This window comes from Notothenia rossii, assembly GCF_949606895.1.
Source record: "Notothenia rossii genome assembly, chromosome: 1".
In the NCBI taxonomy this organism is placed as follows: domain Eukaryota; kingdom Metazoa; phylum Chordata; class Actinopteri; order Perciformes; family Nototheniidae; genus Notothenia; species Notothenia rossii.
Window position 1 is genome coordinate 69,575,988 of NC_136912.1, and position 132,275 is coordinate 69,708,262.

Sequence of the window (132,275 nt, forward strand, 5' to 3'; positions counted from 1 at the left end):
GTGTAAGTGGGTCTTTCAGTTTTCTCTCTTTATATCTGTTCTTTTCACACATTTACCTAGTCTCCCTAGACTTTTCTTAACTTCTCTTCCTTTTTTAAGGTCTCTCTTCTTTCCACTTCAATCCTCTCTCACTCTCCTATTCTCCATTCCCCTTTTCTTACAGTTCTCTTTTGTCCCTTTCTTTTGTTGCCTTTTTCTCTGCCTTACTTCTGCTCTTCTCTCATTCATTTCCTCTTTTCTAAACATTGTTTTCAATTTTTCTTATCGTCTCTTAACGTTTCCTCTGTCTTCTTCCCATTTTGCATTAGTCCTTTTCCTTTATTTGTTTAACTGTTTATTACACTTCTCCATTCTTTACAGTCTATCGTTAGTTTAGTGTGATTGTTGGCTTAACAAAGGAACCAACACATTTATTGCACAGAACAATGCAATCTTTACGATATAAAGAAACAATCTTGGCCATCGCCTCCCTCCATCTGTCTCTACTTTATTTCTGCCTCTGTTTAACCGTATGTGTGTCTGGTCGTGTCTCTGGTCACAGCCACTGCCTCCTTTCTCCATCGTGCTGCTGGGCAGAGCAGCTGAATAAGCTCATTGTCAGCTTGTGGAGAGTGCAGGTGCACCTCTTCTTTTTCACCTCCGACCCTCGGCCCTCGACCCCACAAAGCCCTTTGTGAACTCTATTTACTGGCGACTCCAATGAAACTGCAGTCCATTACCAACATCTCCTCTCTCCCTTTCTCTCCCTATTTTCTACTCCTCTTAAGAAACCAATTAGCGACAATACAAGTAGGTTAGACTCTCTATTCAGAGTGGGCATTGTTGAACACAATACCAGGAAGCATTGTGAACTAACAATTAGTGGCAATGGGGCAGTGTAGAGTGTCACTGACATTGTTGGGAGTTGCACAAGGCTGGGTTTGTTCCCAAAGAGGGAATTGGGTGGAGGAAAAGAGCGGAGGGGTTCCCAGGTGCTGAATTAGCCCAAACTCGGCCCATGTGTCCCGGTCACACAAGACGCTTATCAGCGGCAGGGCTCAGGATACAGGAATGTGTCCCCATGAGGGTGTGTTGCTTTCTATGGGTCTATATATTTATGTTAGAGGTAACACTACCTCGATGGGATTTTGCGTGCATGCATGCATTCTTGTATTTATGTTTGAATGAGCTAAAGTGTGTGATCGGCATCGGGTTACTTGGTTATGTGTTTTTCCGTTCTTCTATTTTGTTGTTGTGTGCAGAAATGCAGTTGATCGGGCTTTGTGTGCAGGTATTTGAGCTCTCAGAAAGAAGAATTTGATGGGTCTCTGGGTCTTCCCTTGACCCGCTGGCCTCGTGTTAGAGACCCCGACCCCTTAAGTAAAGCTAATGCTAACAGTGGGATAACCGCCACGTGAAGGGTTGGCCCCCGCTGCCGCAAAGAGGTTTCACCCGGCTGGTGACTCCATGCTAGAAGGTCACGACCAGGAGGTCAAGGGTTCAGCCATCATTGTTATCCTGCCCCCACGCCTTCAACCACCAACACCCCCAACACACCCCTAAACACACCCCCGAACACACCCCCGCTGCTGCATGACATCATAGAACACACAGCCAAGGAGTCTGGAGGAGGAGGGCGGGCCGACAGCGTGGAGACAGAGCTGCTGACAGCTGACACCGGCTAGGCTCGGCCTGAATACGCGCCTCTGTTCAGTAATGAGAAAAATAAGACGACTGCGAGATTTCACCAGTGCTGTCTGACACAATTAGCTGTTCCACATAAAAACTACAAGGTGGATGCTCTGCAGAGGTCAGAGCGAGATGAGCTTTAATCCAGTAGTCTTGTATAACACTTTGTGAGACAAATTAGCCGTTCCAGTAACACATCTGGTAATTATCATGGTGAAACTCAGCAAGCTCAAAGCTCCAGAGCAGCTGACAGCAGAATAAGGGCACACTCACGCCTGTAGTTTGTTTTCTTTGATCTGAATCACGCTGGAGGCCCGTCTCACAAGGCAGGATTATTAAGTTAGCTGGGAAAATAGACTGAGTGAAGCCCAGAGGAGCTATTTTTACTTCAGAAGACTTGATTTAGAGTCTGAGGGGGTTTCTAAATGATCCTCATAATCTAGTAATAGTAAATCTAGTCAACCTAAATGTAGTTATGCTAAATGTGGGATATAGGCCATGGTTTACACTGCCTCTTTACATTCCGAGTCATGCGGACTCACAATCCCTTTATTATTTTGGTAACCCATCGACTTTTAGGATCTAAAGGGGAAATCTAAGCAATTAACTGTTCTAAGCTTTCATTGGATTTTCTTTCATGGTTAAACAAGGAGAAACCTAATGAGCGTGAGTATCAGTTCCGACTGTACCTTGAATTTTCCTGTTCATCCTAATTCAACACACACACCCATCAAAGTAGTTAATCCGAAAGATGATTGCAACAGATGTTTCCAGGTGATCTTTGTACATTTCTTTGGTGCAGACTGTGGTTCAGCTCAAAAGCACTGAACTTAAGAAAGCATCTAAACTGAGCTTCAATTTCTGCAACCGAAATTGACATAAAGTCATCTTAAAGATAAGAAAGAGAACATGTGCCTAGGGACATTTAATATAAAGTCCTTATATACTATAAAGCATATGGGCAAAATATTACAAACTTTCAAGTACGGAAAGCTAGCATCAAATGCTTAGGAAATATCCATCGTCTACATGTTCTTGATGATTTGGATATTAAATCCAAATTCAGGCACTTAAAGACTTTATTTATTTAGGCAATTTTCTTGTAGGCTGCTTGTGATTGGATAGAATTTTGGCTTCAACTTTGGCTTCTCTTTTTGAATCAAAAATAGATGCATACGCATTTGTTGATTTTTGTACATGTAAGGATAGTTTAAGAATCGGTAAGTATTGTATCTGACCTAGAACTGACATTTTTCAACCCCAGCCCTAATGCAAGCATCAGACTACCCATATGCTTTTTTCTCTTGCCTTCTGTGCTCTATTGGTCAACGGACATAATTCCTACACATGACACACACTCACGTTATAATGATTTGAGAGGGAGACGGTCAGACAATGGAGGCCTCTGGGGGCAATCAGATACATTTAGTCCCTTCATTTCCCTCTGCGTTACCCAGGGCAACCCCTGGTTGAATTTGAGGGGTGTGACAGGAGAGATGTGGGGCAGTGAGCACAGATACTGGAGGCTCTGGTGCCCATTGTGTAGCCATCTCAGACAGCCCAGTTCTATTTCTGTCTGCACTCTCATTTTCTTTCTCACTCCACTCAGAGTTAATTTGTTTACTCAGTTTCTTTAATTAATCAGTTCAATGATTTTTTGTTCCCGACTTTCCCGACCCCCTTTTTTTAGGCTCAGCATTCTTTCATTGACAGCAGACGGAACGGAATATGGGTCATTGCATGCAAACAATTTATGCTGTAGCAAAAACTGAATGAGAATAGTGATAGGGCAAAAAAGGAAAATAACAGCACAGGCAAACATCAACGTACTACTTTGTTCCCACATTCTGTTTCCGTGCACAAACAAATCCAAATAAAAGACAGGAAGTAAAAGAGAAAAGGGTAAAGAATGATGCAGAAACTGAAGATAATAAACAACATACCTGAAACATGAACCAGATGTACGTCGCAACTAGTAAAACAATGTGGAGAGAGGCAGGAAACGGCACAAAGAGAAGCACAAAACCAATTGACAAACTACACAAAACCTAAACGGCTCACTAACATGCTACTTGTCTAATCTTGAAGAAAAACTAAACTATCTTGCGACTCTGATCTCTTTTTCATAGCATTTTCCGTCATTTATGTTATCGGTTATAATATGTAATTGCATTTGTAGTAACTAGGAACACACTTTAATGGAAAGCAAAACTGAAAATGAGTGCACCTGAAAAAAAAAAAAGTGCAGGACTACAGTAGGTTTGGTGTTAATAGATTAATATACCCATTGACTTTACTACTTCAAATTAACATTACTTTTTCTAACAGCTGTAGACTGCTTTGAATTTTAATACCAAAACAACCAAAACACTGAGCTGAAAGACTGTAAAATGCTCTTTAGCTCTGACTTGATGATAACGATCTTCCTATCCGTCACCACAAGCAACACCTTTCACATAACACAAAGTAGGCTTTTGTTGATAAACATTTATGTTTTATTGAAGCAGCCGTGGGAAGACAACCTTATAAGATGCGTCCCCAAACTCGACTGCGCAGCTGAACGCACCCTGAATCAGCAAAAGTGAGTCATCGCATTTAATTAGTGATGCAATACCATGAGAGCTAACACACACACACACACACACACACACACACACACACACACACACACACACACACACACACACACACACACACACACACACACACACACACACACACACACACACACACACACACACACACACACACACACACACACACACACACACACACACACACATAATCCCTCCCTCATTAGGTGTATTGTGGGGATGCTGATGTAATGCAAGTTAATCTGTTGGCCTCTGGTTGGCTCGGTGGCCCAGCGGGAGCTCTTTGTGTGGGACATTACCCGGCCCCGCCCCCTGGAGACAGATTCATTAAGATTGACTGATACCCAAGTACCCAGGCCTTTTGTGCATGTGTGTGTGTGTGTGTGTGTTTGTGTGTGAACCAGTATGTCTCAGTTAGTTATACCAGAAACAATGCAATGAAGAGGCCGGCTGTAAAGGCACTGCTTTCTCAGTATGTGCCTGAGAGCACGTAGGCCAGAAATCTTGATTGGCGTGCAATAGTGTGTGTGTGCGTGCATGTGTGTGTGCGTGCGTGCGAGCGTGCGTGTGTGTGCGTGCGTGCGATCGTGCGTGTGTGTGAGAACTTTCTGAAAGTGTGCCACACTCTATCTATGTGAGATTCCGCAGCGTGTTAGAAACCATTGTTGTGGTTTATATCCTGCTGCTGTTGGAAGGGTCAAACAAAAATCAGTTTCACTATGATGTAGAGCATTGACCATCAACTGGTGGCCCGTGGGCCACATCCGGCCCGCCAGACATTATTATCCGGCCCGCACGGTGGGGGTGACTGCAGCATTGGTGGAGTGATTAGTCTGTTCGCCCCCCACTCGTGTCACCTCGAGTTACACGGGTTCGAGCCCCACGCTCATCAAAATCGTTGTCTTGTCGTTTTGCAACAGCGACCGTTTCATTGCAGATAAGGCAAACAGGTGTAGCCTTATTGAACGATGGCATGATGAATGCATATTTATCCGCCCATTCCTCATTAAAACTGCGGTTTTCCACGTCAACTTTACGCTTGAGACCCATTGACAGTGACATTTTTGCGTGCCTGGTAAACAATTTTCTTCCGTTTCCCACCAATCAGGACACGGTATTAATAAAAAGGCTGATTCCTTTCCCTGCCAATCAGGACTGCTTTCAGTTTATTACCCCAGATACAGGCTTATTAGAAAAAAATTAAAATAAAGTGAACATATTAATCAATTAAATATATAATTGATTATGATTTTCATATATATATATATATATATATATATATATATAAATCTCTGGCCCCCAAAAGTGTCTCTTGGATTCATTTAGTTGATGACCTCTGATGTAGAGGAACTCTGATTTCTGGTTACATGTACACTTGTAGTGATAACCAATATGGGTCAGTGATATCTGAGTTAAAAAAATCTTAAATAACCCTACCGACAGTCATATATTCAGATGAGGAAAGGGGCAAAATGCCCCTTAAAATGATCAGAAACTACAGAAAAAATTTCAATAATAATATAAATCTAGCTGTTTATTGTCCGTTGGGCAATGTTATGCTGTTGATTATGTTCTGGCCATTTGTCCATCACATTCGAACGTTTTTTGCAGACCCAAATGGTGATTAAGAATAGTGTGAAAATTGTGAAATCACTGCAGTCATAGGTCTTCCAGTTACCCTTTACTAAATGACAAATACACATTACCGCTGTCAGTTGTCATGAACCCTTATGTTATGTCTTTTCAGTATGTTCAAATGCAACTTTTTTGGCCCAGGCAAAGTGAGGCGTCACACCAGTCAGCTCTGTCAACACTTTCCTGATGTCTGTTATGTGTGTTTGGGCCTTTAACTCCCAAAGCAAGAAACATTTTTTCAGTTCACCAGCACTTATAATCTTATTTACCAATTTCTAAAACATCCGCCAGGCTAAATTTGTGGAGGAAATAAAGAATGCGGAAATTTCCAACTGCAGTTATTTCCAGAACTTCCCATAAACTATGCATAATACTTATAAGACGGCTATTAAGAGCGAAACAAAAGCTTAAATAGAGGAACTTTCTCCTGCTTTCTCTTGAATAAACAAATGAAATGCACAAACAAACGATTGAACACTTGTCTTTTGAACATCAAGAGTGTGCTTATTATTTACTCATGTTTTCACCATTGCATTCAAATCTGGGCTAAAAACACAGTCAAATCGGCAACCATTACTCATTTTCAAGAGTTCCCCTAACATTTAGTTTAAAACCTGATTTATGCATCATAACATTTACACACAAATCCTGCAGATCCAATATTGCCACATTTTTCAAGAAAGAGATACTCATAGGGACTATACAGGAAGTATTTTCATAATTTCATAATTTCACAGCATATCTTTTGAATCATCCAACCTGATTTACAGTAATACAAACAGAGACGTAACAAATATGTAACCATTTAAAAGGATTAACCCTTACAATTCAGCGATCTTTTCTCCCTCATGTACTGTAGCTTTAAGTTTGGTAAAACCTTTTCCTTTAACCTATTCTGTATCGGCTTCATCGGCTTCAATATTCATTATTCTCTCTGTAGTATTCACTAAACACTATATATACCCTAAGTATCTTAACTCTAATAGTGCAGAGAATGTTTAGGTAAAGTATCAACACCACAGTGTAAAAATCTACTCTACTCAAAATGTAACATTATTAAAGATGCCTTACCAGCTAAATCTTCTGAAATGTAGTGCAGAAGAAGCATAAAGTGCAGTTGCTTTAAATAGAAACATAAACAAAAAAATAATATTAGAAATAGATAAATAAGTAATGTATTTATTTAAGTACCTCAAGGCTATACTTAATCAAATAACTTTAACGTTCCCGTTCAGATAAACAGTGAAGCCGTCATTTCTAGCTCTATATATAATCAAATCATGAAAAAACAGTAAATACTAACCATATTTGGTGCAGTGACAAAGCACCACATGACATTTTTTTTTTAAATCACCAAGTCTCTCGGCCTAGTCATAGTCAGCCCGTGTCCCTTCAACCCTCCAGATCAAAAATAGGAGAGGGATTATTTGTGGGCCGGTGTGGTTTTAGTGTGTGAGATGGAGTGTGTGTTTGCTCCCCTGTGCAGCCAGAGCAGCAGTGGCGCACTTAGCGTGGGCTTTAAATAGCTAACTCAAATAAAGTGAGAGAAGGCCGGGGATCAGAGGCTGAGAGGGACTCTGTGTGGGAGGCATTCCCGAACAGGAAGCCGGCCTTTGGATTTCCAAACAGCTTTTCGTGGGGCGAGCAATGCCAGGAATGTGATGTCGTCCAGCGGCGGCTGTGAAAACCGCCAGGCCACCGGGTGCTGGTGGGTCGCCTGACAGGAAGTGCAGCAGGAAGTGCAAGCAGAGGACAAAATGGCGGCAGGTGACTCAGCAGAGAGAGGACAGGAGCCAAACTGAAGGTTATTACCCAGAGCAAACTCTCTCTGAGTAATCTGTGAAACGGAAGACAACTCCCCCTATACCAAAGAGCCTCTTTCTCACCGACTAACCGCTATTCCACACTTTGCCTCCTTTTTTACACACTGTGTTACATTTCTATTCTCTATTCTTTCGCATCCTTTTTACCTTTTGACGGCCTTCTTTGTGTGCAGGCTGTGGGAAACTTTCCCGCGATGGTGAGGTCATCCACCACCGACATCACCCCCAGCCCCCACTCAGACACTCACACACACACCATCAGTGCAACCCCCCCCTCTCAACCTACCATGCTGTCCCCCTTTCTCCCAGGCCAGGCAGGACTGGGATGTGTCCCCACGTCTCTGTCCCACTTCCAGTTCCTCAGCTCCCTCCACAGAGCCTGAATAGAGCCTCATTCAAACCTGGTATCTGATGATCTGGCCTCTAAAAAGTCTCAAGCAGCATACAGAAGCTGGAGACAGACAGATCAGCAGATGTCCGAGGCACCTGGAGGCCTACTCGGCATTTAAACCACCTTTTTTCGGTCATGTGCACACCCTCGGATGTTCTTTTTCTCAAACGCACACAATGGCTTGGACACACTTTGACGGTGCCAAGTTTATTCAAGAGGGTGGTTCTTACTGCATGTGTCAACCTGCTCCATTAGCAACTGTTTCTTGCTATACAAATGTGGTTATAGAGGAGAGAAAGAAAATAAGTGCCGTAAAATCAGAAACTGAGTATTTGTTGAATACTTCTAGTTCTGTGCATTTGAGAGCTCAACCCATCCATACTTATATTCAGAGTAAAGTGGGAAGTTTGGTGGCTGCTTACTGCCATCTATTGGCAAAACGGTTATCTACAACTTTTTACCTTAAAAGGTCAGTTTATTGCATGATCATGAAACGGCATATTGCAGATACAGGAAGTTTAAGTGTTACTTGTTAATTATTTGTTTTGAACTTGCATGATTTAACAAAAGACCAAAACCACCAATTCATCTGCTAACAAGTATTGTGTAAGTATCGAAGTCTGAGCTGCTTCTTCTGTGCCATAGAGCTCAGTTGTTGTCCAAATACTTTTAAACACAACAATGAGCAAGATGACAAGTGACATCCTAACCTCGAACACACAAAATGTACTTTATTTGCACCAAATGTGGATTTATCCACTGCTCAAAATAGTCCTTAACAAATGCACTTTTACTTCTGTCTTGCTAAGACAATTACCAACACCTCGATTCACCTGAAAAATTCCCATTTTTCATTGCTCTCTCTTGATGTCCTCCTGGGGTGACAACTCTCACACTTTTTCCATGATTCATGACAAATCGTTCACCTTTTTCTCCTCTTCATAATCCTTAAACGTTTTCTGGCACTGTACAGCACCAATAAAACTATGACTCTAAAGTCTACTTTCTCAAACTGGACATCAATACACCTGTTATTAGTTTCCGCTTTGGTTGGAAAATCCTCCGTATTTTTGGGGTCACAAGGTTGGCAAGTATGGCTACCCATGCCAGTAAGCCGTTGTGTTTTTCATTTTTTCAACCCTAACCCTAACTCACTGAACTCTTCCTGTATGCCTGGACTGCATGTTGATCCTTCACTTGTTGCCTTGTTGCACTCACCTGCATGACAGATTGCCACCGACAGGTTAGGGATATTGGCTTACACATTGTTTTGTTTTTTTGTCGAGTTTTTTATATAAAAAAATTAACACAAAACAACACAATCCCCGTCCTTTAAAAAAGTAACTCAAATAAAAATGTTCTCATTAGAAAACTTTACAAAGTTTAAAAGGGTGCCATTATCCTTCATTGTATCATAGGGCAAGAACATTTGTTGAACCACTATCTCAAAAATCCTGGACTAACCCTTTTTCAGTTTGAATGTAGCATACAGTGTTTTGGATCCTTCGTGAATTCAACAATTTTTTTTATGTTGCCCTGAACCTAAAACATCTATTTTGAGTCATTAAGTTATTAATTAACTACTAACATACTTAAAATATGTTTGTCATGAATCAAAATAAAAAATGATCACTGAAATAATACATAGGCAAAAACAAAGTGTTATCTGATTCGTTTCGGTTACTGTCAACTTTCATTCATAAAATCAGTTAAACAAGATGACTGATAAATAAAAGAAGCTGTGAATGGAAAGAAATACTGAGGTGAACTGTTGTGTTAGACATTTCTCACAGTGACTGTATTTATTCTCTTATTAGAGAAAATCTGAATATACTTTTAATGGCACAATAAATCTGTATTCGAGTTACTGTGAAGGGAACATTTTGACATCTATATTAATAATACAAGTATACATACACGGGCAGTTTACATAACTCACTGGTATGTAAAATACTACAACAATATGTGACATAGATTCTGAGGTTCACTGCCTTAAACCCTAATGTACAGTATGTTAATATACAAAAATATATGACAAGTATATTTAGGAAAATGAAAGACTTTCACAAATCTGTAAAAAGCGATAAATACTATAAACACAACTCAAAATTCCATCTTAAGTACAAGGCGACCAACTTCGTAATGTGAGAGAATAGTTGGTTTTCTTTTAACAAATTAAAATGGACCGGTGGTTTGTACAAAAATGACTTTAAAACCTGATATACACATTTTTAACAAAAATTAACGCTTTTAGAATTATACCCTTGATTAAAATATGTGTTAATGGGAAGAATATCTGATATTCACCAATGGGCAAAGTCAGTGTTATATGGTACATTTGAAGATACAGGTCAGATAAAGGGGTCAGGATCTGACTTGTATATTAGATCCTCTGGGAAAGAATGTATGGGTTTATACAAAAGTAGTAAAAAGGTCCAATGATGCATCTTGAAGTAGTTACAGCCTCCTTCTGAAAAGTTTAACTTTTTAAATGGCCGTCTCGGCTCCCTCTGGTGGCGGCATCCTGTGGTGCAGTCAGTACAAAATACACGTGTTTTCTGCAGGATGGACCAAATGGAGTCAGTGGGTTCATAGTTGTTGGCTATTCTTTTTCGATATCCAACCACATGATTTTGAGTTTGGATGTTGATCCCCAGTCCAGGCTCTCCTGTCTCCTCACTTCTTATGTGAGCCAATCATGACTTTTGAGACAAAGTTGACGATAGCGCTGGCCGGCTGCTCTGGGTCGTGTTCAGCAAACAGATGGCACACATTTTCAGTCTCGCTCTGAGCTTTCCTGGCTACAAAGCCAAAGATCCTGGAAGAAAGGGACAGAGAAGGACAAGACTATTTATACAAGAGCTTAACTCTTGTCTTAAATTACAATCGTGAGCAGGTAGAAGTGCAGAGTCTTGCTTAAATGTGTGAAATTGTTGTAGGTTTGGAGTTTCCTTTTTGAAAAAATAAAACCTCTCATAACCTTCATCCATCAAAAGACCATTCTCCATCCAGATTCTCAGTAAGTTGAGAGACATATTTTTGTTGAAATACAGCTATAGGTTTGAGTTTTGTGGAACCCTTATGATCTTTGCTTCACGTCATTCCCCATGTATCTCTATTCTGTCACCTCTGTACTGTTGACTCAATTAGAATTAGAATACTTTTAATATTTATAACTTTTAATAACTTACCTTAAAAAAAGACTGTGTAGCTATTGAGATTCTGTGTGGTAAACCTCTGATGTAACATTATCAAACAGTCTCAGCACTGGCCAATTTCCATGGAACCAAGATAAACCTCTTTATAGTCTATTTATATAATAGCGGTACTTAATGCATCTATTGGTTGCATGTTCTTTTTGTCTTCCTGCAACCCCTGAGACGACTCTATGCCATGATTTAGTAGTTGTATCAGTTGAGTGAAGATGTAACTTTCCTTGTATTTAATCAAGATACTGTCAAGACAATGTTTAATACAATCTTGTAGAGCGCAATAAAAGAGACAATAACCGAGTTAAGAACATGAACTTACTTTGCAGTAGAAGCGCTGCCTCTTGTCCATCTGTTTGGGACAGAATAACATTAGAATAACACACACGTTATGACACTGTCAGTAGGGCTGTAACGATACACTAATCTCACGATACGATACGATACACGATATTGAGCTCACGATACGATATATATCACGATATTCAGCCAACGATACGATCCGATACGATTCGATATAATTCGATACACTTACATCATTTTCTGAAAGATTTTAAAGGGACAGTGTGATTTTGGTGACATCTTGTGAGTGTTCCATTGACTTGGATTGAATTAATTCAACTGAAAACTGAAAGCATCAATTATACAATATATGGCTCTGACTAGACAGAGAGTCTACAGCTTGCAAATGCTGGACAAAATGACTCAAAAGATGTGGTGAGAAAATTTGTTTCATTTGAGTTATTAATTTAAACTTTTTGTCTAAGAGATGTTGATTTGAAACCGTTGTTACATACAGTTACGGCATTTCCTGTTTCTGCCAGAGAGAGGGGAGGCCGTCTCAAAGCTTGCTGCTGTATTTACTCCCTCCATCTGACAGGAGGGAGCCTCGTTGAGCTGCGAGTGTGGCTACAGACGGAGTTCACTCCGTCGAGGAAGTGGTTTGGGATTGGGACGATATCTCCGGCGGGAGAGAAGACCCTCTCCAGTGTGGTTAATGTTTGCCGCCATTCTCCTGAACCGCTTCGCATTCACTGCGAGAAGAAGACACCGGCGTCTGTGTATCTAGAAATGCTCTACAGCGACACTAGCGGCTCGGCTGGCTGACGTAACCGTTCTTCATGCAAAGCGAACGAGGGGGAATGGGCAGCGAGCAGAGTGCCGGGCGGAACACGGGGGATTTGAATGGGAGTTAATGTATCGATACCCGCGGCTGAAATATCGATACTTTCTCGGGAAACAAAATATCGATATATATCGCAGGATCGATTAAATTGCACAGCCCTAAGCAGGACTAGGAACTAATAATCACATTCCAATTTATTTCAAAATCGGCATTCATCTTATAAACTGATACAGTCAACATCATGATATGTATAGCCCTTCTCCCTCATAGATAAAACGGCATAAAAGTGCAGCGAATAAAGTAACATTTAGGCCAGTATTTATTTCAAAGTACCAATGCTTATAATGTGGTGATTTTGGTCTATATCCTTATTAGAAAAATCAGTTTGCGAAGTATAAATTGATTAGGCATGATACACAACAAGCAGGATCTGTTTGGTTATGAAGTTGATGCCACCTTGAAGAATACAGCAATCTGGTTCCAAAAATGTATAAAAGGATTTTCTCTCATTTAAGAATATTGAATCATTTTAAATATGTGAATTCCTTCCTCTTAAATGTTCTCCTTTAATCTCAACGTTTTTTCTCACATATTTACAGGATTCATCTTGGAAATGTGGCCCCCCTCTCTCAGCTCTGTGATTAAGCCTTTCATAGATAGAAGCTAATGTTAAATATATATTTTCTTTCATCAACTTAAAATGAATAACCACTTCTTTGCAACTGTTTTCCAAAGTGATGTAGAGGTAGCTTTCAGCAGGAATGTGTATCACTGTGTGTTTTCAATGTGGCTTTTAATAAAACCACTTATTGAGAGGATTGTGGAGCATAGTAGTAGCAATATGCTCATTCCAATGGTTTCTTTAAGAATATACAGTACACCAATATGGAAAATATTGTTGGACTTCTTGTCACTGAATACTCACTTCCTGCCCTGCGGGTCCAGAGAACAGAAGATGACCGTGTTGACAGCATAATGTCTCCTGAAGAACAACCTGCAGGAACAAACAGACAATCTGTGTTAACATGTGGCCTCACGTCTGTATCTGTCTGTGTTCTGTCCGCACTAACACTCACTTCCTCTGGTTGTCAGTGAGCGTGATTCCCTGTGCCGACACTTTGAAGTGGACGACGGTGGAAGGCGGAGGGGGGTCCATGGAGAGCGTCATCATGGCTGCCTTCTGAACCGCCTGATGTCCCGTCAGAGACTCCAGCTCCACGGAGCCCAGGTACCATACGTTACACGCTGCACACGATATGAAGAGACAGCTCAATAAATATACAGCTTGAGTTATCGTCTAGTTGTTTGCTCACTGACACAAAACAAAGGTGCATTTTGTTGCAAATATGAACTTCATTGAGGTTCCAAATGAGGAGGGTGTGTGTTCATAACAAGTCAAACAGATTTGTATACACATGTGGTGTCTGTTCCGTACCTGCTCCCTGTTTGAGGAGCTCGGCTGCTGAGTTTGTCGCTGTCTGTGCAGGTGAGTCCGTCAGGTCCTCCACAGGGTCTGAGAACAACATCACACAAAGATTACTCACCAAGAAACACACAAATTACATCTGTATGCAATCAATGCATTTGTACCAGGCAGTCTCTCTCTTAGACACATACACATACATACGGACACAAAAAGTATCTGGAATGGCCTATCACAAAGTAAAGTGAAACTAAAGTCACACATTTGACTACATACTGTAAGTAAGGTGTCCTACTTTCAATTATACATATAATTATCTGTAAATCACATGTTAATAAAAAAAAGCTTCTGCTTTTCTGTATTGAAACCCAATATCTATTTGCTTTGAGACGTGGCATTGTGTGTGTAGCAGTAAACTGTGTGTGAAAACTATGCTGCTCTCTTTTTATGCTTTAATTTTTGTGTTTGTGGCTGTAGCTGCTGTGGTTTCATATTGTTTGAACATCTCTAGTTGCCTTGTGGATCCTTTATTGATTTAGTGCCAGGTTGTTTAAGTTGTGTGGCTTCATAATGCTAGTTGCACCCACTGTGGTGTCCCTAGCTCTTTTTGTGTTTTGTTCTTTTTTTAAATGTATTCTCGTGAGGGGGGAATAGAGGTTGTATATTCATAATTGATAGATTGATCAAGGGTTTCCTTGCTTAAGTTGTTCCACGTTTTAATTTAATCCAGTTTAAATACAAAATGTAAAGCAGAAACACTACATTTTAACTGACAACTTTTTAAATGTGTTCTACTAGTCCAACACTGTCCATCGCTGGTCCTATAAAACAATTATTGGTCTTCAATATACCAACTATTAATTTTAACATGTAAAAATATGATACATGATAATATGAAGATTTTTGGCACTCAATGGGACTCTGAGCGCTCCTCTTAAAAGTGATGCTGGAGGTTGATACCTAGCTCTCCTTCCACACACACATACACACACACACACACACACATACACACACACACACACACACACACACACACACACACACACACACACACACACACACACACACACACACACACACACACACACACATACACATACACATACACATACACATACACATACACATACACATACACACACACACACACACACACACACACACAGCTTACCGCTGTCAGGCAGGATGAGTTTGCAAGGCAGAGCCAGCGGTGTGATGGAGTGCTGACACACCAGAGCTGTGAGACTTCCTGTGAAGAAAAATAATACATACATTCACAACAATTTTACAAACAGCACCAAATCCAGACTGATGAATGAAGGAGCCAGCTGCACCTATTCTTTTTGACCAATAGAGGGTGGCACAGGAAACACATAATAACTCTATAGTACTATTTTACTATAATAACCCCAGTAGGTCCAGCCTGGTAAATAATTAACAGAAGCAGGAAGCAAACTGATCAGGGGAATGACACACTGTGCTGACATCACAAAGTCAGCCATGATTTAATTGATTGTACTGATTGTATTGATTGTGCCATGAGTACAACAATCCTGGGCGTTGGTTGGTGGAAAGCTCTGATACCTTATTGTAACCATTGCTTTTTGATGCCATTTCTGCTTTTCCTACAAAAGATTGTAGAAAATATTGTTATGCTTACTCTTCTTTATATGACCGCGGTAGTTACAGCTAACTTTGAACATGAACATGATTAACTGTTATCCAATGCAGCAGAGAAAACTAACAGTAAGCATTTGTGACTCCTGGAGCAGCTTCAACATTACATAGACCCTTCTTTATTACTGAAATCTATATACATGAATTCCAAATATACAGTAGTACACATACATATGCAATACATACAGTATTAACACAACAACAATTGTACTTGTTAACTTTACTTTGCCACAATGAAACTGTTTGGATTAAATTACTTTCATATTTCATAATCATGAAACCAAGACTATGTCATAAAAGTAGCTATTACTAATTTGTCCTTCGATTCATTTGTTAAGCCAAAAAGAGACCATTACTTATTTTATCAACAGGCATCTTTTAAAATGTGTAACAAATACAAATGTATTGCTATGTTACTGTCAATATGAAAAAGAAAGCGGCACCAAAAGTGAGAAATCAGCTCACCGAAGTACGGCTCGTTGGGACAGCCCTTGAGACGAACTCCTTTCTGCGTGCACTCTATCAGGAAGTGTCTCACCAGCTCAGTAGACAGGTCCCCTGCTTTAGAGACGCAGAGCACATATCAGTATATTGTACTTTGATTTGGTTTATTTGCATTCATATGTCACAGACTGATAGATGGAGCGCTATGGAAATATAAACTTGACAAATCATGTCTGTGAAAAAAGAAAGAAGCATATAATTCCTTTTAAATCAACCTTATATATGTGGCTCAGAAAATCTATTTTAGAGAAAATAAAATCACATTGTTTAACATATAATAATATCACTGAAAATAGTCACTTTAACATGTCACCTAAATGAAATGGAAGGTGCTTTATGCTAATATGTACTAATAGGTGCTAAACTCCTTGCTAGAACTTTTGAGATTTTTTTTATTTCACAAAAAGTTTTTATATGGATAGAAATCTCGTTATTGTGCATAGAGATTTCCATTCAAGCAGTACATAATTGTTCCTAGTAGAAGGCAGTTTCGTGGCTGCAGGGATCCAGAGAAAAGTTAGGTTGTGACTTTTTTAGCCCACCTTTCTTACTCTGTTGTAAGATAGACGGAGGTGGCGTGGCCACCTTCATGGCCAATCCGTATGCCCCGCGAAACGAATGGCTGTCTCTGACAATGAACGAGCCCGGCTCTTTGTCCTTCAGCACGGCGATGGCTGTTTAGTAGGTCAACCGGGGGAGGAAACACAAATGAGCTAAAGTTAGAAACATCATGTTCATATTGGACAAGGAGCTTTGCACAAGGGCCGTTTTATCTGCTTTAAAGCGTCCGTCCAACACCAATATTTACCTTGGTCTCTGGAGATACCGGGCTTGTACCAGAACTTGGAAGTGTCCTGAACAAACTTCACAGTGTCCTGCTTACTGCCAAAGTCTGCGAGAATCAGATACAGACTTATGTTTCAGACTGGCATTGGCCCAAGTACAACAAAGCCACACAAGACTAAAACTAAAAAAGTGCCTGGTTAAGAAGTCAGTACATATCAACAAAAGACGTATTGTCCCTCTACCATCATTATTTTTAACCTGTTTTGTTAATTGTACTTAAAGCACTAAATCTGTTTTAAAATCCAACTTGTAGCTCCATTAGGAATACCCCTGTTACTTATAATAACCCATATACTTAGCTGGAAGCAGTAGAGAATTTCTTTCGGTTATTCACAAAATACCAAATGTTGTTTTCCAAAATATTAAAACTATATTTTTAATTTCAATTATTAATGTTTACGGTCAATTTCACCTATTTCCATTGTATTGGGATGGCAACATAAGTTTAGTGCCTACCCATTTTTTATATCGATGCACTAAAACAGTTAAAAACATTTATAGTATTAAAAAATAAATATAAAGAATATTGAAAATAATTAAAAACAAGCCATAAAGGTTGAATAATAAGGGAAACTGAAGAATTAACTGAAATTGGTCAATGCTTGATGTTTTCACTCATAAATAATCAAATGAACATCAAGGAAAGAGACATTAGGACAACCATCTGAGACAGTGTACCTGCTCCTGGGGACGGCGCCCCACTGAGTCCTCGGAGGGGGTCGGGGGTCATTAAAGATGAGAAAGGGATGCTGAGACTGCTGCCACTATGAGGGCTGGAAAACCCGCTCAGAGAGGGGGAGCAGGAGCCAAGCTCTCCCCCCTCACCCACTCTCCTCTTCTCAGGCAGCAGCGGAGGGAGGCCCCCGTCTTCCCCGAAGTTCAGACTCCCAAGGCCCTCCATGGCCTGTATCAGGCTGTGTTCCAGACTGCCGTTCCCCAACAACGAGGACAAGTCCATGCTGTCTGTCTCTGTGCGGACCCCCGGACCTCCACCCAGGCCTCTCAGAGCCCCCCGGGGAGAGCTGTGGGCGTTGGGAGTGCTGAGGGAGAGAGGGGGTGAGGGCTGGGGGGGATACGGGGAGTTCAGGGAGTTTGGAGTCCGGTCGTGCCACACAGGAGGAGTGGAGCTGCCGGACAGAAAGGGGAGGAAATAATCACGTATCAAAATGTCAACAAATCTATAATTATGGCAATACCTACATGACAACATTACAAATCTACTCTAAAGATATACAAAATGTACACAAATTTAACATTTATGAGCATGAAGTATAAAAGCCTCTCATTATCGGATGAGTTGTAATGATATTTTTACATTATTGCGGCCACTATTTCATATTCTAATGCAATACACAGTACCGTTACACTCCAATAACAGGGTGAGTACCTGTCTGATGTCATGGAGCACATGGAGCCAAAAATCCTCTGACAGGAAGCAGGAGTGACCGACACCTCTGATCTGAACAGCTCTCCCTCTGCGGAGCCGCCGGTGTGGCTTATACTGTCCAGGAAACTCCGGGAGTCTGATAAAACGACACAAGAAAAATAATGTCACACGTACTTTAAAACCCCAGGATGTGACTTTGTTATATGAACTATAATAACTTCCATATACACTAACAGGCACTTGGGCTTGCTTTGTTGGGACCGACTCTTGTTCCAAATATGAAAACATCAATGTATAATAGCGATGTAGAAACCAACTTGTTATTTTTGACAGAGATGAGGAAATGTTCTTGCCCTGGCAGCAAGTAGTTATCTCTGGCATCAAGTAAAACCGTTTTTTTAAAAAATATAAAATATTGCAAACAATGGACATTATTATAAAATAGGTTTTGGGGTCGCCTTTACCTATTCATGTTAAAGGACTTTTTTGTATCAGAATTGCGACGGTTTTCTTATAACACCTTTTCCTCAAAACCTCCACTTTTCTTTACCCTAAACTTTAAGAATGCCTTGTACAAACTGCATAATAGTCATGACAGTAAAGCAGAGATTGACAGTGTACAATAAGAGTAGGGGTGTGTGTGGTGTGTTGGTAGGGGGGGAGCACTCCAAACATCCCAATATGACATCCTGACATTCTGACAACACAGTGTGTCATTCAGCAAACACGAGGGCAGGCCTCCTCAGGCCACAGACGGCCCTGTGAAGTACGATGAGTCACCGTGTAAAGAGTCAGTCATTATAAAGAACTCCTTGTTCAGCAGGCTCTCTGCACCCCCCCACCCCTCTTCCGCTCCTTCCCTTCATTCAGCCACTCTGGGATGGAGGAATTTGGACTCCAGCTTTGTATGTGATCATGTTGGACGAGACACATCATCTCAAGTGGAATTCAAAATCACTCATTAACGAATTTGAAGAATGTTTGAACGTTGTATGAAGCTTCAGCAAAACAAACACATATCATACACACCCATATATAAAGTGGAATTTTACTAATACAATCTAAAAGTAAGAGCTCCTACAAAAGTTACATGTCCTAACCATGTTTGAAAGGAAGTGTACTTAATCGCAATACATTTTTGAGTAACTTAAGTATTTCTGTTGTTGGACTCTTGGCCTTTTTTTTTGTTTTTGATTTTCCAATTCCTGTAGTGTTAAAAAAGTAGTTTTTGCATGTAAATGATTTGCAAGGGCTAGAACCCCAAAGGTCCCTCCAGAGGGAGTTTCTCTCCCACACAAATTCCCGACCTGCCTGAAATGCCTGAATTGGACCCCTTTGTTTACTTCCGTAACATTACATTGCATTTAGCTGACGCTTTTATCCAAAGCGACTTACAATAAGTGCGTTCGACCAACAAGATACAAACTTGAAGAAAACAGAATCATATAAGTAGATCAGGTTTCATAGAGCTAAAACATTTCAAGTGCTACTCAACTTTAGATAAGCCAGTCCTTTATTAGTATATAAGTGCTTTGTTAGTAATTCTATCGCTCGAAGTGGAGTCTAAAGAGATGAGTTTTCAGTCTGCGCCAGAAGATGTGCAAGCTATCTGCTGTTCTGATTTCAATGGGGAGCTTATTCCACCATTTTGGAGCCAGGATAGCAAACCCACGTGTTTTTGCTGATGGGAACTTGGGTCCCCCTCGCAGTGCGGGTGCAGCGAGCTGTTTGGTTGATGCAGAGCGGAGTGCACGTGCTGGGGTGTACAGTTTAACCATGTCCTGGATGTAGGAAGGGCCAGATCCATTCGCAGCATGGTATGCAAGTACCATTGTCTTGAAGTGGATTCTAGCAGTTACCGGAAGCCAGTGAAGGGAGCGGAGGAGCGGCGTGGTGTGGGAAAATTTAGGAAGGTTGAAGACCAGACGAGCCGCTGCATTCTGGATGAGCTGCAGAGGTCGGATGGCACATGCAGGTAGACTAGCCAGGAGGGAGTTGCAGTAGTCTAGGCGTGAGATGACGAGAGCCTGGACCAGAACCTGCATCGCTTTCTGGGTCAAGTGGGGACGTATCCTCCTGATGTTGTAAAGCGTGTATATGCAGCAGCGGGTTGTAGCAGCAATGTTTGCAGTGAAGGACAGTTTGTTATCTAGGGTCACACCCAGATTCCTTGCAGTCTGAGTCGGGGAAACAATAGAGGTGCCGATGTTGATTGTTAGGTCAAGAGTTTGACAATCTTTTCCCGGAAGGAATAGCAGTTCAGTCTTGTCAAGGTTGAGCTTGAGGTGGTGAGCAGACATCACTGAGAGATGTTCGCTAGACAAGCAGAGATGTGTGCGACGACCTTGGTCTCTGAGCGGGGAAAGGACAGAATGAATTGGGTGTCGTCAGCGTAGCAGTGGTATGAAAAACCATGCGGGCTAATGACAGATCCGAGCGAGTTTGTGTACAAGGAGAAGAGGAGGGGACCAAGAACAGAGCCCTGAGGGACCCCTGTAGTTAATTGACATAGAGATATTATTATGTAACACTTGTGCTACTTTTGGCTAGTGTTCCAACACATTGTAAATAATTAAGCGGCGGAACATCTCTATGTGGTTGACCAATTATAACAGCGCTGGCCAGCTAACCAATCAGAGCAGACTGGGCTCTGGTTTCAGACAGAGGGTGAAAAGAGATGCTGCAGCACAGGCAGTATGAGAAAAACAAAGAGCTTTTTGAACATTAAAGCATGTAAACATGTAGAGGACTAAAATACAAATATGAACCGTGACATACTGTAATAGGGCACCTTTAAGTATTTCCATTCTTGAACCCTACTACTTTTCAGTACATTTTACTTCACTATATGTAGTGAAAACTGTGTGACGTGTATTGTGTAGTCACCTGTCACTTTGCAGATTTACATATAAAACCTAATTAAATTCATCATTCATCATTCAAATGAGCTGCTCGACCGTATACAACATTGAAATTAAGTTTTCATGCTTTTGCTTAAATTATAACATATGATATAAATAATTTAAATGGGACATTTTACTATTATTATTTAACTACACTTTTTTTGCATAATGTTTGTTCTTGACTGTATGAACACATATTCTGTGATGAAAATGTAAAACTCAAGCCCTTAACTTGTAATGGAGCATGTTAAACTTGTGATTTTGGTCCTTATATTTAAGTAAGGGATTTGAATACTTCCTCCATCACCCGCAGAGTGTTTAGGGTTTAACGTGAGGTTCCCACGGCTGGATGTTACCTCACACACATTTCTATAATTCCAGCATTATGTACGCTGTACCAGATATCCATAAGTGTGAACTGACAGGCAGCTGCTGTTAGCAGGACACATTCAACATACCGAACATGATGTCTTGTTTGTTCGGTGTCTGTCAACATTTACATGTATGTACCAGCACACAGAATATTACCCTTATTTTTAAAGGAAATATTTCAAATAAAAAGTTACTTTCTTTCGTCAATTTGGCCAAAGTTACTTTTGGTCAAACACGTATTTGGCTCTACTAGGACAAGCAACGACATTAAATGCTGCAGTCATGTTAATGCGGAAGGGTCCATTCTCCAAAATGTGTACTTTTTCCTTTGACATGTGATAATATCTAGATCTTCTAGACTCCTAAACCTGAATTATGATTGCAGTTTTTTTGCTAGTGTAGGACTTTAAAAAAAATATATATTGATGTATTATTTTGCTACTTTTACTTTCACTGATTACAGTAGCAATCCTTGGCAATACTTTCTCAAAACACGTTTACAGTATTAAGCCGAATATATATATACACATTTAACAACTTTGGTCCATTTATGCATAATTCTGCATTTTCATATATTTTAGCATCAGTGATGATTGATTTGTTGGTTTATTGCCCTCTGATACCCCACATGGTGCATCTGGTACACCTCACACTCCAGTCCACACTCAACTTGAACTCTTAATGGTTAAAGGTCAAGAGGGCAGACAAGTTTAGACCTAAAACTTTCGGATTCGCCTACTTATCTGCACATCTCAGTAAACAAAACAAAAAACAGTTTTAGTTGTTGTTGCTGCTAGAAAAAAACAAACACAAATGAGAGCAATGCACTGGGGATTCCTCAAACATTCCCACAGTCCGTCAGTTTTCCACTCTCAGGAGGATTCCCAGAAAGCAGCCGAGCTTCGTCTATCTCTTTTCCCACGGCCGATTCTCCGTGCTGAGGTTTGCCACATCTGCTGCTGCACAGCTCATCCCTGCTCATCCATTTAATGAAAGAGCAGCCCACACTGTGGCAACACCGGCTGACCCCACCCCGACCTCTGACCTCAGACCAGACTCTGCTCTGTGAGGCTCCACTGGTCATTATAACACCCTCAGACACCTTTCACACCGCGTTTCCACACTGCACAGTATCCATAGCTACTCACTTAGGGATGGACGTGTACTAATGAAGAAACCTGGAGAGGACATTCCCTGCTCAGTGTGAAACAGATGGAGCAACAGCAAATCAATCAATTTTGCAGAGAAACAAAAACAACCATAAGAAAAAAAATGTTAGACTCCATTCCAAAGTAAGAGCTATCTCTCTCAAACTATCTGTGTATTGATATTCAATATCAGGTACCAAATTAAATCTCCTTGTGGCAACTACTATCATAACCTAAAGCTGGCATGTGACATGTGACATGTGACTGGGAAAACATATCCACATATAAGTACCCAGATGACTAAGACTACATCATTTGTTGGTGCTTCCAAAGCAGTCAGACTTTTTCTGATCATACTAATCCATGATTAGAGTTTGGTTGGGGTTTGGCTTAAAAACATCCTGATATTGTTATCGGGAATCTTCTGAAACGAATGATGCTGACAGTTATGTGGCCAAGTCCTTTTTTGTGCCGAATATTTGTATTGAGTTAAATATAAAAACATACATGCAAACATGTAAGTAGACTGCAAAGAAAAAAAAGTTTTAAATAACTCCAGCAACTATTATCTTCTAACCATTTCAAGTGTATTTCCCCTTCAGTTTTCCCAACAGTGTTTTCCTGTCCATTGTTTGAGCACAGCTCCAAATGAGCACAAAGCCTCTTCAGTTTGAGTCGAACCGTGCAAAACCAATTCCAGATGCCAGATGGCACAGACCTACGTGGGCACGACTGCCAACCTCCTCCAGCCAATGACCCCCCCCCTCAAAACACAAACACACTTTCCTGATCAAAGAGTGACACTTATATGGCTTAAACTGTGTGCATACCTTCATGCTTTGTACGGAAATAATCCCATTAATCAATAAAACCAACGAGAGGTTATCTGGAGCTAACATTCCTCTTCATGTTTCCCAATTCAAACCATGCTGCTGTTTCATAAGTAGAATGGTATGAAAGGCAAGTGGAATAAACACAGAAAGATTACAAACATACAGCCGTCACATTTTCAGGGCAGCTAAAGAGCCTATGTTGTGTTGTGACAAAGAAACACTTCTCCTTTATTCCTTCCACTCACGCATCCAAACATTTACTCCCTGAGCAGCATCTCATTAGACAGAGGGGTGAGCCTACACACATGCATACACACAGAGATGCATGTGGAGTTATGCAGGACAACAGTGGGTTTACAAACTCCCTGCTGACCACAGGAATGTGAGTGCAACACACACACACACACACACACACACACACACACACACACACACACACACACACACACACACACACACACACACACACACACACACACACACACACACACACAGGTCTGTAGGTCTACGGCGTGTTACAGCTGCTCACAGCGATCACAGGCCGCAGTTCCTCAGGGGGATGAAGGGAAAAGGGAATGTAAGAGCAACTCTGAGAGGAAACAGGAACGCAGTGAGGAGGAGGACACCTGCTGTGATCCTGAGGCACACTGAAAGTCAATATTTTTAAGTAAGAATGAATCTTAAAAATGTTTCAGGCTAAAACGAAGTAACTGTAAGTCAAAAAGACGGATATGATCCAAACTCTAAGAGACATATATCATTGAAAGACTAAGCTTTATTTAAAGTTCAACTTCTCTATATTGTAATATTAGATATGTGAAAAAAAGCAAACAATTTCTGGGATCAGAAAGAGGAAACTCTAGGTTTCAAAATGAGGCCAGGTATTTGCGATGTTCTTAACAACAGCGTTTTTCTTTATTCTATAAATGTTGTGGCCAAGTCTGGTGTGGTAGACAACATCCTTTACTAGTACATTTCTTAAAAACAGCATACATTGTTGACACTTCCAGCAGCCACAATGCAACATACCTATCCCATAAGACTCATGTATGTGTCCACCAGATGAATATAAGTGCATTTATACTCCCTCGTTTTTGCTCTGTTTTGGTCTCAACCACCAACACATCTAGCTTTTTGCTAGGGCACAGTTTGTTGCCGGGCAGGTAGACACAAGTGCACAGAGAGATTGATGGGACTGAACTACGAAATAAATGTTTAGTAAGAACCAAAACTACGAGTTAAAAGAGGCTTTAAAGCTCAGTATAGCTGTAGATTTTGATATAATTCTCTGTGGTCGACCACTTTTATATATCAGTTCTCTGCTCCTTTGATACAAAAGATGTTAATAGGTAAAGCTTTAAATCGTTTTGAGTGAGCATGTGCAGCTCTTTCCCTGGTATCCCTTGGCGCTGCATCAGAATGCGATCAGTTGTCTCCCTCCTTCGTTAAAAATCAATCAGCCTCAGACCCTGCTGTGTCTCGCCTCCTCCCCCTATTCAGAAGAATTTTCTGTAGCAGAGTACCAACTAGTAGGCGGTCATCTGTAAATCAGATTCCTCTGCTCTTTCTGGGTGTGTGGACGGACAGCTTTGTCGACTCAGTGCAGTAGCAGAGGAGAGGCTAAAGTTACGAGCGGGTGTATGAGGGAGTGAAACCGGGTGAAGGGTAACGGCAGACAAGGACACTCTAAAAAAAAAAAGAGAGAGAATACGAGGTGTTTATTGCTGTCTGAAGTATTCCCATAATGAGTTGATGGCTTCATAAGTCAGAGACAGTTGGACTTATGAAGTTAGAGTTAAGGGTCAGATGTTGATATTTTAAGTTTTCCTCAAGCTCAAAACAAAATGCACTGTTTTCCATGCCTGAAGGAAGTCCCAACTGCAAAATAGATCATGTTTTGAAGCTTAAGTGAAATTCTTTAGACTTCACCCGCCTGGGGAAGTGATCATGGATCATAAGTAGTTCTCCTTCTGGGTCCATATATCACGATAGTTTAATATGAATCGTTGTTCTGGAAAGATCTTAACGCACAAGTCTTTGCTGCTTCACACTCTATACATCATTTTTCTGAGAACACATTTTGGTTGAAAGGCAAAATCTGTTGTCCCAGTGGCATTTAATAACCATATTTAAAGGTCTAGTTATAAGAACTGCTTCCTGCTGTTGAAATAACAACTATATCAAAGCTTGATGTCTTCAAAGCTTGGTTTTGATAAAGAGATCTAAGCCTAATCAGTGATGACTGTAAGCAGCGAATTTGTCAATTATGCTTTATAGATCCTAAATACGAGCGCTAAACCTAATACTCACATCTGTCTGAAGTAGACAGTTATTTCATTCAGTTGGAGAAACAGTTGAACAATCAGAGCTTTGTAGGCGGGATGAAGAACGTATAAAATTGCTCCACACAACTCATACTGAAGCTTTCAAGTAAACGAAAAATAGCTGACAGCGGTATAAAGTCACTGTTAAAGTAAAGCAAAACAACCTCCCTCCCTATAAGAAATCAACTTAGTTACACTCGCACAAAGTCAGGCTGAATGAAATAATCTGCTTCCTTCTACAAAGAGAACATGTCCCATGGTCTGAATGTAGAGCCAATACTGCCTGTATTGTATGCTGCTTTATAGAAACCATTACGTCATCACATTACACCACTGATGCTCTGGTACATCTCACACACACCATGATACCACAGACCATTTGTTGATTAACGCTCTGTGAAAAAAAAATCCTCGTTCCCTTCTTTCCACTCAGTCTATGTGCTCTGAACTGGTCTACTGTCCACTGTTTGGCAACATTTTCCATCCTTGTGGCTTAACATTTCTGCCTCTTTCCCCTTCATTTCCTGCAGTCCTGTAAAAGCCAAATCCTGAGCAGTGCTCCCCAATAACCTTTCTTTGAGGAAATGATCGATTTGATCCAAACCCAACTTTGGCTAAACAGTCCTGTTGCACAAATCCATCATTTGTGATTCTGCCAGATACTTCCTCCATTAACCCAGAATAGTTTGAACTAAAATATGTCATAAAATAGGGATGAATTCTAAACTAAGTTTGGCAATGCTTCCTTTTACCATGTCTGTAATTTCCTAATAATTTCCTGGTAAAAAGCTTCTTGGAAAGCTTTATGGCATGGCACTTATTAAAGAGAAATAGGAGTTTTTAAAATAGCTACTCCATTTAAAAGCAAGTAAATAATTCATTGATCATTGAATAATATATAGTTTGAATGTTATGCTTGCATGTCAACACAGATACAATTTAGCATAAAAATCTTGCGAGCATTGACGAGAAGTTTCTCTAGTTTGCACTGGTAATTAATTTGAATTAAATCCTCGTTAACAGAATTTAACAATTGAATAGGACGTTTTAACTCTCGGCAAACCAAATTCTGTAGCAAATATTTAACAATAGAACCGCCAACGGGTACATTTTACCCGCAGCTGTTTTTTGATTGTGTGTAACTTTTGTTCAATAACATATTAAAGTCTCCCAGTCCGTGACTTTTCATGAAAGTGTGTTATGTAACACCCTCTGTTGTTAAAAATGGTCAATATGAAGTCAGATTGAGAAAAATCGCCAAAAGAAATGCCATTTATACCCATATCCGCCAGCGGGTAATATTTACCTCATAGAAAATGCAGCGTAAACATGACGTGTTGCTATAGCAACGCCTTTTGTCTGCTGCGGTTCCTTATAGATAGAGAGATAGATTGAGAGAGAGAGAGAGATAGATAGATAGATATATTGATAGATGGATAGAGAGAGAGATAGACAGATAGATAGTTATAGATAGTGTAACATCTTGGAGAATACAAGATCTTGGATGACTGAGCTCACGTTGAGGACGTAATGCATGTGTGCAGGTTACGTGCCAGTTGAAGAAAGATGGACACTCGGAATGAGAGAAGTAGTCCGCGTCGTCTATTTATGTAGACAATTATATGTTCATAGAACAGAACATTACAGATATGTCGATAGAGAGAGATAGAGAGATTTGTACCTAAACAAAACACAAGTCTAACACCAAGCGTTTAAATCAGCACTCTTAGCGATATTTTAAACTTCATGCTATCTGCACAACCTATATCATATAAAAAGAAAAACTCACTGTTCTGTATGATAAATAAAAGAACATTGTACCTTGAAAATCTATAGCGGGTACATTTGACCCGTTGGCGGTTTTAGGTATACAACGAGCTCTGCTTCTTTCATGAGTGCATGAAACATGTGGCTCAGCAATATGTTGTTTTATATGTGTATAACATCTCTGGGAGATGTGGGAAGCGAAAAGCACATGACAAAAAGCTTGAAACTTCAAAGGCTTTTTGGATCAGCTGAGGTCAGTATCGCAGGGGGAAAACAGCCTCCATGGTTAACCACAGATACATAAGCCTTCCATGACTGCACGATGGAGGCCAACATAGCCTTTAACAGGATGAGATCATGAACAACGCAGTGGAACAAACCATCTCATCATCCCATTTCGTGTGATATGTCAGAGGGGCTGCAGATTCTGCTGTCCGAGACAAGAAGAAAACGTATTTCTGTGCACAAAAAAGATAGAAAGACAAGGTTTTGGAGGGGGGGGGGTTGAGTTTGCAAAAACAGAAAAGGCATCTGACGGGCAAATTCCAGAAACTGTTTGCGAATACCAGCTTCCTGGAGGAGAGATGGGAAGTGTGTCTGTGCATGTGTGCCCTCCTTAAAATTCCCAGGAGAGACAGAGGCAGAGATAACATTGTATAAGCAAGACAGATAATGGGTAGAAAACAGAGGAAACCGCCTGGGGAGAGCAGGATAAAGAATAAGGAATGCAAGGAGGAAAGTTAAACACCTTGAGAGTTCATGAACAGCAGAGACACTTTTAATCACATTCAAAAGCTATCTGACACACGTGTGCATGCGCTTACATACCGAGAGACGCAGTCATGATGTGACACCCTCTGAAGTATCCCGTTATTTGCCGGTTTCCTTTCAGTCCTTCAACTCCAAAGTCTTTATCCCTGTGTGGTATGTTCTGCCTGAATGAAACTCTCCCTATTACAACAATCTCCTCGCTCTACCTCTCTTCTCCTATCTGAGCGTGGCTTGCTGAAGTTTCAATTTTTTTTGTTCAGGGGCTGGATCGTTTCGCCGCCATGCCCAATTCCTTTCGTCCCCCAGATGGAAAAATAAGCTCCCCGTTTGTTCCTGGCTTGTTGTGACACCGCTCAACTTCTGGGTTTGTATAGAGGGAGGGGTAAGAGGGAGAGAATGTCTCCCCCCTCCCCTCAATGCATCTAATAACCCTCCCTCCCACCCTCCCCTTCCTCTCACTGACCACTGAGCATTGTCCCTGCTGGGCCACTGCGAGCACTTTCCCCCAATCAGAATGGATTCCAGCAGGGTCAGAGGTCATGTGTGGCCTTTTATGGACCAGTGAAGAGCTGGTGGTGGTTAGAGGGTTGAGGGGGGGGGGCTGATCTAGGGGTTTCTATGGCCTCTCTGTCAAGGCATGTGTGTCCACTCCTACCATCTGCTCGCCACAAACACGGAGACAAAGGCATGCAGACATACACTGACCGTGTCTCCTGTCATGTGTCTAATCCTAGCACATCGTAAATTACACCACAAAGCTTTTGATTGAATTGGGTTGAGTTTACTTTTGTGGCACCGGAAACATGTGCTGCTTACATTATTTTAACCTCCGTGTCACAGGAAATGAGCTCTGTCCATCTGGGATGCTCATTCATCAGTTTAAAGGCCCAAATATTTTGTTTATAAAACGACAGGCCAGTATAATATGTAAACAAAAAACCTTTAAAAGTATGATAAAAAAGTTAACATAAGATGTGGTTTCATGGTTTTTGGTATGTTTATTCACTTTAATGTCATGGTTCAATGATAAAAACCACACCGTTCATTTCGAAGTTGACGAGCTAGTTAGCATAGTTTAGCATAAAGGCTTCAGACAGAGGGAAACTTCTATTCTGGCTCTGTCAATGGTAATACAATCTGCTCACGAAAATATCTAAAGCTCACTAATTAGCACGTTATATTAGACTGAAGCATATGGTTGGCAAACGGTGTTACCTTGGCCAAGAGCCATGCTAGCTTTTCCCCACTGTATCATGTACGTATTTAAGCTAGGCTAAGCTAACCAGCCCCATAATAATCTAGGAAAACCTTTGGGATAAAAATTGATCTTTTTATCTAGTTTCCGTAAATGTTGTACTGTTCCTTGAAGTAAAATCACTAAAGGATTTTGTAGATAGCACTGTTCCTTTAAGCCAAGTGGATATTGTAATATTACCAATAGTTTATTAATAATTTATAGGGATGTAACGACATACCGAATATCGCGGTAAATAAACTTCCCAATACCGTCGTGAGACTGACAAAATCTACCGCGATTTTTTTTATTTTTTTTATTTTTTTAAACCTTTATTCAACCAGGTGGTCCCATTGAGATCATCAATCTCTTTTTCAATAGAGACCTGTCCAACATGGCAGCAAGTAGGTTACAACATGAAAATAAAACAACAGATAACACAAAAGGACATCGTATTTACAGGGCCACATTTACACACCTAGAGACATGTACCAACCATATATTTATATCTCGCCATGTCAATAAGCCTGCGTTAGACTTTTTCGCTGTCCGTCATTTTGACAGACAGGATCGTAAAATATCCGTCATAATCCCTTATTACCCGTCGGGTCTGAACAGTTCACGACAGAGCATGCTCGTGAACTGTCAACGGGGCGGGGGGGGCGGTGTTATGCCGTGTGTGCATGCACCTCGCGGGACGGGACGCGCACAGCGTAAAGCAAGACCTCCCAGACATGTATTGATCTGTACGGCAAAGTACGGTTTGGAAACTATATAATTTCCTTTTGGAGGGCATGCATAACACGGCATAACACCAGAGCCTCGCTGCGGGGAAACGTTGGTGCTGTTCCGAGTTTGTTCTAATCTGTCAAAATGACAGACTGCTTTCAGATTTTTCCGTCATTGTTAAATAAAATATTCGGTAAACGCGACCACTGCTGTCCCAGCAACATCAGTACCAAGCGAGAGAGTTGTTTCCAGAGCAGGGGATATTGTAAATGCCCAAACATCCCAGTTTATAAATACCTGGAAATGTGGACATTCTCATATTCCTAAAAACCTGTCTGATGATGCTGAGTGAGTGACTAGTGAGTTTGAGTTGAGTTACTTGAAAAACTAAAGTGAAACTTGATTTATTTTATTGCAGGGTCTGATTATTAAATGTCCTTGTTTATTTGTGAGATGCAGTGGCATAAAGAAAATGCTTACTTTATTTGATAGTACTAGTAGGTACAAAAACACTGGTTTTCTTCTTCCAGTCTGTTACTGTCACTTTGTTTTTGACACTTTAAAATACTGCTATCCTACAAAAATGCTGTAAAAATCTGATTTATTATGTAATAAAAAAACATTTTCCGAGTAAAAAAATGTTTTATTTAAATTTTTAAAAAAAAGATTTTTTTCCCCCCCTTTCCCATTATTATTCAATATCGCGATACATACCGTACCGTGGACTTATTATCGCGATATTATCGTACCGTGAGTTTTTGGTATCGTTACATCCCTAATAATTTAACTTAAAAATAATGAAATTGTTTATGATGATTTAAAAAAGAATGTTTTCTGGAATCACGGAAAAACCTTTTTAAAGGATGAGGAAACATTATTAACTTAGAAATGGTTGTTGTATAGTGTTGGTTAAAAACCTTTCAATCACTTTTAGCATCTTTTAGCAGCTCTCACTCATTTTTTTTACATTTCGATGAACAATTGTTCCCTGAACTGTTGTCGAACACATCATTAAATCGACTTCAAACCTTCCCTTTCTTCAGGATAAATAACGGCACTTAAAACTTAATGTCTATCAACTCTCTCTCGGTCGTCATTGACCGCAAAATAAAGCATCTGAAGGAGAAGCATAGGTTTCCCCTGCCCTCTCCCTCGTACTTTCTCCTGACCTTTGACCCCTGAGGTTCAGACAGTCAAGTGTTTGTCTGAAAGACCATCTCCCTCTGCTGAACCTCCGCTCATAACAGCATCTACATTCCTCTGGCTGGACCCCGCTTCCTCTGGTTAAGAGCTTCTGCATATATATCACTGTTTATTTTTGATTTGGCCACAAGTACACAAAGGAAATGTTATTGCGTAACAGTTTATTGCTGCGCTTTGCTGTCACCAGGAAATGAAAGGACACAGAGAGAGTTCATCTTTGGGTTGATTCATGGCAAAAAATACTGCAGTGACTCTGCGAAGGCTATGTATGAAAATATGTAATCAGTCTGTTGTAACTAAAAACCCAGATAATTGTATTTGATACAATTTTGTTAATTTCCATGATTCTCCCTTAGTCTTTAAGATGTATATGCTTTTTAAAAGCTTTCTTTGACTTTCAAGGTTCAAGAAATTGTAGTTCAACCTAAAAAGATTAGATAAAGTCAAGGTGTTTTCTCAATGATCATGTTTGTCACCCAACAGTCTCATAACATTTAGTATTTGACATTTCTGTGTTTATTTAAGCAATCGCTATAAGCACAGATTTGGCGATTTGGCAGGTGAAAAGTCGCCTAGCTGTCTTAACAGGGATACATTTGGTTTAAGAATGTAGTTTAGTCTAAAACTGTAAATACATTCAAATGTTCAACCAAATTTAACATATATTTAATATAGAGTTTTAAACTTAGGTATGTGGACTTTTTTGATCACAAAAATGTATTCATCATGGAATTTCTTTCTGTATGATAACCTAACACAAAAACCAGCACACACAACACACCCGGCTCCCAGATTGCCCAGTGTGATTACCGTGCTGATAGTAGCACAGTGGAAACACAGCTGAAGGGCTCGGCAAGGCTCACTGAGTGCTCTCTGTTGTTTTGGAGCGGTCAGCTGCTGCCCACAGTAATCACTCCCCACATTACAGTAGCCTCAGGTCAGATTGTGCTTACAGTAATGACCCTTAACATTGAATACAAATAATTTAAATTGGGGATCTGACTGTTCTGTCCCGACGTGGCACATTTTTTCCCAGGCAATTGTTTGACTTTAATGTGGGAAACAGGAAACTGTTGTCTGCAAACTGGGGGTGAGCTCCAGATATTTTGCACCCTTTGTTAATTCTTCTGTCCATCCAGCGCAGAAAGAATAATCAGGTGTTTTTTCTGTATTCACAGAATAATGACTCTTTCATCAACTCTTTCTCCATCCTGTAACTGCTCTGTTCCGACAAACATATTTACAATAAACAGTTGGAACTGCCCTTTTAAGTTAACAATCTGTCTGCAATGCAAAACAGAATGGAATCATAAATACTACTTTTTTGGTTTTGTTGTCGATAATATGTTATGGTCACAATATTGTCAACATTTTCTGCAGTAGAAGGGAAAACTATATACAGATAGGATCGACTTAAACTGTGTAAACTGATAAATAGGCTTGATATTAACATTTTGCCATTATATTTGAAGACTTAACCAAGCAGCTCAAGTTTTTTATTCAAGGGGGGGTCTTCTTTAATTTAAGGCAGAGGGACTGACAAAAACTGGTCGGAGTTCTGCACAGTGAAAAGATACTCTTCACTCGTTGCCTATTGGCTGCATATAAATTATACTGCAGAAGAATACCAGTTTGCGACAGAAGTATAAATCCAGTGTGTAAAAATTAATTACATCGTCTGAATGTAGTATTTGGTTATCCAAAAACAGATCAATTGTTTCACGAGGGACATCTATCAGTGTAGTAGTCAAGTCACCAAGTCTCGAGTCCGAGTCACTCTCGAGTACCCACTCCTCGTGTCCGAGTCCAAGTCTGAGTCACTGAAGAAGAGGTCGAGTCAGACTCAATTCCGAGTCCAGCACTCGAGTACTCCAAGTCTGACATCAATATATAATATTTCCCTCTCGCATACACTGAGTTCATAAAATAGTAGTTACCTTAACCCAGTGGTTCTCAAACTTTTTCTGTCAGGCCCCCCCTTTGGAGAAAAAAAAAAGTCGGGCCCCCCCAAAACGAATAATCAGGCTCAGTGGCGGCGCCAGAGATTTATTTTGGGGGTGCTGTGGGGTAGCTTGACGTTTCATAGAGGGTGCTCAAACATTTAGGGTTTCCCATTAATGTACCGGTCGCTACAGTGGAATTTTCTACTGCAACAATCCCCACGCAAATACACAACGTACCCGCGACTGTTACAATGAAGGCTCGATATTCAGCTCACGGCATATAGGTGTAAGCAGGGATAAAGTGCTATTTTTATAGGTGATGTGTGGACGTCACATAGGGGGGTGCGGGGGCAAGCTTCCCCGGGAAGATTTATTTTTAAATATTGAAGTTAAAAGCATCAATCTGGTGCACTTTGAGAGCGAAAGGAAGAGATCTATGGATACATCTCTCAACACCCATATGAAACAGAAATGTAAACAGATTTACTTTTTCTTGATGGATATTTTACAAATCACCCTTTTAAACTTTATTCTTGTTTTACTGTCATATAGTATTTCATACCTGTTTTTCATTTATTCTCTTATTTTTTTATAACTATAATGATCATATAAACGTGTGCCTCGGAAATAATTATTTACATTAATGGTGACCAAAACATTTGAGACCCACTGAGATAACACTGAGAGAGTCCTTTAGCTCTCAGTCTGACAGGAGAGGACTCTCCTCCACTTTGTTGTTGAAAAAACTCCTATCCGTTAGCGTAGCTCGCTAGCACCAGAAGCTAACAACAACGATCTCCAGTACCGGTGCGCTCTCTCTCTCTCACGCGCACACAAAATGGCTCATTCCACACACACACACAGAGCCGAGCTTTAATGAAACAGAGACCCAGACGTAATAGTACTGTACTGCATCATATTATTTTCGAATCAATAATTTTTCAAATTATGATTTTTTTTTTTTTTTTTTTTAAATCTTTTTTTTTTTTTTTTTATAACCATTTTTCCTCCTGGTCTCTCGCGCCCCCCCTGGCATGTCTCTGCGCCCACCAGGGGGGGCGCGCCCCCCACTTTGAGAACCACTGCCTTAACCCAATGTTGTGAGTACTAATCTAGATAAAACAATACATCTATAAGGGCCACATTATACCTTATGTCAGGCTAGATTTGGCATGAGAGGCCCCCTTTCTGGAATCCTGTTCCCCTGCCATTATTTTTGTTAGGGCCAGTTAACTTTTGGCTGAGGCAAAGGCAGGCAGCCATGCCAGGATACAGAAATACCATGTTTATCCTTCAGATTTGCCATGTTTTATACTTGATTCACAACATTATATTTAGTCCACAAACACTTAAACAGAAACTGTTGAAATACATTTTTCACCAAAGCTTATTTACCAGGGTGAAATGATTAAAGTAGCTTCCCAACAGCACCACCCTCTCGACATTACTGATCATCAATTGATTTTTTTTTAGCTTCAACAGGAACATCCCAGTCACTTATAGATATATCAGATTTAAGACACTACCACTCAAAGACGCTTGTGTTTTTTGACACTACAATACATTCCTTCTGTAGCTGTGTGGTACATATCTCCTCAGGCAGGATGTCCCAGCAACAAAAGACCCTCCCCATTCCTCCCGTCCCCTCCCAGAACAGGACGTGAGTGTGTATCCTGCCTGCAGTGGTCTCTTCCTCTGTTACCATCAACTATTATTAGTTCCAGTATCAGCTGTCCCTAAATGGGCCTGAAAGGATCCCAATCCATTTCATCAAGTCCTCCAAACACTTTCTACCTTAAACCTAAGAATAATAAGTAAGCCATCCGTCTTCCTCTAGACAGACATGACCTACCAGAAACAGAGCCATACCCACATATGCAGCCAATAGCAACAAAGTACAGGCCAGGTGTGTGTGCGTGTTTTGGGTATATAGTGCCAGGAGGACATTCCAGCCAGCCCTTGAACCCTGTCCAGCAGCAATCATTAGAACAAGTGTTTGGCTTTACACTCTTATGCCAGTCACACACACACACACACACACACACACACACACACACACACACACACACACACACACACACACACACACACACACACACACACACACACACACACACACACACACACACACACACACACACACACACACACACACACACACACACACACACACACACACACACACACACACACACACACACACACACACACACACACACACACACACACACACACACACACACACACACACACACACACATATGTTCACAGACACAAGTGTACCTTGTGTTGAGCTGTGTTGGTCCCACTGCCCGCTAGTCCGGAGCTGGGAAAACTCTGAGAAATGTTTCACTGGGAAAAGAAGAGAAGACCCTGATAAGATTCCAAAATGCAGACCCACCCACATCAAGAAGTGTCCATTGGGACCATATCTCTTACCGTAGGGCGTTGGAGGAGACACTGGGAAGCCTGGAGTAGGTGGGACAATGACAGAACCATCTGTCTCTCCCCGATAGTCCACGCTGTTGGTTTTGTAGGGATGCCCATGCTTCCAAAAAAGAATTTAAAAAGTCAGAAAGAAATTAGGGGAAAAACACAATAACATGTTGTTGTCTTATAGGGTAACAAGCCCACACACACACACACCAGCACACACCAGCACACACCAGCAGACATCAGTCTTGTGATTTGTGTGTGGCTACAGGCTGTGTTTTGGTGTAAACAGTTGGGCCATTCATGCCGCCCAGCCATAAGGGTGCAAGAGCAGAAACCAAAAAGAAAAGCAATACAGAGAGAGAAAGGGAGTAGGGTAGAAAAAGAACATCTATAATGATGCAGGTTCAGTAACATTATCTCAAAAGAGATATTTTATCTGATCTTAAAGTGATAACCATGTGTTATCATTTTTGTCATCTAATTATCTAACACATTAATTTAATTTATTGTCCAAATGTTTTGTCAGATGGTTTAAAAACAGTGTAATCTGATCAGGGCTGTTGACATGACACTTATAACGGGTCAGACATAAGACCAGTATTCAAAGCGATGTGTATAGACGTACTTGTCTATAAGTGTGGGTGAAGTTCGACTACTAGAAGTCAAAGTTCACAGAGGTGAACCAGGAAACTGTGTTTACCTGAGCTGGTGAGAAAGGGGGACTGTAGTAGGCTGGGGATCCTCTGAAGCTCTGACCCCCCTTCCATCCTGGGCTATGGAGACCAGCGTAGTCCGTCACATCACTGACCTTCATCTGCTGCTTCCAACCTGAGATAAGAGAAGGGTGAGGAGAGAAAGAGCGTGGGAGGAGAGCCAGACAGTCAGACAGATCGTGATCTGAAATGTAATCAACCAAAGAATCAAACCTTTTTATATCTACAGTATCTATCTAAATATCCACAAGCAGCTATGTCTTTACTTGTAAAAGAAACACATAACATCAACTAGTAATTATGGTATGATCAGATAGTAATAAAAGGTGATGACAGTAGTAAAGCGTGTTTGTCTCTTTCAAAACAGTCGATCAGTGTCTTCGTCAGCGCTGTGTAGCTCCTGTCATCAGGGCAGATGCTGTGTGACTAAACAAGACCTCACTGTGACCAGATGGTGGAACATCATGGCGACTTGTTGGGAAAAAAATCTTAATGAACAGTCAGTGATGGGAAGCGATCATTAAGAGCACAACCACACATTTTGGTTTTATCTAACTGGTTTTAAAAAGATTCATAGCATATTTTATTCCCCTAACACATCAGAATTGGACAACATGTCGGCTGATTAAATAACAGATAATAAAACCTTTTGTCCTCTAGAAGTAAATTTTTTAACTGTCTAATGTCCTACTCATTACATAGCTTGTGCCTAATACATTTATAACAACATTGAAGGAATCCTTTTTTGACATGTTTGTACCCTGTAAAAATGCATTAATAAGACATAAACCTTCAGTGTAAGCACTGAAATGATATAGTTATAATCGGCCTCTTTTGCTCCCCAAGTAGACTGTTTACCTGGATTCAAAGCCAGCTCCTTTGTGATTATTCCCACGACAAATGGACAAGAACTCAAAAACCAGATTGCGTAGAATAACAACATCTTGACCCATTGCCTAGAGATTCTGCATGTATGTGAAGATATCAGTTTAAAAAGATTACAAGGGAAGGGAAGATCCATTAACACATATTTTTAACTCTGCAGCAAAGGGAAAGGTGGCAAAAATAGTAAGTAAACCTACTCTGTTTCCATTATTATTTTTCACCTTGATTAGCAAACAGTAAGCATGCTAATGGCTGTAGCAGTTGTGTTGTTGTTGCTGGAGTGAGCCAGGTTTGTGGATATTTATTTGACCCAAAACTTCAATATTGGCAATACAGGGGCTGATTTTGTGTTAATATATATAGGCAACAATAGTCATGTAGATTTGATAATATATTTGTATTATTATAGTCTTTTTATCCATTCTTCTTTGCTAAAACAAACAAATTAATTGTGAATATTATTCTATTTTTACTTTTTTGCAACTGCATAACCACAGTCTGACATGTGTGTCAAGACAGAGATTGACCATGCTTGCATATGATACTCTATATACTGTAAACTGTAAACCCCAATATGGAACAATGTGAGCTCAGCTTTCATTGTGAGCGTCCATCATCTCATCTCTGCTAGTCCAACTAAAACTAATCCAGTTCCTCTTCTACACCGGACGGCCCGCCGAGAGCTCTTCTACAGAGTTTTTGTATCTTCACAGTGTCAAGTAGCACTTGATACACGCTGTATTCTTGAGGAGGCTCCTCTCTTTTGAAGACTGCACTTCCAAAGATGATGAGAGGGAGAAGGAAGGCATGATGCAAACACACTGGAGAGCAAAGTGTTGTGTCAAACTTCAAAAGCATTCCTGATCGCTTACGAACTCCTGCCACGAAACATCGCCTTGAAAAACACATATTGGTGAAATATTGGTGTTAATGCTACAAATATACCCCCGGGAAATATCCCCCTGACAAACTCGATGACCTACATACACACAAACCCACATGTTCCATTTCCTGTGCTGAAATTCTCTCATTGACCTGACAGTGTACAAAAACACAGGGTCCCTGCAAGGCACATGGCCTTGGGTCAAAGGTAACCGCAGTGGGGATCTTCAAATCATGAATCAGGAGCTGTCAAAGCCTTTCTTGAGTGTCAGGAGCTCCCACGTGAACCATCAGGCCACTCTGAGTTTAACTTTGATGGAGCAGCTGCTCTGTACACAAATAACTGGAAAGTATTGACACCACCTGTGCACCTATAACCCTTAGTCCTCAAAATGAAAATGAATCAAGTGCGGAGGTCGCAACAGAAATGTGTGTTTTCCTCGTGGTTGCGTCCCAGTGGATATGAGAGGGAGTAAATCTGTCATGAGTCCCAGCAGGGGGAGAAAATAATAGTGAAGAGGAGGCAACGCAGACACACATGTGTCAGAAAAAAAGGCCCCATCACTGTTCAGGTTCAAGTTTTTAAAAGGTGTGACAATGTTGTTATGCCAGAACCTAAAAATACCGGATCAAGTCCCTTACATTATTCACTTGCACTCCAAAACAACTTTTCCTCACGCTTTTAACACCACAGGATTGGTTGCACCTCTGATTTGGTCAAAGGATCAATGTTGAATTGCACTGGATATCAGATTATTTTTAAGACAAACAGCTGACGTCCAACTCCATCATTGGTTTGAGTGAAATGGTGAATACACTTCATCAGAATATCTTTCTATTGATCCCTTCCAGTCAGATAGTAAAATTAAATTAAGGAACACCTTTTGTCTCTTAACACATTGAGTTTAGAACTCAAGTTCCTAATCTCTTGAATAAACTGCGGTTTTGTCTTTTTTTTGTACGTTAGAAACATTTTAATAAAAAAAAAAAAATGTAAACACCGACTAGAAATCCTATGTAATGAGTGATTAAACACTCCCCAGTCGTGTTTATATTTTGATTGGACTCTCAGACTTATGACCTGTGTGCTCTATGTTTACTCTTCAACTGTTGCACTATTGCCATATAAGCAAAACAGGCCCTTCAAATAATATCAAATTAACTCTGCCGTTTTACATTAGTTTGTATGCTATAGATATCTGAAGGTCATAAACCAATGATATCATGCCTGAATTGCTTAAGTGGGCATAGTGGTGATAATTCTGTAGAGGTCTGAATGGTTACTTGGTTAAATTCCTAAACAAGTAAAGATAAAGTCTTCCTAGTGAGTCTATCTTATGTACACTGCAAGTATTTGGGTAAATGTAATTTAAAACACATTTGTGTTATCATACCAACTGGGGGCATTTTCCACATTATATCATCAGATATGGTACACCCCTAGACTGCCATGTAGTTAACCATTAAAAAATGAACCAATAAGTTCAACTTTACCTTTTAAAACGTCTTTATCAGGATTTTAAGTATTGTTGTTTTAGTCTAATCAGAAATGAAGCATTGGGTGTCAGATCTAAATCTTCTAAACCTCTGAGCTCTTTCCAATTATTGGCTCATGATCATATCCCACTATGTTGAAGTAATGAATGTAACCTTGTTCAGCTGCTTGCTAAACCATACATTCTGTAATTATGTCAGTGGATTATGTTTTGATGGCATACCTTATTCTGGGCTTTACTTTGATTGGTCCGTCTTTGGACATTTTCCCCTTATGTCACTTTTTATTCCAGTTCTGTATACTTCCAGTCAAGCTAAGACATATTGTATGGTGAACACAGGCCATATACTAGTTACATTGCAGGGATATCCACTTCCTGTTTAATGAAATGCTTCCACCCTTCCAGCAAATACCATGTACACTAACAAACACACCTTCTGTAACACACACACACATGCGTGCACACACACACACACACACACACACACACACACACACACACACACACACACACACACACACACACACACACACACACACACACACACACACACACACACACACACACACACACACACACACACACACACACACACACACACACACACACACACACACACACACACACACACACCTCTCTCAGGTGGAGATTTCCACAATCAGGCTGTCCTTCAGTCCCTGGTTATAAATGGTTCTCTGTTTATGCCAGCTGAACCAAGCTCCACAATATAACAAGTCCAACCTAAGAGCTGAATCTGCCCACCACCTTTTTGGCACACATGTATTTTCTTAAGTGTGGCATTTCATCCAGGCAAACCGTCACAGTGGACTTTTTGTGCCTCTGTAAGAGTAGAGCTATGTAAAGGTACTCTTATAATTTACCAAGGTAAATGGATAGTTTACCCAAAGCAGCTACATTTTTAGTGATAGCTGTATTTTGCAAATCCAAAAAAGGTTAAATGGCTTGTAATATCCGTCTCATACGGGTCCACACACTTTAGCAGCTTTCTAAGTCTTTTTTAGGCAGATATTTTAGATGTAACAATGTTACGATCTAGTAGGTATAATGTTACCTCCAAGTTTTCCACGTTAGAATGCTAACATTTGCAAATAAGCTCTTAGAACAGTGCTGCTGTGCTGACCCTGATGGGAATGAGATTAGTTGTGCAGATGTTTGGTCACAAACCAAAGTCTTGGACCATGTCTGTACCAAATGTCATGGCAATACATCTAATAGCTGTTTAAAAGCTGAAATGTCACACTTGTCTTGGCACTTTAGGAAAAGTCAGAGGATCTCCAAAGCGTATAGGATTAATTTTCAAAATACCTCCAACAAGCAAAACATTTTCGAGATTTTATGATATTGTTTTAAATTATTAGAAATATCTTACCTGATATATTGGTATTTCCCCTGTGGCTGAGGCCATTGGTGTGGAGGGAGGCTGATCGGGACAGGGGGGCACAGCTGGTAGGAACAGGAATAAAAGTGGGGTCCAAATCCAAAATGAGCTGGTTCAGCTGTTCAATGGACTCATCGATGTCTGTAGTTAATGAAGACAAATCCTCTTCTTGGCAAGACAAACCCTGTCTAGTATTGAAGGACTGTATGTTGTGGGTAACGTCTGTGCTAAGTGGGACGTTATGTGTGTCGTCCTCCAGTCCCCTCTGCACTGCCTCCCTGCTGCTAAATCCTCGAGGTGGTGTCCCAGGAACTACCAGAGGTGGAGGCCTCTCTTTCCTCAACCTGTTTAACCTCTCGCCCCCATCCACTTGAAGGTGAATATCGGAGACGACGTCAACCATTTGCTGCTGCTGAACCCAGGAGTGTGTGGAGTACTCAGTGTGGGACGATGTCTGAGTCTCGGGCAGGTTCTCAGAGGAGAGGGAGCAGATGCTGCTTGAGCTCGGCACGTCTGAAACAGGAGCCGCCTCACTGTCAACTTCGTCCTCATCATCTAATATATCCGTTTCCCTCTCGCTGGATGAAGCCTCTCCATTGATAGTGTGTTCCATTCCTCCAGTCATCTCCCCTCGACCTGAAGCAGCGAGCTCTGTCATGACCTCCAGAAGAGGTTGAACAATCTCAAAGTCCACCCCAGGGAACAGCCTCCCGGCCTGGGTGCCCTTCTCCCGTGCAGCCCCTCTCCTTGGTCCGGCTGCGGCCCACCCGTGTGAGGCAACAGACAGGCCTGAGTCGCTGCTGGCAGACGGAGCGCGGTCGCTCCAGCCGGGGCTGCTGGTGCTCAAGTGGAACGAAGCACCTTGCTCAATATTCTTTCTCACTCCAGGGTCCAGGACATGAGGTGGGGCTGTGATGACAAAAACAAAAAGGTCAGAAGAAGATGTATATGTTGGCAGAAGAGTGAAAACAGATGGGAGCGTGACCTGTTGAAGCATGGGTAGCTTTGCTGTCAGAAGTTAAGTGGACATGATGAGTGAACTACAAATAACAAACAAAAAGTTGCGATTTAAATATTAACAAACATGGCATCATTTTAGGAACTAATTACCTGTACATCAAAATAAGGGCTTTATCTAACTTTCTTTATACAGTAGATTTTATTATCAATCATGTTTTCTATTAATAAATCATGTGGTCTAAAAAATGTCATAGAGCTCAAGAAGTCCCAAAGATATTCAATTCCCAAGAGAAATGGCGAGCATTCACGTTTTGCAATATTCATTGCACCTTTTATTGATTCAATTGGATATTCTTCTAGCTGTAAATAAAGTTAAACATTCTCAAAAAAGCTGTGCAGCAGTTCGATCAATTTGAAGTTTACAGCAGCATATGTAAGTGTAATATTTTTACGTAAAGTAGAAAGTACACCTTTGGATTGAGGATATTCTTACTATATATGACTCCATACCTACCCCAATACTGTATGTGAGTCACAGTGACTAAAACACACACAGACACACACCTGTTGGACCCCAGCCATCACTCCAGACACACTCCATGTAGATAACATAGAGGCTCTTTGTGTGGGCTGTCGGATGCATACGTGTGTCATTTGTGTATGCGTGTGTCACGCAAAGGACATGTCTGTCATAGACGTGTACCTGAGATCAGGTAGAGCTGATTGCGCGCACATGCACACACACACACACACACACACACACACACACACACACACACACACACACACACACACACACACACACACACACACACACACACACACACACTAAACTGCACTGTGTTATAGATACTTAGACTGTCTGTACTTTTTTAAATAAATATTAGCCCTTAGAAGGCTTAGATACAATAAGGGGCCAGGAACCTACAGGTACAAATTATGAAAAGCTAAATACAACCTTTAATTTCTTGGAATTGAACATGGAAAGTCTTTGAATGTTTGATGTTTAAGTAGCTATGATAATCCTGATGAATTAATCCATAATCACAGATGTTTATTACAATTATTATGATAATGGTTTCATCATTAAAGTACATTTATTCAAACAAAAATGCCAAACAATTGTGAGGATTTTCTGCTTTTTTTGTCAAATACAAAAGTAAATTATATTTGGATACAAGATTTTGTTTCCATTTACTGACATTTTATAGATCAAATAATGCATCTCATATCAAAGAATATGGATTGTCCGTTGCACCCCTAAGGCTTACCAAACGGTAGCATACTACAACTAAACAGACAAGATATTTTCTGATAGGGGTTGTTACATTAAGATGAGATAAGACTCGTACAGTGACTGCAACAATACATATAGTGCATACCAGAGCTGTATGAGCACAGCTTCTTAAGTCCAGAGAGGCAATAAAACTCAAATACCAGACATGCATGATAAACCCTCACAGCTGGTCTGCTAGGTCTCAAACACACACACACACACACACACACACACACACACACACACACACACACACACACACACACACACACACACACACACACACACACACACACACACACACACACACACACACACACACACACACACACACACACACACACACACACACACACACACACACACATGCAGATAGTAGTACTGTACGTTCACTCACTGATCTTTACTGTATAACTTTCACAATACTATAAAATGCTTCTGTAAAAAGGACACTAAAATACCCAACTAACATCAGAAAGCAGCTTACTTACTCACCAGCAGTCAGGAGTTAACTTTCACTGTTGCCACTGCGGACTAGAAACAGGATGCAAATGCTTGCTGAAGCCTCCCTCCGGAGTCAGAGAAAGAGGAAAAGAGAAACAGATGACAAGCGGACAGGAAAGAGGGGTGCAAGGACCGGGACAGAATGAAAAGGATGAGGCACCAGACAGAAAGAGAAAGGGAGGCTGAAAAAGATTCAGACCGGCATGTAGGTAGTAGCTCCTCTGCTGTCGTCCTCTCAGGCTGCCGCAGGAAGACAAGCAAAGAACATTCTTTCTCTGAAGGTGCTAACAGCCCCCCTGCATCCCCCCACCTCCTACTCTCTCTTTCCCCTCTCATGTCACTCCTTCTGCACTACAAATCCCCGCCTTCCCCGGCCGTCACTACAGAACCAAGCTCCGCTTTGCCTCATCCCTCCTCCTCTTTCCTACCCCCCTGCATCCTGTCCCGGCTGATACAGGTACAGGCAACGCTGTGCAGAGTGTGTGCACTCATGCGTGTTTAAATGTGCGAGGGGGGAACGCAGAAGGAAACTGTTGGATGGATCATTCACTAGACTGCATGCATGCACACAGGTGGAAGCACATGATGCACTTTCAAGTAAAGAAACAAAGTACAAAGACATTGAGCTGGCCAAATACGGAGAGGAGAATGTAAACATCGGGGCAGGTTCTGGAGAGACTTGTGTGCAGAAGGGGGATGGGGATAAATTGGAAAAATTGCAACCTGCAACTTGAACCTGAGAGCAACACGCTTCAGCTAGAAAACAAGGAGACCAGATAAAGGGGAAGAGTAGAAAAGCAGATGGAGTGATAGAAGAAGTGGAGTGGGCTGAGAGGGTAAAGTAGAACCACCTGTGGTTGAAAACAACATTCTTGGGACTGGCTGCGTTGCTAACTGGCTGGCACCCTCATTATGCTCATGTGCATGCGTGTGTGCTGGCGGTTAAGCGTAATGGCCATGTGTGTTTGCCTTTTGTGTAAATGTGCGTTTACATGCCACTCACATTTCTGCCCCAGTGATCGGTCCAGCTAAATTACATGGCTGGCAGAGCAGATTTAGCAACAGCATAAAACAGCTGGAACTGAAACCTTAACCGCCCGGTTAAGTGATTGTTTCAGCTGTCTGGGTGTGTGTTTTTCTGTTTGTGTTTTTCTGTGTGTGAGTGGTTGTTCTGACTAAATGGAAACTCTTTGACAAACAGTCGCCTCCGAATCCACGGGTCCGGTCTGGCTGCTGTCTGGAGGATTGTCGTTACGCCCATTCCCAGGAATATCGTTGTGACCGCAGCAGTTGTAAGCTGTCAGTCTGATGACCAGAAAATTACTCACAGAACTGACCGCAGCGAGGGCCTGAGTCGAAACAGAACTGCTCATAGACTGGATCTACACCTACAGGGGGATGCAGATCTAGTCACTGTGAAGATCTGTTATGACTTCTGAAGAGCAGCGACAGATGCTTAAGCTGATTTATTTTGGCCACTAAGCTAAAAATCACTTACTTTGACATACCATCTTTTAAAGTTGTTATGGCAAACATGCTAGCAAACAGCTGCCTACTTCCATATTCATCTACTGGGGTTGGTGCTCACCTGATAAATGTAAGTCCAAATGTCACTCTTTTTATCTCTGTTTTGGCCTCCATCAAAGAGAAGGAATTAGATCAGAATGGACCTCCCCATTCAAATCTATATAGCAGGATGATCAGAGCAACCGCATATTTTGTCCCCCTTGATATTGCAAAGACTGGCCAGATAATAGTAGCGGGCTAACTTCCATCTAAGGGGGCTTGCGCAACGTCACGGACAAAAAAATGTTGGGAAGATGTACAGCAATGATCTAGGATCTAGGGAATCTAGGAAGCAGTGGATGTACGATGTCCAAGACTCTTTGGTTGATTTTTGATTATTGTCTGTGTAACTTGTTAAGTAAGACTGAGGCAAATGTAAATCTGCACCTAAACCAAGACTATGAGCTAAAAGAGGCTAAAAAGCTCAGTAGAGCTGCAGAGATGATAATAATGATATGGGTTCAGCATTGACATCAAGGGATTTGACATGAGCAATCTTTTGAAAAATTGTAAGAGGACCAGAACTATTTGCTTAAAAGGGCTATAATTGATATTCTTCTCATAACAACAGCAAGCAGCCATAGTGGAGCATTTAGAAGACAGATATTTCAGTCAGGAGTTGTTGGAGACCAAATCTTATACAGTATAAACATTGGTTTGTCCTTTTAAAAGTCAGAACTAAGCAATTGGCATTCCAGTTCTCCTAAGGATGCCTTGGAAACAGAATAAAGGTCAACATTATGTAAGAGAAGGGCTGACAAGTGCTGTGTCTTCAAATGTATTGTTTCACTCCAAAATGCGGTCTAACTATAAAGTCACAACAGGAATCCAGAAACATCAGGATGAGAAAGGGTAAAAAAGAGAAACAGTTGTAAGACAAATCATTCAGAACTGAAGTTGATGATCAAAAGACATGAAATGCATCTCACCTGTTTCAAGAGGAGATGCGTCTTGATATGAATCTCTCCTGACCAAAGGGTCCAAGGTGTCATAGTCCACCGTCACACAGTGACCGTTGTGCCACAGCTCTCTGCCTGCACATGGAAATAACAAACAGCAGACAAAGAGGCTGGTCAGGAGTCAGTTAAACGACACAGACACAATACAAACAGCTGATGCCAGATGTTATTTCAAATTGTGATTTTCGAAAAATTGTGATTTTAAATGAAGGCTTTGCTTCTACTGTGTGTGAGTGTGTCTGTGCGCCTGAATGTGTGTGGGTTTCCCCCCTGTGTTTTCCCCTGTACAGTATCCCCAATCTGAATTCCTGTCAGATGGGTGTGTGTGATAACTTCTCATATTGCTTCCTGTTTAGGGACGAGGAGTGTGAATGTGCGCATGAGGGCCAATTTGAGCTCCCGGTGCCCAACACTGCCCCCACCTGGGTGACTGTTTGTTGGATTTGATGAATATGTGCTTCATTCATGAGTAATAGGTGTGTGTTGCTGTGTGTCTGTGTTTCAGGTGTAATGTTTCAAATGGAGTCATGTCTGTCTCTTCTGCTTCAATTAGGAGACACAATGAGGCTTGACATAGTCTCGGCTTTCTGCATCTGTAGCCAAAATACTGTGTCTGTGTCAGAATGAGCGAGTGTGTGTAGGAGTCCAGGTGTTTGCATGCGTCAGTATGAGCAGGGCTTTCTAATTAGGGAGTCACAAGATGATTGACAGCAGAAAGAAAATTCCAAATATCTCCTGGAAATTAATGTATAACATTTTAAAAACAGACATTAAAAACACAATATAAAATATACATTAACAGTATTTCCTTTGTTAAATTAGTGACAGGAAATGTGGTAACCACTTTCACTGTCCCCAGAGGATCAATTCCCTTTCCTTTAGCGCCACCATGAGGTAAAAATCCAAATACCTGCAAAAGGAATGAAATTCCTAAGAGCCTCAGCTTCTCTTTTTGATGTATGGCATTGGTTATAAGCAAATGCTTACAGTATAAACTAACATGGTGAACATTTTACCTGCTAAACAACCACATGTTAACATTGTCATTGTAAACCATTTAGCATTTTGTTTAAAACAAGGCTGTGCCCGAGAACGTGTTTTTAGAGAAGTAGAGAAGAAAAATTTAACAATAATACACAGAGAATCCAGAATCAAAGCTTCGCAAATACTTACTTAGAAAGACATATCAGTGTTTCCCATACATTGATGCATTTGTGGCGGGCTCCCACAATTAAATACCGTCCGCCAGAGTGCCGTTCCCCCACAAATAGAATCAAATTCTGCGGGAAACACTGCATCTACATAATTGAAACACCTGCATACTTTGTTCAGTTACTGTGTACAGTTCGTTGCATTTATGTTTGCTGGTGCCTTATGTTTGTCTAAGCTTGAGAGAAAGTGTACCTGTTATCTTTTCCGGGCTGTCAGAAAACCACAGCTCTACTTTGCCCTCTTCTGGGAACCGGGGATCTGGAATATTAACACACAAATCGGACAGCTGGAGGTATTTCCATGTACTTCACACCTGCTGCACAGCTGATACAGAGTTCAGGGTCAGCGCCGGTAGTTCTTATTTACTTTGGAGGAAGACTAGAGGATTTATCGGTCACTGATTAAGATGGATATTGCATCAGAGTCTGATAGTGGCTGGAACAACAGTTAGCAGGATATACATACCTTCACTGGCACAGTCCAGGTCCGCCTTACTGAAAGTGAGGGTGTGTCCGTGCACGAGGCCCGTATGGAACTGGAGTCGGAAGACGACCTGCCTGCTGGCTGAGCAGCTGTTTTTATCATAACAAACCACCTAAAATCAGAAAGATGACACATGTCATGCTGCTCTATTATCTGATGTATCTGAGATAAAAGTCTTCTATTTGTTGCATAGTTATAGTTTCAGTAAATAAGGGTGAATAACGGCTTCAAGTCAATTTAGTTGTGAAGCAAAGCTAGTTTTTATATTTATTCTGTTTTAAGTTTTTTAATATTCTTATTTATTCTGTCCTATTATTATACATTTCCGTCTGGACTTTACAGAACAAGAGATAGTAAGGGTTCCTTTTGCAGGTCCAACATTCCGAAATAATTTCTTAAGTACTTTCCTCATAGTATATATTATTTTCTAATATATATATATATTCAAATGAATTTCTATGTTCATCTTAAGAGTCTTTTAACTAGTGAATAAAATGTGAAATGTGTCCACATGTATGGATAATGTTTCCAATAATATATACATAATCAATTAATATTACCTGAGCTTCAATTGGAGCTTTCATTTAAAAACAAATCTTTTTTTGCTCTTGTACCATTTCATATTGTTTTTTCTTTCAAGAAACCTCTTTGAAAATATTTAGTAGCTAAAAAAATTATAGGACACAACTGATAATGGTGTACTGTAGAGCATCACTCACCATGATGTCTCCTTTGAGCAGCTGGGCTGGCTGGAGCACGAAGTAGAGCCGGTCTGTCTGGGCTGCATTAACATGGCTGAGATAAATATAAACACACATTACACACTGTAATCTTATCTCAAATATCCCACCATGTTTACAGATCATGATGTCATTTATTAACTTACTAGACTGCTGATGTGCAAACAGCTTGTAGACTCTGGTAGACTCTCATGAAGAGACAGCATGCTAGGAAAATAAGATTTAGTACCAAATATTTTTTAACTTGAGAAGACGCTTTAGATTATAACCATCGAATTTCCATATTTCCTTGTCTGTAAGATGAAAAGAGAATACAGTAGACACCTTGCAGACGGTTTCAACAATGGCCAGCTACTGCTTTTTATCTAGTTAGCTTACTGTTATTCAAGTCTGCTTCTTCTTACCTCCATCTGGTTTTATTTTGGGGAGACCGTGAAGAACAACACACAGGAGGAAAGTCGGAGAGGGACACATCCTCAGTGCTCCCTTTAATGTGCTCCCAAGTATCCACACATACCTGGAGAGCAAATGTAAAAGTATAAATGTATGTATTTTTATGTCAAATAACTGTGTTACTGCTTTAATTTTCATCAAGCCGGTTCACTTTACGGTTTCAGACTGGTTTTAGTACTTCACAAGAAGATGAATCAGGTGATTAGTACGTGACCCTGCTGCCTAAGGTCAGACGTCACAGCAAACTCCTCGGTCTACATCGCAGATCAGAAGCTAAGACCTGAACCAGAGTTTACCTTTGACCTGCATTGATCCCGCTCAATCAATCCTGGTTCTTACCGTTTCTGCGAGGGGGTCATCAGAGCAGACAGTTTGTCATTGTAGAACCTCCTCATGGCAAAGTGGTCGAGAGAAAGGTCTGCACTGAGAGAGAGGCAGATATTCAGATAGAGATGCATGTAATACTCCTCCGTTCATCTTAACCTGATGTAGTACCTTGCAGATCATTTGATTGGGACAGTCAATAAAACGTCATTCTGTGCAGCCAAACCCACTGGGGGTACGATTTTAAGATGAAGTTCTGGCGAGATGATCAAAAGCAATGGACCTTGTGATTATTTAATTTCCTTAACCACAGAATTGTATTTTAAATATCTAGTCGAAGTGTCCACAATACCAAACACTGTATGTCACTGGCAATGTCCTTTGAATTCGCAACGTCTATTTGATGAATTTTGAGAATTCCTCAGGGCCCTTCCAGGAAAAAAATAAAAGAGCTAAATTGACACAATCTTAAAAGGTTTTATACAACTGTGTTTACATATGTTATGCAGTAGAACTCCTAGAACACTTTGAAAATACCTTGATGTCTAAAATTAATGGGTGCTTCCTTTAAAAAGTTAGAAATGAAACACGAAAATGGTAATGTGTTAGGAATAACAGGGACATTATTAAAAAGAGTAAGGGTTAAAATGTTACTTGTGAAATGTTTATTTGCATTTTAACAAAATGACATTTGATTCCCTTTCATTGTTTTGAGAAGGCAGAATACATTTCACAGACAGATTCCAAGAACAAAGAAAACTACAGTACATCTGTATGCTTTGATACCAATAGAGGAAAGTAAATGAATGTGGTGTTGTTAGGTTACTTTTACCTTTGCATACATGCACCAGGATCAGGGACAATGGTCACAATCTGATATTTTTAACAGTGAATCAGCTGTTGAGCCATGAACAGCACATGTACTGCAACTGTGCAGAAATCCATCTAATGTTCCTCATTTGTATCAACATTTGCCTCAAGCTGACCTTTCCCTTCGTCCTATGGTTAGACGTGTGAATGAGGATGTTATTAACTTTTAACAGCTTCAATCAAACCATAAAAAAGAAAATATCCAACCATATTAACCACAAAGGTTGGAATGTTTGTTTTAAAGTACACTCCAGTTACAATGTTTTGTGTCTACTAGGCCAAGACTCTGTCATGCAGGTAAATTAAGAGTTCATTCATTCACTTGTTTCCAACAGCAACAAGATCCCAGCCCGAAAATCAAATAACAGTCTAGTTCAAAGTCTCTTTAATCAGCCGTCCTGCCCTTTGGCTGCTGGAGACGTGCATTAGATCAGCCAATGGTCACTCCATTGTTCTGTCAGTGCTCTTTGATCTGCCAACACGTCAAACAGTAACCAGTATATCTTTAGGAATCACCCTTTGGGAACCAGAAAGATCTGTGCCAAATTGCATTGCAATAAATGCAAGGCAAGGCAAGGCAATTTTATTTATATAGCACCTTTCAGAACACGACAATTCAAAGTGCTTTACAAAATAAAAACGAAAGACATTTAAGAATTAATACAGCATAAACACATTGTTAAATGGCATTTAAAAACAGGCATAAAAAAGCAAATATAATGAAATAAATAAATAAACACAACCAGAATGCACAGAATGCATGAATAAAAGGCATACTGCAGCTCAAATAAAAGCAGCGGCAAATATATATGTTTTTAGTCTGGATTTGAAAATAGGAAGTCTTTCAGCGGACGTGCACGGGCAGTTTGTTCCAGATTGTCGGGCAGTTTGTTCCAGATTGTCGGGGCATAATAGCTAAACGCTGCTTTTCCATGTTTAGTTCTTATACTTGGAACAGAGAGCAGACCCGACCCAGTGGACCTGAGACTCCTGGATGATTCATAGTTATGCAGGAGATTGTTTATATACCTCGGTCCTAAGCCATTTAGTGATTTAAAAACTAACAATAGTATTAGTATTTGCTAAAATGCAGTTTAGTTTACCTGGAGTTTACTCCAATTATTTCTATATCTGATATAGGTATTGATGTTGCACATTTTAAACAGAAAGCTATAAGGGGCCTCTATCTTTCTCTTGTTCTGCTTTATTTTCTTACATTTTTAGCCGCTAGCATTTCTTTCCCACCACTTCTGTGCAGAGTGAAATATCTCAATAATTATTGGACCAATTAAATTGGATGGATTTCTCAAACCACCTCTACTTGTTGGGTTAATTTGGGCCTTGTAACTAATTCACCAGCACTTCTTATGGTATGATCTGGCTTGAAGTGACTATGTCTGCACTTTCCTTCTTGTTCAGAGTTTGATTCTTTATGATTTTGGACTTATTCTAAGTAGCTTTCGATAAAAGCGTCTGCTAAATGAAATGTAGCCTAATGTCATTTAATTGACTGTCATCTGACTTTAATCTAGCACCATTGTTTGGAATAAAACGGCCATTACTTAGCGACCCAATACCTGAAACGGATGGTATATTTTTGTGTTAGGTAATTATAAGCAAACCTTTGCATCGGTAAAAGGAAAATGGTTCACATTAGCATGCTAGCACTGCAATGTCATTGTGGCCAAGTGAGCCACATTAGCTAATACAGACTCTCTGACTTGCTAACATGGTTGTCTTGACAGTTGACAGAGTTGTTAATTGCCATCTTATTTATTTTAGTTTGCAAATAACTAAAGTTCAATTCTTGATGAGCATACTTTTTACAACTTATATAAAATTCACATGGCATCAGTGTTACCTGTCTGACATGTTGCTGAAGTGGATGTAAGAAGCCACCAGAACTCCGAGCCGGCCTTTACCTCCCTGTACAGGACAACCACAGAAACAAGAGAGTTTCACTTTCAATACTATCAGACAGTAAATGGATGAATGAGTACAGAGGAGTCAGTGACGGTTACCGTGCAGTGTAACACCAGGACGTGTTTGGGATGTGTTTGCAGCCAGGTCTTCATCGTTGAGCACACACTGACCATCTGATCCAGGTCAGGAGCGAGGTGATCCACCCAACCCGTGTCCAAAATCTGACAGACAAATCCCCAAAAACTGTGACACCATTTCACTGCAACATTTCACCTCTTAAATTAGTACTTTTTAGTGTTTTTATTACCTTGTGATTCCTTTGGGTGAGGGTTTCATGTTTCTTTGAGAGGTTGATGAGCTAAAGAAAGCAGATATTTTAGTCATGAAAAACAAAAGAACAGCTTTGAAAAAGTGACTTTTTTGAATGTCATTCAATCTTCTGTTGAAACATTCAAGTCTATCATTATCTAAATTGTTGAAATATATATGCTACATAAAATATTGTGTGTGTACTTGAACGTTACTTAAGTAGTGCTTGGTATTCTACTTTATTCTAAAACTCCTCTGCCATTTAGAGGAATATTGTACATTGTACTTCACTATTCACGATTAATTATAAAGCCTTTGGTTCTTAGTTGCTTTTCAAATTCACATTGTTAACACAACATATTAATCCAAGCTGATCTATTTTCATTCAACTACCTTTCAGTATGTAACAAAACAAAAACGCCAGCCTGTTACCAGCTGCGATAGTGATATGCTGATAATGCATCCAAAATACATTATTCTGAAATGCTCCATTATGCATAATAATTACTTAATTCTTTGCTCTTTCAATATAGTTCAATGATACAAATACTTTTGTTTCGCTGCTGAAGTAAAACATTAAATGCAGGAGATTTGCTGAAATATAATAATGTAATATTTCCTCCACTCTCCTCACCATGTAGTGGTGTCCATGCTTGGACTGCAGCATGAGGAGGATCTCCTGCAGGTTCTGCAGGTAGATCTCCTCTGGACATTCAGGTGGGCAGAAGATGGTGATGATGCGTTCAGTGATGTAGGTCAGATCGATTCGCTGGGGTTCCTCCATGATTGATCTCGGTCACATGGGAGACCTACAGTAAGTGAAATGCAGGTTGTGTGTGAGAACGAAAGTCATGGACATTTTAGGGAAGTGAGGACTTTCACTGAAGGTCAGCAGATGTTTGCAGGACATTTTTAACTGAGCATGTATCAGCTGCCCTCCAATTGATATCTTCGGCCTACACAGATACATGAGTTCAAACACGGTCAGACCTTGAATCCTACAGGATGTGAAACTTAACAAAGTGGGGTCATTTCCAGACAAAATGAGGAACTGAACCATAAGCTGAGTCACTGGAAATCTTCATTTGGCCTTAACCACAGGAAGGTGATGATAAATAACCAAAAGATCATAATGTTCAAATAGTAACTTCATTACTCATCAGCAAAACTCTACTAACTTGAAACACAGATTCTGACAAGGACGTAAAACTACAACCTTAAAAGTATTAGGTTCTATCTAAAGATTTCTCATATGACCATAATGTTGTGTGTATGTTTATTTATTCAGTTAAGCTTTGTTGGTCGTATAGGTTTCAAATCATTTTTCTAGTTTGCTTCTAAAAGCTTAAAGGTAGGTAAGAATGGAGAAACCAGCTCGAGTGCGTTGAAAGTAGACAACCGAAAAAAATCTGCCCCTTCCTTCAGACTTCCTTACAGTGCCACTCCTCCAACACACATGAACGTGCACATGACCAATGAGGGCACGAAATAAGTTTGTGCACGAGATCATTCAGTTATTTCAGCCGGGCCGAGGCAGATGATTGGTCGTGCTTTTTACAGCGCCACGGCTTCCACAGATGAAATATTTTTATATATTTATTGTTAAAGCATTTAATATATTTATTGCTTTCGGGATGTTAAGAGCATTCCATGGAATATAACAAAAAGTGTTTCTGAAGTGAATTACCCTACCTTTAAACAGCTAACAGAGTTCTGCGTCTTTACAGTACTGCCTCACGATTCAGTTATTATCTGTGTTTATATATTTTTAAAAAGCTTTCAATAAACATCAAATCTCAAATGGATACTTTAGCGCTTTTGGGAAATGATTCTTCTGTTTCTGGATCAATCATTTAGTTGATATCTATGTGTAGGTGATATCCATTTGTAGTACAAAATAACCCCTAACATACATTTTCCCCTGAAAAACCAAATGTTTTCAATGTTGTTTTCGTGTAAATTGTGTGAAGGGTTAGCTGTTTCCAGTATTTGTGACAAGTTAAGCTTAAAATGTATTTCAAACATACAAATATGAGTGGACATAAGAGTAACAGTAAGCTAAATAAGTAGACAAGGGGACTTCCTATCTTTTTTCTCTTTCTTTTTGTATTATCGTTTACACAATTTGTATCTGTGTATATACGTCCCTCTGTAAGGGCAACTAGAAAACAATAAAAAGATGGTCACGAAAAACTTTGAAACTTTAGCTTATTAGTGTCTTATTAAGCTAGGCTAAATGAAATGCTCGTTGATACTATGGGCACTTGATACTATGGGCACTTGTAAATGTCTAACTATGTAAATGTATCCTGTAAATATAATGTATGATGTCCTTTATTGTTTTATGTTTCATGTGGAACCTATATGCTGCAGGTCTCCTTGAAAAAGAGATCAATGATCTCAATGGGACCAATCTGGTTAAATAAAGGTTTGAAATGAAAATGAAAATTAATTAATTTCCATTAACTCTTCAAAAATCACAAAGGGGTTTTCATTTGACAATTGTATCTTGTTGAACAAAACATACAAGTACATTTATTTATTTTTTACAATAATCCAAAATCTGTTGAAAAGAACCCATTGGTTTGTTTTTGCGGGAACCCACTGTTATCCCTGTAGCAATCTATTTAAGGTACCTGGTCCCATGTCATGGCCATTTCTACTGATCATAATTCCATTGTTGAGGTTGTGGTGATTGACATTATTCACCCACGGATCTATGGGTTGGGGTATTGTTCTGCACGGACATTTTAGTGAACCGGACTTCCTGTTTCCGCCGGTCTTCGCTTCCCGGGCATGAAGTTGTTTACATGTGTTTTACATGCAAGATGCTAAATAAAAGTCTAGCTTGTACCTTCGATACCCCGCCTCCGACTCCCGTCTCTCGGCACTACATTTGTGACCTCGACATAAGTCTCGTTGAAGGATCCGAGACTGAACCGAGCATGGCAAGTAACGCCGTTTTTTTTCAAACTGCCGGAGTTTTGGGAGACATCTGCAGCCGCATGGTTCGCTCAGGCGGAGGCTCAGTTCACCCTCCGCGGAGTGACTGACGACGCATCACGCTAATCACGCTAACCTAATTTTTTGTTCATAGAACCGTTTCTTCGGCACATGCCGCCGCATGTACAGACAGCGCTCGCTAATACGGCTATTACTGAGCCCCGCGCTTTGGCCGAAGAAGCCGACCGGTTCTTCCTGGCAACACAGCGTTTTGCCCTGGAGGTGCTGGCCCCGACATGCAGCGGCACCTTCCCTGGTACAGGCATGCCACCTAGCAGAAGCTCCGGGGCCGACGTTAGCAAGAAGGACGTGAGGTCCTGGGTCGACTCGTGCGTGGCCTGTAAACGGGCCAAAGTCCACCGCCATACTAGGGCCCCTTTTGAACTTTTTGCGGTTCCTGAGAGGAGGTTTGACCATGTCAATGTCGACCTTGTGGGTCCGATTCCCCCCTCTCACGGTTTCACCTACCTGTTTACGATGGTGGACAGGACAACCCGCTGGCCCGAGGCCGTTCCCCTCGCCTCGAAGTCAGCTTCCGACGTCGCCCGCGCTTTCATCGGCACGTGGGTGGCGCGCTTTGGGACCCCGTCTGACCTCTCCTCTGACGGTTCTCAGTTCACCTCGGAGCTGTGGAACGCTGTTGCTGTGGGTTTGGGGGTGAAGCTGCACCGCACCACCCCCAGGCTAACGGATTGTGTGAGCGGTTTCACCGGTCCATGAAGGCGTCACTGCGTGCCGGCTTGACAGATGGCAACTGGGTGGATAAGCTCCCGTGGGTTATGCTCGGCCTCAGGTGTGCCCCCAAAGAAGACCTCCTCGTCGGCAGAGCTCGTCTATGGCCAGACGCTACGGGTCCCCGGGGAATTCATTCCCACCGCCACTGTGCCCTGGTCTGCGGCCGGGCAGCGCTCCTCCCTGCTGGAGACCGCCGGGACATTCGCGCCCATCCCCACGTCGCAGCACAGCAACCCAGCTTTCCGGGTGTCCCCCGGATTACAGTCGGCGGATTTCGTTTTTATTCGCCACGCCGCCCACCGCTGTCCCCTGTGGCCCCCTTACGATGGTCCATTCAGAGTCATACGTCACGGGGACAAGAGCCTGGTGGTGGACGTTGGTGGCAGGCCTGAGACTGTGTCCGTTGATCGGATTAAGCCTGCTCACGTGGACGTTTCCAGGCCGTTGGAGTTGGTTCTGCCCCCACGTCGGGGCCGCCCTCCCATGGCCCGCCCCCCGCCCCCTGTGGGGATGCCCTCGCCCTCGTTGGCGCCCCTGCCCTCGCCTGCGGCCCCGTCCTCCTCGGCCCCTGTGGTCCGTACGTGCCGGGGTCGGGTGGTACTTCCTCCCAGGCACGAGGATTTTGACTATGGGTGAATACTGGGGGGGCTTGTGTTGTGATTGACATTATTCACCCACGGATCTATGGGTTGGGGTATTGTTATGCACGGACATTTTAGTGATTAATAATAATAATAATAATAGCTTGGATTTATATAGCGCCTTTCAAGGAACCAAAGGTCGCTTTACAAATAATAGGGCAAAAACAAACATAACAAAACAAAAGTCAGACAGACAAAACAACAGATCGATTAGGGGCCGAAAGCCTTGGCAAACAGATGGGACTTGAGGGCCCTTTTGAAGGCGTCGAGTGTGGGGATGTTGTGAATCTCCGCAGGGAGAGCGTTCCAGAGGGTGGGGGCTGCCACACTGAAGGCTCTGTCCCCGAAGGTTCACAGTTTGGTGCGGGGGGTGGTAAGCAGGCCAGAGTCTGAGGACCGCAGGTTCCGGGGTGGGGCATGTGGTTGAAGGATGTCCAATAGGTACTGGGGGGCAAGGGCATAGAGGGACTTGTAGGTAAGGAGGAGGACTTTGTAGGATATGCAGGACTTGACCGGCAACCAGTGTAGGTGGATGATGGTGGGAGTGATGTGCTGCCACGGTTTTGTGTGTGTGAGTACCCTAGCAGCACAGTTTTGGACATACCCCTGTCCAGGGTTTTGTTGGGAACCCCGAACAGGACACCATTGCAGTAGTCCAAGCGGGTGGTGACAAACGCATGCACTAGGGTTTCGGCAACCGACTCCAAGAGTGACGGTCGGAGTCTGGCAATGTTCCTTAGGTGGTAAAAGGCCGATTTGGTCACACATTTTTGACGTGGGAATGGAAGGAAAGGGTGGAATCGAGGATGACACCCAGGTTGCGGGCTTCAGGAGATGGGGAGATGGGGAGATGGAGCAGCCGTCGACCTCGAGGATAAGTCACCAAACTTCTGGAGCAGGGCCTTGAGTGCCACAACCATGAGCTCTGTTTTATTGCTGTTCAGCTTAAGGTAGTTGGAAGACATCCATGTTTTGATGTCATGCAGGCAGTTGATGAGAGACTGAGGGGGGAGCTGGGAGGATGGAGTGGTGCTGAGATACAGTTGGGTATCATCAGCGTAACAGTGGTAATTGAGTCCATGATGTCTGATGATCTGGCCGAGGGGGAGCATGTAAATGGTGAACAGGAGGGGGCCAAGCACAGAGCCCTGGGGTACACCGTGGTGGACTGGGGCCGGGGGTGAGTTTGAGCCACTGATGGAGACAAACTGTTTCCTGTTGTGGAGGTAGGATGTCAACCAGGACAGCGCTGTGCCAGTGACACCTAGGAGGTCTGAGAGGCGGGTGAGGAGGATGTTGTGAGAGATGGTGTTTCCGCCGGTCTTCGCTTCCCGGGCATGAAGTTTTTTACATGTGTTTTCAGATGCTAAATAAAAGTCTAGCTTGTACCTTCGATACCCCGCCTCCGACTCCCGTCTCTCGGCACTACAAGGTATACTAAAATAGATTTATACTTTGCAATTTTTCAAACTCACATTGGTTTCTCATACAGCATTTCTGTAAAGTAAGTGTATTCACCGGTATTCACTCTCTATCCTAAACGGCTTGTTGGAGCTCCTGCCCCAACTCCCTGTGAGCCCAGTGTGCTCTGATTGGTCGAGAAGCTGACAGGCTCGTTGCTGCTCGCACACACACAGACACACACACTGCTGCGGGCTGCTGCAGGAGCAGACAGGCTTGGCGATACAGCTAGAACAAGCGAAACTCAACCTGAGCACACACAAACACTCACAGCCGAAGTAAAAACAATAAGTGTGGCTTGATATTGAGTAAGAAAAAGGTTTATAACGCTGTGAGCATGGTTCTGCGGAGAGCATTTCTCCGCGATCCCAACGTAGTAGTCCGAAAAACGTTTACCCATTTAAACAGTCGTGGTAGATACCTTGTTTGTTTTAAACATCATAAATACACAAACAACAATGAATACTTACAGGTTGTGTACCCGAATCTCCCGCTGGTCAAAACAAAGTAGGAACAGCATCGTTCTTCAGTGCCCTACGCTGTACATATCCGGCATGAATCGCTGAAAGGTTTGGGAAGCTTTGTTTCGTGAAAGGCTGGCAGAGGGTGCGGCCATAGCTCTGGGCGTGGCTACTGGGTATCCCTACGTATAGCGATACCCAGGAAGAAAACATTGGAAAATGAGAACTCTCCAACGAGGCGTTTTGGGGAGGTCTTTTCTGTGTTAAGAGTTTTACTCGCTACAGGGAGTACTTTCAGGGTTTTTGACTCTGCAGACCGTTTACATCAGGGGTGGGGAACCTTTTTCCTCTCAAGGGCCATTTCAATTTTTTCAACATCCTCCGAGAGCCGTACAAATTATTGACCTCTGCTTAAAAATACTAAAATCACAGCCCATTCATTTGGCCTTTCTTTCATGCTGTGCAAAGAAAAAGCAACCTCTTAATCCAGATATCTTACCATGACTCGTGCATGCATGCACGTGCACGGTTGTGGCATGACCACCAAAACAGAAAGACATGGACACAAGATGTGTGCAAATGTATTTAGTTTCCTATCCATGTGGACATGATTTAAGTGGGGGAAACCTAACCTCCTCTAGGGGGTCCAGGGGCATGCTCCCCCAGGAAGATTTTATTTAAATATTGAAGTTAAAACCATCAATCTGGTGCACTTTGAGAGCAAAATTAGGAGATCTATGGATACATCTCTCAACACCCATATGAAACAGAACTGTAAACAGATTTCTTTTTCTTTATGGATATTTTACAAATCACTCTCCTTTCAAACTGTATACTTGTTTATTGATAACAACTTTTTTTTACTGTTCTTATAGTATTTTATACCTATTTACTTTATTCTCTTATTTTTTGATAACTATAATGATCATATAAAGATGTGCCTTTACCTCACTGGTTGAAGAAAAAGCGTATTATATTCGTTAGCATAGCTAGCTAACCAGATGCTAATAACAACAAAGTTATTGACTGTATGATTAGTAAAACAAATGAACAGATCGCCACTGGGCTTTCAACTAAAGACACAGCCACGCAAAAACTGCGGCATGTGTAGGGCTCCTTATGCCTACTTCAATTTTTGGAAGTGCCGGAGCCACGTTCTGGTACCCTCCGGCAGAACTGCACCCATACTGCACCCCTGTCATACGAGACATATACCACGTGACGACACGTTAGGCTTTTGTTGTGTTCAAGGACTGCCAGGAAAAACAGGCACTCGCTTGTTTAATTTTTTTGCGGTCTAGATTTCTTTGATTTTTGTCTTTTTTTCGTGTGTTTATAAATTACCTCGAGGCAGTGGCGGTTCTAGACCAATTTGACTGGGGGGCCAGGCTGGGGCCAGTTATTTTCTGAGGGGGGCACAATAAATGCAGGACGAAAAAGACAAAGACAGTGTGAAGTAATTGCGCAGACACCTAAGAAAACAATGCAATACAGTTATTGGTATTTGTTTCATTACACATTATTATACGCTTACCTTTGTGTACTGTTTGGGTCTGTGGGAGCCGTTTTCAGTGTTTACTAAAAGAAAATGTATGCAATTTAATTATTTGAACCTCCTATTTTTTATTTGGGGGTGGACCTAACCTTCTCTAGGGGGGTCCGGGGGCATGCAGCCCCGGGAAGATTTTTTTTTAAATGTTGAAGGCAAATGCATCAATCTGGTGCACTTTGAGCACAAAATGAATTTATGGATACAGCTCTCGACACTCATGAAAGAGAGCTGTATACTTTTCAATAATCAAAAAATCTTTAGAATATGATCACAACCAATAACAAATCATTTAAACTGGTTTATTCTCATCTTATGTTACCTATAGTTAGTATTCTTTCTTTTTATTTATGCATATTTTATTAATCACTCCCCTTTCAAACTGTTTTTTTTTTTTACTGTCCTATAGTACACATTGGAATGATTTATTTATTTGTTACAACACATTAAATAGATAAAGGTGTGCTCTCTCTAGCTCTCTCTGTCTCGCTCACTCACAGAGGCTGCATGCTCCTCCGTGGCGATGACGGCTTGCGTTAAAAATAAAAATAAAAATAAACATATTTTTTAAGTGGGGGCTATTGAGGGCTTGCGAGATACCGGTAGGTCATGATCAACGTGTTGGAGACCCCTGCACTAATGGGTCCGACTAGAATGACAAATATTGTTACTTCCGCCTATTCCGTCAGCCAATAAATAGTTTAATCATAAACCTTTTTTATTTATTTCTTTTCATTTTTAAGGGGCCCACAGGGGGGTCCAAAGTCTGTGCCCCCCCCCCCCTAGAACCGCCCCTGCCTCGAGGGCCGTATCAAATGGTCTCGTGGGCCGTATACGGCTCGGGGGCCGGAGGTTCCCCACCCCTGGTTTGCATGCATAAAAACCTTCATAACACACAAGGGGACGGGTAATAACCGGAAAAGCATGACATGGGACCTTTAAGTTAAAAATCTGACTGACCACATAATGCTGTAAACCATGGAGAGTACGACTCTGTTGTATCTGGGATCAGTATTAGCGATGGACCAGGACGATGACATGCATGTTAGCTCATGTCTAAAGGAGTGAGATCAACAGACGAGTTTACAAAAAGCTGTGGTTAACCTCGCCTTCACCCTGACCATGTGACCTCAGCAGAGTAAACAGTGATACAACCATTTCCACCAGAGCAAGAATAACCTCCTGAGAAACACTGCAGCATGACTGAAAACACACTGTACCTCCGGTTCAATCCCGTCTCCTCAGTTTCTGTCAAACCCCACTATTATTCTTTTAATATGAGCATAATTATTATAGTAGTGGTCCATTGAGTCTAATGAACCAAAACTGGCCATGTTTATTGGCAGGAATAATAAAGCAAGACAGGTTGGTCTGATGTCCACAGTATCACAAGAGGTATTGATCCCTATTCCATAGAAGAAATTATGAATCAGTAAGAAAAGTCAAATGAATGCCACCATATAGCTCAGTAGGAAGAGCTGGCAGCCTGTGTACTGGGGCTTGGTACCCATGCGGAGGAACCAGGTTGAAATCCAGCTTGGGATCATTTGTCACCTACTTCCCCTTATAACACTGTCACTTTAATAAAGGCACTGAATACATTATAAAATTGCAATTTTGAGGAACCTGGGATCTAATGTGTTCATACATTATTACACAATTACACCGTAGTTGTTATGTTATGACACAACTTAAATCATATTGAGCATAAAGGGTCAGATCTTTACTCATCTACTTTAACTTATCTATTCAATTCTATTTTGTTAAAGTCTCATACAGTCAAGTTATACTAGTTATTAACCCATTTTCAAATTGCTCACTGTAATATACTGTATTGCAGGGGTTTTTTGTAGGTCCTTTTATTCATTTTGGATGTTTGAACTTGGATGTGTGTGTGTGTGTGTGTGTGTGTGTGTGTGTGTGTGTGTGTGTGTGTGTGTGTGTGTGTGTGTGTGTGTGTGTGTGTGTGTGTGTGTGTGTGTGTGTGTGTGTGTGTGTGTGTGTTTTTAAATGGCCCATTTTTTTTACTGCATCCACAAATTAAGTTTTTAACTTGAAATGTTTTTCTTTAATTGAACTCATCATGCATTACAAGTTCTCAAAACAAGGCCCACAGCAAAGTGGTTCAGTGGCAGTGCCTTGTACAAAAGTGCCCTGTTTTGCCCCAATGTGTACCTTTGAAGTTAAAAATACAGCTTATACTGTACCCTTAGCGACCAAAACATACCCATAAACAGTGGTTGAGTCATAGGGGAATATTCTGAAAATCATAAAGCTACATTTGTTTTCATTTCATCTCATTTTTGGAATAAATACAAAGTGAAATATATATTTTATCACAAACACCCAGTGCCTCACTAGCTTCCCAGTTTGGGGCGCCCTGAAGCAAAATGTGTGCCAACTACCCATATTGTGTTTTAAATGGAACACATGTGGGACCCACGACACGTGTGAAAAAAATATTTTTCAGTCCAAACATACGCTCCCCCTGTATACTCGTGTTTCTGAGGGTGTGTGATGTGTGCTTGCTGACACAGTTGACAGGGCTGGGCAAACACACTTAATGAGCGACTACTCTCCAATTATGTATTTCTGCTCTGTTTTCTCAACATTTCTAGACATGCTGCAATCTAAATTTGTCGTTGCTCCGCCTTAGGAACCAAAACAAACGGAAGTGACTGACTTAAACCGCACATGTACACACACACGGACACACACACACACACAGACGTTGCTATAGGAATAGCTGCTTAGCAAAGTCCTTGAGCTTGAACTTGCCACATCTAATTATAGTCTCTATTTCCCAATTTAAAAGAAGGCATTCTGAAATGGATGAGCCATCTTTGTTTCTTTATTTTCTCTTTTCGGCATCCTCTTCCCTCTTAAACGCAGCAGGAATAGAGCTATTGGGGTTCATTTAACTGACAGATTATTTGAAATTGAAAGTGTTTGAGCTAAATTTCTTCTCCATTTAGAACCTCTTCCCCTTCCTTCCTTCCTTCCTTCCTTCCATGAATGATTTGTATAAGTGCAGTAAAAGTATCTCCTGTTAGCCCATCTAATCCCTACAGAGACTCCTTATTGATTTACCATACATCGTAATAAATACATGCACTTAAATCCGCCAGTTGGGTAAGCTAATTACATCTTATTCTACTTGTTTCAAAGATATCTCAATCAATCAGTTCTCCATCTAATAAGAATCAAATTCATGTCACTTAATTCAAGACATTTGCATTAGTAATATAAACCAGATTATCACACCCCCGCCGGCAAGGTTTTTCACAAGGCTCTTAAGACTTTTAATAACCTCTTAAAGTGAATCCCAGTGGAAAACACGTCTCCTGCGGCTCAGTGTCTTAGCGTGTCAGTGGGCTAATCCCCTCCCTCTTATTGTATGTGTAGGGAGGCACTTTTCACTATTAATCCCCCTGAGATTTACCATCCATCACATGTTCTTTTGTTAACTGAAAGTGGTGGTATAAAATAACATTGGAACCAGCTTCAGGGTCCGGTAACATATATAAATCCTACCTAAAACCAGCTGAAAAAGTGATAAATAAACATTTGAGATAACAGGAAGGGGTCTTACCTTTACTGGTGTCACAGAACAAGAAAATCACAGCTGTATGAAGTCTGATGAGTGAAAGTCTGACTGGTGGAGAAAATAAGGTGGAGACTTGACAGGGGGAGGGAGGGAGAGAGAAAGCATGATAAACCATACAGTCACACTGCAACTTGCACTTTGCCCTCTGTTGGACTGCAATGATGTGACAGCACTTTACTCTGGTGTGCATGTGAAAGTGAAAAAGGCTGAGACAGTTATAACATCCTGAAATCCTCTATTAAAAACACTCTTTAGCACATACAGTAGCGGATTAAGGTGAAGCCTGGAAACACAAACATTTGATCAACTTTTTAATTTCAAGCACACTCAGTTCCTCATCTGATAAGGAAGAACTATTTGGAATCATAAACCTTATTTATTATATTACGGTGCTAACTAACAGCTGTGGAATGTAACTGAGCACGTACAATTTAACATACTTAAGTGTTTCAATAGGTTAAGATAAGATAAGATAGTACTCAATTGATCCCAATTTGGGATTTTTTGTGTTGCAGCAGCAGCATAAAAGACATGGCATTGTACAATACAAATTAAAAAGTTGTTACTTCATACATTAATCTAACTGCATGGGAAATGTACAAATATGTGGATTTAGATTTTTTTTAGAAAGGGGGTCAAATATATGGCTATGATTCAACTACAATATAAACGTGCTTTACTTTGGCCCTCTACGATATGAAAGTGTGTTTTACATCACTAATGATAAATGATTAATACATATTAATGTAACACTGATACTTCCACTTACGACATCCTAGTATTTTCATATAATCTGGTTTTGTTTTCATTTTTTAATAACAAGAAAAGGATCTGATGACTAAATAACAAGATAATGATACTATTACAGGTCGACAAGGTGATTGGGCATATATCCCACTAGGTGGCGCCAGAAGACGAGCTGCAGATATCCCCTGTTTCCTTAAACCATGCAGTACTTTGTGTTGCCTTCACTGGCTCTTTAAAGCTCGTACTTCGTAATTTGCGAGGATCCTGTGGCGTTTTCTTTTAGTTATATTTATTGGAATATCAAAAGTAGATATTGTATATACAGTATGTAATATCTTGCTGTTCACATTCCTTCATTTATTTGATAGCATTAGTTACTATTCACTCACGAAATCAATATGTTTGCAATGAATTCAAAATGTATGAAGAGCTTTGAAAATGTAAAGTCGAATTACATAAATTACAAATTGATCATTTTGATGATTGATTATTCGTTTCATGTAATAGCCTTTTTAATGCATTTCCTTAAATAAACATAATAAGGCTTAGTTTAAACATAGTGATTCCTTCAAATAATACTGAAGTAAGTGGTTAGACAAAACAAAGCAATGAGAAGGTTTTATTTTTCTCACTATTTTGTCCGTAGTTTTTATAAATCAAAAAAACTTTTGATGAATGGAGAAAACAATCAGAAGTTGTTATTCAAAGATTGCTCCAGCTCAAATAACTGAAAAACTGCCCTTTCACAGTTTTTTCACCAAACCACGTTGAAAAGGGGTAGGGCAGTCCCTAAATTTACAAATTCCGAGCATTCCAAGGCACTTGAAGGTGTCATAATTCATATCCAATGAGACCCCGCCCTGTCCACCGTGTACTGTTGACCGTCACCTCATATGTCTACTCTGTACAGTTCGCTGCAGTCGCGCTTACTCGCCGAGCTTCCATGGCGACAAACTAGAAAAGGCGTTTTTCTCAGATCGACCAGCCTGTTAGCTCCTCCAGGAGAGCTAACGGGCATGTTACGAAATGGGATGATGTAGCGGGACCTCGTAGTACTTTAGCCGTGCTAAGCTAACGTGGAGCTGTACACACATTTGCCAGGAGAAACAAGCCCATAACTAGAGCGAGCTAACGGCTGTGAGCTAACGGAGGCTAGCAGTCACCTGCAGGCTGTTCTTGCTAACCAACTGGCGTCGCCGTTGCTAGCTAACAGGATGGAAAGTGTGAAGGAAAACGAGTGTGGGACGCTTTCAACTCCGTCAACACCACAGGGGGTATCCGACTCTAGCGGTGACAGTAATTCCTTGAAGCCAAGTGGATTAACACCGGGAAAGAGACCCTCAATCGGGGAGGATAGTGACGGTGGGGGCGCAGAAGCGAAACTCTTCGGGAAGGGGCTGGCAGCCACCTCCCTTCTCCAGATTGCGATAAGGAATGGGATCTATCAAAACCAAGTTGCCAACGCTATCGGCGGTGCAGCCAAAAATATGAACATCCCCATCGTGAAAACAGCCAACATTTACAGCCTGACATCAGCCAACAGCACCACTTCTGTTAACTCTTTGCTGGGCAGGAGGCGGCAGAGACACAAGAGGAATCTGTCGCTGGGGGCTCCGCCGACCAGCACCTCTCCCGGGGGGTCCTCAGCGGAGGCGGTGAGTCCCGCTCCCTCAGTCTCGCCCCTGAGCACACTAAGCTTAGATAGAAAGACTTTTCTACGGCAGAAACAGTCAAAGCAGCTCCAGGCCTCGGATAAGACATGGGTGAGGTCGGACCTCCGGAGAGGTTGCATTCACGTCCACGACTGGCTCACGCCCTCCTACCCGCGGCCGGTGCTCTGCACTGTGGACACTACTGCTGCAGAATTAGCCAGTAAGCTGGAGGGAAGCAAAGCTGGGGCTGTGTTGAGAATTAACTTTAAAACTGCTGCTTTAGTTGACTTAAATGATTATTGCAAAGCTAGTAATGGACACACAGATGCACACGATGTCAAAAACCTCAACGCAGGGGAGAATGAACACAAACAACATTATTATCCTGATGCTAAACTTTCCTCTAACTTGTTGGATGATAACACCGCCAGTAACTCTTCCTCTGAGGTCTATATTAATGACATTGGTATAGATTTGAGCCAGAGTGTGGGAGACTGTTATGGAGTCTACTCTGGATCCGATATGGAGAGCAGCACCTGTGAGGACTTCAGCCCAGGTGGACCCAGGAGCACAGAGTACCGGGACTCGCTCAGTGATGGGCTGGGTTTGGGCACAGACTCCTCGGTGTTGAGCCCCACAGGAGACAGTGCCACAGAGGGACCTGACCCGTTTGAGAGCTCCTCAGATGAAGTAGACCTCACCTCCTCTCCAACACATTCAGCTGGTAACTCTGCTGCAGACCAGCAAGAGGACCTGCCTACCACATACCCCTGCAGTACTTCCAACCCAACCACAGTAGATGAGCCCCCATCTGGAGGTGGTGATAATGTAGATACCGCCAAATTAATCAAAGCTCCCTCTAAATGTCCCAGCAGCTCTCAGACTCGGCCCCTGTCCAGCCAAGCATCTGCCCAGCCTGACCCGGAGGTCCCTGGGGGGTGCAGAGTATGGCCAGAGACCATCAATACTACCCCGACCCCGGCTCTCTTCGCCCAGCTGCACGGTGGAGCTGTGCGGAGGCTGGGGGACGATGAGAAGCCACTTCAGATATTAAATGAGTACCTCACTAATCTGGGGTTTGAAGAGGCATGGAGGGTGCAAGGGGAGAGCATGAATCCTGAAATTGGCTGCCTGATTCGCTTCTATTTTGGTGAGTACTGTGTCTAAGTAAAAATACAAAACATGTTACACTATTGGATTACACCTAAAGACAGATCTGCAGGGCATGTACCTAGGGCCTCTTTGATATTGAGAAAATCAAATATCAATATGTTTCATACCTCACTATTGACATTTTGCCAAAATTGTAGGGTCTAAAATCTGTGATTTCGCAAACATTTTTACACTTGACTGAATTTTTTTTATAAATGGGCATCAGGATTTGGATATGTCATTTCCTAATTGTAAAAAGACAAAAAAATGACAGGATAATATTTGAATCCAACTCTAACCCTTGATATCAAGATGAACATTATCTTGATATCAATATATCCCAGCTCTATGCGTTATGAATGTATGTTGATTACACAGCCTGGACTTTATTTGTAAGCTTTCTTTTCCAATGACACTGCATCACTGAGCCACTAGCTGCTTGTTGCCCCATGCCACTTTAGTTGTGCTCGGCTTGTCGCGGCTCATTCATTGTCCATCCATTCTCAGTGTACCGTGAGCGCTGTCATTGTGTTTGGTCAGTCGGACTGTTAAAAAAGTGTATTCAATTGTCCGGGGCGGGACAATACGCAGTGTTTTGGCTGTAAACCCACCCACCCCCTCTGGGAGACACATCTGGAGGTAGCAGGTGTGCTCTTTGGGCCCTGCGATCATGAGGCATTCTGCTTACTGTTTCTCTTCTTCTGTTGATGTTGTTGTTTTTGGTAAAGATCCTGTTTTGCTGACAAGCCGGGTAAGAGGATGGAAAAACAGCCATGATCTCTTATGGGATTAGCACAACTGGATTTTTCTTTTTGACCTTGTTCCTACACCATCGGTTAAAACGGTGGGGATAAAGAGGCGCGGTGTGATGTCGGAGGAAAAGCCTGCAAATATTTGTTTACCAAAATGTATATATTGTTTTGAACTTGCAGTCTAAATCCGGTTTAAAGGCTCTGTCAAGAGTATTCAAGAACACTTGTTCCTTTGTTACATTTATTTTAACACAAGCAACACACATGAGATACTTTTACAACACATACCATGAGGTATACTCAAGACACAGTACACAACAAGCTTTCTCTTTATCCTGTATTTTTACATGGGGGGGCTGAGCAAATTCCCCTGCCTTCTCCTACACCCCCCCGTCCCTTGGCTCCCACAGTGAGAGTAACATGACAGAGGAACAAAGCATGACGTAGAGTGAGGCCGCTGAAAGCAGGGTCCCTTCCAGCCATTGCAGACGAACACACAGCCGTCAAACAAGCAGTGAAGGATGGCATGACAGGGAAGTGGACGTGTTTCTGGCGTGACAGGGACAATTTCCTTAGAGATGGTGGTACGATAGGAAGTGACTTTCATAATGGTTTTGAAAGGAGGAATTTGAAGTTAAATTGGAAAAATGTATATTGATATAATATCGATATTGTGATTTGAGAGTAGACAACATGTTATATTTTGGGTATATCACATAAATGTAATTTCCTGGTTTCAAAGGCTGCTTTACAGTCAAGTGACGTCATGGTGTACCTCTCTTTTCTAGCAGTTCTATTATTTCCTGTGCCTGCTCATGAAATCTACATTACTAAGGATTATTTATCAGAATTGTCATTGTGTAAATATTCCGCATCTATGGCCAACCCTACAATATTGTCATATCGTGGTGTTTTGGTGATATTTTGAGGATTTTCCTCACGTAGCCCAGCCCTAGTCATGATAATAAAAAAAAAAGGGCAATACACAGGAAAATACTTTTGCTACACAATGTCCTGTCCTGTGTAAAGTTTGATTTGTTTGTTAATATTGATGTGCGGAACATTAGGAGATTGACTCAGCACTATCCCTCTGAATGTACACTACCACGTATTCTCTTTCTCTTTCTCTATCTCACACACACACACACACACACACACACACACACACACACACACACACACACACACACACACACACACACACACACACACACACACACACACACACACACACACACACACACACTACCACACACACAGACTGTGCTGACAGTAAGAAAAAAGTGACCTTAGTGGAACTCGGATTTCACCTCCTCAGTGTTTCGGATCTCTCTGAGACCGTGGCAGCAGCAGGCTCCTCTTCAGCGCAGGTCTGCAGTACCCAGAAGGTCACTGCGTTTCTCCCAAGGTGAAACCCAGCAACCAACAAACTTTGCTCAAAACTCACTAAATACATGCAGGCTTCTTACTTTTTCTTTGTGGTGTGAACAGCACAACACCAGCAGTCTGTGGTTTAAGAAGTGAGTTGCTGCTTTACATTAAGCTTGAATATAAAATACACTCTTTTAGCCGTCGTGAATAAGAAACATGAACGGGAATGGTCGTTGCCCTTAGGGACAAGATGCAGCAAAAGTTGTAGCGCAAACAGGAAATGGCTATTGGCGGCTTGATGAGAGTCAGGATGTTCCCCAGTCAGAGGAATAGACGGAAGGAAAGGGCATGTGTTTGTGTATATTTACACACTATGTCTGGCCTGCACCGCCCAGGGAAGGGTGGACCCGCACAATACACATTCCGCATTATTGTTTAGATTAAAACGGGGTGTGAATTCCCGCTGATCTCCTCTATCCCTGAGTTAACGTCACATTTATCCGATCATATTATCACTGACTGACTGTTGTTAAAAATGGGTGAAAATACACACGAAGTCTTTGTCTAAATATGCATCCAATGTCATGATACTCAATTTTGTTTGTAACCACCAGATCTTAGTTTGTCATGTTTTTTCCTCCTTTAGTAGCTTTCTTTATATTTAGCGACATCATGTTGATCATGTTCGAGCTGAGGGTAATAACTACAACAGACTCTGAAAATATGGATGTCAGTCGAATATTTGAAAGACAAATGAAGTTGAAACGATAAATTCCTTTTCAGTAATGTTTTATGCAAAATGTACATTTGCTCAAATGTTAGTTAAAGTAGTACATTTTATATATTTCGTTTTTAGCACTGTTGATCACATAACATTGGCATGTAACTCATGAAATGATTGGAATAAAAGGTGTATTTCGCAATTTTCTAGCATTTTCTAATGACAGATTAATGACAAATAATGAAGGTAATAATCAGCAGATTATTTAATAATAACAATTAATCATTACTTAATTGTATAAGTGCTGTACAGGTGTAGTTGTTATAAATATAATTTTGAAAAAATTATTTTGTTATTAGTTTTTTACACAATTCTGCAATAATAACATTATTTTGTATTAATAAGGAAATAAAATAATGATAGGCGGGGTTTAGGTCTCCACCAAACCTTGAAGGTAGGGTAGTGTATCATGATATAGGAAGAAGGAGAACTAAACAAACAACTCTTATTTGGAACAAAATAAGTTTTAAGTTTGGGTTGGTTACACCCAGTGAAAGCTGAGTGACATTTTGTCTCCCTCACTCGGGGAGGCAACAGTTAGGATCAAGGTGGTGGTGTTAAAAGCATCACATAACAAGCCTATTCAGGTCTGTCAACGGCCCAGAAAACATAGTTACAGTTGGTTAACTCTATTAAAACGGCAGTAAAGAAGGGGAACCCCACACCTGCTTCTGGCCAATCATCTGCTTTCCCCCGCTACTGTAACTGAACTGCGGTTGCTTTGTGTGTCAGCAAGGGGTTAACCCAACAAATCACGGCTGAGTGACTGCCCACAGGCTATTGGAGACAAATCACTTATATAACCACACAGCTCTCACCCTTAAAAAAAAAAAAACAGTGTTAGAGAGTATATCCACAAAATGCCATTCAGTTAAAAATAACATGTTTTTTTGTGCAAAAAGGCCATTATGAAAACAAATAATCAGTATTTTTACTGATCAATGCACTCACGGTCATCAGTAACCTCATTCAGTCACATATAAACGATGTTCTCTCTTTCCATCCAGGCAAGCCTCGCAGCGTGGGCGGCTCTGAGCGTGTGCAGCTTTCGGGGGTGTTTAACGTGCGCAAAGGGAAGCTGGCGCTGCCGGTGAACCGCTGGTCCAGGCGCCAGGTCACACTGAGTGGAACCTGCCTCATCGTCTCATCTGTCAAACACGCCCACACCGGCAAGATGCACATCCTCCCCCTCATCGGAGGAAAGGTACTTTGTCATATCTTTCTCTATAAAGATGTTTATCAAGCATAAAGAGACTGCATTCCTTTCTGCGATTTAGACCAGTGGTACAGCACGGTTTCTTTATGGAGCTCAGGGGAGGTAAACTAGTGCCAGTGGTACAGCACGGTTTCTTTATGGAGCTCAGGGGAGGTAAACTAGTGCCAGTGGTACAGCACGGTTTCTTTATGGAGCTCAGGGGAGGTAAACTAGTGCCAGTGGTACAGCACGGTTTCTTTATGGAGCTCAGGGGAGGTAAACTAGTGCCAGTGGTACAGCACGGTTTCTTTATGGAGCTCAGGGGAGGTAAACTAGTAGTTGTCACTTGAGATTTGGGCTGAGAATTAACTCACTTTTATTGTTGTATAGAATTTATATTATGTACTCTCTCATGTCCTTTTGATAAATATAAAGATAGAGGCACGTAGGATAAGCTAAGCATAAACACTGGAAATTGAAATCGCTAGCCTGGCTCCATTAATCAAGAGAGAGAAAAAAGATGCAAGTAATGAAACTTGTCTTGTGCCTCAGGTGGAAGAGGTAAAGAGACACAGCCACTGTCTGGCTTTAAGCTCAGCTGGTCCTCAGAGCCAGACCTACTACATCAGCTACGACTCGTACACAGAGCACCTCCGCTGGCACAGGACCGCCTCCAAGGTACTCCAAGTGCTGCAATATGTCCACAGTTACCCTGTCTACTTCCATTACTTTCAATTTTAGTTTGATTTGTTATGATGAGAATAGCAGGATTCTACAAATCTGTACCGCCTCCTAGGGTCACAAGTTGCTCATCATAGGCCCCCCCCCCTTCCTTTTTTGTCAGATTGCGTCCCAGAGGGTGAACTCGGTCGACCTGTCGTGCTGCAGCCTGGAAGAGCTGCCCGCTCAGCTCTTTTACAGCCAGGACCTCACACACCTTAATCTCAAAAACAACTTCATGTCGCTCCACAAAGGAGTTCCAGCACTGACCAGGTGAGGAACACTCTACACACTGCCACCCTGTGTGTTCAGAAACAAGGCAACAGGAGGAGCCGATACAGAAAAAGCTCTCTTTTGGATGTGGAATGTCCCTCTTTGTTTTTTGTACTGTTTTGGTGAGCTACCATATGGTCTGAAGAGAAAGCAGCTTATATTAAATGACAGATTACGTTTGTGTGAGCGGGTTTCAGATGATTAAAGGAGAGCTCCTACCATAGAGAGTTTACATCTGATCTCTGGGACACAGGGCATGTTAAATTGGACGCTAAGGTCACAGTCTCGTGTAGCAAAATCGTTATAGTTTTTAAATTCCTTAAAGGGGCCCTATCATGCAAATGTTCAAGTTTCATAATTGTATGTTGTGCCTTTTAATGTTCCAAAAGCTCTTTATTTTTCTCATACTGCCTGTGCTGCAGCACCTCTTTTCACCCTCTGTCTGAGACCAATGCTCTGATTGGTTAGCTGGCCAGCTTCGTTGTGATTTGTCAACCGCTTAGGCTAAGGGGCGGGACATACCTATCACATACGATGTGTTGGTGCGCTAGCCAATAGAAGCGTGAATGTTACGTATGAATGTCATTGTTTTAGGAAAGTAAACAAATAACTGCAATGGCTGAGTTTCAGGCAGGGGGGGGGGACTGTGATAGAGAAACCCCCACTTGGGGAACATTTTGGATTTTAGCCTTTGCAGACAATTTACATGCACAAAAGCCTAAATATAACACACTACAGGAAAGACTTAAGTTAAGTGCAGCGAAAAAGGTGCCCTATCAAAGATACTCAAGTAAACATTCAATATTGTGCTCTGTTATTTTTCAAGAATATATATTGACTTATCTACTTGTCTAAAGCACTCGATCCATAGTGCCATTGTTTTCCACTGAAGATAAATAGTCTTCAATAATCTTTAAACACTGGTCATTCATAATTGCTTTGTTTACCATGCATGTGCATTAATACACATTTGGTTGTGAGTATTTGTGGCAGTTGGCCAGATTATGCAGGATTTGTACGTGTTTGTAGGATCAGTTTATTGTTGGTTCTGGTCTATTCATTGTATTTGTCGACAAGAAAAACAGAATTGTCATTTAAAGAGGAAGTCAGTGTTTCTCTGCAGATTTATCCGCCTCTATGGCAGCAAGAGACGAGTGGTGTTGTGTTTTGACTTAAAAAGCATATGGCAGAGCTTCCTAAATCCTGATTGTGGCATTACCCTGATTTAACAGCTTTCTAGCTAAATCACTGGAAAGCTATGTCAGTTTCATTGTGTCAGCCTAATACAGTCAATGAGTTTATTACAGGACTGTAAATCCTGTGTGTTTTCACATACATTTAAGTTTTGTTTCTCCATTAAGAAGTCAGGCTTCTTATCCAATACTTACCCTACATACCCTGTCACTTTTGATTTGTGCTCCTTTTTTGCCAGATTAGATTTGCATTACATTGATTACAATGAACCCCTATACTGTAAATACACTGCCATTGTTCTGCGGTAAACACTCGCTTCCCAGGCGGTGTTTTTTTAAGGAATGTGTTCTTCCTGTGGCGTGTGTATGATGTAGGTCCGGCTTAGCCTTTCACCCCGACCCCTCTCGGAACTGGATTAGGTTAAACACACACAAACACATCTACCTGATCCTCATGCTGCATTGTTAAGGTGACATATTTCAGTCGTGTAAACACTTAGCTTTAAATAGTACGTGTACTGCAAGTGCTGTATCCATGCTTCCTGTTGTAATTTTCCTCAAGGAAGGGTGTTATGTAAGATCTCACAATGTTTGTTTTTGTTAGACCCTCAATTCAATTCAAGTCTTATAGCACTAAGAGATTAATATGTGTGTCCCTCTTTGTCTGCCCTTTTCTTCCTGTCCCCACCCACTTCCTGCTCTCCTTCTTTCTCCTTCACCTTCTCTAGGTTTTGTAAACTGAGAAGCCTCAGTCTGTCAAATAACGCTCTGTCAGACTTTCCCCTGTCCCTGTGTGACATCACCTCGCTCACGGAGCTGAACTTGTCTGGAAACCGTCTCTCGTCTCTGCCCGTGGAAGCAGGAACCATGCACAAGTAAGAAACACCACGACCTCTGGGCTGCAGCTCTTAACTATAACAGCGCTGATAATGACCATGATCATCTGCCAGGTATTTTCCCGGGGGCTGAGAGTATCCTCCGTGACCTCTACTACCACTGGGTAGGAGACGCTGCCATCAGTGCAGATGAAATCCCTCTCTGTATTAAGTGAACAACTGGCTGTGTACCAGACTTCTGTCCTGACAGTGCAGAGTTTTTTTTCTGCTGGTGATCAAAATGCAGAGTCATGCTGCTGCTGTCCTTGCAATAAAGACTATCCAGGGTCAAGTGCTTAGTCATTGTATACACCAGCGTTTTCAGACATGTCCCTTTTACAACCGCCAATATTTGGGAGCATTTTTATAGTGAGTTTTTCAAATGTATATAAAAGATGATACAAATAAATAATACTAATTTAATAAGAGTACATTTATGTTTTGGAGTAAACCATTTAATAATAGAAATAGAAACCCATGCATGGAATAATTTAATTCTGTAATCCTTCCCCCACCCTATTTCTATGGTTGTAGTTTCTTTTGTTTGTGCAACAGGACTCGTCTATTTTGGAAAATATATAGGAAATGTAAAAAAAAAAATAGAAGGTAAATAAGTCATAGTTGTGGTCAATGGTGGAAGAAGTGTTCCTATACCTTACTGAAAGTAGAAAATAACCACTTACTTCTTTACCCTGTATTATCATCAGTTTTCTGTCAGTGTCTTAGTATTATATATGATGTTTCTAGGTCATTATTGTTGCTGCATTAATGTGGACATTGCCTTGTACTGCTGTAGACTTTAGGAAAGTATTTTAAACATATATTCAGTTAATGATCGAAAACATTTTCAGCCACATCATTACTGAGCTACATATCCCCTCCTCCCCTCCCCTCCTCTCCCCTCCCCTCCCCTCCCCTCCCCTCTTGTTGTTGTGTCCAGCCTGCAGACTCTTCTCCTGGACGGGAACTTCCTGAGCTCCCTGCCCGCAGAGCTGGGCTCTCTGGAGGGCCTGACCTACCTCGGCTTGTCCTTCAACTGCTTCAGCTGCGCCCCCCCCGTCCTGGAGAAGCTCAGAGGCCTGGAGAGGCTCTGCCTGGCAGGGAACCAGCTCTCTGTCCTGGATATCACGGGGCTGCAGTGGCTGCCTGCTCGCCACGTAGACCTCAGGTAAACTCACAGGCATTATTAGTCGTAACACTGGAACAAAAGCTCGTCTGAAATCCTACACTTCCCAAGATGCTGCATGAACAATCTGCTCTGTATTCCTGCATCCCTGCCTGTTTGGGACTTTTTGTCCTGTGGAATTGGAAATCTGAACATCAAGTAATTAAAGTTCAATTAAGCAGCCATAAAAAGGGATTACATGAAGTGTCAAGAGCTGAAATTGAATGAAACATATGAATTGGTTAGTAAAATAACACACTTCTCCTTTGAATCCTAGAGATTTTCATAAAAAAATGATGTACTTTACAACTTTATTTTAATAAAATAACTGTTCTATTTATTGTAGTGTTGCACGGTGTACCGATACTTGAAAGATACCGCGATACCCTGCCGTTAAAAACGTTACGATTCCTCCGTTTCATTAGTATCAGTACTTTTAAGAATGACGGGGGAAAGTACTCCGGTGAGAAAGCGTCGTTTTAATAAGAGCCGTGTGTGTTCAGCGCTCTGCTTCCACTCCCTGCACTGCAGCGGTGCCTGAAGTCCCGCCCCTTTCAAGCACGCTCTAAGTGCCTCCCCTCTCTCGTGCACGCGCTCGCTGCCAGAGCATGTGAGAAAACGAGAAGCATGGCTGCAAGTGGGAGTGCAACTGCCGCTGCGCCTCGGCTTGTTGACAAAAAAGACGCCAGAAGCGACATTTGGAAGTATTTTAGCTATATCTCTGTGAGGGCAAGCCTACGGACACCACGAGGCCTTTCTGTAAGAAATGTATTAATTGTATTTAATACGAATTCTTGTCATTTATTTTATTTATTGTTCTCATTGTTTAAAAGTTTGTGTTTTGGTGTGAAATAAAGCACAATAATTACATTTAAGACACACTTTTTTGTTAAAGATCTGCTGAACATCCAAGTGGTGAAAAGCACAGCCTGCAGTGTATCAATCAAAGTTAGCGCCATACCCTCGATTCCATCTTAAATCGTACTGATCCTTAAATATTGAGAATCCGGCCTGGAAAGTCCTAGAATGTGATATCTAAAAAGGTTTTCAAACCCTAAGACAGAGATGTAATCTCCAGCTCATTTGTTTCCTTATATCCATGTTCTCTCTTACAGGCTGAACCGGCTTCAAAGGGTGACAGTGGGAGACTCGGAGCAGCTGATGCACATCCTGCAGCTGGACCTGAGGGACACGGGGCTCCAGGAGCTGGATGTCAGGCCCCTCTGCAGGCTGGAGCTCCTGCGCTGTGACAGAAACAGTCTCTCCCTCCTCAGAGTCAGTGGCCACGCCCTCAAGAGCCTGCACGCCGCACACAACGGTATTTATTATGTTAATGCAAGTTCCTCCACATGTTTACTTCAATACAATTCATGATAAAACATTTGCCCTGGAATGACAGGAGGAAGTTGGGATCAAACTTGTTAATGTGATTAATTTGTGATAATTTTTGTAATAATAGTTTAGGTTTCCAGATTAATCCCGGGCATTAACTTTGTCAAGCTTTGCTGCTAATAAGGAATTGTTCATATTGTGTTTTCAGAGCTGAAGCTCCTGGAGGTGCAGCCGGTGCCCGAGAATCTGACTGTTCTGGATTTGTCCTGGTAAGAAGACTCTATGAATACCCAACTGCCCTATTTACTGAGTGGAAAAGAAGGCCATGTGCTTGTTCTAAGAAGGCTGCTGACTGTATTCATATTTTTTTAGGAACAAGCTGGGATGTGTCCCTGCTTGGGTCTGTGAGAGCAGCAGACTGGAGGTGTTGGACATCAACCACAACTCTGTCACAGAGCTGCCCCTACAGTGAGCAACACACCAACACCATTGTTTGTTATTATGTCAAAATGTTATTTCAAGTCTTCAAATATCACAAATGATAACATATTGAGAAAAAAAAACACTTTTACAATTAATATCAGTGATGGTTATAATTGGCAGCATTGTTATACAATGATGCAATTTATTCGCTTTTCGGCGCCTCCCGCTTTTTTAACGCTGATTTGGGTGACTTGTGTAATTCGTGGAGAACCGAAGAATTTTCGTTTTTTGGGGGGGGGGGGGGTCCGTCCGTCCGTCCGTCCGTCTAATTAAACAAGCGAGTGCCTGTTTTTCCTGGCCAAGGACAGGTTCCTTGAACACAACACGAGCGTCACGTGTCTTCACTTGGTAAGGAATGTAGAGTAGATTACTAGAGTGCTGACGGAGAGCACCGGAACGCCGCTCCAGCTCTTCAAATATTGCAGTACCCATAGGGAGCCGTACACATGCCGCAGTGTTTGCGTGGCTGTGTCTTTAGTTGCAAGCACAGTGGCGATCTGTTGTTATTAGCATCTGGTTAGCTAGCTATGCTAACGAATTTAAAGAGCTTTTCTACAACCAGGTGGAAGAGAGCTCTCTCCTGAGAGGCTCAAATAACCTCAGCTCAGTGAGGTTAAGGCACACCTTGATATGATCATTATAGTTATTAATGAGACATTAGAGACTAAATGAAAAACAGGTATAAAATACTATATGACATTAACAAAAAAGTTGTTAAAAATAACAAGAATAGAGTTTAAAAGGGGAGTGATTTGTAAAATATCCAAAAAGAAAAATCTGCTTACAGTTCTGTTTCAAATGAGTGTTGAAATATGTATCCATAGATCTCCTCATGTTGCTCTCAAAGTGCACCAGATTGATGCTTTTAACTTCAATATTTAAAAACAAATCTTCCCGGGGGAGCATGCCCTCGGACCCCCCTAGAGGAGGTTAGGTCTCCCCCACTTAATGTTCACATGGATAGAATACTAAATACCTTTGCACACATCATGTGTCCATATATTTCTTTTGTGGTGGTCATGCCACACCGTGCACGTGCATGCATACGCGAGTCATGATAAGATATCTGGATTAAGAGGTTGCTTTTTCTTTGAACAGCATGAAAGAAAGGCCAAATGAATGGGCTGTGATTTTAGTTTTTTTTAAGCAGAGGTTGAGTTCAATAATTTGTATGGCCCTCTGAGGATGTTGTAAAAATTGAAAGGAAAAAGGTTCCCCACCCCTGGTGTAAATAATAATTAAAACCCTTGATTTATAACTTAACATCTCTGTCTCCTATTGATCTGAGTAAATTATAAAGAACAGCCAGTTAATTGAAGGATTATAGCACAGGCCTTAGTCAGATGGTATATTACGCTGTTTTTTTTCTGCTTCGAATAGTTCTCTCTTTTTTCACGATACCTGTGTTTGCATCACTGGTTATAAGAGGCAACACTGTTGTTGACATACTGTAAATACAGATATACTTAATAACAACAGTGTTGGTAACTCTTAAAACTCTTTAAACAGAACGGTATTATTCCAAAGGGTCTTACGGCCCGTCCACACACAGGCTTGAAAAAAATCTTGAAAAATCTTGATACTGGGCGTGTCTGAAGCTTGGCAATTTTTTGCAAGCAACGCGACCAACAACCAATCACATGAATCTCCCGCCCCCGACATACAAAGCAATAGATATGTTAAAACGAAGTAAACTGGATATAAACTCTCCAAACAGGGGAAAACCTACCAGTTTCACCCACTGTCTCTGCCACCTCCCTCCATGCCCGGTTCCTCCGGTTTGTATCCCGGTAAATAGTTGTGGTCGTAAAGAACCGGGTGATTTGCTACCGTAATATCTCGTTTGGAATATGAGGAAATGAAATGCGGTCTGGCTCTCCCAGCTTGCACGCGGTTTGATTGGCTAGCGCTTGTACTGGCGGGATTTGATTGGCTGATGCCAGCTTCGAAAGCATTGGGAGCATCAAAAGTTGAACATTGCTCAACTTTTGATGCTCACGATGCTTGCAAAGCCATGCTCCGCTCCCCACAATGCAGTTCGGCGAAGATTAAAAATCTTCTACGTCACCCCATTCAAGTGAATGGGCGAAGCTTTGAAAGATTTGTTTCATGCCTGTGTGTGGACGGGCCGTTATCGATACCTGTAGCAAAACGCCTACACCAGTGCAGTGTTTCTTTTCTTGTCTTTGGCAACAATTACTGTTGGCTTCAAACACAATCAGATCCTGGTAGCTTTTTTCTGGGTTGCTCACACATACTGAAAGTGGCTTTGAGAAATGTTCCAACTCAATGTCAGCATTTCAAAATGTATCCTTTACTTTTTACCCCCGTGTGTGTGGTGTAGGCTGCTGTCCAGTGGGAGCCTGAGGAAGCTGCTGGCAGGCTGGAACCAGCTGTGTCGGCTGGCTGAGAGACTGGAGAGATCGCAGCTTGAGGTCCTGGACCTCCAACACAACCATCTGACGGAGCTCCCACACAACCTGTTCATCAAAGCACAGAGGTGCACACAACATCCATCCTCTTGTTTTCTCGCTCTATTTGTTTCCGTGTCTATTTTCGTCTTTGTGTATTCAACATTTCTCTATTTATTTCTGTCAGTTTTCTTTTGTGTTTTCATTATTATTATTATTAAGTTTGTATTCTCTTTTGGGATGTCTTCACAGCTTGCGGTACCTAAACGTGTCAGCCAATAAATTGGAGAACCTCCCTGCAGCCAGCCTATCAGAGGACAACTCCAGCAGCCTGGAGGAACTCTATGTGACCAATAACTGCCTGACGGACAAGTGTGTCCCCCTGCTGACTGGACACGGCCACCTCAGGGTGCTCCACCTGGCCTACAACCAGCTGCAGACGTTTACTGCCAGGTAATAACTGCACATAAACTGATCTTGTAGAAGAGGAACATTAATGTATGATAACTTCATTTTTTACCTTTAGTTTTGCTGCATTGAAGGGCAAATAAAAAAAGAAACGCATGCACACACTGTCACTCTAAGAAGCAGGTTGCGAGAACATTAACCAATCACATGCACCTAATTGCAGGCTTGTCGACACACACACACACACACATACACAAGCTTACATGAACTCACATTCCTTTGCTTCTGAGCTGTCCTAATCCTAGAGGAATCTCACATCACGTTATAATCACAGCTTTGCTTCAGAATGAGGTTTATGTCACATGAGAGATGACTTGTGGTGTGTAGTGCTCTGATACAACTGTACCTCCTCCTCCTCCTCCTCCTCCTCCTCCTCCTCCTCCTCCTGCAGTAAACTGGCACGTTTGGAGCAGCTGGAGGAGCTGGACCTGAGTGGAAACAGACTGAGGGCCGTTCCCACCACCATACTCAGCTGTCAGCGTATGCACACACTCTCTGCCCACTCAAACTGCATCAACGCATTCCCCGAGGTTCTCCAGCTGCCTGAGATCAAGGTTAGTGTGATATATGAAGGTGTTATAGGCTCTGTTTCTTTGCTCTCATTTATCTGTGATGTTCCTCTGGAGCTTAAGAATGTAAACATACTGTTCATACAGGGGAGTGGGCGATATGTGGATGATATATCGAATGTATCGCGGCTAGATCTGCGTAGCATGAATAAAATGACTGCTAGCAAAAATACAGTACAACTGATCTTGTCATTTTTAAAGCTGCCGGCATGAGGCTTGCTTAGGCATTTCTCTCCTCTCACGCAACAAAGAAACAAAAAAATCAAGTTTACATTATGCACACTCGCCTGCCTATCAACACAAGGGGCCAGGGCTGTTTTAAAAAAACAACTATTAAGATACATATTGTGCAAAGCGTTAAAGCCTTAACATATTGAGATATATCACCCAGCCCTACTACATAATGTGTTTTACTTTCTAGAACAACATCTCTAACATACACCCCATCAGATTAGAATGAACTGTGGTCCTAGTTGGGGACCTTGTGGAACTACTGGAAAAGTCATTGTAATCTGTTGACCAAAAAAAAGTCTCCCTCTGTCCCGTTCTATCTTTATTGGGGTTGGGGCACATCGAAAAACCTGTAATCTCTTTCGTAATCTCCTAATCTCTTCCTTCATTTTTAACCCAAACCACGATGCAACCTGCTTTTGCTGATACTGAACAGATGTAAATCAATCCAATGAATAGAAAGGACATTGAAAAGCAAGGTACCCACAGAAACTCTCTCCTGTGATCTGACCCTTTCTCTCTCTCTGTTTTGATCCGTAAGTGTGTCGACCTGAGCTGCAACGAGCTGACGGAGGTGACTCTGCCGGAGACGCTTCCTCAGAAGCTTCAGGATCTGGACCTCACAGGCAACCCTCGCCTCAACCTGGACCACAAGAGCCTGGAGCTCCTCAAGTACGAGCCTGCTAGATCCTGCAGTAGTGATGATAATGAAAACAAATACAGTAAATGTACTGAATTGTGAAGAAGCAACTGGCTGAGCCTCTTTCCCTTTTCTTTCTCCTCTCTGCAGTAATATCAAATGTTTCAGGGTGGATCCATCCCCTTCAGCTCCGTGTTTGAGCGAGAGCCACGGGGCCCCTGCAGTCTGGAGCCACGGCTACACAGAGGCCTCTGGAGTCAAAAACAAGTCAGTCCCTCCCCTTCTATTTTTGTTTCTCTCCATGTGCACTTCATGTTTATTTAGATATACACACACACTTCTCTGAAAAACAATAGTAATGAAATACATAAAAATGAAAGTCCTGTGAAGGCATAAAAAACTGCATAAGACTAAATTATAATGAAAATGTAAGAAAATAAGCATTTCCAAAATAGTTGAAAAGCTCTTACTCGGCTGTATGGGGCTGCAGCTAAACAGTTTGATGTTTTTTTTAGCCTGGACAGCAAAGCTTTAGACACTTTGGGTCAGCAGATCTGACGGATTAAACCGTCAATACGATTATTTTTAGTCTTTAACCTTGGACATCATGCTTGTCCCTGGAGAATATCAAGTTTGAAGAGCAGAACATAGACAAGAGATCCAAATCCCTAAAGCTCAAAAGGAGATACAATTAAATTCAGATGTAAGTAATGAACCATATCTTACTTTTTAGGTATGAAAGTCACTGCAGTGCTACAGTCGTATCTTTCACGCCTATAGTGTGCTGAATCCAGATATGTTATTAACACTGAAACCAAGCAGGCAGAATGAAAGGAAAGCAGGGTTGTTTATATTCAGTCATATATTGTGGCAGGATTGTGTACATAACCCTCTTGTTGTTCACAGGCTGTGTGTGGCAGCTCTGGCCCTGGACAGCTTCTGTGGGATCCGTGAGGCTCTGTACGGAGTGTTCGACGGGGACAAGAACGTGGAGGTGCCTTACCTGCTGCAGTGCACCATGGGAGACGTGCTGGCAGAGGAGCTGCACAGGGGCCAGAGGCAGGAAGACTACATGACCAACACTTTCCTCACCATGCAAAGGTACACAGCTTATAACTACTATTATTTCTCAAATGTGCTTACTTGTTTGTATATATACGTTTCTTGTAAACATGTTTTTGTGATGTATTGTAATACATATGTTTTATTTGTTTTTATCAGCAATTCCTGTATTGTGAGCCCTGTTAAGCTTTTATTATGATTTTATTACATTTCTTTCAAATATTCTTTTTTCTCTGCAACATCTGACCTGAGACGGCACATGTCAAATAGCTTCTTACCGATTACAGAATTGTCTATTAATGCGGAATGTCCCTGTTTATTAATTTAATAAATAAACAAATAGTTCTGTATTCGCCCCTATTATAAAACGTAATTCTTCTTTCTGTTGCACCCTGTTTTGCCACTGCAAATCCCTTTTATGTGTAAAAATACTTTGCAATAAACCTGATTCTGATGCTGAAATATTCCCGGAGCAGCACACAGGAGTAGAAACGTGAACTCTTCCTCAGTTGTTAGCCGTAACAAAGATCATACACACTCCTCACTAAGAGTTTCTGCGTTGCTCTGCTGCAGGAAACTGGGCACAGCGGGTCAGAGGATGGGGGGCTCGGCCGCTCTGTGTCACATCAAACATGACCCGGTGGCTCCGGGCGAGCGCGGGGGCTGCTTCACCCTGAAGGCCGCCAACGTGGGCCGGTGCCAGGCGGTTCTGTGCCGCGACGGTAAAGCTATGCAACTCTCCACCACACACACTGTCAAAGAGGAGCCCGAGTACCTGAGGGTCCGGCAGCATAACGCCATCATCACCGAGGTAAAGACACACTCATTTGCATATTGAGCAGTTTCATAAAATATTGATGATTTGGTTCATTTTCGTATTAATAAAGTGATAACATCGTACACATTACAGTTGCAATGCCGTCATTGGTTTACCTAACAGCCCTTTCCCCCCTTCCTGCAGGACAACAAAGTGAGTGGTGTGACTGACTCCACCAGGATCATGGGTTACTCCTTCCTGTGCCCCTCCGTAACACCCAGACCGCACGTCTCCACAGTTACCCTCACCCCGCAGGATGAGTTCTTCCTACTGGGCAGCCGGGGATTATGGGACATGTTGTCTCCCAGCGAAGCGGTGGAGGCGGTCCGGAATGTCCCGGACGCTCTGGCTGCTGCTAAGAAGCTGGTGACCCTGGCTCAGAGCTACGGCTGCTCCGACAGCCTCAGCGCTGTGGTGGTGCAGCTCAGCATCACGGAGGACTGCTGCTGTTTCTGCGAGCCCGAGCCCCCTCCTCCCAGCCCGGGCCCGGGGGTGCACACCAGCACTCACCCCTACTCAGTGGGCAGTGATGGCATACCGCTGCCCCCCGCCTCCTCTGGGACAGTGAGCGAGCTGAGCAGCGAGTTCAGCACGTCGGAGATGAGCAGCGAGGTGGGGTCCACCGCGTCCTCGGAGGAGCCCCCGCCCCAAGCAGAGCCCCTCCCCTCCCACCTAAACCTGCCGGGGCGGGCCGGTGTTCGCAGGCCGCCCTGTGGAGGAGGCAGCTTCCACAGGCAGTTCTCCGGAGCTCTGTCGGACCACGGGGTGGACAGCGAGGACGAGGAGCCCATCGCCGGGGTCTTCTCCAACGGCAGCCGCGTCGAGGTGGAGGCTGACGTCCACCGCCATGGCTGCACAGCCCCCCAAACGCACACTACACCAAGCACAAAAATCCCTCCTGTTGTGGCTTCACCTTCGCCTCTTCCCTTCTCCTTGCCGTCCCCCTCCCCCGTCTCTCCTTCCTCGCCCTTCCTCAGCGGGGAGGCTCAGTCGGGGACCCTGGGCCGCAGGGCTCGTGCTAACGGCTCCGTGGCTTGTCAAGGGAGGAACCAGGACCTCATCGAGGAGGCGGCCGACGCCCCCGTTAGGAAGCAGGGGGGCTACTTCAACGCTCCCGCCCAGCCGGACCCCGACGACCAGCTCATCATCCCGCCAGAGCTGGAGGAGGAGGTCCGGCAGATCATCCAGCAGCAGCAGCAGCAGCAGCAGCAGCAGCAGCAGCAGATGCAGACACACAGCCAGCCAGCACACAGCTACCAGAAACCTGCAGACTTCTTCGTCACACCGCTCTAACTTCCACTTTAGGTCGTACCGCTCCCTCCAAAAGGTCCTCAGAGTATTCTGAACATGCTTCTGGACCAGACAGACTGTTTTGTTATTTACTTTATTTTCTACTGTTAACTCTATACCCCTTGAAACGCAATGCAATTTTTTACAACACTTAACATTGATAAGATCTTCACATGTAATTGATTTTCTTTTTTTACCATATCTTTAATTTTAAGAAGCTCTTTGAAATGCTTTTTATTGGAAAATCATTCTATGTTAAATGGTACTTGGAGATAGGGACCCTTGTGTTTTTGTGTTGTAGCAGACATTTCCCCCGTGTGTCGCGGCTCATGGCCTTTACAGTTGTCCGAGTTAGTAAAACTGTTAAACTAACTCCTAGGAGTTTAATACTTTAAAGTGACTTAGTCACTGAAGCGTACTAATATTCTCTGAGAGAAAAGATGATAATTTCAAAAGGCTGATATTCCAGGTTTGTGTTTTCGGGTGTGCAGAGTTCAGAGTGGTGCTGCAGTGCAGAGTTAATGCTGAAGGGTGTGGGGGGGGGATGTTACAGGTATTACCAGCTGAATGAATGTTCTCAGAACAGTGCTACAGACTTCTTGATAATGGCAAATCGCACAAGAGAGCTACTTTTGCTATATAATAAATTAAAGTTTTCAGATAAGAACAACGTGTTGACTTTAACTTATTGTGGAGGAGTGGATGTTTGTACTTAACGAGACTTTTTGTAGCCATATGTTAAGCTTTGTTTTTTCAAGGCTTTTATTTGTATAAGTGTTGGGGGGTTCCCTTCCTGTAGTGTGTTACATAATGGGTTTCATTTATAACTTACACAACACGGTAGAATGAATAAAAAGCAGTAAAAACAAACAATAACAAAAATAAAAGGGTAGTAATAACTAAATAAAAGGTCTAGGAAAAGGCTCTATTGAACAGATGGTTTTGAGGTCCTTTTTTAAAAGCCTCCACGGTCTGTGGTGCTCTCATGTGGTCGGGGAGAGCGTTCCACAGACAGGGAGCAGCCGAGCAGAAAGCCCGCTCTCCCATAGCACGGAGCTTGGTCCCGGGGGGTTTGAGGAGGTTGGATTTGCTGCATGTAAATGTTCTGACAAGGCTAAACATTTCCCTCCAGAGGGAGTTCCTCTCCCACACACTCACCCAAACGCTGTAACAATATATGGTTTGATGCTTATGCTTGAACAATTAGACAAGTAATGGTCTAATCCAGGGGTCTGCAACCTTTTTGACCAAAAGAGCCATTTTGCTCCTTTTTCCCAAATATTTTTTTGTCTGGAGCCGCAAAACATATTTCATAGCTTGATAGCTAATAAAGTTGTCTTTATTGTTATATCAGACAAAAACTACAGTTGTTTTGCATTTATTAGGCTATTTATTACATTATATAAAACTGTTAACCTATAATAAGAAACAAAGAACTCCTATAAGGAGAATTAAAAATAATACACAGGCCTACTTTAAAATAAATTAAACACAGCACTTGGGGAGTCCTCTGCACATTTGAAGGGGAATTTTTTTTTATTAAAATGGGCCCACTTTGAAATAAATAAAACATAGCTGCACCCTAAAAAGAGTTAAAGGTAGGGTAGTTAAGAATGGAGAAACCAGCTCGAGTGCGCTAGAATTTGAAAATACACAACCGGAAAAAATAGGCCTCTTCCTTCAGACTTTCTTACAGAGTCCCTCCTCCAACATACACGAACGCGCACAGATGGAAGGCTGACAGGCAGGTAGGCCATCCAGTTACTTTAGCCGGGCCGGCTAAAATGATTGGTCGTGCTTTTTACAGCGCTACGGCTTCCAGAGATTAATTTTTGTAAGTATTATTGTCAAAGAATTTAATATATTCATTGCTATCGGGACGTTAAGAGCATTCCATGGAATATAACAGTGTTTTCTGAAATAAATTACATCCCCCATTGAATTAAGACTGAAGATTGTCAGCTGTCTTCCTCTCCCGTGTTGTTCCTCGATACGTAAAGGCTAGAGCACCGTTGACAACTTCTCTCTACATATCAAACATACCGGTAAACCAGCATCGTTTGCTGTGAAAGCATATAACTCTGTCCACACAGAATTAAAAGTCATTCATTCACTTTTAATGGATGTTAGAAACAGATGTACCCAAACGTGTCACACATCTGAAACTGCATGGCTGTAGTGAGTGCAAACCTCTAAAATAGTAGTCTCTTTTATACATATTTTATTTTCAAATGATCATGGTTAAGAAGTGCTCAACAAGCAACAGACTTGTCTCTGCTAATGTAACTGTCTCTGCATACAATCACTGCATTGTGTTATCTGAAATGGTCAAATTAGAACTTGGGTAATTACCTCACTCTGGAGAGTTTCTTTTGTTAGTAATTAAGTTTTGACCAAACAGACCAACAGTTACATCACTGCTGAGTCGTGTGTGTGTCCCATTGTTTGACAGCAGAGAGAGTGTGGGGGGGGGGGGGGGGGGGGACACAGCAGTGAAGTCATGGCTGGCAGGAAGCCTCTGGAGGGGACAGAGGAGCAAATCAGGAGCTGTGGTCCAGAGCTCTGGCGCACCCTACAGGCGCCATAAACACAACAGTTGAATGTAATCACATTGATAGGTTTAATTTGAGTAGATACATTTATGTACATTATCAATATCAAAAAGGTGGCATTATCAAACAAACATTGATACAAAAACATTAATTTAAACATTTATAAAATCCAGGCCTGAGTTAAAACAATCCAACATACAAACCGTTCACATGAAAAATGTACTTCTACCCATATTGGACCTGTCACAAAGGACTAAAGAGCCAAGGACATCAGAAGAAGAATTGAATGTGACATGGAATTAAAAAAGCACATTACTAATCCCAACACTGGTCCCAAATAAATTACAAAAATATTGCATTTAATATTTGGAGTGCATGTTTGTTGTCCTCTAACATTGACCGAGGGTATTAAGTCTTAAAATTCTCAACACCCGTTATCCTGAGCTGTAGGGAAGGATACAAGCATTAAAAGGCCCTTAATAGGCAGCTATTAGCATCATTCATTTGAATTGTGTTAGTCCCCTATTGATCTATCTACAACAAAATCACCATGGTATTATACAGCGCTTTGAAAGGTCACAAGGGGAATGTGTGTGTGTGAATGCTGACTTATGTAAAAGCCCTTTGAGGGGTTGTAAAGGCTGCAAAATGGTTAGATTAATGCAGTGTATTTACCATTTGCAAGATTTTTCAAAACAAAGAAAAAGGGGAACACAAAAGTTGTTCTGAAAAACAATCCCTTCAAGGCCTCTCAGGGCCTCCGTCTATAAAAATGTCTCTAAAGCTCTGTCACATTATTGTAAATTCCTTTTATCCAAGTGACGATCCTTTAGGAATGATTACTCAATTTCTTCCAGGTTCTGATGCTCTGAACATAACCTGATTCAGAGCAGAGTCGGTTTCCATGGTGATATACCCCAGTCAAGTGAGCAAGCTTCATGATACCAGAACTATCTGTGGTCCTTCTCTGCCCCTCACACAGAGGTGGTGTCGGCCCTCAGCGGCGCTCTCTGTGCGTTGGCTCTGGCCTGCTGCTTCTCCGCCTCTCTGCGCTTCCTCTCCTCCAGGTAGCGCCTCACCCCCCGGATGGTCTGGAAGGTGAGCACGGTGCCGACGCCGTACAGAATGGCCGTGATGAGCCCGAACAGAGCTACGGCTGCGTCACCCCCGCCCACATCGCAGTTCATCCAGGTGTAGCCCCTCCCTCCGTAAATCCTGGCGCGCTGCTGACACACATCAGTGGCGTTCACCGTGATGATGAAGTGCAGGTAGAGCCCCACGGCCACCACGTAGGCCACCGCTCCCACTGCCTGGAACACCAGTGCTCCGTACAGAAGCTTCCGGGACATGTGGTGGGGGGGTTTGTTCCCGGCCACCACGAACAGCAGCGAGAGGACCCCGAGGGTGAGGCAGAAGGGGATCCCCCCGTAGAGGCCCGGCGCCCTCATCTGGCTGTACTGCATGTCCAGCTCCCGCGCCTTCTGCAGCTCCGTGCCCTGCAGGTTGAAGTTGGAGTTTATGTCGAAGCCCCCCAGCCCGCCCGCCGAGGACATGCCTGAGGACACCATGTGGGCTGCAACCAGGCAGATCAGAACCAGGCTGTTGGTGAGGACGGCACAGATCAGCATGATGCCTGGAGGGGGGTCAACACGTGAGACAGGTGAGGAAGGGGGTCACAGCATCAGAACAAGGCGTTTGTAGGGATTCCCCTTCATAGAGATAGCCTTTTATATAGAAAATAAACAGAGTTTCTTTACTGAAACGGTGAGAAGGCTATGCAATAAAGAGCAATAATTCAAGTGAGTGCTGTTCAACAGCATTCCACTATTGTTCTTCAAATCTTTATTCTTCAACTTCTTCTTATTTCAACCAAACTTTGTCCGCTAACTACTTCAGCCTACTTTCAGCTACAGAAGCCATTCAACTATTACATTATTCAGCTATTTCAGGACATTGAGGCTATAAAGTTTGTTGTTTATACCTTTTTTTACTTTTCTTTGAAGTATTAAGCTTCATCACTATTGTTCCTACTCTTCCAGTGACATTTCACTCTCAATTTGAGCTGTAATAATTTCACTTTCTGCATTTCTCCGCTAAGTTCAGCAACACACTTACTTGGTTTCTGTAGCTAAAAGCAGCTACAGAGACCATTCAACTAATAACATATTCAGCTTTTTCTTCATTTTCGGCTACATTCAGCAACACATGTACACAGCTTGCCTAACAGCATTCGCACGCATTTTCAGCAGGAAATGCATTTTCGAGTTATATGCTTGCCAAACAGTCATGTTGCAGTTTACATTGTAAGATAAGATCAAATGTACTTATCTTATACTATTATCCTATTAGTGTTTGTTTGTGATACAGAAACATTTTTTTGTGAGGATACATTGTGTGATATCACACGTGTGCGTATATATGTAGGGTTCCAAATAATAATAATATTTAAGAACAACTGATTTTTAACTTAAATTAATTTTAGCATTCCATCTGAAGAAAATGTAAAAAAATAATTGGAAAATACTTTCCAAAGTTCCCAGAACCGAAGGTGATGCCTTCAAATGTAGTGTTGCCTGACCAACAATACCAATATATATCATTTTGTATTAATAATTGACGAATAGGGTGGGTAGATTCTTGTTTTTCACATTCCTAGAGGATTAACTCTTCTTTTACATGAAGTACATGAAAACATTTAGACCAAGGTACCAGGTAATCCAATATGTCCTTTGTTAAAGTAATCCCTGCAAAGTGTAAACTCAGTAAAAAGAGGCCTACTCTATAAACACCAGAAACAGGTCCGTCCAGTATTCACAGAAGGAAGAATTAGGACTGAGCTGCAATGAGACTGAAACCAAAGTCCGCCCTGTGACGCAGCAGACAGAGCTTTCATTTTATATTCAACCCACTGTGATCCTTACGTACCTCTCCTGGAGCAAATGTGTGAGCATTTGGACTCGTGGTGCTCCTCTCGAGGGGCTTCCCGCTCCCGCACATGTTTGGGAGGGGGGTCGGTCTCTCTGGGGTAGTATGGGGGTCTGGAGGAAGACCTGAAGCACAGAAACACATACATGATGACACCAGTAATGATTTTAGCTTGTTTACATCTTGGAATTATAACGCCTAAATACACTAGATGCAATGAAATACAGTTGCATAGCATATGAGAATATTGTCTGCATAACAATACAGAATAATTCCTGTAAATTAATAATAATAATAATAATAATAATAATAATAATAATAATAATAATAATAATAAAACACCGTGGCCCATGTTAGTGGTGTTGGGTTGGGCTTGTGTAGGTTACACTAGAATTAACTATATATTGGTAAACAAAAAAAAGCATAATTGAAGGTTAATTTTTATTTAAAAACCAGAAGAATATATATATTAAAAAAACAAATTTGATGAACTCTTGACGTAAGCAGTGGTGGAAAAAGTATTCAGGTTCTTTACTTGAGTAAAAAAAAATCTGAAATATTTGTAATATTTTAAAGCAAAAGGAGCAAATCTTCACATTTAAAAAGTTGGATCCGTGAAACAAAAATGTCTTGCTGCCAATACATTTTCTGTTACGCCTCACATATAATGTTGGATGGTGATACCAAATAATCATATTTTAAAAAGGTTTGATAAATATTGTGTGTTAAAATCTTAATTTATAAAGTTACTACAGATTAAATCTGTGAAATAAATATTTTGGATTAAAAAGTACAAAATTGGCATCCAAAAAGTAGTAGAGTAGAAGTTTAAAGTAGTGTAAAATTAAAATGATGGGTTAAAGTATGCTACAAGTAGGCCTACCTCAGATAAAGTACAGTACTTGGCTAGTTACTTTCCACCACTGGACATAGGTAGGCCTACTATAACATGTAATATTACAGGTAAAGCAAAGGGCTTTATGGTATTTAATGAAGTACATTGAACGCACCCGTCATCGTTGGAGTCCCGGTAGTTTCGATGCTCTCCGTTTCTCTCCCGGTGCTCTCCGTTTCTCTCCCGGTGCTCTCCGTTTCTCTCCCGGTGTCCCCGGTTCGAGCGCGGCGGCTGGCTCATACCTGCTGACCGAAACCGAACAATTGGACACATAAATGACCTTTGAACAATAAACACACTGTAGGCCTACAGGCTACTATAAACATGAACAATTATTCAAGAAAATGTATTTTAATGAAGAATATTTTTGTTATTTAGGCTACGTTAATTTCGACCGTTGACGTTCAGGTATAAACGTCAAACAATGTAAGCTTTCGTTTAACCACATATCTCTAATCGTTATCAACGTGTATTTATAACTGAAACAAACAAACCAAACTCTTGTTTACGAGGACTTAAGCTAATGTCAGGCAACGGTGAAGCAGGTTTCACAGGTAAAAACATTAAAATAAACATGGCTCCGTAGCTTCTAAAAAGCTTCGTTTTACTTAATTAGCTTACAAACGTGTATGTTATAAAGTCTTAGGTTGACCCAACTGTGAAAGATATTACTTACTGAATATATGTCGACAAAAGCACTGTAAAGTCCAACTATGACGCCTTTTTTCAAATTACTCCTCGCCAGGTATACAGCTCCCCACCCTACCTGGAGGGGGAGGAGGAAGAGGAGGAAGGCGGAAGACGGAATAGAAGCTACAGGTTCAGATGAGATTTACACAGCTAGAGATTCACAAATACGTTTTTTTTTGGATGAAGGCATTACCAGCTCTTCTGAATCGGCCGCTTTGTGTGCTGTCACTCTCCCATCTGGAGCTGAAGAAGCCTCTGTTTATAGTTCTGTTTTAGGGGTGTGGGAGCGCAGCCTCTGTCTGTCGGGGAGGAATGTTGGATTTCTTTTATTAGCAAAGAGATTTACATGCAGCTCCCCAAAGAGTGCTGTGTTCCCTCCAGCATTAGCATACTCCCTGCTTGGAATCACACATTCCCAAGTTATATGTAGGCTGCTCACACTGTTTATTGCTCATGAACTCATATTTTCTAAGTGGCTGGCTTGCTGAAAACCAACAATGCAAGTAGTCGATAAAGCGAAAGCCACCTATACATTTGTTTTAGTCATATCAACCAAAAATGACAAACATTTACTAGTTGCAGCTTCTCCAATCTGAGGATTTATGTTTTTTGTCAGTTATATTAGCTAAAGTTACAAATAAAGAAAATGTTGCTGTAGAAGCAAATATAGGTATAAGTAACCTAAAGTTAAAGGGGGGGGGGGGGGAACAATTATAAGAGGGAGCATTATATAAAACTTAAAGACATGTAAAAAATATATAAAGCATACAACAGTAGTTAGGAAAAGTGACGTTGGTGTCTTGTGATTGCTAGTATTCAGCCTATAGTATATTCAAACAGCATACGGGCCAGATTAAGTAATGACACTTAATGTGGGTATGATAGTAGATATAGGCCTATGATAGTAATTAGTATACTAAAAATATAGTTTTCTGACTGTTAAATAAAATACATCCCCTTTGGCTGTGTGAAATGAATACAATTTAAAGACAAAACAAGTAATACATTAATCCATAAAGAGTTTGCAAGACAGGGGTTGTTGAAACATGATTCACATTTAGGACAGGTACATTTCTGCCTACATGTTGGAGCTCTTTTAAGCCATCAGATCCTTCAACATTCGAAATAATAATAATCCGGATCAAAGTCTGTTTAATATTAAGAATAATTGAATCCCTGGTTCCAAACAAGCACTTTAGTTCTTTGATTCGTGCACCTTTTTTGTGCCATTAAAGTGTCAGTTTTGTCCATTCATCCATCTTCTCCCGCTTATCCGTGGTCGGGTCGCGGAGGTAGCAGTTCCAGCAGAGAGCCCCAAACTTTCTTTTCCCTGGCCACATCAACAAGCTCTGACTGGGGGATCCCAAGGCGCTCCCAGGCCAGCGAAGAGATATTATAATCCCTCCACCTGGTTCTAGGTCTACCCCTTGGTCTCTTCCCAGCTGGACGTGCCTGGAACACCTCCCTAGGGAGGCGCCCAGGTGGCATCCTAACTAGGTGCCCGAACCACCTCAACTGGCTCCTTTCGACGCGAAGGAGGAGCGGTTCAACTCTGAGTCCCTCCCGGATGACCGAACTTCTCACCTTATCCCTAAGGGAGACACCAGCCACCCTGCGGAGAAAACCCATCTCGGCCGCTTGTACCCGCGATCTCGTTCTTTCGGTCATGACCCATCCTTCATGACCATAGGTGAGGGTAGGAACGAAAATGGCGCGGTAGACAGAGAGCTTTGCCTTCTGGCTCAGCTCCCTTTTCGTCACAACGGTGCGGTAAAGCGACTGCAGTACCGCTCCCGCTGCTCCGATTCTCCGACCCATCTCACGCTCCATTGTTCCCTCACTCGAGAACAAGACCCTGAGATACTTGAACTCCTTCACTTGGGGTAAGGACTCATTCCCTACTTGGAGTGGACAGTCCATCGGTTTCCTGCTGAGAACCATGGCCTCAGATTTGGAGGTGCTGATCCTCATCCCAGCCGCTTCACACTTGGTTGCGAACCGATCCAGTGAGTGCTGAAGGTCGCAGACCGATGAAGCCATCAGAACCACATCATCTGCAAAAAGCAGTGGTGCAATCCTTAGTCCACCGAACTGCAGACCCCCTCCCCCATGACTACGCCTCGAAATCCGATCCATGTATATTACAAACAGGATTGGGGACAAAGCGCAGCCCTGGCAGAGGCCAACCCTCACCTGAAATGGGTCCGACTTACTGCCGAGGACCCGGACACAGCTCTCGCTTTGGGAGTACAGAGATTGGATTGCCCTGAGTAGAGACCCCCTCACCCCATACTCCCGCAGCACCTCCCACAGTAACTCCCTGGGAACCCGTTCATACGCCTTCTCCAAGTCTACAAAACACATGTAGACTGGATAAGCGTACTCCCAGGCCCCCTCCAGGATCCTTGCGAGAGTAAAAAGCTGATCAGTCGTTCCACGACCAGGATGAAATCCGCATTGTTCCTCCTCAATCTGAGGTTCGACAATCGGCTTGACCCTCCTTTCGAGTACCTTAGAGTAAACTTTCCCGGGGAGGCTGAGTAGTGTGATGCCTCTTTAATTGGCACACACCCTCTGATCCCCCTTTTTAAAAAGGGGAACCACCACCCCGATCTGCCACTCCTTCGGTACTGTTTCCGACATCCACGCAACGTTGATGAGACGTGTCAACCATGACAGTCCCTCAACACCCAGAGCCTTCAGCATTTCTGGGTGGATCTCAACCACCCCCGGGGCTTTGACACTGTGAAGTTGTTTGACGACCTCAGTGACCTCCCCCCGGGAGATTGGTGTCGATCCCCCGTCATACTCCAGCTCTGCCTCTAACATAGAGGGCGGAGTTGTCGGGTTCAGGAGTTCCTCAAAGTGCTCCTTCCAACGCCCTAACACTCCAACAGTTGAGGTCAACAACGTCCAATCCGTACTGTACACAGCTTGGATGGTTCCCTGCTTCCCCTTCCTGAGGTGTCGGACAGTTTTCCAGAACAACTTTGGTGCCGCCCGAAAGTCCTTTTCCATGTCTTCTCCGAACTTCTCCCACACCCGCTGCTTTGCCTCGGCCACGGCTGAGGCTGCTGCCCTTTGGGCCTGTCGGTACCTTGCAACTGCCTCGGGAGTCCCCCGGGATAACAAATCCCTGAAGGCCTCCTTCTTCAGTCGGACGGCTTTCCTGACCACCGGTGTCCACCAGGAGGTCCGAGGGTTACCGCCCCTTGAGGCACCTAGGACCTTGAGACCACAGCTCCCCGCCGCGGCTTCGGCAATAGAGGCTTTGAACACAGAGTACTCTGTTTCAATGTCCCCAACCTCCACAGGAATGCCCGAAAAGCTCCGCCGGAGGTGTGAGTTGAAGGCCTCCTGAACTTGGGCCTCCTCCAGACATTCCCAGTTCACCCGAACTACACGTTTGCGCTTACCAGGTCTATCCAGAGGCTTCCCCCGCCACTCGACCCAACTCACCACCAGATGGTGATCAGTTGACAACTCCGCCCCTCTCTTTACCCGAGTGTCCAAAACATACGGCCTCAGGTCCGATGATACGATAACGAAATCGATCATGGACCTTCTGCCTAGGGTGCTCTGGTACCACGTACACTTATGAGCATCCTTATGTTCAAACATGGTGTTTGTTATGGCCAATCCATGACTAGCACAGAATTCCAGTAACAAACCACCACTCCGGTTCAGATCAGGGGGGCCGTTCCTCCCAATCACTCCCCTCCAAGTGTCTCCATCATTGCCCACATGTGAGTTGAAGTCTCCCAGCAAGATTAAAGAGTCCTCTTCAGGAGCCCCATACAGGACTCTTTCCAGGGTCTCCAAGAAGGCCGTATACTCTGAACTGCTGTTGGGTGCATAAGCACACACAACAGTCAGAGTTTTCCCCCCCATAACCCGCAGGCGTAGGGAGGCGACCCTCTCGTCCACTGGGGTAGACTCCAACAACGAAGCACCCAACCGGGGACTTGTGAGTATCCCCACACCCGCCCGGCGCCTCACACCTTGAGCAACTCCGGAGAAGAATAGAGTCCAACCCCTATCCAGAAGTAAGGTTCCAGAGCCGACGCTGTGCGTAGAGGTGAGCCCAACCAGATCCAACTGGTAACGCTCCACCTCCCGTACAAGCTCCGACTCCTTCCCCCCCAGAGAGGTGACGTTCCACGTCCCCAAAGCCAGCTTCTGTCGCCCGGGTCTGGTCCGTCGAGACCCTCTGCATTCACTGCCACCCTTCTGGCAGCGCACCTGACCCCATCGCTGTTTCCCGTAGGTGGTGGGCCCGCGGGACGGAGAAGCGGAGGTGTTGCCCACGTCGCCTTTTCGGGCTGTGCCCGGCCGGGCTCCGTGGCAAGCCCGGCCACCAGACGCTCGCCGACGAGTCCTCCTTCTGGGCCTGGCTCCAGAAGGGGACCCCGGGCTTCCTCCGGGCCGGGTATCCTCACTTTGTGTGTCGTCTTTCAGGAGGTCTTGTGAACCAATCTTAGTCTGGCCCCTTGCCTGAGACCAATTTGCCATGGGAGACTCTACCAGGAACACAAGGTTCCAGACAACAAAGCCCCCAGGTTCATCAGGGCACACTTTCCGGGGAAAACAACGCTGTCAGTTGAATACAAATTCTGAAGTTTTTGCCAATCCGATCAGAAATGTACCAAAGATTTTTGGATCTTCAAAGAGCCCGATTCCAAATCGGCAAACAATTGCATTAAGCTATTAGAAATCGACGATCGGGCTCGATATATGGTTAAATATAGCAGTAGGCTATCGATTTTCATAGATGAGAATAACCCCTAGTTTCCACCGGGTCCGTCTGCGTCGCGTAACGGCTGCGCTGCGGTTTTGGTCCGGCCTCCTCCGGCGTCATACGGCCCGTCTACACTACAGGCATCAAAAGATCTTGAAGCTGGGCGTGTCTGAGGCTTGGCGATTTCTCGCACCCAAGGCGACCAACAACCAATCAGGAATCTCCCGCCCGCTCCCGGCATACAAAGCAAAAAAAAGCCCACTTCTTCAACGAAGTAAACTGGATATAAACTCCCCAAACAGTTGTAAACCTACTAGTTTCACCAACTGTCTCTGCCACCTCCCGCCATGCCTGGTTCCTCCGGTTTAGGTCCCGGTAGGTGAACAGAGTACAGTCATACAGGACTGGGACACTTGCCACGGCAATGATTAATTTATCCTCCATTTTATGACATATGGAAAATAGTCAAGACCTGCGGTATCAGCATACACGCGGTTTGATTGGCTAGCGCTTGTACTGGCGGGAATTGCATAAACGGGATTTGATTGGCTGATGCCAAGCATAGAGCCTCAAAAGTTGAACATTGTTCAACTTTTGATGCCGATAGATGCTTGTGATGCTTGCAAAGCCATGCCATGCTCCCCACAATGCAGTTCGGCGAAGATTAAACATCTTCTACGTCACCCCATTCAAGTGAATGGGCGAAGCGTTGAAAGCATTTTTCGATGCCTGTAGTCATAGCCGTGGGAACATGTTTCAAATGGGGGGTGCTGTGGGGATGACACCAGGGCTGGTTCTGACCAATGTGCTGCTTGGCAAGATTTTAGCTGGCAATGAAAAACCTCTACAAAAGCCCAATACACTGCAAAAAGAGAAATATATTGACATGGTGGACAGCTTATATAACAAGGCTTCAAATTTATTATATATTATAACATGTTTTAATTGGGGGGGTGGACTTCACATCCTCTAGGGGGGTCCGGGGGGACTCCCCCGGGAAGATTTTTTTTAACATTTTAAAGTAAAATGCTTCAATTTGGTGCACTTTAAGCGCCCAATTAGAGACTGATCTAGGGGGTACTACTCTAAAAACACCTTTATGAAAAAGATCGTTTTGTATTTTATTAATCAAATAAGTAGGTATGTGAACATTTCCAATAACCTACCATAGCCAATAACAAATACATGTAACTTATTTTATTTGTGTTGTTCATTCATATCTTATTTTACCAGTAAACATTTATTTATTTATGTATATTTTAAAATCTCTCCAGTTTTAAACAATATTTTTGGTTTACTGTCCTATAGTATACATTGGAATGATTTCAAACCTGTTTTTATTTATCCTAATAATTATAAAGGTGTGCCTTGGAAATATTTGTTTACATAAATTGTGATCAAAACGTTTGAGACCCACTGAGATAACTTAGACTAAAGTTAACTATCTAAGCCCTCAGAGTCCTTTACCTCACTGAGCCTCTCAGTCTGACAGGACAGAACACGCCCTCCACATTATTGTAGAAACAGCTTCTTATATCCGTTAGCGCAACAGAAGCTAACAACAATCCCCGCCGGTACCGCGGTATCCCCTCTCTCTATCTCTCTGACTTTGGCTGTGAGCTGCTTTCGCCTGCTCAGCCAACATCCCCCACTTTCATCACTTACAGCGCCCATCGTACAGGGCAAATGGAAAATGTAACCGGGGTGAAAAGGGTGTTATCTTTACTTAATTATGATCGTTGTTACATCAAGGCTGAAAATTCGTTTTTTTTTTATTATATCTTGTGGAAGTGCAGATCCCCTGTCCTCCACCAGGGGGTGCTGCAGCACCCTCAGCACCCCTACTTCCCACGGCCCTGCCTGTAGTGTAGACGGGCCGATACCCTACCGGGCGCGTTTCAGAAGCATTTCAGAAGCGGAGCCATCGTAATCAAGCTCTTTTGAAGATCCAAAAATCCACGGTTTTCAAAGATTATTTTTTAAAATATTTTTTTGAATTAGTTCTAATAAATAGGCTATTGTTGTTTTTAGATTTAGAAACGAAAAAATGTTTTTAATTTATATTTGGCGCTGCTATGACGACCATACTACCCGCGAACGATTAGAACGTTGCAAGCAAGCTATGGAAGAAAGCTGAATTATGCTAAAAACGTGGCTCAAAACGGGAGGTATACGGAAGAGAGGTACAGAGGAGAACATTACCAGCGAAAGGGAACAAGTGAATGAGGAGGAGGATAGTCAAGCGAGCGCAAGCACAGGCTCCGCCAGCAACGCAACAGTGATATGAGCAGCCACAACGCCGCCCGGAGCTAACGCTGCTAACGTAGCTGCGAGTGTTTCCATCAGCAGCAGCGCAAGTGAGTCCATAAAAAGAGACAAAAACCAGTTCGGAAATACAACCAGGGTTACATTAAATTTGGATTCAGCTGCAGTGGGACAGATAATGAGCCCAGACCACAGTGCGTGATTTGTGGTGAAGTGTTAAGTAATAATTATATGAAACCATTGCACCTCCAACGGCACCTTACAACTAAACACGCCCACTTGCAAGACAAGCCAGCGGAATTCTTTACAAGAAAATGTGATATACTGAATAAGTGCAAGTCAACGATCCAATCCAGCTGTACACCCATAGCCAAGGCCCAGGAAGCCTGGTATCGTGCCAGCCTCCGCATTGCAAAAGCCGGTAAGCCACACACAATTGGTGAAAAACTTTGTATCCCACTCGCAAAAGAAATGACAGAATCATGTGTGGCGAGAAGGCTGCCAAACATTTACATTTGGTGTCACTTTCAAATGACGCTGTGTCACGGAGAATAGTAGAGATGGCAGAGGAATGAGAGGATGTTAAAAATACATTGATTGAGCGCATTAAAAGTAGTAGCTATTATTCCATCCAGCTGGACGAGACTACTGATGTTGCAGATTTGGCCAATTTGATGGTTTATGTCAGATATGAACATGATGGTGCAGCTCAGGAAGACTTTCTGTTCTGTCAACCACTGGAGACCAGAACAACAGCTGAGCACATATTCCAGCTCCTAGACGCGTTTGTGCAAGAGAATGGACTTGAATGGAAAAAGTGTGTTGGAGTGTGCACAGACGGCGCGAGGGCTATGACTGGCCGCCACAGCGGAGTAGCAGCTCGGATCAAAGAGGTCGCACCGGAGATGCGATGGACACACTGCAGCATCCACCGGGAGGCGCTGGCGGTGAAGAAGATGCCCGATGGCTTGAACTTAGTCTGTGCTGGACTCTGCTGTGAAGAGTGTGAACTTCATAAAGGCCCCACCGATGCAGTCTCGTCTATTCCAAGTGCTCTGTGATGAGATGGGCAGCGAGCATGTCCAACTTCTGCTCCATACAGAAGTAAGATGGCTATCAAGAGGGAAAGTGCTTTCAAGGCTTTTTGAATTGCACAGAGAAGTCCAAGTCTTCTTACAGGACAAAAACTTCCCCTTATCAGATGTGTTTGATGATACAGTGTGGCTCAGCCAGTTGGCATACTTGTCAGACATTTTCTCCCGTTTAAATGACCTGAATTTGGGACTACAGGGACTCTCCAACAATGTGTTTGATGTGCAGGACAACATCAACACAATGCTGAAAAAGTTGGAGTTATTCGAAATCAAAGTCAAGGCTGGTGAAGTTTCAGCTTTCCCTGCTTTAGAGAGTTTTATGTCTGAGAACGAGCTGACCCTTGATGAAGGAGTGAGGGACAACATGGTTGCAAACCTTGTCTCGCTCAGACAAGAGTTCTGCCAGTATTTCCCAGTGATGACCGAAGACAACAGCTGGATGAGAAGCCCGTTCAGCATGGAAGCCTCTGGACTGCCAAATAACTTAACTGTGGCTGAGCAGGAGAGTTTAATAGAGTTGTCTTGTGATGAAACACTAAAGCCTGCTTTCAGAAAGCAGTCTTTAGTGGACTTTTGGATAAAGCAACACAGAGAATACCCCGCCCTGTCTGACAAAGCTGTGCGCTTTCTCCTTCCTTTTGCGACCACATACTGTATCTGTGCAAGAAAGGCTTCTTTTCCCTTGCTGTTATTAAAACCAAATACAGAAGCATGCTGAATGCTGAGCCAGACCTGAGACTGAAGCTCACCTCGGTTGCCGCAGACATCAAAGGACTGTGTTCACGGAGACAGGCGCAACCTTCTCATTAGATTTAGGTGACTTGTCAATGGACACCAACATGTGGCAGAGAGAGAGTGAGAGTGAATGTATGAATGAAGTACTGTACAGTTGGTTCTGTTCTCGCTTGCTGTGTGTGTGTGTGTGTGTGTGTGTGTGTGTGTGTGTGTGTGTGTGTGTGTGTGTGTGTGTGTGTGTGTGTGTGTGTGTGTGTGTGTGTGTGTGTGTGTGTGTGTGTGTGTGTGTGTGTGTGTGTGTGTGTGTGTGTGTGTGTGTGTGTGTGTGTGTGTTTCAAAATGAAAAACTAAAAATACTACTCGGGGAATATAAAGAGAGCTGCATTGTTGCAGGACAGTTTGTCTCTGCCTGCCACAGTTTGAGGGAATCAAACTGAGCTGATACACCAAATTCTAAACAGTTTGTTTATAACTGTTTATGTGTTTATTTGTGTGTATTTGTGTATAGATGTTGCAACTTAGAGCTTTGGCAATATATGTCACTATGGTCATGCTAATAAAGCTATTGCATTTAATTGAGTGTGTATGTATGATTGAGGTACTGTACAGTTGTCATTTGTTGTGTGAGAAATGAGAATAAGTTATTATTTTGTTCTTTATGTTCTCACTTGTGGTGTGAGTGAGTGAGTGAGAGGGAGAGGGACTGCCCTTTGTACAAGTAGCTGTTGCTGACAATAAATAATGTTATTCTGAATACATTTGCCTCCGAGTCCTGCATGAACTGTACATAGACTGTATTTTAACATTGGTCATATGGTGGCACTTGGAGAGCCAACTATTTTCTCAGGTGGTAGGCCTACTTGGTGTAAAAAGTTTGAGAACCACTGTCCTAGACATACTAAAATAGTTTAACAACAATAATATATGAGCATTGACTAGCAAAATAGCTACACAAATTCCTCATTCTAAATGATTGTCCGAAGCAAAATTGTTTAGATTATTATTTTTGTTTATAATCCTGCTCGATTTTTTTTTTTTACACCATGTATCGGATTTAAAATGATTTAAAACAAAATACAATGAATTTCCACTGGGCGGCAGCAGTCAAAATCCGAGGATGTCGCGACACTAAAATACTTCCGGGTTGTGGCTCTGGTAGGTAAACAATAGCTTGAGGGCAAAACCACTGACACACGGTTCTATTTTGTGGCTGAAAAACTAGAATTGTGCAACTTTTGCCAACAAGGTAGTGGTCCTATTGTTTTCTGCAAACACATTAAGCCTCCGTGCGGTCATGCTGTTCCTCCGGAGGGCGGCCCTCAGCTGCAGAGGTCTGACCGGTCCTGCGCTGCATGCCTGCCGCCGGCTTCACCGCCTCCAGAACCACCGCTACATACATCCAGGGCCCAGAGCCCGGAACCACGTATCAGAGAATACTTCTACTATATCGACCCACCAAGGGACAGGTGGGTAAAACTGACACAAAACACAACCTTAAAAAAACTTGAATGCAATATGTATATTGTCCCTGCTAGCATGGACAGTTATGTGTGTGCTCCCACTCCACAGCTGTTCCTCGATGAAACTAAAGTGAAGAACTTTGTCACCTGCTTCAAAGGTAAAAAAATAAACACAGCCCCATAAAGAGATTGAAGCTTGGAAGTTTGCCCAAATGCATCCTTAACCTTGAACTAATCAATCTCCCCATATGGTTCCACCAAATATATTTTAATGTCAGTGTAAAACAGTCTGACAGTTTGCACATAAGGTAAATAATGTGCATGTTTGCCACAGGTAAATATCAAGTAGTTAGCATTAGTTCTTCTGCATGTTAGTTTGAGAAAAATAAGAATAGAACCAATAAAATGTGATCACTTTTGAGGAATATTCAACATGTAATCACAATTACAATTATTTTTGTTCAGGTTTTTAATAACATCTCAATAGAACCAGTTTTCAACGTTTTTTTGTATTGTATTAATGTGAACAAATTCAATCGGAAGACTAAAACCACAATGTGTACCCTGTGTGTGGCCTCCAGCTCTACACCCATTGGTTCTTACAGAGGACCTGAATCCTTAAAACAGCTCGTAAATATTCTGTAACAAACACACAACTCCTCCCTGTAGTTTTGAGCAAAGAAATTAGAGGATCATTAGTTGGGGACTATTTTGAGCACCAGATGAATCCACATTTGATACTGTAGTGGGTATATTTGTAGCAGCAGAAAAGTGTTTGTATGATGTGGTTAAAATAAATTAGTGAGTTGGTGATGATGTTAAAGAAAGAAACATAGTGCAATGATTGGTTTAATGTTGGCCTTAATTGTTTAATGATATTTGTTAAAATAAGAGAAGCTGAATATTACAAAGTCACTCAAGACTGGATCATGCAGGACCCACCTTAAAGCCTTTCTGATGTCAGGGAATGTTGAGTTTTAGTGATGCATATTCCTAAATATTTGCTAAACAAATGACTGCAAGTTTACGTGTGAAACCAGTGCTGATGCCTTCAATGTATTTCATGTAATATATGTAACCTTTTTTTTTTAGAGCAACACTCATCCCTGTTTTTTTACTTCCAGACGTAAAGTTCCTGGTGTTCTTCTTTAGTCGTCTGCGTTCAAATCAGAGTGGTCGTTACGAGGAGGACTTCCCCTTCTTGTCCCTGTGTGGCAGGGAGAGGAACTTTGTTCGCTGCGACGACCGCCCGGTGGTCTTCACCCACCTGCTGCAGAGTCCTGCGGGGGCCCCGGGAGTCCCTGGAGATCAGGAGCTGCTGTCATTCTGCGGTGGCGCGGATAAGCTGTCTGCCCCGTTCCGCCCAGAGACACTGTACATGCACCCTGTCAGCGGACGACTCTATCACCCCTGCTCAGAGCGTGATGGGAGGGTCGGCCTGGTCCGGTCTGCTCTGGCAATTGAGCTCAGCCCATTTTTTGTTTATTCATCGGAGCACAGCGAATCCGGACAGCCGACGCACTTTCTCTGGGGTGGGCAGAAGCACACATTAACCAATGAGCTCGCAGGATGCTTCCCAACTGTGGAGAAGGGCAGTGGAGAGCAGGATGAGCTGGGATAATGACCAAATGAGTCAAAGGTGTGCATTACATTTTGAAATGCTGTCCAGATAAGCCGTCAGTGTCCCATACGGGCAACTGGAGACGACTACGTCCTCACAGTGGGGATCACAATGTGACTGTTACTGTTTGGAGTCTGAGCTGATGTGTTTTTCAACACTTCTGTATGCGGTTTGAGAGATATGGACTGATGATGCAGTGCTTTTTATTTAATTTCTTTGCTTGAGACCCTCAAACAAAGCACCCCCAATTCCTCTATAGATTCTCTCGATTAATGGGAATTATATTTATCGTTCTGGAGTGGTATAAATATTCAGTATTTCACAATAAAAAAATCAGAGGCTTGCTTATAGGTTGTGGCACCTGTCAATCATCTCAAACCTATTCATCCTCAATTTGTTATGTTGTGTTTGACAGCCATTATCCTCTTTAGAAAGATTCAAGAAAGGTAACCTCGCAAATAGAGTACAGATGATTATACATCTAACTTAAAAGAACAACAGAAAACCCCCAGATGAATGCTTATCCTACATGGATATAACATAATATATCATTTTTATAAAATACTAATACCTAATACAGTATTGGATTTAATAAATATAAAGATTGTATACAGTGTTGCGGTTGCTTAGAAATAAAACAAAAATATGTTTCAAATAGTATTTAATATTTTTGGAAAACAATAAAAACTACTGAATGAACCTTACATGTCATGTTTAATTTGAATCCTTGACAAAGAATATTTGAACAGTAAGTGCTTCTGCAGATTTTGCCAGCCGACCCTGAAAGTAACAAAAAACCTTTAATCAATTGTTTGAAATCCTAAGGTACTTGCAATACAATTGGGAGTTCCACTTTATTCTGTTGTATGCTTTAACTTTCCTACACTTTTCTAAAGCAGACAATTATTTGGAGTTTCTTGTTTTTTATACTAAAGTATCATTTATATTTGTACTTTTACATTTTTATATATTTATCATGATGAACTGTCTCTGGAAAAGGTCAAACGAATAAGAAAAGTAAATTATACAAATATTAGTTATAAACCCTTCAAAATTAAGTCACATCAACATGTTGTGTAAACGCATAAGACGTGACCTGAACAGAACTTTGTTTCTTGCTTATAGGCACGTGCTTTTAGGGAAACGCTCTTTTAAGACACATTACATCATTAACTGCACACAGTCTAATTAAGTAGTGTTTACGTAAAGGTGCCTGTCAAAACTGGAATGACAGCACTGTGTTGCTCTAACAACACACCCGCCTCTCCTTTCCCGCGGGCTGTTTTCTAGAGAAGGAGTCTTTGAAAAACTGCAAGTCCCAGAGATCCCCGCATCAGTGAACCTCCAGCCGGGGCTTCAATAACATGGCAGCGCCGTCCAGCAACACATGCGGGTTCAAGGAGCGCTGTATCCGGGAGCGGGTCCCCCCTCTGCTCACCGACCTGTACCAGGTCACCATGGCGTACGCGTACTGGCGGACCGGGCGGCACCAGGAGCCCGCCGTGTTCGAGCTCTTCTTCAGGAACAACCCTTTCGGCGGAGGCTTCACGCTGTTCGCCGGGCTGCAAGACTGTCTGCTGTTCCTGCGCAGCTTTCGCTTCACAGACGAAGGTGAGTAAGTCAATTCGGACTTTATTATCTCCGTTAATATCATTTATTCAGCAGCGAATGACCAACTCGTTTTAATGTTGTTTCATCATCTGCATGACGTAACTTTCTTCCTAATTCTTTTCGCACTACTGCTGTGGTTGCGCAATACCGTGCGACCCCTGGGGGGGTGGGGTGTCAATGAGACATGGTGGATGTCGGTGGAGTATTTCTGTGAACTTTGACTTTTACATGATCTGAACTTTAGCATACGAAAATAATCTGTAATCTCCTGTGTGAACAGACTGCATACCAAGATAGTTAAATCAAACTGCTTCTGGCTCAAAGTCAAATGCATACATACTACTGTAGCCTAATCTATTTATTAGCAATATAAACAGTTGCATTTTATAGCTCTGATAAATAACAAGAGGACAAAAACCACTTTGCAATCTTTATTAGTGTGAATGCTGTTCCAACAGTTTTCCCACTATTGTTCTTCTTTTCTTTAATCTTCTTATTTCACCCAATTTTTGCCGTCGGTTAACCTCAGCCTACTTTCAGCTACAGAAACCATTCAAATAAAAAAATATTCAGCCTGTTCAGCACATGATGGGACACTTTACATTTTTTCTAAACTTTTTACATTTAAAAAAAATATTCCAATTTTACAATGCATATCTATGGGACGGACTCTTCAATCAATCAATCAATCAATGTTTATTTATATAGCCCAATATGTTACATTTGTCTCAGTGGATTTCACAGTGTGTACAGAATATCAGTATGACAATACGACATCCTCTGTCCTAAGACCCTCACATCGTACAAGGAAAAACTTCCAGAGAAAACCCCACAGTTTAAAGGGAAAAATGGGAGAAACTTCAGGGAGAGCAACAGAGGAGGGATCCCTCTCCCAAGAAGGACAGACGTGCAATAGATGCCGTGTGTAAATCGAAGAGATAATACATTTTACAGCGTAGGTAGACCAAATGTTTGGAAATGCAAGTGTCTATAATAAGCAGATGAATCCACGAGGATGTCAACAATCCTGTGGGAGCCATCAGGGAAGTAGTATGATGAGAGTCAGGCAGGACCGCAGCAACAGGATCAGCCACGACTTAGGATCACGGCGTAGATTTAGACACAAGAAAACAAATTTGGGGGAAGCTGGGTTATTCGGAACATGAGTACACAGGTACAGACAGACAGAAGGAAGAAGTAAGGTGCCCCCCGACAGTCTGAGCCTATAGCAGCTAAACTAACATGTCTACGTACATTCACTCCCTTAGGATAGGTTGAGGGAAAAGGGGTAGCAAGTAAGAAGAAAGGAACAGAGGTGGAGAGGCACAACGTGTCTCCGTACATGCACTCCCTTAGGATAGGTTGAGAAGAAGTAGAATCGGAATACCTTTATTAGTCCCACAGAGGGGAAATTTGCAAAGTAGGGAACAGAGGTGGAGAGGCACAACGTATCTACATGTACTCCCATAGGATAGGTTGAGGGAAAAGGGTAGCAAGTAAGGAACAGAGGTGGAGAGGCACACACAGGGAGAAAGGTCCCCACGGGAACCTTAATTGGAATTGGTGAGAGGTAAGGAATAGGTCTGTGACTACGTTCCACACTCCCCGGCCGGGCTAGGCCTTCTCTGCAACCTGTTACCCGAACCTTGAGAGGTCAGAGAGGGGAAAGGTTTGGATAAAGAGAAAATAGAAAAAATAGATTACAGAAGTAGAGAGTATGAGAAGTATAGAGAGAATAGATTTAGAAGAATGATAAGTAGTAGTAATAACCTTAGTTTTAAATATAAGATCTACGTTTTTAGGATTTAAGTGAAAGAGTAAGAACTAAAATGTATAGGTGAAGAGGCACAACGTGTCTACGTCAATGCACTCTTATTAGATTATTTTATTTTATCAACTATAAGCTTTATCAAAAAGGAAGGTCTTAAGCGCACTCTTAAAAACGGATAGGCTGTCTGCCGCCCGAACACAAACTGGAAGCTGATTCCACAAATGTGGAGCTTGATAAGAAAAGGCTCTGGCTCCCATTGTACTTTTAGAGACTCTAGGAACAACTAACAACCCTGCATTCTTGGAACGCAATGCCCCATTAGGACAGTAGGGTATAATGAGTTCTTTAAGGTAAGATGGCGCCTGCCCATTAAGGGCTTTGTAGGCGAGAAGAAGAATTTTAAATTATATCCTGTGTTCTATAGGGAGCAAGTGTAAGGCAGCCAGAACAGGAGTAATGTGGTCCCTTTTCCTAACTTTGGTTAGTACACGAGCTGCAGCATTTTGAATCAGCTGAAGTAATTTAACTGACTTCTTGGTACACCCTGATAATAAGGAGTTACAATAATCCAGCCTAGAAGTAACAAATGCATGGACTAGTTTCTCTGCCTCGTTTTGATATACAGTGGGCAAACAAGTATTTAGTCAGCCACCAATTGTCCAAGTTCTCCCACTTAGAAAGATGAGAGGCCTGTAATTTTCATCCTAGGTATACCTCAACTATGAGAGACAAAATGAGAAAAAAAAATCCAGTAAAATCACATTGTCTGATTTTTAAAGAATTTATTTGCAAATTATGGTGGAAAATAAGTATCTGGTCAATAACAAAAGTTCATCTCAATACTTTGTTATATACCCTTTGTTGGCAATGACAGAGGTCAAACGTTTTCTGTAAGTCTTCACAAGGTTTTCACACATTGTTGCTGGTATTTCGGCCGATTCCTCCATGCAGATCTCCTCTAGAGCAGTGATTTGGGGCTGTCGCTGGGCAACAAGGACTTTCAACTCCCTCCAAAGATTTTCTATGGGGTTGAGATCTGGAGACTGGCTAGGCCACTCCAGGACCTTGAAATGCTTCTTACGAAGCCACTCCTTCGTTGCCCGGGCGGTGTGTTTGGGATCATTGTCATGCTGAAAGACCCAGCCACATTTCACCTTCAATGCCCTTGCTGATGGAAGGAGGTTGTCACTCAAAATCTCACGATACATGGCCCCATTTATTCTTTCCTTTACACGGATCAGTCGTCCTGGTCCCTTTGCAGAAAAACAGCCCCAAAGCATGATGTTTCCACCCCCATGTTTCACAGTAGGTATGGTGTTCTTTGGATGCAACTCAGCATTCTTTCTCCTCCAAACACGTCTCGCTGAGTTTTTACCAAAAAGTTCTATTTTGGTTTCATCTGACCATATGACATTCTCCCAATCCTCTTCTGGATCATCTAAATGCTCTCTAGCAAACTTCAGACGGGCCTGGACATGTACTGACTTAAGCAGGGGGACACGTCTGGCACTGCAGGATTTGAGTCCCTGGCGGCGTAGTGTGTTACTGATGTTAGCCTTTGTTACTTTGGTCCCAGCTCTCTGCAGGTCATTGACTAGGTCCCCCCGTGTGGTTCTGGGATTTTTGCTCACCGTTCTTGTGATCATTTTGACCCCACGGGGTGAGATCTTGCGTGGAGCCCCAGATCGAGGGAGATTATCACTGGTCTTGTATGTCTTCCATTATCTAATAATTGCTCCCACAGTTGATTTCTTCACACCAAGCTGCTTACCTATTGCAGATTCAGTCTTCCTAGCCTGGTGCAGGTCTACAATTTTGTTTCTGGTGTCCTTTGACAGCTCTTTGGTCTTGGCCATAGTGGAGTTTGGAGTGTGACTGTTTGAGGTTGTGGACAGGTGTCTTTTATACTGATAACGAGTTCAAACAGGTGCCATTAATACAGTTAACAAGTGGAGGACAGAGGAGGCTCTTAAAGAAGAAGTTATAGGCTTGTGAGGGCCAGAAATCTTGTTTGTTTGAAGGTGACCAAAGACTTATTTTCCACCATAATTTGCAAATCAATTCTTTAAAAATCAGACAATGAGATTTTCTGGATCTTTTTTTTTTCTCATTTTTTTTCTCATTTTGTCTCTCATAGTCTCAAATTACAGGCCTCTCTCATCTTTTTAAGTGGGAGAACTTACACAATTGGTGGCTGACTAAATACTTTTTTGCCCCACTGTACCTGATTTTTGCGATTTTGCGTAGATGGAAGTAGGCGGTTGAGATTGATTTTATGTGGGCGTTAAAAGATAAATCCTGATCAAATATAACACCAAGGTTCCTTGATAATCTTACTCTTCAGAGTTAGAGTGCGTTATTATTAGTGTGGCCTGCTCAATTCCCTTCATCATATAAAACTGACGCACTGTTGTGCCCAATAGTGATCTGAGTGACAACAAGTGCACCAAGCTGCCCAATAAATAAAGAAACAAATTGTAAATTTCCCCTCTGTGGGACGAATAAAGGTATTCTGATTCTGAATAGACGCCCATGTTAAATTTGTCCGGATCTTTCTTCATACAAGAAAGAAGTAAACGTTTGACCATCTGCTGCCATGTCCACATTTAACAAACAAAACACAAAACAAAAACACAGATTTGTTCATCAGGGCTCTCTGATGCTCACGGTCAGGTCATTCTTTTGATAGGAGCGATCGGAGGCAAAATTGTCAGATATAATCCTCAATGCATTCTGAATGAGCCTCCCTCTGCTGCTGCAGGTGACCACGGTAACCTGTTACTACTAACGCCACTTCTACTCATACAACTACTACTACAACTACTAATACAACTACTACTGCTACTACTAGTACAGCTACTACTACTGCTACTATTATTACTACTTCTACTACAACTTAAACTGCTACTACTACTACTACTACTACTACTACTACTACTACTACTACTACTACTACTTTAAGCTAATACTACTTGTACTTATATACGTATATTTGATATCTTACTCCTTCAGCCTACTTTCAGCTACAGAATCAAATGTACACAGTTTACAGCATTCACACACATTTTCAGCAGGGAATGCATTCTCTAGTTTGCAGTATAAATCTTGCATTCATTTACCAAAATAAAACTACATAAGCATACAACTAGAAAAAACAACAGTATACTGTATTTCTCTTTAACCCTGTTTTCATGTTATTTTTTATTACTGATAAGTTTACATGAACGCAGCATTTTAGTTGTAGCCGGTTGGGTACAATCCGCAACAATGTGTACATTTTTTGGACATTATTACATGTTTTGGATGTTTAATCTTAATCTGTGAAGTAACTATAGCTGTCATTTTAATGTAGTACATTAAAGAGTACAATGCGTTTACTCTACACGATACTATACTATTTCCTAGGGAAATGTAGTGAAGGAGAAGTATTACGCTACAATATAAAATGGAAAATACTTAAAGAGGCCCTATTATGCATTTTTGGGGTTTTATTCAGGTTTGTGTTCACTCCAGAGGGAGTCTCTCTCCCACACCCTCCCCCCCTTGCCTGAAACGCATCCATTGCACTCCTTTGTTTACTTCCGTTACATAATGAAATCACAACCTAGCATTCACTCTTTCATTGGCTAGCACTCCAAAAAATTGTAAGTGGTGGGACAGCTCTAAGCGGTTGACCAATCAAAACCTAGCTGGCCAGCTCAGCAATCAGAGCAGACTGAGCTCTGGTTTCAGACAGAGGGTGAAAAGAGGTGCTTTTTGAACATTAAAGCATGGAAACATGTCACTGTTGAAGCACAAGTTTGAAATACGAGCCTTATAAATGCATATAATAGAGGCTCTTGAAGTAAAGTCCTTTTTGTCATGGCCACAGTCAATCATGTGAAGTCTAAAGGCCCGGACACACCAATCTGACTAAGAACTTACACAGACGGACCCCGACTGTTGCGTCGCCTCGCGTCTCTGCGTCTTGGCCATGTGTCACACTGAAAAGAGGCAACAACCGGAAGACAGACTGCGTGATAACCGAGAGAAGAAGAACAGACTGCGTGATAAACAAACAACAAATAGCGCGTGCGTTCCATTTTCACTTCACAACGAGAAGCTCATGGGGCTTTCCCGAACCTGTGTCGAGAGATGGAGTTAAATGAAATCTCAGATTTGCCTTCTTAATAGTTTGTTTGGGTCCCTCCCTTCCGTTTCGCTTCTCATGCACTGATTCGCTAGCTGAACGGCAAAGGGATTTATTTTGCCGACTGTTAAATCGGTGGGTTTTTGGCCGAAAAGGCGTCGGCCCGGCTGAAAAGACCCGACGGTGCGGGACACACCAATCTGAGTAGGGCGTGTCGACGCTCATCGTCGGCCTGACGCCTACAGATGCCCATAATCGGCCGTTTTCGTTAGTCGGACGACGAAGCGTGCCCTGTCGCCCAAACTTCATTTGGTGTGTCCCGCACCATCGGCCGTGACATATCTAAAGGCCCGGACACACCAATCTGACAACAAAGAACTGACACAGACGGACCCAGACAGTTCTGTCGCCTCGCGTCTCTGCGTTTTGGCCATGTGTCGCACTGGAACACGCTACAAAGACTTCAGCCGACGGCCAAGACGCACGTAGGAACTGCGCATGTGTGAGTGGCAATAACTTTCCTTACCAGCAGGCGGCGGTAGTGTGTATTCGTCATTCAAAGAGGCAACAACCGGAAGACAGAGAAGAAGAACAAGCTGCGTGATATAAACAAACAGCAAATAGCGTGCGCGTTCCATTTTCACTCTACAGCGAGAAGCTCATGGGGCTTTCCGAACCTGTGTCGAGAGCTGGAGTTCAATGAAATCTCAGATTTGCCTTCTTAGTAGTTTGTTTGGGTCCCTCACTTCCGTTTAGCTTCTCATGCACTGATTCGCTAGCTGAACAGCCAATCAGAGTTATTTCTTTTGCCGACTGCCTTTGGCCAACTGCCCGCCGATTCAATGTTGAATCGGTGGGTTTTCGGCTGAAAAGACCCGACGGTGCGGGAGTTGACACACCAATCTGAGTAGGGCGTGTCGACGCTCATCGTCGGCCTGATGCCCACCGATGCTGATAATTGGCCTGCTGTGTCCGAGCCTTTATTTGGCCTTTCATGGCCGTGCGTCGGCCACAGGCAGTCGGACAAAGAAATCACTCTGATTGGCCGTTCAGCTAGCAAATCAGTGCATGAGAAGCAAAACGTTTTTTTGAGAATGTCTTCCAAAAGCAACACTCCAATGGCTGATAGCTCCAGTACCGCACAAAACATGTTTTCGATGGACGAGAGTGAAAATGGAACGTGCACACACTATTTGTTGTTTGTTTATATCACGCAGTCTGTTCTTCTTCTCTGTCTTCCGGTTGTTGCCTCTTTTGAATGACGAATACAAACTACCTCCGCCTGCTGGTAAGGAGAGTTATTGCCACTCACGCATGCACAGTTCGTACATGCTCGGCTGAAGTCTTTGTGGCGTGTTCCAGTGCGACACATGGCCAATACGCAGGAGAACACGGCGACGCAACAGACGGCGTCGGCGAGTTCTCTGGTGACTGCTTGGTGTGTCAGGGCCTTTTAAACGTCATCACAGTCACACCATTGATGTCTGCTGCTAGCTGCTGGATTAGATTAGCTTTACAGTAAATTATTAGATCAAGCTATTATTGTGATTGTGTGTGAGTGGCGAGTCAGGACATGTGAGGGCAAATTGAGGACACATGTTCTTATGTAATAGCACATTTGTAGGAGGAAGGATAGCCTCTGTTATTGGCCTTGCTGACAGCTGTGTTGTGTTTTGTGGATCCAGATGTGGAGTTCCTGCGCTCAGTCCTGCCCCAGGCCACAGACCCCGCCTTCTTCCAGTTCCTGCAAGGCCTGGACTGCTCTGGCGTCACGCTCCGTGCCATCCCAGAGGGCACTGTGGTGTTTGCGAGGGTGAGCTGCAGCTTTTCAGGGTACAACTGAAGGTCAAAAGTCAAATACAGGATTCTGGAGGGGGTCAGAGGGAGTAAGTTTTCCCTTATGTCAAAAACATCTGCAGGTGCCTCTGATGGAGGTGGCAGGTCCGCTCGCTGTTGTTCAACTGCTGGAGACTAGTCTATTGTGTCTGGTCAACTACGCCAGGTAAGAACATCTCTCTAACACACACAGAAAAAACAGTTGCTCCTTTTGAAATAATGTATATAAAAAATAGTTGAATAGTGAGCTTTACTCGACATATAAATAGTTATCCATTACAAACCTTTGTGTGTGTATTTGTAGGGCTGCAAACTGTGAATTACTCTAAATATTTTTTAATCCATGGGGTGTCAAACTCATTTTAGCTCATGTGCCAAATCCTAACCAATTAGAATTCAGGTGGGAAAGACCAGTAAACAATTTTTTTTTATATAAACCTAGAATTAACAACACCACAAAATGTTCTTTTATTTTGTAAGAAGTAGTTCAAGTACATTCTCTAAACGTTCACAATTAATAACCAATTAAAAAAAATGTTTATTGAACCAAATGGAAAATATATATATACCTGATACCGTTATCAAATGTTTTAATACTTTTTCTACGAGTTAAACAATTCTATAGGATTGTTAGACTTTAAATGAATAGGGATATTAATTGTTTTATAACATTTACTCAAACTGAAGACAGAGGCATATATGTATAGCATTTACACACTAAAATGAATCATATTAAAAGGAAAGTCGGTGAAGTTAAAGTGAAACTGTTCTGTATTTCATGCTGGCTCCACCATGACACTTAAAGCAGCCTGTCTCTGCTCTGCCTGCTCTCTGTTGTCAGTCTGGTGTGCAGCAACGCGGCACGTTTCCGCCTGGCGGCCGGCCCCAAGAGGAAGCTGTTGGAACTGGGCCTCAGGAGGGCCCAGGGACCAGATGGAGGGCTCACCGCCTCACGATACACACACATTGGAGGTAGTGGTCTAAACAAATATCGATGCACTTAAGAATCGCTGTATTGATTGTGTAAGGTGCTTAATGCAATGAGAAATGCAAATCCCACAGTTCGCATTGGATAAAAAAGGTCCACTTATTATATAGTATGCTATTTTTGCATTTTCTCGACGGAAGACAGTGTAAAGTTTTTTTAAAAAGCAACATTTTGCCTTTCTTATAGTACTGCAATATATCTAATCCTAATTCTCCTCTCATGATACATATCATATTGCCATATTCTTGTCTTTACTCTAGTAAATGTGGTATAGCCTAGTGTCAAGCATGTCCTATTATGAATACTGTATGTCCAGGCCTTTTCCTCTTGGATGAATTACAGAAACGTACTGTCCCCATCAAAACATAGGTAAATGTAGGTGTTCTTACTGAGAGTAAGCACATGGGCCTGGATCTAATTAAAGAGTCTTCATCAGCCCCAGGAGCTGGGATCTTTTCAAAAGTATGATGCAACTTCACCTTCATTATCACTGCAGGAATTTATAAGAATGTGTTACAGTGTTTCTTCAAGTTATGAGTATGTCCTCATACTTGTGGTTACAAGAGTAAACACACATGACTCAGAAAGGAGATGACTTGCAGGATTGTTTTTCTTCTAAATGTTCCATAATGAACTTAATGTGTAACCTCAGGCCTGAATGTGTTCTGAATTTGCCTCTTGGTGCTGTTTACAGACCAACAGACTGACAGGTCTTTTTTTCAGGGTTTGATTTCACCAGTAACGTTCAGGCTGGTTTCCAGTATGGGGTCCCAGTTGCAGGGACCATGGCACACTCCTACGTCACGTCCTTTACCTCCCTGGAGGAAGTCTTGCCAAAAGTGAGTATGTGTTCTCTCCTCCAATCATCATCAAGGACCATGCCAGGAGGTTTGTAGGTTCATCCATTCCAGGAAAGGTTTGTACACAGAGATCAATAAGCTGTCTACTATACATACATTGTAGGTGGTGTAATATGCCCTTTAGATGTATATATATATATATATAATATATATATAATTATAATTATAATTAAAAGGTTCGTCTCTGGCATATTGTTTATTAGTCATCATTTAATTTACAATAATTAAAAAACAGCTGTAAAAGTGGCAGTGTGTGGGGTTAAGTGGCATCTTGACTCTGGGGCAGATCAGTGATGCTGCAGTACCTATGATGGCCACATGAGGCTGACTCCCAAAAGGAGTCAATCTCCATATCCCATATATCCCCATTATAAAAGCCCAACTTTATGGCAGGCATAAACTTGTTTAAAGACACGTAAAAAAACTGGTTTCCAAATTAATAAAAATTCTCCCCTTCCTGCCAATTTTATGGGGAGGGAATTTTTATTCAGGTAACATAAAACACATGGTTCTTGGTTCCCTGAATCCTACACACTCAACATTTTTAGATAAAGACGAAAACAATCACACATTTAAAATTACACTAATTTAAGATGTGAAAACTCTTTAAATTATGAAGAAATTACATATATTGGAAGAAACATAACATTTTATCACAGTGGCAAGCTGTTAAATCTTGATGATGCATCATCCTGTCATTGGTCTCCAAGGGGAGTCAACAGTGAAAATCCCAGCATATATCAATATTCAAATGTCCTTGTCCCATGTTTCGTCTTAGACTCTTGTTGCGGTGAACGGGGACTCCACTCCAGTGGATATCATTTTGTTGACAAAGGGCTGGTTGAGTCGTGTGTGTGAGCTCCTGGGATCGCAGCCTGGGAAGATCCACGAGGGCGAGTTGGCGGCCTTTTTGTCCTACGCCATCGCCTACCCTCAGAACTTCCTCCCTGTGATTGACAGCTTCAGCGTTGGCTGGTAACTACACATGTTACTTTTGATACTAGAGAGATATGTATGAAGGCTTTTATCGTTTGATTTCTGACAAACAACATATACTTTTCTGTAGGTTTACATAGTAATTGAGTATAAACCCGTGTCCCATGAGCACTTTTATTGCCTGAACCTTTGATTCATCGAGGCCATCTTTGTCTTCCTGTCATTTAATTTAAAAAAAAAGTATTTCTTTCAAAGTCCAAAGAAATTCACAGTTACTATTTGTTGCACAATTGTGGATAATAATTCTAAATGCAATTCTTTACTCCAATGGTGTATTTTACATTGTGATAATGGTTATTTTACTTTAAAGTGGACCTATCATGCTATATTTGAATAATATAGTGTAGGACCATACCTATATAAGGCATATTTATACTTTTTATTTTTCAAAATGCCAAACAGATCATGCATTTTAGCCATTCCTCATTTCGCTCAATTTAACACTGTCTTTGCATGGGCTGATTCTGTGAGAACAGCACCATCTACAGGCCTGGCATATGCACTACAGCGTCTCCAGCGCTTTCAAACGGCAATGTCCTTGGCTGTCTCTTCCTGATTGGTGGAGTTGGCCCAATAGCCGTAGAGTCACTTCTGTGACTTCACAGAAATGTTCAAATCTGGATCAGTCTGTATCAGATCCGTTGCAGCCCCTTTTTAAGAGATTTGGGTATGGAGGAAAATAGAGAGGGTTCTGTTTTCTGACACTTGGTGAGTTCCCTGGAACACCGGGGACACATATTCATGTATAAAAGACGTACAAAACTGCATTTTGCATGATAGGTCACCTTTAAAGGATCAGAGTGCTTCTGATGTTTTAAGTTCAAAACAATATAACTACAATAATCTGGCCTTGCACTAAAAACAATTTGAGGTAATCCTATTATTGATATCAGAAACAACCCAGTCTCACGGCATTTCGTGTAATAGTCACGAAATTAATTTAATCTATTGATTCGTGTTCACCAACACGATTTTCCCCTTTCTTTCGTGTCACACAGAATGAATTTAAAGCAATGTATTTCTATTGGTAGTGTGTTTCATGCCTGCAACATGTCTTTTTGTCCGGTCGGGTCTTGGAAGACCATGTGGTTCATAAAAACATTTCCTTACTCAATATCAAGCCACGATTATTATTATTTAAAAAAAATGGTATAATGTCTGACTTTTTTTGCCGTCCGCGAGGAAAATAAATGGGGCTCAGAGCCTCAGTATAGTGAAATCTGTATTTTTTTAAATCTTTTTTTCTTTCTAATTTGTTATTATTTACATTGTTTTTAAAATCGTGACGTGAAAAAAATTGGGAAATCGTGTTGGTGAACACGAATCAATAGATTTAAAGGTAGGGTATGTACGTTTGAGAAACCGGCTCGAGATCGCTAGAATTTGAAAATACACGACCGGAGAAAATCTGCTACTTCCTTACAGAGCCCCTCCTCCAACACACATGAACGCGCACATGACCAATGAGGGCACGAGATAAGTTTGTGCACAGATGGAAGGCTGACAGGCAGGTAGGCCATCCAGTTATTTTAGCCGGGCCGGCTCAGATGATTGGTCGTACTTTTTACAGTACTACGGCTTCCACAGATAACATTTTTTAATGGATTTTTTGTCAAAGCACTTAAGATATTCATTGCTATCGGGATGTTAAGAGCATTCGATGGAAAAGTGTATCTCGAGCCGGTTTCTCAAACTTACCTACCCCACCTTTCATTTTGTGACTATAACACGGAATGCCGTGAGACTGGGTTCTCAGAACAGTTTTCATTAAAGGTCCCATGTCATGCTTTTCTGGTTATTACCCGTCCCCTTGTGTGTTATGTAGCTTTTTCTGCATGTAAACGGTCTGCAGTCACAAACCCTCAAAGTACACCCTGTAGCGAGTAAAACTCTAACACAGAAAATATCTGTCTATGCTGCCCCAGAACGCCTCGTTGGAGATGTTTTTTTAATTTCTTCTTGGGTATAGTGACGTATTGGGTATAGTGACGTAACGGCTTCCTCACGCACGCACGCACGCACGCACGCACACACACACACACACACACACACACTCAGCCTTATCTTTTCTCAGCTGCGGCTCCGCGGATTTTTCAGCCTGAACTCAGCCTGAAATCAGCCTGAGACAGCGAGACAGAGCAAAACTCAGCCTGAACTCAGTCTGAGCACACACACAAACTCACAGCCAGGCTACGAGTGTGTGTGTGTGTGTGTGTGTGTGTGTGTGTGCTCAGGCTGAGTTCAGGCTGAGTTTCGCTGTGTCTCGCTGCCTCGCAGATCCCTCGCAGCAACCAGGAAACGACACCAGTAAGCCAGCTCACACTGTCCGCTCCAGCAGCGAGCCCCGCAACTTCCCGCCAACACGGCACCCAGACCCCGCGCAGCATTCTCATCTGTTTGTCATTACTGGTGTCATTTTCTGGTTGCTAACAAACGCCATTGTAACACATAATCACTGATGTTCCGCTGTAACGGTGGTAGACTCATCAGAACAGAGTGGGCGAGCTGACCAATCAGAGCACAGTGGGCTCATAGGGAGGGAGGGAGGGGGGGGGGGGGGTTAGGAGCTCCAACAAGCCGTGTAGGACAGAGAGTGAATACACATACTATACAGAGATGCTGTATGAGAAACCAATGTGAGTTTGCAACATTGAACAATGTAAATCTATTCTAGTAGACCTCAACAATGGAATTATGATCAGTAGAAATGGCCATGACCTTTAAGTGCTTGTTTTACCAGCAGGTGTCACTAGTGTCAAATCAGCTTTGCCCTAATGAATCTGTTATTAATATGTTTTCGTAGTAATCATTTGACTCTCTCTAATCTTGACAGCTCTGATGCTCAAAGATACACAATGCAAAATTCCAGCCAGTGCTGCTATCCTTTGTATACAAATAAATAAATAACTGAATTGAAAATGTTAATAAATCAGAATTTCCCAGAAACCCTACTCATTTTATGTCATGCTCATGTGATGAAATGTGTGTGTGTATCTGATTTCAGCAGTGGTCTGTTGAACTTCTGTGCTGTGGCCTTGGCGCTGTGTGAGTTGGGCTACAAACCGCTTGGAGTCCGTCTGGACAGCGGAGATCTCTGCAGGCAGTCGCTGGAAGTCCGCCGTGTGTTCAGACTCTGCAGCGAGCAGTGAGTGAGGGGCCATGCCGAATGTGTGCATCTTTAAAACCTTGAATGGAATTAGACCTGATGTCTGTGTCTGCTTGTCTGTTACTCCTTCAGTTTCTCCATCTCTGCCTTCGACTCACTGACTATCGTCGGGACCAACAACATCACAGAGCAGAGCATGGCGGAGCTCAACGAGAAGGTAGGTTAACTGAACATGTGGATTGATTATGATGAACAAGCAGGGTTTTTCTTTCCCTTCCCCTGATGTTTTGTGTAACATTGTTTCAGGAGAATGAGATCGATGTGGTTGGTGTTGGAACACATCTGGTCACCTGCACACAACAACCCTCGCTGGGCTGTGTGTACAAGGTAATGCTTTTTTAATGTTTTATATGTTTGTGTGTGCTATAATGGGGTAGTTTTTTTAATTTTCAGTGTACCTCATGCCATGACAAAAAAGTATTATTTATATTTATATGGGAACGGTCTCCTATTATGCAAAATGCAACTTTGTCTTTTATACATAAATATGTGTCCCCGCTCTTTTCTTCCGTACCCAAATCTCTAAAATGGGGGTACAACAAAGCTGATCCAGATTTGCTGCCTATATGACGTAATATTGGAAATGTGGGCTGGCTTTACGCCCACGGCCCTATCAGAAACGTCGCTATCAGAAATAATGCGCAACGTGTTTTGGAAATAATATGGTCTTTGTTTACATCAGCACATTTTGAACATTTTAATCATGGCAGCATTTAGCTCAGTATCTGGGTACAATTCTCCTGCATAAGCTCCCCCTCTTTCTTTCTTTTTAAAGCTACGGACCAGTGGCGGCTGGTGCATTTTTCTTCAGGGGGGGCTCTACCAAAATTCAAGCAAACTTATACACAAACTCAAAACATATGTCATATAACTGAGTCAAATGGGGTTATCTTCTGAAACTGATTCTTGTATTTTCTAGTTGGCCTCATGTGACATTCACTGTCACACCCATTTTGTATTTCAAGGCATGATAAGGCAACTGGAAGTCCCCAGGTGGAGGCCTAGTTGTGTGAAACATTTGGTCCTCATTACACATATCACTCATTGTTAATCCCCAGAAATATGCCTGCGTGGCAGAGCCAGGAGAGTGTGAATGTCGCATGTCAGCCTGCGTAAGATTGTGACGCCTGATGTAAAAGAGCATGTGAGGGCTGTCATGTGACTGACACCTTCAACCTGACACACCGCAGGAGGAGCTGTGTCACACACATTTTACAGTTTTTACAGAATATGAATACGAATACAACACCCTCTGTCCTTAGACCCTCACATCGGACAAGGAAAAGCTTCCAAAGAAAAGTTAATGGGGGAAATGGAAGAAACCTTGAGGAGAGCAACGGAGGAGGGATCCCTCTCCCAGGACAGACATGCAATAGATGTTGAGTATAAATTAAAAAGATAATACATCCAAATGCTTGAAAAATGCATAAAGTATAAGAAGAAGATGGATCCAGGGGGAGGTCAACAATCCTCTGGGTGCCATTAAAGAGGTAGTAAGGTGAGCATCAGGCAGGACCACAGCAACAGGCACAGTTATCAAGGTTGATTTATTTGTATAGCACGTTTTAAGACACAGAGGCAATTCAAAGTTATTCAACAAATAATAATAAAAAACAAACCAACACAATATCGAAAAAGAAAAAGACAATTCATAAAAGCGATAGAATACTGGCTGCAACTAAAAGTGCAATGATAAGGCACGGTTAAAGGATCTCAGGATAGGCTGCATTAAAAGAAAGGTTTTAACCTTGATTTAAAAGAACCCAGTGCCCTTATGCCTTACCCTTTTTGAACAACAACAAAACAGCAAACATTACATATTTTCACATATTACACAGTTCATTCCTTTCTTCAGCGTGGAACTTTAGATGCAAGGCAAGAGCTTCTTAAACCAGTTGCTTCTTCTCTCCTTTCTGGTGACCTGGCTCTCCAAACCTTCCAGCTGAGCGTTCAGGGAGCTCTGCGTCTCCTTCCACTCGTCCTCCTTATCCTGAAGACTGCTGGAGGCGTCCTTTCTCCTGAAGGAGCGTGGAGTTCTCCTCCTGCCATTGCCGATCCAGATTCGGCCTCATCCTTTCTTCATCCTGAAGAAGACCTGATTTCTTCATGTCTTCTGCAGCACGGAGGTTCTCTCCTGCTGCCTGAGGAAGCGCTCCCTCTCCACCTGATCTTCAAAGCTTTTCTGAAGAGCAGCCATCAGGCTCCTACATCTCCACATGGGTGAGATGGAGGCTCTGGGATTTCTGCAGTGCAGTGAGGGCAGTCTTCTCCACCTTCCACTCCTTCTCCTTCTCCTGCAGACTCTGCTTGAGGCTTCTCCTCCTGCCACTGCCGATCCAGATTCTGCTTCATCCTTTCTTTGACCTGGAGCATGGTTGACTTCAACCTCTGCCACTCCAGCTCTCTTTCCTTCAGATCCTTTATTTCGGTGTCTGTCTTGATGCAGTTGCTCTCCAGCTGCTGCTCTGCCTCCTTCAGAGCATATAGTTTGCCTGCTTCTCTTCTTGGAGCTGGGCAGCATATTCAGACATTCAGACTTCTTTAGAGCAGCAGTGAGGTTAGTAATCTCTCCCTCCTGCAGCTTTGTTTTCTCCCGGTTTTCTTGGAGGTAATCGAGAAAGTTAGCCAGCAGGTCCTCCTGAATGTCCAGGTGGACTCTGCCCTCAGACTTCCCCGGTCTCAGCCTCGCCTCGCTGTCCTTCAGCTCACAGCGGACCTGGTCTTCCAGGATGCTGAGGTAGAAGTTTATCGGAGGTCCAACCTCTCTGGAAATGAAATCCATGTCTCCCACGTTTGTGTTTGACTGCATCAGGGTTTTTCTCCCCTGTGTCTTTTGTTTCTGTTGCAATCTGCACTTTGTGTAGCAAAGTTAAACTCGCTCTGAACCAACTGGTGTCTGAGTGAAACTGTCTGGAACTGTCTGCCTTTGAAAAAAAATGTATAAAATGTAAGTATTTTTTAATGACAATCTAGAATGTGGGAAGAGGTGGGGCGACGCCCCTAGCACTGATTTATTTTATGTTAACCTTTGTATGATGCCATTTTATTGTCTGTACGTTAGCTGGTGGAGGTGAGGGCTAGTCCCAGGATGAAGATTAGCGAGGACCCAGAGAAGAGCACTGTCCCTGGGAGGAAAGCTGTCTACAGGCTGATAGATGCTGAGGGTGAGGACTCATCCACCCACTTATTTCTCTCTGCATTCTAACCATCCTACTTTAGTTTTGGCTGCTTGTGCCATCACAAGAGCTACGGCAGGGCCATTTCAGTAACGGGGCTCCTCATGCTGACAAGATGTGGTTGGTACCATAACACAATCATGTAGCCCTCTGAGGGCTCGAGTTGTATTTGGTTTTTGCAATCTTGACCATCAATAGTGATTATCTATATTTGTTCTTGATTGTTTATTATACTTTGAGAAAATAATGTACCCAGATAAGGCTAATCTTAGCATGTACATGGGCTGTTGCATAAAGCCTCCCCTTTGAGTGGATTTTTGTAAGATTAACTTAGATAGCTTGTTGTGCAATATATTATAGGTAAAATATGACACTTACAAAAAGAAAATAGATGGTCGATGAACAGCAATAGCGTCACTTAGCAGCAGTAGATCTATACACTTTACACCCGCTGAAAACCTGTCTGCTGGGTAAACAGTCGGAATAGTGAGCTAACTGCCTTTCTAATAGATTGTTGCCATAGCAAAAGGTTCAACTCATTCTTTAGCCAGGGGGAGAGGTGTCTGACTATGCTACTCCATATAAGGTTAGTCTTAATATTTATGAAACAGACTTTACTAGACTCGCCTAATCTAAAACCAGTTTAAGGTAACTGACCCAAGGCTACACCAATTAAAGTTGATCCATGTTGTTTGCATTTGACTGAACTGAAATTTGGCAGCATATAAACCTTTAGCCTTGGGTAAAACAATGGCCACCCTCATAACAGTGTATTTTCTTCCCAAATGAAAAATCTGTTAGAGTAGAAACGTTTGATGTGACAAACAGTACACTGAGCTCCTCTGTGTGTACATTTCACAGCTCTCTTTCCTCCCTTGCAGGCCATGCTTTTCTGGACCTGGTGTGTCTGGTAGCGGAGGCTCCTCCTGAGGCAGGGGTCTCTGTGAGCTGTTACCCTCTGAGCTGCGACACGTCCTGTGTGTCAGTCATTCCCGCTCAGGTCATCTGTCTGCGCCAGGACATGTTCACCAAAGGACAGGTGAGGATGCTCAAAGTCTGAAATCCTTACAACATAACTGACATTTATAATATATATATACTGTTTCAGGATTCTTTTGGTTGTTGTTCTTTCTTTCTCATCATCACATCCATATTGCTATTCATTTTTTCAACACAGTGTGTTGAGTTCTACACCAGAGGTGGAGGAGGAGTCTGTATACACAGAGCATTAGCTCCATTGTGGACTTATTTCAGTAGTAAGAAGAATCTTGTTGGAGACCAAACATGTTTTTATCGTGTTTTGGGACCTTGTTTGCAGAGTGAGGAATTGTACTTTTGATACTTTAACTACATTGCGTTGGTAAGAATGGTTTTACACCACTGCAAGTACTGCAAATAATTACAATTTTGAGGTCCTTCCACTTTCCTTGAGTAGTTTCGATGTATGCAACGGTATACTCTTACTCAATTAAAAGACCTGAGTACCCTTTCCATCACTGGTGCTGAAGGACCTGATAACTTCTCTCACTCCTTGATATACTGATGTATTGGACAGCTGAGCCCCTCTGGACTTCATGGGGATGACACACCCAAAAAGTGGGCGATTTGTATTCTTCCCCATCTGTCTTTCTCTCTATGCTTAACCACATCAGAGAGCAGCCAGTTTAGGGACATGTTTTTAGAGAGGTACTGTGGGAAAGTAATACAAAGGCACATACACAGTCATGTACTTGATTAGGTAACTTGATAGGCATCTCAAACAAAGAGAAAGCACAGGTAATAAAATGACATCAATGACATCTACTATACTCCCTTACAAACATTCATTGTTAAAAATAGAGATTTGATAAGTATTTGATATGATAAAGTATGTTTTAGAAGGCATTGAACAGCACAAAACAAGATGATATTGCTGCATAGGAGTTAAGTCTTCATGAATGTGTCTCCCACTCTTTAGGTCACACAGCCTCTGTGCAGCGCTACAGAAACTAGAGCAAAGGTCCAGAGCTCCCTCCAGACTCTGCACTCTCGACACAAGAGGCTGCAGGAGCCAGACTCTTACACAGTGAGCTTCACACACTGAGAACAATCTTTCTCAGACCTCCTCAGAGATACAGAATGCTAAATAAGTCCTATCTTATCTTTGGCTTTCTCTCCCTCCAGGTGGCGCTGTCAGAGAAGCTCCATACCCTGGTCACAGAGATCCGAAAAGGAAGCTCCAACAACAGCAACTTTCTGTTAGCCAACTAAAAAGACAACTGCTTTGTTTTCATCTCCTGTTGTTATTCTAAACATTCTTTTTCGAAAGTAACTGAAATTAAAACAAGAGCATACTTTTTAGGAGATGCAAAGCATAACAGTATTAACACTATCCTCTCCAAATACAGGAATACACGAATGTTTTAAACAACAGGGTAAAAATGAACAGAAGTCCAGCATATTTTTTTACTTGATAGCTCAGTAGGGACAGGTGGAAGAACATTTTGAAGGGGCCCTATTGTGCTTTTTAGGATTTCCCCTTCCTGTAGTGTCTTATATAGATTTTTGTTTTCTTCCCTGAATGACACACCTTCGTTTGGACTCCTTTGTTAACTCCGTAACATAGTGACATCACTACTCGTGCTGCTATTGGCAAGCGCTCCAACATATTGTATGTGATAGGCTAAAGGGCAGAACATCTCTAAGCAGTTGACCAATCAGAACAGAGCATGCTAACTAACCAATCAGAGCAGACTGGGCTCTGGTTTCAGACAGAGGGTGAAAAGAGGTGCTGCAGCACAGGCAGTATGAGAACAATAAAGAGCTGCTGAACATTAAAGCATATAAACATGTCTCAGTAAAGGCACAAAATACAATTATGAAACAGAAAAAGTTCCCTTTAAACCAACCATTTTACTTTATTATTATTTTTTATAATTCCGGAAATTGTTTTTATGTTTTCAACAAGTTGATAAATTGATGGATAATGAAATGACACATGCTATGTTAAAACATCAATGTGGATAACATTATAAGCTAAGGGTCTTTTGACCTATTATCCCTCGATATATTTATGATTTGAGTCTGGGATAAGCATTTAAATAAAGAAGTCTCACTGTTAAAAATGTTAAGAAAAATTAACGTGCTAATTATCTCAAATTGATCAAAAAAGTAACCTAAATATATTCCTAAAAAAGGTTTATTCACATCAATAATAAGAGTTAAACATTCTTAACCTAAAACATTTTTGGGAAAAATAAATCTTTAGCAAATGAAGAAGATTCAACTTATTGTCATTACGTAGTACAGGTACTATGTAACAAAATTATTTCTCTGCATTTGACCCATCCTAGTGTTAGGAGCAGTGGGCTGCCATTATGTAAGGCGTCCGGGACTTTATTTACCTCTGGATAAAGGTAGTACATTTGCTGTCATCCATCAGTTATTGCAGTGAACATTGGGAGTAAAAAGTGCCCATATTTTAAATGTTGAATGAGTTGCAGGACAAAAAATATAGATATTTTATTTACTCTTGAAAGTAACTCTTGAATCATGTATGTGAACCAAGAAAGAAACTACAGATTGACCCTTTAATATACAACATGTTATAGTTAGCAGGCACAGTATACAAGTCAAACAATATTTGTATACTGTCTTACATTTCTCAGACAAACCTTTCATTTTTATTACCTTGTCAAAATTTCTCTGGGGATCATCTATTTAACCTATACGTTCGATATAATCATCAAACAACTATACTGCCTGCTCAGCAGCATCAGCAGGCTAATGGATTTAGAGCTAGCAGATGAACATAATGCAGCATCCAGGGGAAATAAAGTTACTTTTCTCAGGACTTGTTGGGAACCAAAATAAGTAAAAGAAGATTAAAAGCTGTACATATTTCCATCGGGTTGACAAAAACACAACTGCAATGCGATGTTAAAGTTGCTGTTCTGTAAATAGCATAGGTAAATACGCAGTTTGCTAACACAATTGCCAGAAACACCTCATAATATGTCAGTGCTATGTCTTTCAGCTTTTGTATGCCCTCTAGTGACTAAAAAAAGTATTAATGAAACTTTAGCTTCTGACAATATTTTGTATTATTTTAATACCAAATCAAACAAAACTTATGTGTATTTTTGTTTCGTACATCATTTTTATTAAAGCCACTAAGTATAAAATTGTATCTTGGTCTGTAAATATCTGTGCAAACTATTTGGGATTAAAGAAAGATGTATGAAGATTTCCTTTCATTTTTTTTGACTCACTACTCGCTACTTGAAAAAAACACATTTTACCTGCATTTCTTCATACCTTTTTTTTTTTTTTAACCGGAATATCTCCGTAGAAACATTTCTACCATCACATGTTATTTCCACAGATAATGGTTTTGAACTTTATTCCTCACATATACCTTGGTCCTTAACGGTTATTTGTTAAACAAATTATTTCCTCTGTTTTCCCGAGATAACATGTTCAATTTATGACATCATTAATTTGAGATCACAAAATGTTTTTTTAATTAAAGGTAATATGGCTCGGTCTTGATTTTGGTAAAGCGAGATTTGTAATGTTGTGAAAATTACATAAATATATTGTGATCGCCAGAAAAAATAAGTTGTGAAGAAAAAATAGCAAAATAGTGCTTCCTTACAGTGAGTCAACATTGTTGCACTTCCTTGGCAGCTCATGGGGTGAAGAGACGCAATCGTCTTCATCCTCTCTGAAAACTGTTTTCTACATTTCTCTCCAGGACATATGAGAAGTATTTCCTTGAACTCTGATTGGTTGCCTGCTGCTGACAAGTGCCAGCAGGCACACAGACACACACCCAGCAGACATATGGAGCCGATAAGACAGGCTCTGCCGTGATCTGTCTCATCTCACTGAGGGTGATGATTACACTCACACTCACACAGCCCACACTCAGAGAACTTCAGCAGAGGTTTTTTGCTCATACACAATGCTTAAGTAATTTATTTTAAATATATAAAGGGTGTTTTATACGTAAATGTAATAAACAGGGGACAATGAGAACAATTTGCAAATCAAACTTGTGAAAATAATTTATCCTTTAAATGTATTCTCGGATTGTTGAAAGGGTTGAACAATATGGCTTTTTCTTTTTCATATTGAAATGTTTTAGGACAATGATTTTGTGCAGACATCTGACTTTTCATTAGTGTTGTAAAATGTATCACTTTTATTTTAGTTTTTTTTTGTTTTATTTTATAAAACGCATGACAAAAAAACAAGCCCAACACATTTTAACTCAAGTTGTTTGTGCTTAGATTTAGTTTTGGGGGGCGCAGAGGCATGACAGGGGGGCGCGAGAGACCAGGAGGAAAAATGGTTATGAAAAAACAAAACAAAAATCATAATTAGAACAATTATTGTTTCGAAAATAATATGATACAGTACAAGTACGTCTGGGTCTCTGTGTTTCATTCAAGCTCGGCTCTGTGTTTGTGTGGAACGAGCCATTTTGTGTGCGTGCGCGGGCGAGAGAGAGAGCGCACCGGTACCGGAGATCGTTGTTGTTAGCTTCTGGTGCTAGCGAGCTACGCTAACGGATATAAGGAGCTTTTTCAACAACAAGGTGGAGAGGCTCAGTGAACTAAAGGACTCAACGGGTCTCAAACGTTTCTGTCACGATTAATGTAAAGAATTATTTCCGAGGCACACGTTTATATGATCATTATAGTTATTAAAAAATAAGAGAATAAATGAAAAACCGGTATGAAATACTATATGACGGGAGAGATTTGTAAAATATCCATAAATAAATAGTAAATCTGTTTACAGTTCTGTTTCATATGGGTGTTGAGAGATGTATCCATAGATCTCCTCATTTTTCTCTCAAAGTGCACCAGATTGATGCTTTTAACTTCAATATTTAAAAAAAAAAATCTTCCCGGGGGAGCATGCCCCCGGACCCCTCTATGTTAGGTCCACTCCCCACTTGTTAAAATGGCACTTTACCCCTGCTTACTCCTATATGCCGTGAGCTGATTATCGAGCCTTCACTGTAACTGTCGCGGGTACACTATGTATTTGCGTGGGGATTGTTGCAGTAGAAAATTCCACTGTAGCAAGTAATTACTTGCATTTAAATAACTGTTTCGATGTGTTCCAGTCAGGCTTTCGTCCAAACCACAGCACTGAGACTGCTCTTGTAAAGGTCTTCAAGGACATCCACTTAAACACAGACAGTGGCAGAACTTCAGTGTTAGTATTATTAGATCTCAGTGCTGCGTTTATGTTTATGTTTATTAAGGATCCCCGTTAGCTTTTGCTCTTGACAAAAGCTACTCTTCCTGGGGTCCGACTTAAAACAATACAACAATAATACAACAATAATACAACAACATTCAAGACATAATTCCTGACATCATTAACAACATCACCAATATCATCAACAATTTCCAACATCATCAACAATCTCATCCACTTTCAATATCAATCTCAGCCAAGGATGAGTGCACTAGACACCCACCAATACAAAGCATGAGATTAAATTAAATTAGGGTTCACTGCTCACAAGGGTACATGGTCATTAGTAGATGGCCCTTCAATCTCTTTTTGAAAGAGGCTCTGGAATCTATTTCAGCAAGGTAGTTTGGCAATGAGTTACATTCCTTTATAGCTCTATAAGACACAGAAGATTTCAGAAGATTTGTCCTGGGTTTAGGTGCCAGTAGATGGCCTGATGTATGGTCATGCTCATATCTTGTGTAAACTATTTGACACTGTTGACCACAACATATTACTAGACCGACTAGAAAACTGGGTGGGACTTTCGGAAACAGTTCTAAATTGGTTTGAATCCTACTTAAAGGACAGAAAAAACGTTGTTTCTATCGGTAAATAAACATCTGAATTGACAAATATGACATGTGGGGTACCTCAAGGCTCCATCTTGGGGCTTCTTCTCTTTGACATCTACATGCTACTACTGGCTCAGATAATGAAAAACAACAAAACAAGTTACCATAGCTATGCGGATGACACACACATTTACATAACCATTTCACCAGGAGACTATGGTCCTATTCAAACACTGATTAAGTGCATTGAACAAATCAATGACGGGATGTGTCAAAACTTTCTCCAATTAAACAAAGATAAAACTGAGGTAGGCTAATGGTTTTTGGAGCCAAGGCAGAACTTATAAAAGTTAGCGCTGAGCTTCAGCCTGCAATGTTCAAAACAACAGATAAAGCCAGAAATCTAGGTGTAGACATGAGCCGCTTTCACACCGCGCACTAAAGTACCACGGCGCTGAATCCGCCAGGGGGCTAGTGCCAATCGCATTCACACCGCAGTACTTTCCCTGAGGCAAGATTACGCTGACGTCACTTCGTCTTCTTCTTCTCTGGGTTTACTAGCAGGCCGCAAAACCACTTCACGGCGAGTACAAAAAAAACGAGAGAAGAAGAACTACACGGGGGAGGGGGTATAAAGCCCACCCACTGTACATGATATATATATAATAGGTAGGCTCAGCAGACAGACCGTAGTGCAAAGATAAAGTGTCACATGATTATCTACTAAATAGTGAATTCAGCATCAACTTCACCAAGATGAAGTTCATATCTTCCTAAGATACGTGTTATTTTATGTCCCTACTAGAATCCGAGCTCAAATGACTCAAACCAACAAAATGTCAAAGCAAAGAATCCTGTGCACCATGAGGCTGGGTTATAAGGCTAATTTACAAATAAAATACCCCATTGTAACAATGGACTTTATCTTTATGTATTTATTATATATTACCCCCTCAGGCTGATTTTGGAAAAGGACATTAACCGTTGTTTGGTGTTTTTTCCCTTATTTATCTAAAACAAATGACATAATCAATTACTTGTGTTTATGTGTGTAAGACTTTTGTTTCTGCCCCTGCCATTGCTGCACAAGGTTGCAACATTGTAGATAAATTCGACCACCGACACCTGTCTGCTCTCACATTATTCTATTCTGCAAATTTGGGGTGGGACACAATAAATAAAGCTTCGCCGGTTTGTTGGTTTTATTGCACAGTCAAGACATAACAATAACGGCATCACGCCGCTCAAGTAGATTTTGCGAACATAGCTCAAAACATTTGGAGTTGGGAACTGCTTTCAGTAGAAGCTGCTGCATCCCGTCCTCAGAGTAAATTGCCAGAAGCGCCGACACTTCCTCATCATTCCACCGCTCCGGTGTTGTATTACGTGTGGTCATAACTGCTTTAAAGTACAAAAAAACTACTCGCTCAGGTGTGGATGTGGTTTTGTAGCGAGGAAAAAAATGGCTGCCTAACAAAAGAAATTCAGAGTCTGACGTTGACCCTGCTTTTATGTGTGGGAGTTAGGGAGTGGAGTTGAGTGTGAGGATGAACCTGCGACCTGTAACATGTAGGCTTCTCCTCCTCTCTGCAGCTCCTCATAGCCGGTGGTACCGGCCCTTTGCTGCTCCTAGTAGCTACACTCCACACATAAAAGCAGGGTCAACGTCACAACTTCCCCACCCTGCTCCCTCTGCTCCCCCAACCACAGGCCCGCACCCCGACCAGCCTCACTGTGCAGCTCTGTGATTGGCAGAGAGATGGGGGATGCTTGAGTGACACACTCGGCACCCTATACAGGGTCGCTACAATATCTTAAACTGCACTGTAACTTTTATCCATGTATTTTTTCTTTTAATGTTTATTTTATTATCTTTGCTTTTTAATGACTGATTTTAAATGCCATTTTCTTAATGTCTTTAATTTTTTGTAAACCACTTTGAATTGCCTTTTGTTGAAAGGTGCTATATAAATAAACTTGCCTTGCCTTGCCTTGTAGCGAACGGTACATTCATGGGAAACCCTAAATGTTTGAGCAACCTCTAAACGTCAAGCTACCCCACAGCACCCCCAAAATAAATCTCTGGCGCGGCCACTGAGCCTGCAACCCAGTTTTGAAGAAATCTTCAGGCTCATTGCAGCCACTAATGCTGTGATAAGACACACATTTTGGCCAAATATCAGCATTTTCTTTCTTTAGATTTTTTTGCACAGATTGCAAAGAGGCAAAGTATTTTAAGTTATTGTTCTAGCAAAGGGAATGCACACATATGTATTATGTATTTATTTGTTTGACCACACATACTTATGGAGCATTGTTTTATTATCACTGTTCTAGCATTTTTTTTAAAGGAATGCTCACGTTCATATTGATGTATTTTAATAAATGTTAACCTGGCCCATTACGTGACTATTCGTGTTGG

General features: G+C 42.1%; 5 protein-coding genes across 13 annotated transcripts; 3 read left to right on the forward strand and 2 right to left on the reverse strand.

Annotated features, from left to right (window-relative positions):
• Positions 1–9,781: 9,781 nt before the first annotated feature.
• Positions 9,782–64,428, reverse strand: tns3.2 (tensin 3, tandem duplicate 2). Of its 7 annotated transcripts, none has more exons than XM_079687039.1 (27): positions 64,343–64,428; positions 53,535–53,709; positions 52,899–52,949; positions 52,690–52,812; positions 52,530–52,594; positions 49,814–49,897; positions 49,426–49,538; positions 49,168–49,228; positions 49,001–49,076; positions 48,264–48,393; positions 47,991–48,056; positions 46,557–46,661; positions 41,313–42,230; positions 36,647–36,774; positions 35,950–36,058; positions 35,794–35,862; positions 18,284–18,419; positions 17,575–18,023; positions 16,859–16,942; positions 16,602–16,724; positions 16,012–16,104; positions 15,041–15,118; positions 13,882–13,959; positions 13,523–13,691; positions 13,372–13,440; positions 11,643–11,672; positions 9,782–10,929 (listed from the first exon to the last, which is right to left on the reverse strand). In XM_079687039.1, the coding sequence occupies exons 2-27, from the start codon at positions 53,682–53,684 to the stop codon at positions 10,788–10,790; spliced, it is 3,699 nt and encodes a 1,232-aa protein (XP_079543165.1). In that variant the 5' UTR covers positions 53,685–53,709; positions 64,343–64,428; the 3' UTR covers positions 9,782–10,787. The 7 variants fall into 7 exon arrangements, with proteins under 7 accessions (XP_079543165.1, XP_079543164.1, XP_079543163.1 ...); XM_079687038.1 differs by having other exon boundaries at positions 16,012–16,107; XM_079687037.1 differs by having other exon boundaries at positions 16,593–16,724.
• A 1,535-nt stretch (positions 64,429–65,963) lies between these two features.
• Positions 65,964–88,845, forward strand: LOC307042845 (PH domain leucine-rich repeat-containing protein phosphatase 1-like). Its single transcript, XM_079687010.1, has 17 exons — positions 65,964–67,906; positions 71,820–72,016; positions 72,560–72,685; positions 72,852–73,000; positions 74,922–75,068; positions 76,009–76,236; positions 77,349–77,551; positions 77,774–77,834; positions 77,938–78,033; positions 80,393–80,548; positions 80,712–80,912; positions 81,319–81,481; positions 82,269–82,399; positions 82,518–82,634; positions 83,274–83,468; positions 84,003–84,240; positions 84,391–88,845. Exons 1-17 carry the CDS (start codon positions 66,319–66,321, stop codon positions 85,537–85,539), a joined length of 5,145 nt encoding a protein of 1,714 aa, XP_079543136.1. The 5' UTR covers positions 65,964–66,318; the 3' UTR covers positions 85,540–88,845.
• On the reverse strand, positions 88,143–92,803 carry LOC307043011 (MARVEL domain-containing protein 3). 2 transcript variants are annotated; one of them, XM_079687189.1, is made up of 4 exons: positions 92,585–92,803; positions 92,024–92,150; positions 91,014–91,138; positions 88,143–89,721 (listed from the first exon to the last, which is right to left on the reverse strand). In XM_079687189.1, the coding sequence occupies exons 2-4, from the start codon at positions 92,146–92,148 to the stop codon at positions 89,063–89,065; spliced, it is 909 nt and encodes a 302-aa protein (XP_079543315.1). In that variant the 5' UTR covers positions 92,149–92,150; positions 92,585–92,803; the 3' UTR covers positions 88,143–89,062. The 2 variants fall into 2 exon arrangements, with proteins under 2 accessions (XP_079543315.1, XP_079543314.1); XM_079687188.1 differs by having other exon boundaries at positions 92,024–92,153; positions 92,585–92,802.
• Positions 92,804–102,528: 9,725 nt separating this feature from the next.
• cUnh8orf82 (chromosome Un C8orf82 homolog) lies at positions 102,529–105,210 on the forward strand. Its single transcript, XM_079687328.1, is given in 6 exon segments — positions 102,529–102,783; positions 102,785–102,836; positions 102,838–102,882; positions 102,885–102,896; positions 103,000–103,048; positions 104,015–105,210. Coding segments are annotated over 6 exon segments (714 nt in total). The 5' UTR covers positions 102,529–102,724; the 3' UTR covers positions 104,512–105,210.
• A 93-nt stretch (positions 105,211–105,303) lies between these two features.
• On the forward strand, positions 105,304–127,269 carry naprt (nicotinate phosphoribosyltransferase). Of its 2 annotated transcripts, XM_079687140.1 has the most exons (13): positions 105,304–106,122; positions 113,708–113,835; positions 113,942–114,024; positions 114,700–114,830; positions 115,570–115,685; positions 116,485–116,681; positions 119,707–119,847; positions 119,941–120,025; positions 120,115–120,195; positions 122,930–123,032; positions 123,926–124,083; positions 125,002–125,109; positions 125,208–127,269. In XM_079687140.1, the coding sequence occupies exons 1-13, from the start codon at positions 105,876–105,878 to the stop codon at positions 125,292–125,294; spliced, it is 1,665 nt and encodes a 554-aa protein (XP_079543266.1). In that variant the 5' UTR covers positions 105,304–105,875; the 3' UTR covers positions 125,295–127,269. The 2 variants fall into 2 exon arrangements, 1 of the variants encoding a protein (XP_079543266.1); XR_013809252.1 differs by lacking the exon at positions 125,208–127,269 and having other exon boundaries at positions 123,906–124,083; positions 125,002–125,108.
• Positions 127,270–132,275: the final 5,006 nt, after the last annotated feature.

Excerpts from the sequence above, each read along its gene's own strand:
- tns3.2 (XM_079687034.1), bottom strand. The coding sequence starts at position 53,684 with ATGGAGGAACCCCAGCGAATCGATCTGACCTACATCACTGAACGCATC. Across the intron at positions 49,229-49,425 it reads CAAAATAAAACCAGATGGAG|CATGCTGTCTCTTCATGAGA; the intron begins GTAAGAAGAAGC and ends TTATTTTCCTAG. Across the intron at positions 18,024-18,283 it reads TGCTCCATGACATCAGACAG|CTCCACTCCTCCTGTGTGGC; the intron begins GTACTCACCCTG and ends TCTGTCCGGCAG.
- LOC307042845 (XM_079687010.1), top strand. The coding sequence starts at position 66,319 with ATGGAAAGTGTGAAGGAAAACGAGTGTGGGACGCTTTCAACTCCGTCA. Across the intron at positions 76,237-77,348 it reads GCTCGCCACGTAGACCTCAG|GCTGAACCGGCTTCAAAGGG; the intron begins GTAAACTCACAG and ends TCTCTCTTACAG. Across the intron at positions 77,835-77,937 it reads ACTGTTCTGGATTTGTCCTG|GAACAAGCTGGGATGTGTCC; the intron begins GTAAGAAGACTC and ends ATATTTTTTTAG.
- LOC307043011 (XM_079687189.1), bottom strand. The coding sequence starts at position 92,148 with ATGAGCCAGCCGCCGCGCTCGAACCGGGGACACCGGGAGAGAAACGGA. Across the intron at positions 91,139-92,023 it reads CGGGACTCCAACGATGACGG|GTCTTCCTCCAGACCCCCAT; the intron begins GTGCGTTCAATG and ends TCTGTGCTTCAG. Across the intron at positions 89,722-91,013 it reads ACACATTTGCTCCAGGAGAG|GCATCATGCTGATCTGTGCC; the intron begins GTACGTAAGGAT and ends ACCCCCCTCCAG.
- naprt (XM_079687140.1), top strand. The coding sequence starts at position 105,876 with ATGGCAGCGCCGTCCAGCAACACATGCGGGTTCAAGGAGCGCTGTATC. Across the intron at positions 106,123-113,707 it reads CTTTCGCTTCACAGACGAAG|ATGTGGAGTTCCTGCGCTCA; the intron begins GTGAGTAAGTCA and ends TTGTGGATCCAG. Across the intron at positions 125,110-125,207 it reads AGGAGCCAGACTCTTACACA|GTGGCGCTGTCAGAGAAGCT; the intron begins GTGAGCTTCACA and ends CTCTCCCTCCAG.